At 43.9% G+C, this 144,179-nt stretch overlaps 1 protein-coding gene and 1 pseudogene across 2 annotated transcripts; one reads left to right on the top strand and one right to left on the bottom strand.

Moving 5' to 3' along the window:
• Window positions 1-45,135: 45,135 nt before the first annotated feature.
• On the bottom strand, window positions 45,136-131,222 carry agbl1 (AGBL carboxypeptidase 1). 2 transcript variants are annotated; one of them, XM_086109871.1, is made up of 27 exons: window positions 131,027-131,049; window positions 122,101-122,164; window positions 119,912-119,948; window positions 117,952-118,098; window positions 114,657-114,788; window positions 112,562-112,655; window positions 109,476-109,513; window positions 103,172-103,380; window positions 99,197-99,362; window positions 98,086-98,159; window positions 96,802-96,918; window positions 94,067-94,229; window positions 92,926-93,016; window positions 90,414-90,680; window positions 89,109-89,189; window positions 88,872-88,961; window positions 83,947-84,095; window positions 76,285-76,372; window positions 74,552-74,684; window positions 74,168-74,321; window positions 70,330-70,510; window positions 62,803-62,932; window positions 60,066-60,197; window positions 59,855-59,917; window positions 59,317-59,430; window positions 49,825-49,979; window positions 45,136-45,950 (listed from the first exon to the last, which is right to left on the bottom strand). In XM_086109871.1, the coding sequence occupies exons 4-27, from the start codon at window positions 118,073-118,075 to the stop codon at window positions 45,797-45,799; spliced, it is 3,099 nt and encodes a 1,032-aa protein (XP_085965997.1). In that variant the 5' UTR covers window positions 118,076-118,098; window positions 119,912-119,948; window positions 122,101-122,164; window positions 131,027-131,049; the 3' UTR covers window positions 45,136-45,796. The 2 variants fall into 2 exon arrangements, with proteins under 2 accessions (XP_085965997.1, XP_085965996.1); XM_086109870.1 differs by lacking the exon at window positions 119,912-119,948 and having other exon boundaries at window positions 131,027-131,222.
• Window positions 119,606-120,910, top strand: LOC147205660 (uncharacterized; annotated as a pseudogene).
• Window positions 131,223-144,179: the final 12,957 nt, after the last annotated feature.

The following is a 144,179-nucleotide window of genomic DNA, read 5'->3' as shown; positions in this document are numbered from 1 at the left end:
CACGCACACTCAATTTTGCTCCTCGTACCCTCTCAGGACTTGCGTTGTTGACAGTCCTGCTTCCGTCTCTCTTCTGTTGTTTCACAGTCGCTAATGGATGGCTTAAATCACTTGCCATTACCATTAAGGTGGGGCCCTTGATCATGAGGTTGGGTCATTTAATTGATTTCCTCATGTTTTTACACAATTACACTCTGTGGTTTCTGTTTGGCTGCCACTGGCTGGCAACCAGCTCAGGGTGGACCCTGCCTTCTGCCCAAAGACAGCTGGGATAGGCTCCAACACGCCCATGACCCTTATGAGAAAAAGTGGATTTGAAAATGGATGGGTGGATGGATGGTTTCGATTCGGTGGGCATTGCCAAGCGGTATTTCTTTCAGTTCCTTGAGTCACTTTGAAGTGAATTGAGCACACAAAAGGTCTTTGTGGAATCTTACAGTGGGGAGAACAAGTATTTGATATGCTGCTGATTTTTGAAGTTTTCCCACTTACAAACAAGGTGGAGGTCTGTAATTTGTGTCAAAGGCACTTTTCAACAACGATGTATGTACATCCAGAAAAATCACACTCAATAATTTTCAAATTATTAAAATGCAAACTAATTATTTGATATGTCAGACAAACAGAACTCAATATTTGATCCAGAAACCTTTGTTTGTAATTGAAAATATCAGGGCTGTCGCTGGGCAACACGGACTGTGATTTTCTGGATTTCTTTTTTAGATTCTGTCCCTCATAGTTGAAGTGTGCCTTTGATGCAAATTACAGACCTCCACCTTTATAAGTGTGAAACTTAAAAAAATCTGCAGTGTATCAAATACTTGTTCTCCTCACTCTACCGTGCGTGCTTTGTACGTGAAGGCAAATAAACAGCTTTTACATATTTATTTATTATTACTATTTGTACATCTACCTAGCAGCAAGGCGCTGGGTGGGGTAGGTCAAGAAGGCTGCTGTGGCTTTGCAACAGCTGGGTTAGGCTCCACCACGCCTGTGACCCTTGTGAGAAAAAGTGGATTAGAAAATGGGTAGGTGGATGGATGGCTTATATTCGGTGGAAATTTCCAAGCCGTATTTCTTCTTTATGTCGACAAGCTGTAATTCATCAGTTAATTGAGTCACTTTGAAGTCAATTGAGCTCACAAAAGGTCACCGCCACTGTCATCTTACGTGCTTTGTACGTGGAGTCAGAACATGTTTTCAAACAGCTAGTACATATTTATTTATTATTTCTTTTTAATCTACTTAGCAGCAAGGAGCTGGGTGGTGTAGGTCAAGGCTACTGTGGCTTTGCAAAGAGGACAAACTGGTTTGTCTCCTCTGAGTCAGCTATGTACCAATCACAAATGGCACATTCCCAGCCATCTATCCATTGTCAACACGTTATCCTGAATAGGGTCATGGTGGGGTGCTGGAGCTTATCCCATTTTACTTCAGGCAGACTCTGAACTGTTCACTAGTCAGTTGCAGGGCACATATAGAGACAAAGAACCATTCACACCCACATCCACACCGTCAACCAATCGCATGCTGCCCACTCACAACTTAGGCAAGTGAACTACGACACTGTCAGCAACTATCATAGCACATTCGTTGAAATAATCGTGTGTTGTGGGGAAAAAAATATCTAATTACACAAAATCTATTATATTTATTATTTGGAATTATTTCCAATATGCAGCCGAAATAAAACACATCTCTTTACTTGTCACATATTTCATTGTCTTGCACCCATAATGTCAGTCTGCAAAACAAAATTGTCATAATTTGCCTTATTAACTCATCTCTTTGATCTGCACGATTCTTATGAATCTCAAGATTCAGTGATAACTGGGTTGAATCTGGATGCAGGATAAGATATCCCCAAGTCTAAGCTTTCATTTGAGCCCAGGATCATTATTGTATGTTGAAGCATTCCAGAATAGCAGCCTTTTTTCCATAAGTATTCACACAGGTCACCCAAATGGAACATTTGGTGTTCGCCTGTACCTTTCCTTCAGAAAATATGTGTAAAATGCTCATTTCTTTTTTTAGGATTATTGTCAAGCTTGAACTGGAAGTTGGGGAGAGTTCCAGCTTTCATCCTGAAGTGTTTTCAAGTCCTAATCAACATTCTAAATTCATTTTCAAGGCAGATCTTGTGAAAAGAAATTAGACGAACATAAGATTCGCTTTTTTTTCTGTTTTCAAACATCTATAGTTCAGTGACAGGAGCACTTATACAGATTCTGACTGTTTGGGAGAAAAATTCAAAATGTTATCATCAAAAAGAGACCAAAACTATGCTGATACTCCAAATGGTTCAAGAACAGCTCCACATTTACTTTGGGTGCACCTTTTTTAGGCGTTTTTGTCAAAAGTTACCCTCAGCTTCAGGTAAATTTGATACATTTTTGAGACATTATTTGCTCCCTGGCACTTCAGGAGAAGGGTGACACTGAGTAACTGCACTAGTGGTGGCAATATTAACACTGTCACATTTTTAGAACAATCAAATGCAGACACTGCATGAGAGGTAAGGATCATTGGGGGACCGTTCAAAACAATGTGATCAACTCTTTGTCAATGTTTACCTCGTGCTGCCACTATTCTGACGCATGCTGAAAGTTTTTGTTCGATTAGATCAGGCATATTCAAAGTCCGTACTGGGGGCCAAGTGAGGCCCGCGTTCAAATTTTCACTGGCCCCTAGTCTATTTTATAAAGTCAATTATATGCGGCCCACTTGCACTGTTGACAGCTGTATAATATACTCGTGCCCCCCCCCCCCCCCAAAATGTTACATTTTACCAGAAGATGACAGTAGCGCTGTAGCCACATGCTTGTGACACTTGACTCATCATTTCAGCCCATCCCATTTCATACGTGGTGACTGTAGCTAAAAAAAGAAAAGTTGACAGCGAGCCCAGCTGATTCCGGAACAAGTTGAAATTGGGAGTATTTTATTGACCGAAAACCGAAACAACTGTGTTCGTCTCATTGAACACCAAACTTTAGCTGTTTTCAAGGAATTCAGTGTCAAGCGCCACGACCAGACAAAACGTGGTAACTACGACAAGCTAACTGGGGACAAACGCAGCGAAAAATTAAAGCAGCTGGAAGTTGGTATAGCGGTGCTTTTTTACAAGAACCCATGAGTCAAATGAAAATGCCACATGGGCGAGCTACGAGGTGACAATGCTGCTTGCCAAGCACTGCAAACCTATTATTATTATTAAAGACTGTGCTGTAAATAGTTGAGAAAATTTGTCCTGAGAAGAAGCAGGATTTTGACAGTGTTTGTCTGGCTCGTAGCACTGTGGTACGGAGAATTGAAGATTGGATCTAAAGAGACACAAGGAGCTGAATTTGACTTTTAATTGTGTAACCTGCGATGAAAGCACAGACGTATCTGACATCGCTCATTTCCCGATTTAGGCATGGCAAGAACGTTTTTATTCAGGACTCCTGTAGAGTTTTACACATTGTGGGGAAAGGTTATGAACTACCCCTTTTAAATATTTACAGCACTTGGCCCCACGATTTCAATACACAGCAAGTGTCAGAAAGACATTGCAGAGTATCAGTGGACCTTTATCAGTTTCCTTGTCACTGACAGTATTATGCATGACTCACAGTTCATGACTTCAGCATCACAAATCATAGATTTAATCCCATGGGATTTTGATTCGTAAAATAAATCAAACAATACATTTAAAAAAGAAACTGGTCATTTATTTGAAAAAAAGTGAAGCTACACTTTCCTTTGGCCTGCATACCCACACGCGCCCACTTCTTTTTGGTTCAAGCGGCTTTTCCTTCATGTAGGCACTCAGCAATCGAGCACTCAGAGACCCGGCCATGCTCAAAACACGCTTTTGTGCTCATAATTTTCTCTTATGTGCTCCTAATTCTGTCGCAAATCTATTGCCATGCATTCGCCTGTCTTCAGCATGCAGAATGCCAGAGTCTGCGTTTTCTTCCCGATTTCTTTCCGATCACACATTTCATTGGCGGTATTTTCTGTTTATATTGATCATGCTATCGTGATACATCGTGATATCGAATTATTGCCCAGCTCAAAAACATTTGTTCCTTTACTGTTGCAAGAGTCTGTGCCAGTGACTCACATGATTGACAGTTTGCGCTTTGCTTGCGATGCTTGTCACGAAGACATGACTCTAACCCCTCCACCCTGGGCACATGCTGAAAGAGAAGCTGTTTGGTGAGGAGACCTGTGGGATTGAGTGCTTCAAGTCATATGAACCAAAATAAGAATTGCAGCTCCATTCTGACCAACATAAATTCTTGCTATCTTAACAAAAGGATGGTGCAATTCTAGACATGTTCACATCGCAGTTGACAGGGGTGTCCAAATCCAGTCCTCAAGGGCCGCATTCCTGATTGATTTAGATATTTCCCACCTACAACACACTGAATTCAAATGATCAGGAATAGTTAGCAGGCTTCTGCAAAGCTTGCTGATGAGCTGATCATTTGAATTGGGAAACATCTAAAACATTCAGGATATTGGCCCTGGAGGAGCAGATTTGGACACCCTTGGTACAGGAACAGTCTGGTACTGTTCAATGCAGAAAGACAATAGGTGAAGACTGAATGATACCTGAGGTGCAATAAAAGGCACCTAATCTCTTTCAGAAAGATCAGGGTACCATGGTGAAACTCAAATTCTGAACAACAGCCAAAAAATTGTAAGTCACTTTTGTTGAAATTCAGCTTGTTTTTCTTCTTCTCTTTCATAAATTAGCTTTTCTTTTAAGCAGCAAAAAGAAAAAAAAGCACATGTTAGACATTTTGGGATATCTTCCTTGTATGTAATGTAAACGAGAAAATCACCAACAATACTTTGCTCGGATTACGGACTGTGTAACACACGCACTCACACCATGTGTGGAGAGGGGTCTGATCAAAGCCACTCCTTTGAAAAAAAAAGAAAAATACAAAAACAACTGTATAGTGCTGTCAAGAGATTAAAAAAATGAAATGTCGAGATTAATTAATTATGACTAATTAATTGATCGAATTAATCTATATTTTAATCTCATCTAAAAATTGCTGAGACAACCCCCATTTTCGTTTTAAATCCATTATATTATTGCGCATTGAGGCAGATCAAAAGATTCACATCACAAAAAAAGTATTTTATTGTTTTTAAACAGACTTGAACAGATGCAGTCCAAGCCATTTACTTTCTGCTGTATTTGAAACAAATCCCAAATCCTACCTGCAACTTTTAGTTTCGACCCCCAGGGGTTATGTCACTGTTTTGATTTTGCAAATCTCCAAATAATTACAAAATAAAAATAAAAGAGAACACCAGGTCCATAAAAAGGGCTTAGGTGAACCAAAAACAGTAAGAACACTTTTCTGAGCAATACAAGTACTGAACACGGAACTTGTTTCAGATAATAAATAAAACAGACCCTTAGAGCACAGTGCTGTAAATTAGCACTTCAGAAATAACACTGTTCATCATGCCAAAATAAAGTTCTGAAATAAACCATTTCTAATTGCCTACTGAGGACACAGCAACTAAGCTGACTTCATGCCTCGTATGCGGGTTGTTCTCCTCCAGTTTAATTTGGCAAAGAGCTTTGCGCTGGCTCCCTCTATTGCTTACGCTTTGGGTGCTTACATGAGCCATGGCTGCACTCGCGACTGGGTGCTTTGTATTGATGTAGGAGGCTAAACTTGAGCTGCTTTGGTGGCCTTACAAATTAGGCACAAAACTCTACTTTTGTCAATAGTGCCGTCAGGACATTTTTGAAAAGTAAATTTCCCATTCATTGTGCCGAGAACTCTCACATGCTCCTCTATTTTCACCTCTCCTCGCTGCTGCTTACTTAGCCCGCCCAACTCCAATAGGAGCCAATCAGGTTATGCTAAACAAGCCCAAACATAATGACAGCCAATCAACGTCCGCTTCAGGCTGTGACTGACATTTGTTTCCCCACTCTCAACAACTCGAACACAGGAAGCCAACACATAAAAAGGGGCATTAGAAAAGGGCAACCCGCCTACAGAAACAATGAAGTTTAAAAAAAAAATTTTTTAGATTTATGCGATTAAAAAAACAACGCACTAAAGACGACTGTAATTAATTAATCTCAATTAATGCGATAATTTGACACCTCTAACTGTATACAGTAATCCCTTGTTTATTGCAGGGGTTTCGTTCCAAAAAGAACAGGTGATAAGTGAAATCCGTGAAGTAGGATTTATTAAAAAAAAAAAAAGCAAAAAAATGTGAGAGGGAAGAAATTTCAAATGTGCTGTATGTTTCACTTACAGCACATTTGACATTAAAGTTGTACTTGGTACTTGATAGTCAGCTTTATTTTTTTTTACAGTTATGATACAATACTGAACTATGTATACAATGCAGAGGCGATTGCTCTAAGGCTGCAAGGAAAGCTCAGCTTCCCCTAAAATGCCAAAAAGTAAGTGATCAAATATATGTGTGTACGTACAATTGTGTGGACATGTCATTGACTAAATATGCGCTACAACGCGCTCAACTTTTGTTCTGAATCAGCTTTTTATTACTAGTTACGACGCGACCCTCCTCTCATTCATTCCCGCAGCTTCACTGTGCTTCAAACTGTGTGGACGCTAAGCGTCTACAGCGCGGACGCTGGGCGTCGAGAGAGTTCACGGTAGGTTGTTCCAATGCATTGAAACGAGACGAGTCATTGGAAAAATGGTGGTTTTGTCCCGCCCTTCAGACGCTCAGCGTAACAGCTGGGCCGGACGCTCAGCATTTCTGCATGATGATTGGGTGATCTGTCTGAGGCTGAATCTCTTTTTGATTGACAGCGAAATGAGCCAATCATCGATCTTATGGTGAAGGCAACCTTCTCATTTTTTGAAAAGGAACGGAGAGTAGAATTCACGTATAAATAAACTGACATATTTTATGATGTAGGCCGAAATTGAGCTTTCCCTCCTTGACAGACCAGCATCCGCCACTGATACAATGAAACCAAAGACCAATAATTTGCAAAGGTAAATTTGGCAAACTGTACAGAGACGAGGTGTGGAGACTGTTCACGTGGGTCAGTGCCTTAGCCAATCAGGAAGCAGAACGCAATTCACTGTTAAAAAGCATTTAAAAAAAAACTGCACTAAAAAAATCCGTGAAACAGCAAAGATGCGAAAGTGAAGCGCGTGTGTCACGTTCCGTATTTGACAGCAGGGGGCAGGCGTTCTTGCTTGCCGCCTGCACACCTGCCACCCATTAGTTGACGATTGCACCTGCTATATCTAGGCACTCCGACAGTCAACTCACTGCCGGAGTATTCCATGCCGTGCCATTTGCTATCGTCTATGCCCTCTCGGTTAAAACTCTGACTTACTTGACTATATTGCGTGCCTTAATATTCCTCTCGTGTTTGATTGGTATTTTACTTAAGAACTTTCTCCTTGCCATTTTTGTTTCGCAAGCGTTTTCTGTTATTTTCCTGGTCCTCTCTTTTGACCAGCGTTTTCTGTTGCTTCGTTATTATTTCCTGGCCCTCTTTTGACCAGCGTTTTCTGTTGTCCGTTTAGACGGGGATTTTGTGTTATATTAAATCTCATTTTTTGTGACAAAATACTTTTCTGTGTCTGCTATTTCGGGGATCCACTTATCTCTAGTAGTTGCGCACGAAGCGATTATTCTGTCGCTTCGGGCCCAACGTGACAGAATACTCCGGCCACCATGGATCCCGCAGACATGGAAAAGATTTTGTCTGCTCTGTCCCGTCAAGAGCAACAGATGAGTCAGCAGGGCCAAGCCATTACGGAACTCCGCGGCGCGGTCTCCACGCTGGCTCATAGGTTCGATCATTTCGAACCCCGTATTGTACGATTGGAGGAACGGAGAGCACCTCCCCCGGTGGTTCGTCATACCACCACTGAGGCACCCGTCTCCTTCCCCACAATGAGTAGGGAACCGTCGCTTCCACACCCCCCACGTTACGGGGGTGAGCACGGTCGGTGTGGGCACTTTCTCCACCAGTGCTCGCTCATCTTCGACCAGCAACCTTCCGTCTATGCTACTGATGACGCGAAGGTTGCATATGTAATGAGCTTATTGACAGGTCAGGCGGCGTCATGGGCTATGGCGATGAGCGACGCAAAGCCGAACCTCCGATCTTCTTTCCCCGGCTTCGTGGCAGCGTTTCGCCGGGTGTTCCACCATCCCATCCGGGGCAGAGAGGCTGAGGGTCGGCTACTCAAACTCCACCAGGGGAGGCGATCCGTAGCGGACTACTCTATTGAGTTCCGGATTTTGGCCGCCCAGAGTGGCTACGAGGACAGGGCGCTGTGTGGATTGTTTCGTCGCGGATTGAACACCCAGCTCAAGGATGAACTAGCGACCCGCGACAATAGTTCCGACCTAGAGGAGTTAATAGATCTCTCCCTACTGTTGGACAACCGCATGAGAGAGAGAAGCCGGGAGCGTGGAGGTGGTTGGTTCCCGTTCCGGCATGCGACGTACCGCGGGGGATCCCGCGGGACGCCTCGGGCAGCTGGGTCCGGAGACCACCCCCGATCCTGGAATGCTGTCACCAGGGAGGAGCCGATGCAGCTGGGTGGCGGAAGTTCCAGATCGGAGGAGAGACGGCGCCGGTTCAACGATCGGGCTTGGTCTGACAGCGGCCCACAAGGACCTCACGCCGCTCCCGGTCCTCCGGAACCTCAGCCAACTACCTTCACCGAGTACTGTGAGTCACGACCCCGCGCCGAGCCTCCCGAGCCTCGGCGAGCCGACTCCCGGCCGGGGCACCCCAAGAGACTGGAACTCGAAGGGGAGATCTATGGGGCGTCCCGGGCGCGGCGGATCAGGGCTCTGATAGACTCAGGGGCTGATGATTGTTTTATCGATACCGACCTCGCCTCAGAGTTAGGCTGTTTTATCGAAGAGTTGGCCGAGAAGAAGCGCGTTCATGATCTCGATGGGCGCCTCCTGGCGGTTGTAACGCAAAGAACCGAACCACTAAAGCTCCAAGTATCCGGAAACCATGTCGAACGCAGACGGTTTTATTTAATGCGGTCTCGAGCCGTTCCAGTTATTCTCGGCTTGCCCTGGCTCAAGACTCACAACCCCGTTATTTCCTGGGAGCGCCCGGCAATAGAGATTTGGAGCCCGTACTGTTATGAGCGTTGTTTACGATCAGCCGTAGGGGGATGCGAACGTGCCGGCGACGACTCCCCTGAAATCATCTGCCTTGACGGAGTGCCAAACTGCTATTATGAGTTACGACAGGTATTCAGTAAGGATCGCGCTCGCTCTTTGCCCCCACACCGTCCATACGACTGCGCCATAGACCTGCAAGTGGGCGCTCCGCTGCCGAGTTCACGGCTTTATCAGGTGTCTCAACCGGAACAAGAGGCATTAACTGAGTATATAAACAGCTCGCTCGCTGCAGGTCTAATCAGACCATCGCGATCACCGTTAGGTGCGGGATTCTTCTTTGTAGAAAAGAAGGACAAGTCGTTACAACCGTGTGTGGACTATCGTGGGCTCAATGACATCACCATCAAAAATAAGTATCCGCTGCCTTTGTTAGACTCCGCCTTCGCTCCTTTGCAATCGGCCACCATTTTTACAAAATTAGATTTACGTAGTGCTTACCATTTGGTCCGCATCCGGGAAGGAGATGAGTGGAAGACGGCTTTTAAGACCCCACTGGGTCATTTCGAATATTTAGTCATGCCTTTCGGGCTGACTAATGCTCCTGCGGTTTTCCAAAGCCTGATCAACGACGTGTTAAGGGACGTGCTGAATATTTTCTGTTTCGTCTATCTTGATGATATCTTAATTTTCTCCCGGTCGTTGCAGGAGCATAAACAACACGTCAGACTTGTTCTACAGCGGTTATTGGAAAATAGGCTCTTTGTCAAGGCAGAGAAATGTGAGTTTCATGTACCAGCCATCTCTTTTCTGGGGTTTATTATTGAGCGGGGCAAGCTGAGAGCCGACCCCATCAAGACGAAGGCGGTGGTGGACTGGCCGACACCGGCTAGCCGCAAGGAGCTACAGCGTTTTTTGGGGTTTGCTAACTTTTATCGACGGTTCATTCGCAATTACAGCCAAAAGGCACTCCCGTTGACCCGACTAACGTCCATTAAAGTCCCATTCCAATGGGACTCGGATGCGGACTCGGCTTTCGCAAATTTGAAAACAGCATTCACTAATCCCCCCGTGCTGCAACATCCTAACCCTGACCACCCTTTCATTGTAGAAGTGGACGCATCGGATTCGGGAGTGGGGGCGGTCTTGTCCCAGCGTTCCCCGGTCGACCAGAAGTTGCACCCCTGCGCCTTTTTCTCTCGTCGTCTCAGTGTCGCCGAGTCAAACTACGACGTGGGCAATCGAGAACTGCTGGCTGTGGTTGCGGCCTTACAAGAATGGCGACACTGGCTCGAGGGGGCTAAGGAGCCATTCACTGTATACACGGACCACAAGAATTTGGAATATATCCGCTCCGCCAAGAGACTGAACTCCCGTCAGGCCCGATGGGCCCTACTATTAACCCGGTTTAATTTCACCCTCACATACTGTCCGGGATCCAAGAACACCAAACCTGACGCCCTCTCCCGTCTCCACGACCCCGCGGAAAGGGACCGAACGCCGGAGGCCATTCTCCCGGCTCATTGCATCCTGGGGGCGTTGAGGTGGGAGATTGAGCGGAAGATACAGGAAGCTCAAGATGGGGTCCAGGTCCCGGCTGACTGTCCCGCGGGGAAGCTGTTTGTGCCCCCACCGCTGCGTTCGGAAGTATTGCAGTGGGGGCACAGGTCCAAGGTGGCTTGCCATCCTGGGGTGAACCGGACTGTGCATCTCATCGCCCAGCGGTTCTGGTGGCCGGAGCTTCGGAAGGATGTGGTGGAATACATCAATGCCTGCTCCTCCTGCGCCTGCGGCAAGGCCTCGCATCGGCCTCCGGCGGGGTTGCTCCAGCCATTACCCATTCCTCCTCGACCTTGGTCCCACATCGCCCTGGACTTTGTCATGGGCCTTCCTCCATCCCGTGGGCGTTCCGTCGTTCTCACTATCGTGGACCGATTCTCAAAGGCTGCCCACTTTATTCCCCTGTCCAAGTTGCCGTCGGCGTTGGAGACCGCCGACCTCCTCATCAAGCACGTTTTCCGTCTCCATGGCATCCCTTTGGACATAGTGTCGGACCGGGGGCCCCAGTTCGTGTCCCGAGTGTGGAAGCGGTTCTGCCGGTCCCTCGGGGCCACGGCCAGTCTGACCTCGGGGTATCACCCACAGTCCAATGGACAAGCGTAGCGCGCCAACCAGGATCTGGGGGCAGCCCTCCGCTGTGTGTGTCTCCACCGTCCCTCTTCCTGGGCCGACCACTTACCTTGGGTGGAGTATGCGCACAACACCCTCGTCTCTTCAGCCACTGGAAGGTCCCCCTTCATGACGGCCTACGGGTATCAGCCACCGCTGTTCCCGTCCCAGGAGGGACAAATAGAGGTCCCTTCTGTGCAGTGCCACCTCAAGCGGGCTCATCACGTGTGGAGGGAGGCCAGAGCCGCACTGTCCCGCACGGCGACCCGGAACCGGCAGATTGCGGACCGTCGTCGGCGCCCAGCACCGACCTACGAAGTGGGGCAGGAGGTGTGGCTGGCAACGAGGGACCTGCGCCTGGCCGGCGCGTCCGCGAAATTGGGGCCCCGATTCACCGGGCCGTTCGTGGTAGAGTCCGTCGTCAGCCCCGTCGCGGTCAAGCTCCGGCTGCCGGCCTCCATGAAGGTTCACCCCGTGTTCCACGTCTCCCTGCTCAAACCGGTGGCGACCAGTCCCTTGGCTCCTTCTCCCACTCCGCCCCCTCCTCCGCGGGTCATCGATGGTGGCCCGGTGTACACGGTACGGGCCATCCTGGACTCTCGGCGCAGGGGAAAAGGTTTCCAGTATCTGGTCGACTGGGAGGGCTACGGGCCGGAGGATCGGCAATGGGTCCCCCGCTCCTGGATCCTTGATCCGTCCCTTCTTCGTGACTTCCACGCATCTCACCCGTCCAAGCCGGGTGGGCCGCCGGGAGGCGTCCGTTGAGGGGGGGTACTGTCACGTTCCGTATTTGACAGCAGGGGGCAGGCGTTCTTGCTTGCCGCCTGCACACCTGCCACCCATTAGTTGACGATTGCACCTGCTATATCTAGGCACTCCGACAGTCAACTCACTGCCGGAGTATTCCATGCCGTGCCATTTGCTATCGTCTATGCCCTCTCGGTTAAAACTCTGACTTACTTGACTATATTGCGTGCCTTAATATTCCTCTCGTGTTTGATTGGTATTTTACTTAAGAACTTTCTCCTTGCCGTTTTTGTTTCGCAAGCGTTTTCTGTTATTTTCCTGGTCCTCTCTTTTGACCAGCGTTTTCTGTTGCTTCGTTATTATTTCCTGGCCCTCTTTTGACCAGCGTTTTCTGTTGTCCGTTTAGACGGGGATTTTGTGTTATATTAAATCTCATTTTTTGTGACAAAATACTTTTCTGTGTCTGCTATTTCGGGGATCCACTTATCTCTAGTAGTTGCGCACGAAGCGATTATTCTGTCGCTTCGGGCCCAACGTGACAGCGTGAGAGCGAGGCATCACTTTATACTAAAAACATATTTTAACATTTGGCACAAAATGTTAGGGTTTTTGCAAACGTCTGTTTCCGTTTTGGCATGAACCAAATCTATTTAATCTAGGGTTTATTCATCTCAAGTTGCAGTTTAAGAGCAGGACCCCAAAAATCAGCCAGGAGGGAGGAGCAGGGTGGACTTAACAAGATGCCTTTAACAAAAATACAACGACAAGGCAGTCACAAACAATGACAAACACAATGACCCGACACTGACTGGTCTGGCAGGGAGTCTGTTGGATTTATTATTTTTAGTAATCATACATTCGCATATTATTCGATTGATTCTCGCAAAGAAAATTTATGCTCGCAAAGAAGAATGCTTCTGCCTGTCATGATAAATTGATTTTGCTTGCAAAGAAGAACGCTTATGCTTGCAATCATTAGTTGACTTTGCCTGCAATGAAGAATGCTTATGCTTTTAATAAAGATATATCCTTTATTATTTACTCACATCTATAATCATTATATATTCTTCATTATGTACTCACTTTTATAATCAAGAATGCTTGGTGCACTGTGTGGAAGGTTAGGGACGCAACCACCTTTCCGAGGACGTGGTTGAGAAAAGATAACTGTTAAGACTAAACAGTGAGCAAGGGTGAACAGTGAATGGAGACATCAACACCAGCTGCAACGTGATGTTTTTGTGACATTTGCACACAACATAGTCAAACAAGTTCAGTGTGTGTTCAACAGCCCCCACCCTTTAGGTTGGACACACCCATGTAGTAGCTTTCCCAATAAATGAGGAGGGAAGGGGGAGATCGTGAGGGGTGACGTGCCGAGAACTGAAACCGAATGCTTCTCCTCGTTCCCTCCTGGTACCAGAATCGAGTCTCCTGTCTCCTCCTTGTGTTTTATTCCTGAGTGTCAAATTGGATAAACCTGACAGAGTCCTTTGAACAAAATACTAACAAATGACACGATGACCAAAAAGTGTGCCACTGCAGGAGGAGCCCGACAGTGCCACCATTTGGTCACAAGTAAAACCACCATAACAGTACTCCTCCATCAAGGGACAGATCCCAGACATCCCAATAAGTCAGCCTTGTCTCGGCATGGCTGGGCCGGCTTGACATGAATGGACTTGACGTGAGTCGACTGGATGTGGCTCATCGGAAACGGGGGTGGGCAGGGTGGAGTGGGGGGGGGGCAGGCGCAACACTTGCACCGCCGCGAACAGGAACGGAGGGCGGCCGCAACACTTGGGTCGCTGGGAACAGGAACAGCGGGCGGCTGCAAAACGTGCCGGAAAGGGTGGCAGTGGGACAGGCCTAGGTCCTGCCGGGTCCAGTCTTGGTCGGGTCATTCTTTTAAGAGGGGTGGTGGTGGAGGACGCCAAAAGCAGGCAGGAGGGAGGAGCTGGGTGGACTTAACAAGATGTATTGAACAAAAATACAAACAAAGGCAGACACAAACCATGACCCGACACCGACTGGTCGGGCAGGGAATCCTTTTAACAAAACGCGAACTAATGACACAATGACCTACAGATGTGCCACCGCAGAAGGAGACCGAAAGTGCCACCTGTTGGTCACAAACAAAACCACCCGAACAGCGGTGAGATTGGCAACAGCAAACTTGACTTAGAATAAAGGGAAACCTCCAACAAAAATAAGACACACTGATAAGAAATTTGTTGAAATATATTGCGTATTTGTTTACATAAAAAAATAAAACCTGCAACGAGTAATGCACTCCTTTGACATGGAATTTTCTCAACCTCAAACAAGAAACCAAAAAAATTAAAAAAAAACATGCATGTCCACTGTACTAAGAAGACTTTATAATGCTCGAATACTACCACTTCTGTGAGAATCTCAAACTACGACTTAGTGCTAAGGAGGTTCAAAAAATGTTTTTCTCAATTCTGGGATCAGTTCGTATCAGAGTTGGTATCAAAACTGATATCAGTCTCTATCAAAGTTGGTATCAGGTCCGACCTCCAAAAAATGTTCAAGATCTCGTGAAAAAAAAAAGTATTTGTGCAGTCCAAAAAAAAAGGAAAATTGTTTATCCTGTCCTACCACCCTCCAGAGAAAGAGGTGCTCATGAAAAATCCGAACGCACTTCGCTGACGTCCCACATGGCATCTGTTGGAGGAGATCAAGCAGGGGGAAGCGTCCGTTGTCCACTTCCCCAGGTCCTCCGCGTGTTCGTTTGATTCGGGCTGAGTTGATGTGCGAAAATGAGACGCTGGAAATGGAGAAGTTCTTGCAAGATGTTTTACTGAACGTTCAGGGCACAAGTGTGAAACAACACGAATCGATTCGGGCTCCTGTGAGTCTCAGATTTCATCAGGAAGCCCCGAGCAACTACAGTCACACGTACATATAGGCATAGTATGTTAATTATATTAATTAGGGACAGGCAGTTCTTCCCCTTACGTAAAAATCAGAAACAAAGAAAGGTCAATGCAGTTCGATCTTGGCATTTTGACAAAGTACAGACCGCATCTGCTGTGCACAAATCTCGAGATAAGAGTTCCTCCTCAAGGGAACTTGACAGCCTTCAGGAACTGGGGGACGCAAAAGAAGACACTTGGGGGCTGTTAATCACTCAAGGGGAAATAGGACCCCAGCTTCACAATACTTTCTTTGTTTTAAGTAGCGGATGTTCAGGACACAGACCTAATAGTCAAAGTCGACCTGTCTATGATACAAAGTTTTAAGCTAAACATATAACATATATAGGTGATATCTTCAGTACCTTCTTGCAGATCAAGAGAAGGTGTCCCCTAAGAAGAACTACAGGTTATCCACGAACGAGGTAGTCAGGGATGCTACTGTCCAGTCAGCAAAATTGGTCTGGCCCAGCTCTGGGGCAGACACGGCACGTACACTCGGCCCACATACCTCAATGAATGACGGTCCTGCAGTGACCCACGTCTGGCATCCATGATGTGGGCCGCATTAGGCCCTGATCTGAGCCACATTGTATCACCATATCTGGCCCTACTCCGGCCCTACGCTGGGCCAGAACAGGTTCCTGATATCAGCCTTAATTCAACCTGAACTAAGCCACATCTTTCATGAGCCATATTTGACCCACATTTTTTTTTAAAAAGTCTCAAAAACGACTGTTGTAAAAATATGTTTATTGTCATATTTTGTGAACCTCACATATAACTCCACATACACTGGAAAAATACATTTTTCTTTATTTAACAGTGAACACAAAGTCCAAATTGGGATGCAGCTTACTCTTGAACGGCATTTTTCGATCCATGAAATTGTTGCGCTCTCCTTGCCCTCTTTTCTTCTCATGCTCTCCTTCCTGTCACCATCCCGATCAGGAGCCAGATGTCGCCATCTTTTGATTGTGACATAAATTTCCTGGTCTGAGGCCCAAGATGTTAGGCTGTTAGGGCTCACAGAGGCTGTAAGCACAAGGATGGACTGTGTGTTAGGAAAACAAACATTTGTACATGTCATTACCAATGAATGGTCAGTAAAAATAACCCTAAATTTCTTATAATAATAATAATAGATTTCGTTTATAAGCGCCTTTCAAGACACTCAAGGATACTTTACAACCAATACTAAACTAGGTGTGACGCTGTGGGGCGGAATATTTGCCACCAAAAACTAAACGTGAATAACTTTTAAACAGTTTATACTGAATTTGAATTACATGAATTGAAATTAAGTGGCTCAGATAATGGCTGGATTAGTGTATTTTACTCTGAATCATATTGAATAACTGAATCTAAATTGTACAATCTGAATTTGAAACGAGAGACTTCTTTTCTTTGAAACTGTATTTGATCCTCACTGAAAATTAAATTGTTTATTTTCATATTCAGTCTGACAAATACAAAGGTTTTCATTTCAATGTCAGATTTTGTTTTTGAATTGAGGTACTAAGTTTTAAATTAATCAGACCGCTCCTTAATTTAGTTGCCGTGAGATATTCACATTCACGTATTTAGGGATGGCATGATTACAGCGCCTTTCCAGTTTCCGAGTTTGCGTCCAGCTCAACATTATTCGTTCAGTTCGATCTCAGCCTTGTGTCCTGTAAACTCCTTGTACCCCCACCCTCATTGGTGCGTCTTTAAGCCAGTGGTGTCAAACATACGGCCCGCGGGGCGGACCCGTGAACAAAATGCATAAAAGACACGGAATTAATATTTTTAATATGTGAGGATTTTAGCACACATCTTTGGAACAGAATTACCGCAATGATCACTGTAGCTCCAGCTATATACATACTTGAACAATTGTCATTGATCAAACATCGACAGCACCAGACACTTTAAAGCGCTCAAGGACTTTCTGTATAATTGCATACCTGAAGTTGTACCACAACCACTTCACAATGGTACCCTTTCATTGCGAAAAGTCTTTCGATACGTATATCTCATGTCCTTGTTTATTGCAGTTGCTTATTATTGCAATACTGGTGTAGCATGTACTACCAGAGACAAATTCCTTGTGTGTTCTGCATACTTGGCCAATAAAGATGATTCTGATTAAGTGCTGTAAATGAAGCAAAACCTGTCTGGGTACACTAACACTGAAAGAGGACAATACTTCAATTAAATAGCTTATACAGTGATCCCTTGCTACTTCGTGATTCGTTTATCGCGGGTTCAGTGCATCGCGGATTTTTTCAAACAAATTAAAAATATATATATATATAAATATATATATATATTTTTTTTTTACATATACATGGAGTACAGTACTGTATATGTTGCTCTATGTGACTCGCGGTGGTTTTGCAGCTTCTCGCGGACCGTTTGCGGACTTAAAGTTTTTTTTTTTTACCTGTTTATGTTAATTGAACGCTACCTCGCGGATTTTCGTTTATCGCGGATGGTTTTGGTCCCCATTAACCGCGATAAACGAGGGATTACTGAAAAGTGTTGAAAGGGAACAATTGGGTTCACTTTGAATGAAAGAGGACAATAGTGAAATTAAATAGCCAATAAAATGCTGTAAATTGAACAACTGCAGACACCTTTAATTGAAGAGGAAGAAAAATAATGAAACACTTGTAACTTTGTGTGTATACATGTTCAAGGCTGAATAGACTGAACGAGGCTGAATTGAACATAATGTTTTACATGCATGACCTGTTGAGCAGGGGTCAGGAACTCCAGTTCCTCGAGAGCTATATTCTTCCTTGATTGGCTGCATAGCGTCATTGCATCATATCGTGTGAGTGGTTGGACACCTGTCACTCACTGAATTACACAGCAAATTGATCGAGGAAGAAGAAGCGATATATCTAATTCAATAGCAGTGCGTTCACTGCGCTGGATATAGATTTTCTTGTGCGCTGAGAGTGTGTGACCAGTGTGCAGTTGCGCAGTTTCGAGGGAACATTACGCATCTCCAATGTCAGGGGACAAACCACACAGGCAAACAAAATTGGATAATTTCCAATTGCACACCTGACAACATCTCGCGGCACAAAGGTGTGCTGGTTTGAAAAACACTGTTCTACACTGTGAGGCAAAAGTGATCACCCATCAACCAATCTGGGCTTCAGACAAATTGTTTTGGAAACGAATTTTGAAAGGTTGGCTGGTCAGGACCAAGTGGCTGAAGAGACGGAAGTCTGGATTTCCCCATATAAGTAGATGCCCCAGGACCTGCCCTTGGATCAAAAAGGAACGCTGTCTCCTAAAAGCCACATATGTTTTGTCTGGGGTAAATCAAGGCCTCCATGGTCGAGATTTTTTTTTTCATTTGAATCAAGAGAATATTCGAGTTCTCAACTCAACTGTATTTATAGAGCACTTTCAAACAGCCATCGCTGCATACAAAGTGATGTACATGGAGCAATTTAACATATACATCTAGTTCATCTAATTTTACAAATTATATATATATGTACAGTATATACTGTGTATATATATATATATATATATATATATATATTAGAGCTGTCAAACTATTAAAATACTTAAGTGGGATTAAAAATGCAACAGTCATAATTAATGAACTCATAATTAATCGTGATTATTCACACATTTTTTAGCGTTTCTAAATTTCCTTCTATATTTTTAGTCCGCTTTTTTCCTGTTTTAATGCTCTCATCAACATGGAATCATGGATCAGTTTACTATGTGCAAAATGCTAATATTGACTGAAACAACAATTTCGATTTTCAATTTTAAATGAACATTTTTCACTTGGAGCAGTTATTCACACATATCTCACATCTCTCACACAATATTACTGTCCATCAACAAAAGTGAAAAAAATATTTTGTCACACAACAGCTCCTTTAACAGCTCTTTTTAGGGAATCAAAACAGAGCAATATAAAATTATAAAGTGCACATCTAAGGTAAACTCGTACTCAGCCTGCAGTGGATTTAAGCTGTGGTTGCAAACTTCGCTTTTCTCAAGTTTGCTTTGAACACAGCAATCAGGCTATGTTGATTCTGTTGGTCCTTCTTGCGCGGAAGTCTCTCTATGGTTTTGTGTAGGCACCATTTCGGATGACTACACTTGGTTTGAGGCACAACACTGGAGACGTTTTCTTATTTTGAGTGTGGTCGCTACCACTGCACCGCTGAACTCTCGACATGCCTCAGCGCACTGTCACTGTCAGACAAACACAGGGAAGCTCAACCCCCTTTATTTATAGGGACACGGAACACGGTAACCTTCCACACAAAATAGTTCCAAACAAGTATCAATCGTGTCAGTGGCATACATCGTACTCAACAGGCTACCTGCTCTTTATTCACCAGAGGCTCCATCAACAGAGTCTCTTATTTCTCTCCCGAAACAGTGTCTTCTCCACTTCGTACAATTTCTGTACATAGCTTGGAATGGAGGATCTCGCTGGCAATCCGTAGTGGAGTCGTTCGATGCAATGCGAATGATTTCAGCTTGATTCTAGCTGTGGACAGTGTTGACAGGCTTGCATGCAGTAGCCATACATTTAGCTATGGCTTCAGCAAATGTGTTCTTCGTCCTGTGATCCATTTTCTTCGCTTTGAAATTCTCCATAGCTGTCTGTCCTAGATGAGGGGGCGGAGTACTCACATCAGCTGTGTGCTTGGCCATTAAGTGGTATTTCAGACTCAACGTGCTACGATGATTGCTCAGTTTACGACTGCAAAACAGGCAGGTAACTTTGGTCTTGTCAATGGAACCATCTGGCAACCCTGTAAAAGTAAACTTTCCATTCATGAACTCTTTAAGTATCAGTTTTCGGTGTCTCGCGCTGCCGTGGCTAGCAAAAAAGATATGGGTGTAGACCTGTGCAGCGCGCTTGTTGCTTTGTTTCCGATTTATTTATAGAGCGACGTAACATCCGCTGTGACGTGTTGCCACATTAATCTTGCGAAAAGAAAAAATTAATCACTTTAAAATTGATTTAAATTAACGCTGATAATAACGCGCTAAACTGACAGCACGAATATATATTTACCTGTATCTTTCGATACACATTTTTTTTAACTATTTAGTTGCTCTCACTTCACCTTACCTTCCTGAGCTAATCCATCCATACGTACCAGCTCAGTGCCTCTCAGCTCAGACGCAGGTGGAGGTACCAAGGACAAAAACACAATTTTATTCGATGGCTTTCAGCCCAGTTTGAGACTCTGCATTGTCCTAGTGCAGGGATGTCCAAACACCGTCCTCAAGGGCCATTGCCCTGCCCATTTTCATTCTCTCCCTGCCGCAACACACCTGATTCAAATGATCGCGATCATTTTCAAGTTTTCTTCAGAGCTTGCTGATGAGCTGATCGTTTGAATCAGGTGTGTTGCAGCAGGGAGCAATGGAAAACAGGCAGTGCATTGGTCCTTGAGGACTGGAGCTGGACTCGTGGGTCTTGTCTTACTTTTGTGGTGTCGGCTGTATTTTATATTATATATTTTTTTCCCCACTGCCTTTGTTATTGTTTGACACTTTTTTTGGGGGGGGGCCGTAGGTAGAGCACTTTGGAGTCAAGAATGTTTTGAAATGCTCTTTCAATAAAATTGAGTTCGGAAAGTGAAAGATGTACACATGGATGAATATTGTTCTATTTATAGGGCAGCAGGCAGTTGCAATTTAATGTCATTCCCACCAAGCATGATCGTTTGTCTGAACACGAAGGATAGAATGTCCGAGTTGAGGTCACATTCAAGCAACTAAGTCGTGAAGAAGAAAAATCATCTTTATTATTTGAAAGCAGGTGGCACAGATGGGAATCTTGCAATTACGCATCAACAACCACACAATCATTACGATTAGGGCAAAATGCTTAAGGACAAGATTTCTTTTGGAATCAGAAAAACTCACTTTCTATGGTCAAGGCTTGACATGCCCAGGTCGCCCAGGTGGTGGACTGGATGTTGCTCGTCCAGGTGGGTGTTTCCAGCCACACCCACCTGGTGGTTTAGGTGGGTCGTTTTCATCCCGAATAACTGGGGTTGGCTAGGTAGGTCTTGGCGGAAACCAAGGTCCAGGTTTGAATGGTCATGTTCCAGAATATTTTTTGCATCCGGAGTAACAGATGGCCCAGCAGGTGGTTCGGGTTGCAGCGTGCTGGTCCAGTTGGGAAGGGTCGTGGGGCAGGTTAACAATGTGGTTTTCCGGTCGGTATTTTTTATCCAGGACAACAGGTGGCTGCACTGGTGTCTGCTATTTGTTGGGGTGCCTAATTATGATATGAAATAAAGAATGGTCCTAGTGATGGTATCGCCTGGCAAGATGGTGGGTGGGTCATTTTCATCCATAATAACAGGTGGCCTGGGTGAACCAGATTGATAAAATTATGAGTCAGAAATTGCTGGATTAGGTGGTCGTTGCAGTGACCCAGGCAGTGAACATGGTGATGGCCCAGGTGGCTAAGATGGTAGTGGCTAATATGGTGGTGGCCCAGGTGGCCAAGGTGCTGGTTTCCCAGGTGGCCAAGGTGCTGGTTGCATAGGTGGCCATGGTGCTGGTGGCCAAGGTGCTGGTTGCATAGGTGGCCAAGGTGGTCGTAGCCTGGATGGCCAAAAAGGCCAATATGGATATTGTTGTGGTGGCCCGGGAGGACCTGGTGGTCCAGGTGGTCCTGGTGGACTAGGTGGTCCTGGTGGTCCAGATGGTCCTGATGGTCCAGTTGGTCCTGCTGGTCCTGCTGGTCCAGATTGTCCAGGTGGACCCGGTGGCCCATTTGGCCCTGGGGGACCATCTGGTCCAGGTGGTCCTGGTGGACCGTCAGATCCTGGCTCACCATCTGGTCCAGGTGGACCTGGTGGACCTTCTGACCCTGGTGGACCCTGTGGTCCTGGTGGTCCTTGTGGACCCTCTGGCCCTGGTGGCCCAGGTGGCCCAATAATAGGTGGAAAAAATGTAAACCCAGGTGGTCCTGTAGGTGGTCCTGAAGGTGGACCTTGTGGTGACCTAGATGGGAATGGATGTTACTCAGATTTAACACTGTTGTCTGGAAAAACATCTGTATCGGCTGGCACGTTACCTCTTTATCTTAGCAGAAAGACAGTTGTTTCCTGTGGAAAAGATTTGACATCTTTCTTACATGGTGACATTTCACTTCCACTTTGTTACTTGGTAGTTCAGAGTTTGATGACTTACCGAACATCACAAGGGCAACAGCGAACACCTTGAGAATGCTCATTGTGGCTGATGATGTCCTGAAAGAAAATGAAAAGGGTAAACGTACATCGAGACAAAGTGAACATGATGCGCGAGCTGGCTGCTTGGAGAGCGTCAGTTTGTTGAAGCCCAAGATCCATGCTGAACCACAAGGTACCTGGACTGTCCTTGGGAGGAAGGCTGATAAATCTCTGCCAATCTTAATGTTGGTGCCTTTGGGTGGAATTCTCGTATTTACTGAAACCCACTCCTTTTGAGGAAATACATTTTTTTGATGAGTCGCTAATTGTTGAAACCAATGAGCTGATATACGCTTCAGCATCAGTGATCCTAGAGATGCTTGGCTATAAGAGCAACCATGGAAGCCATGAGATACGTTACCCACCATGGAAAAGACGGTTGGAGGCTAAGATCAAGGCGGCTCGGAAAGATGTGAGTCAATTGACAGAGGCCCACAGAGATGTGATGAAAAGGCCGATACCCGAGAGGTACATCCAGATGACCATACCTGAAGCACTCGAAACTGCCAAACAGCTCCAAGCCTTGTCCAGCCGCCTAAAGCGGTACACGAAAGAGAATGAGGTCAGACGAATAAACAGGCTGTTCGCAACACAACCTGCGAAAGTGTACGCTCAGTGGCAGGGTCCTAACAACAGAGCTGACCCACCAAGACTGGAAACTGAAAGGTACTGGAAAGGCATATGGGAGAAGGAGGTTGCACATAACAGCAGTGCACAATGGCTGGTGACCCTGAGAGAGGAGCACAGCAACCTCCCTGAACAGAACCCAGTTACCATAACAGTGGCAGACATACAGGAAAGAGTCTCAGATATGAAGAACTGGACAGCACCAGGCCCAGACATGGTCCACACCTACTGGCTAAAGAAACTCACAGCACTCCATGAGCGCCTAGCAGCACAAATTAACCAGCTGCTGAGGGATGGGACTCACCCAGGATGGCTAACGGAAGGGCGAACGATCCTGATCATGAAGGATCCCTCAAAGGGTGCAGTCCCATCCAACTATCGGCCAATAAACTGTCTCTCCACAACATGGAAGCTCATGTCAGGCATCATTGCGGCTAAGATAAGTGGACACATGGATCAATACATGAGCGAAGCACAGAAGGGCATTGGTAGAGATACCAGAGGAGCCAAACATCAGCTCCTGGTTGACAGAACAGTCGCACAAGATTGCAGGTCCCGACATACCAACCTGTGCACAGCCTGGATTGATGACAAGAAAGCCTATGACTCGATGCCACATACATGGATCACTGAATGCTTGGAGTTGTATAAGATGGACAGGACCCTAAGAGCCTTCGTTGCGAACTCGATGAGGATGTGGAAAACCACACTTGAAGCCAATGGCGAGCCACTTCCCCAAGTGTCCATCAAATGTGGCATATACCAAGGCGATGCACTCTCCCCACTGCTGTTCTGCATAGGACTGAACCCCCTAAGCCAAGTAATCACCAAGACAGGCTATGGATACCGCCTCAGAAATGGAGCTACGATCAGTCACCTCCTCTACATGGATGACATAAAGCTGTATGCTAAGAGCGAAAGGGACATAGACTCCCTGATCCACACAACCAGGATCTACAGCAGCGACATCGGGATGTCATTCGAGCTTGAGAAATGTAGTCGGATGGTGACTAAGAGAGGAAAGGTAGTCCGCACTGAAGGAGTCTCACTCCCTGAAGGAACAATAGCAGACATTGAGGAAAGCTACAAGTACCTCGGTATACCACAAGCCAATGGCAACCACGAACTGGCAACAAGGAAAGCGGCTACGGCCAAATACCTCCAGCGAGTGGCATGAATAATAAGGTGGCCAAAGGAAGACATTCAGACCACGGACGTTAAGACCCGAAAGCTCCAAACCATGCATGGAGGGTTCCATCCCAAATCCAGCACCCTGAGACTGTACGCAAGCCGAAAGGAAGGAGGCCGGGGACTAGTGAGTGTGAGAGCCACTGTCCAGGATGAAACATCCATGCTCCATGAATACATCAAGGAGAAGGCTCCAACGGATGACGTACTCAGAGAATGTCTCAGACAATGGGGAACAGAGGATGAGGCGCTGGAAGAGGGACCATCATGGGAGGACAAGCCCCTACACGGGATGTAGCACCGGACCATAACTGAAGTGGCTGATCTCAAGAAGTCCTATCAGTGGCTAGAGAGGGCTGGCCTGAAGGATAGCACAGAGGCACTCATCCTGGCGGCTCAGGAGCAGGCCCTGAGCACCAGAGCCATTGAGGCCCAGATATACCACACCAGACAAGACCCAAGGTGTAGGTTGTACAAAGAGGCACCTGAGACAATCCAACACATAACTGCAGGGTGTAAGATGCTGGTAGGGAAAGCCTACATGTAACGCCATAACCAGGTGGCTGGCATAGTCTACCGAAACATCTGTACGGAGTATGGACTGGAAACCCCAAGGTCAAAATGGGAAACACCTCCGAAGGTGGTGGAGAATGACAGAGCGAAGATCCTGTGGGACTTCCAGATCCAGACTAACAAGATGGTAGTGGCGAACCAACCAGATATCGTGATCATAGATAAAGGGCAGAGGAAAGCCGTTGTAGTGGATGTAGCGGTCCCAAGTGATGGAAACATCAGAAAGAAGGAACACGAGAAACTTGAGAAATACCAAGGGCTCAGAGAGGAGCTGGAGAGAGCCTGGAAGGTAAAGGTGACAGTCGTGCCTGTGGTGGTCGGAGCACTCGGGGCAGTGACCCCCAAACTAGATGAGTGGTTGCAACAGATCCCGGGAACAACATCGGACATCTCAGTCCACAAATGTGCAGTGCTGGGAACAGCAAGGATACTGCGCAGAACCCTCAAGCTTCCTGGCCTCTGGTAGAGGACCCGAGCTGAATGAGGGACGGACACCACCCGAGGGGTGAGACGAGGAATTTTTTTCCTGTCTCTCTCTCTCTCTCTCTCTATATATATATATATATATATATATATATATATATATATATATATATATATATATATATAACCTCCTCCTCTGAACTGGCAGCCTGGGGCCCTTCACCATGGAATCGGTGTTGTACCTCATCAATCTCAAGTTGTGACAGCAATTGCCATTTGGGGATTTTGGAAAACTGAGCTTTGAGTTGTTTCGTGGTCAACTGTGACTGTGTGTTCGTAATCATTCAGCCCACACTCTCTGCATGTAACCCCTCTGACAAGGGTTTTGTTGTTGCATCTCGCCCATCTCCACTTTGTTCCAGTCACCCATTTTTCATCAAGGTACTCTGGTTCCCCAGCACCTGACGCAGACCTTGTTTGGCCGGGCAATTGTCTCTCATCATGATATGAGGTAGACATTAGCGTGAAGGGTCATGCCCAAGGACCTACACTGGATGGTGTTATGTGCTCATTTTGCCCCAAGCATTCGAACGTCTCTTGTTTGCCGAGCCGGTGCCTTACCAACTGAGCTATCCAGCCGCTCAGTTGTGTGTGTGTGTGTGTGTGTGTGTGTGTGTGTGTATACATATGTATATATATATATATAGATATCTATATATCTATATATATATATATATATAGATATATATACTGTATATATAGCATCAAAGTGAATGTTCTGCTTGAAATGTATCCTTTCACAAAAAGCTCTTTTTCAGACGATTTTTCTTGGAAACTAGTATTTTCAAGAAACCAATGTTCAACTGCCGTTTACTAAAGAATGCTCAAATGAAGAAATGTACTTTTTTCCTGATGAAAGAAGAGGGTTACAGCTTTCTTTTGGTAGGTTCCATGCTGATGTAGCTATAGAACTGTAGCCCTTCAAAAACTTGTCAAATGGTCAAAAACGGTTGGCTCTCCCATTTTGATAAAAACGGCTGGCATTTAATGAGTTCAAATGCACAAGGAATTTATCACCAGTCAGTGGAGCCATTCTAACACAATAAACATGTACATTTAGGGCATTAACACATACTGTCATGATTCTGTTTGTGACCAACAGGTGGCACTGTAGGTTTCTCCCCGCAGCTGCACACCTGTTGGTCGTTATGTGATTAGTACCGGTCGTATAACAGGACTCCCGGCACAACCACTCAGTGTCGGGTCATTGTTGCTGTTTGTTGGCTGCTGTCATGTTTGTTTCAGTCATGTTTAGGTCATTGTTATGTTTTAGCTTAAGTCATGATTTTTTGTTAGATACTTTGGATTCGTTTTGTTGTAAGGACTTTGTTTGTTTAGGATTTACACGTAGTTTTCTGTTTTCATACAATCTTTCAAGTACACCCTGCTTCTCCCTCCTGCCTGCTTTTTGGGGTCGACCATACCACGCAAACGTGACACATACAGTAAGTATGGAGAGTTAATGAGAAATGGAAGGTGTCCTGCAGTTTTATCAAACAGATAAAACGACAATTGTGCAAATGATGCTGAGTCCTAAAGCAATCAAAAGTGGCAGCAGCGCAATCAAAAAGCCCAACAACAGTTTTGCAAATAATCAGAGATGAAAGTGGACTTTTCTGAAAATTCCAGGGAAAAAAATAAAAAATATAGATATTAAATATAAAAAATATATATATACTTCTTAATATTTATATGTATACACACACACACACACAAACGCGCGCACACACACTTGGCCGATCACGCATGAATTAGTTTACACAAAACGCTCTTCAAATACTCGACATTTAATGATTAATCTTCCTTTTGTGTGCACACGTGTACCCTTTGTGGCTTACGTTCTCGCCGAAATTTCGAAATCTCCGAGATATGGCGAGGCCATGAGAATGCGAGGCGAGGGTATTACTGTTGTGGCGACGCCACTCAAGCTAAGCGAGCCTCAGCAGTAGAGAGTCCGCTGCTCTCTGCTGTGCGTGCTTCAGCGCGAACATGTACGCAAGCGCGTCTTTTGATTTCAACCAATCAGCGCTGACGCAAAAGACGCCACACACCCGATGTAATACACGACAACAGCTAAGCTCAGCTAGCCTGGACGACACTCGAAGTCGGACGGATACGTTTTCTGCCAATCTGTGTGTTTCCCTTTTTGTCCAAATATTTTTTTTTACGACAACTGTCTTGTCCACTGTGTCTTTTATTCGTTCCACTGGGGTTTAGCGAGTGTGTTTTCAAGAGACGAAAATCTCTTTACTGTTACTCGTGTTAGTGTCTCAACATGGCTACGCTCGTGAAAGCAAAACAACGAACTCAAACGCGTCTTCGTTCAACGTTTTCAATTAATATCCGGGTTAATTTTAGGCAAATTTTCCTCAATTCTCCAGAGAGATTTTCATAAAAATTTGAAAAACCCGTAATTCCGGGAAAATCCGGAGGACTTTCATCTCTGAAATAATGCACCGTGAAGAAGTTACAACAATGAATATGGCAACAGCAATGGAAATTCGTTTCCTGCCTCGCCGTTTGACTGGAAACGCATAATGTGCTTCCGTGGATATGGTCTACTTTCCATTCTTTTCTGGAAATCAGTCAGCTCTCGTCCTATTTGTACGGTGCAGTCAGATTTTATCTCCTTTGTTGCTGGACTTGGTGGCTCCTTCACTGTTGCTCTGGGCCTTTTGGTACCTCTCAATCCTTTTCCTCTCATCTTTGCATCAATTTTGGTGGGACATCAAGTTCTAGTTCATTTTAAGTTGTACTGTTTTCTCCTTGATGACTGTCTTGACTGTGTTTCGGAGTATATTGAATGCCTTGGAATTTTTTTGTAACATTCTCCTGATGGATGCCTTTGAACAAATAGGATCTCTCTATTGCCACTCAATGATATATATAATAATAAAATAATATAGGTTATCTTGTGATCCATCACCATGCCGTGTTGGAGGGGTTTGTGTGCCCCAAAGATCCTAGGAGCTGGGGCACGTTGTCTGGGGCTTTATGCCCCTGGCAGGGTCACCCATGGCAAACAGGTCCTCAGTGAGGGACCAGACAAAACGCGACTCAAATAATCCCTTATGATGAGTAAAACATTTGGACTTCAGTTTCACTTGCCTGGACGTGGGTCACTGGGGCCTCCCTCTGAAGCCAGGCCTGGAGGTGGGGCTCGTTGAAGAGTGACTGGTGGCTGGGCCTACACCCATGGGGCCCCGGCCAGGCTCAGCCCGAAGAGACAACATGGGCCCCCTTTATCATGGGCTCACCACCCATTGGAGGGGCCAAAGGGGTCGGGTGCAGTGTGGGCTGGGCGGCAGCCAAAGGCGGGAACCCTGGCGGTCCGATCCTCGGCTACAGAACCTAGCTCAAGGGACGTGGAATGTCTCCTCTAGTTGCAGGGAAGGAGCCCGAGCTGGTGTGCGAGGAAGAGAAGTTCCGACTGGATGTAGTCGGACTTGCCTCCCCACACACCCTGGGTTTTGGGACCAGTTCTCTCGAAAGGGGTTGGACTCTCTTCCACTCTGGAGTTGCCCGCGGTGAGAGGCGCAGAGCAGGCGTGGGCATACTCATTGCCCCTCGGCTCAGTGCCTGTACATTGGGGTTCACAAAGGAAGACGAGAGGGTTGCCTCCCTCCGCCTTCAGGTGGGAGGACGGGTCCTGACTGTTGTTTGTGCGTATGCACAACAGCAGCAGCTCAGCGTACAGTGAAACTCCTCTAGAACGAAACCTACATGGGCGAAAATACCCCCTTTATGTGAAAAAAAATCTTCATGCATTAGCACAATTCCCATTCTCCTGCCCCCCATACGACGAAACCCCCCCTTGTTATACAAAATCATTTTCTCTGCTCCAGCATCGCGAAGACATTCATTACAACGAAGTCTTATCCAACAGCGACCTCTACTGCTTTGTTCGAAAAAAGGCAACAGCAACCACCACACTGGTTTACATCGTGAACGATGTTTATTTCGGTCACAGCTGCGAGTTTCCTGGACTCAACATACTCATAGCTGCTCTGCCATTGGCTTACTGAGCATCATCCTGGCCTCCGATTGGCGAAAAGGGACCTCACTGTCTATGCGTGTAGATACTGAAGCTAGATCCGTAGCATCCGATTAGCTGCTGTTGTTTATTGTTGTTGTTTATTGTTTATTGAGCATATATAGTATACACAATAACAGGTTGACAAAAGTCAAACAAAAATTATATAAGGAAAATTAGAAAGTAGATAAAAGAAGAAAACACACATCATCACAGTTGTATGCTCAAGGGAGTAGGAAGAAGTAAGTAACTTATCTAGTCCTACCCCTTAGTCCTACCCCTGCTCAGAGTAAATTGCTTATGGCTCGATGGACATTCAAATAAACGAACGTTTTCTCGAATGCTTTCCTTGTTATCATGCTAAAAACACCCACGGGATGCTTCGTACTCCTCGATGGCCATAGTTAGCTCTCGAAGGCTAAAAACCTTACGCTAACTGGAGCGCTTCTCTCTCATTAGCGTTCCAGTTAGCGTAAGGTTTTTAGCCTTCGAGAGCTAACTATGGCCATCGAGGACTACGAAGCGTCCCGTGGCTCGACGGACATTCAAATAAACGAATGTTTCCTCGAATGCTTTACTTGTTATCATGCTAAAAACAGCCACGATGCTGATGCTGGAAGAGAGGGTAAAAGTGATCAAAATGAAAGACGGAGCAAGCAAAATAAAATACATTATCCAAGATATTGATGTAAGTGAATGCTGATCGTAAATTTTGAAATTTCTTTCCTTTTTTCTTTCTACATGGACAATATGAAGTGTCAAATAAGTGTGTGCTCATACTTATGCACTATTAGAATAAACATACGTTTGTGTGTGCGGGTTTGTGTGCTTACATCTGAGATCAAATTTGCTACAGTGAAAAACCCCCTGTTGTGAAACATTTCTTGCTGCAAACATGATTTCGTTGTCGAGGAGTTTCACTGTACCCACCTTTTTAGAGTCCTTGGAGGGTGTACTGGAGAGTACTCCTGTTGGGGACTCCCTTGTTCTGCTGGGGGACTTCAATGCTCACGTGGGCAATGACAGTGAGACCTGGATGGGCGTGATTGGGAGAAACGCCCCCCCCCCCCCCCCCCCCTCTGATCAGAACTAGAGTGGTGTTTTGTTTTTGGACTTCTGTGCTCATCACGGATTGTCTATAACAAACACCTTGTTCAAATATAAGGGTGTCTATTTGTGCACTTGGCAGCAGGACAACCTTGGCTGCAGTTCGATGATTGACTTTGTGGTTGTATCATTGGATTTGAGGCTGCATGTTTTGGACACTCGGGTGAAGAGAGGGGTGGAGCTGTCAACTGATCACTTGGTGATGAGTAGGCTCCGATGGTGGGGGAAGATGCCGGTCCGACCTGGCAGACCCAAACGTATCGTGAGGGGTTGTTGGGAGCATCTGGCGGAATCCCCTGTCTGAAGGAGTTTCAACTCCCACCTCAGGCAAAGCTTTTTCCATGCCCCGGGAGAGGCGGGGGACATTGAGTCCGAGTGGCCAATCTGAGTTGTGGCCGTAAGGTGCCTGTCGTGGCGGCAACCCCCGTACTTGCTGGCGTACACCAGCAGTACGGGATGCCATCAAGCTGAAGGAGTCCTATCGGGCCTTTTTGGCCTGTGGGAAGCCAGAGGCAGCTGATGGGTATTGACTGGCGAAGCGGAATGCAGCTTCAGTGGTCGCCAAGGCAAAAACTCAGTGCTGGGAAGAGTTCGGTGAGGCCATGGAAGCGGAATTCTGCACAGCTTCGAGGAAATTCTGATCCACTCTCCAACGTCTCAGGAGGGGGAAGCAGTGCACTACCTGGACCAGCTCTACACCCTTAGCAGGGTCCGCAAGGGTATGTGGGAATTTGCCCAACCAGTCTACATGTGTTTTGTGAATTTGGAGACGGCGTTTGATCGTGTCCCTCGGGGAATTCTGTGGGGCGGTGATCTACGTTCCAACCCTCATCTGTGGTCACGAGCTATTGGTCGTGACCGAAAGAACGAGATCAAGTGGTCGAAATGAGTTTTCTTTGCAGGGTGTCCCTTCGAAATAAGGTGAGAAGCTTAGTCATCCGGGAGGGTTTTAGAGTCGAGCCGCTTCTCCTCCACATCGAGAGGAGCCAGATGAGGTGGCTCGGGCATCTGATTAGGATGCCCCCTGAACGCCTCCCTGGTGAGGTGTTCCGGGCATGTCCCTCCGGCAGGAGACCTTGGGGACGACCCAGGACATGCTGGAGAAACTCTGTCACCCAGCTGGCCTGGGAAGGCCTCGGGATCCCCCGGGAAGAGCTAGAAGAAGTGGCTGAGGAGAGGGAAGTCTGGGCTTCCCTGCTAAAGCTGCTGCCCCTGTGACCTGACACCGGATAAGCGCTAGAAAATGGGTTGATGGATGGATGGATGGATGGATGGATCTCTTTCTTGCATTGGAGGATATCGCCGCCATGGCTTCTCCTGTCATACGTTGACAAAACAAAAGGTCAGGAGAATTATATTAGGACAGCTAAACTTCATTAAACTTCAGAGGCACTTCAAATGATGACAGGTTTGTGCTTACTCACAGTTCATATGCCATCCATTGTCGGAGCCGCTCATCCGCACAAGGGTGTGCTGCAGCCTATCCCAGCCGGCTTAGGGCAGTAGGCGGGGTACACTTTGAACTGATTGCCAGTCAATCACAGGGCACACATAGACAAACAACCATTCACATTGATATTCACACCAAGGGACAATTTAGAGTGTTTAATTAACCTACTATGCATGCTTTTGGAATGTGGGGGGAAACCGGAGTAAACCCGATCAGGCATGGGAACAACAAGCAAACTCCACAAAGGGTCAGAATCAAACCGGGGCCAGAATCAAACCCTTAACCTCTGCACTGTGAAGCAGACGTGCCAACCAGTCAACCACTGTGCCGCCCAAACTTTGTTGCAGCATAGGACTTGATCTCTGAACTCCTGTATCCAAAAAAAGTGGTGCACCAACACACTGAGCCACACAGACAGCACAGTTAACATGCATTTGAATGTTATTGGTTCATTGAAAATAGCCACATCCGCAGTTATATGAGTGTGGACATTGAGCAACCAGATCAGCTCAGTTTTTTATTTTTATTTTAACCTTCTTTCTCCAAAAGATTTCCTTTTTCTTCAGCTGAGTTCTAAAGGCTCTCAATCATCTTAATGCTGGGCTCATTCCTTCTCAAACCTGGCAATTCAACAAGGGCGTGTAGACTTTTTAAATGCACTGTTAGCCCAATATGTGTGTTGTGTTTGCTGAGAGCACATCAAGATGGAAAAAGCAATCACCACGTCCAATGAATGGTGAGGCCAACGCGCTAACCAGTCAACCACCGGGTGCCCTATTTTGGATTTTGATGAACTAAAAAAGTACATATTGAGCTTGTTGCAAAAAACGTGAAAAAATATTGATAGACAGATTTTCTAATGGCAAAAGATGAAATAAAATTATTCTGTGTGTGATATAATTTTTTTTTGCATGAATTGTGCCAAGGCATCATTTTGTTCTTGTGTTTTTGCCGTAGGTTAGTGAGCAAGGACGGACGGCTGAGCTACTGCGCTTGCGCGCTCGTTTCATGCCAGGGACTTTGATTAGATTTGATTTATTTGTTTAATACCTGTACAGTATTAGATTACAAAAAAACCCCACAGTTAGTTTGCTCAAATTTTCGTCTAGGAAAATCATGACAATAGAAATCATTTTACATTTGAAAATGTGTTTCTCTACCTTGGATAAAATGGGTCGTTTGTTCATTTGTCCTAATTCCAATTATTTTGTGTATTATTTTATTCAAACTGTAAAAATAAGAAAAATGTATTTGATGCGAGGGTACCTCACAATATCTATCAATAAATAGAATGTTTTTTACCAAACGGCACCGGTGATTGCGGAGGCATTTTATGGGTATTTTGACAGAATGTAGTTGCTGTAGATTGTGAGACAAGATGGCCGACCTTCTGCGTAAGTGCGTCTCAGATCATGCAGAGGTCACAGATCATGTCTTGAAATCATGTAGACGTATGGCCACATCAGACTACATGAACGTAGTCCGATTTTAAGGCAGCAAACGTGTCCCAGGCAAATCTAGTGTCTCAGTCGATTTTGAGTTGTCTTGATGTGTCAAAGCCCATGGAGTGTGATGAACTCAATGACTGATTGTGAGGCGTCTTAACGACCACAACGAAATTCAGGCATGTCAGGATTTTTGTCGGTCCTGCCAGAGTGCGATTGGTTCTTCGTGATTGACTAACAGAAAGACAGCTCATACTTATGAGGTGAGCCTGGATGCGGCGTCATCACAATGTGGTGTACAATATTTAAAACTTGCGATGACGGACTGAATCTTGATAGAAGGATGCAAAAATTAGGCAGGGTCTGGTTGGTGACGGGCTTGTAGTGTGATATTTTGACCGGTACAAGACACAGAAGAGATATTTGTCTGGTACAAGACACAGAAGAGATATTTGTCTGCTTGACTGACAGTGCGACAGTCGTGAATGACAAAAAAGTCTTGGGAGTTTGAGAAGGCCATAATTTGCCATCTTGAAGTCTCCGGCAATCTCTTCCTTTTACTTGTACTGTGGTCACTGTTTGTGTCCAATAAATTCATAACTCGTTCAATTCTTTCCAGATTTTGAAACGGGTTGATTTGTGACATCAGACATGCAGTTATGATACCAGACGCAAAGATAATTTTGTAATAAAGGCTTTCAAAACATTTTCAAAATTAAAGGATGATCAAATTCTATTTTTACTTTAAAAGAGCTCCAATAAACAACAACCATGAACTTGAGTTTATATATATATATATATATATATATATATATATATATATATATATATATACAGTATATAGCTGTATATATATATAAATCTCGGCGGCGGCGGCCGTTCATCTCGGGAGACGATGGTGTAGCGCGATTATGTACGATTACATTTTCTGGAGTGGCTGTACAACCCAACTCGAGAGTGGCAGTCTCTGAAGCAGCTGCTGCACACAAAAGAGGATGGCAGTAAGGCAGAGGTCGCCCTTGCCTTCCTCTTTGCTCTTTTTCTGCCTGCCGGTTGCTCCTGGTATCCTCTGCCCTCTTGACTCCATTGGTGACTGTGGCCCTCCAGAGTGGATGAATGTTTGCTGAGGCATCCCACGAGTTTGGGTCGATTCCAGCCAGGTTCATGTCACGTTTGCAGACATCTTTGAAGCGGAGCTGTGGCCTTCCAGTGGGGCGAGTCCCCTCACGCAATTCCCCATACAGCAGATCTTTTGGGATGCGGCCAGCAGCCATGCGACGGACGTGGCCGAGCCACCTCAAGCGCCTCCCACTGAGAAGAGCGAACATGCTTGGGGTGCCGGCACGTTGGAAACTTCGACGTGAGTTACCCTGTCCTGCCATCTGATGTTCAGGAGTCGTCTGAGGCCGCGCAGGTGGAAGTTGTTTAATTGTTTCTCCTGCCCGGCATATGTGGTCCAGGACTCGCTGCCGTAAAGGAGAGTGCTGAGGACGCAGGCCTGGTACACTTTGAGCTTGGTGTTCACAGTCAACTGAATGTTTTTCCTCACACGCTTGTTCAGCTTGGCCATGGTGGCTGCTGCCTTTCCGATCCTTGCGCTGATCTCAGTGTCCAGAGAGAGGGAGCTGGAGATGGTCGAACCGAGATAGCTGAAGGAGTCTACCACCTCAAGGTGCGTACCATCGATGGAGATGTCTGGTGGAGTGGGAGTGTCCTGTGCTAGGATGTTTGTCTTCTTCAGACTAATAGTCAAGCCAAATTCCTTGCAGACATGAGACAGGCGGTCCACTAGCTCCTGCAGACCAGCTTCTGCGTGAGACGTCAGAGGTGCATCATCTACGAATAGTAAGTCGCGGATCAGTGTTCCCTGGACTTTGGTCTTTGCTCGCAGACGGGCGATGTATAGTTTTCCATCAGCTCTGGTGTGGATATAGATGCCTTCTGTACAGTCGCTGTATATCGCCCAGCCCTGAAACACACTGGGATTCTGGGTACACCCGGGGGAGGTAAGACTCTGTAGGCGTACCAGGACGACACAAGCATAGACCTTGCCCACAATGCTGAGGAGGGAGATGCCGCGGTAATTGTTGCAGTCACTACGCTCCCCCTTGTTCTCATAGAGAGTGACAATGTTGGAACCACGCATATCTTGGGGGACGTAGCCTTTCTCCCAGCACAGGCATAGGAGCTCATGAAGGTGTTGCAGAAGGGCCGGCTTGCCACTCTTCATGACTTCTGGTGGGATACGGTCTTTCTCAGGAGCCTTCCCACAGGAGAGGCAGTCAATGGCTTTGCCGAGTTCTTCCATGGTAGGGAGAGTGTCTAACTCCTCCATGACTGTGAGGTCGGGTAGGGCATCCAGGGCGGTGTCCGTCACCACGTTCTGAGTTGCGTACAGCTCCAGGTAGTGTTCTACCCAACGTTCGAGCTGTTTGCATTGGTCTGTAATGACTTCCCCTGTCTTGGTCTTCAGCGCTGCGGTCTTGGTAGCAGTGGGGCCAGTTGCTGTCTTGATGCCGTCATGCAGGCCTCTTGCGTTTCCTGTATCGGCAGCTGTCTGAATCCTATTACTCAAGTTCAGCCAATCGTCATTTGCACAGCGGCGGGCTGTCTGCTGGGATTTGCGTTTTGCAGCTTTGAGGGTGTCACAAGTGCTGGGGCAGGGGTTCTGTTTGTAGGCCAGTAGGGCTCTTGGCTTCTATGACCGTATGCATCTCATCCCAGTGGGCTTCGAACCAGTCTGCATTTCGACGTTCCTTCTTCCCAAATGCTGTGACAGCTGACGTGTGGATAACATCACGGAGGTGGCACCACTTACTCTCAATGTCAGTATCATTTGGGGCTGGAGTTGCCATCTTCTCATTGAGGACTTCTGGAACTGCTGGGATCTCTTTGGGTCACTTGCGCTACAGGTTTTGATGCGTGGTGGGCCCTTTGTTTTGGCATGGTGTATCTTCTTCACTGTCATCCTCACTCTGCTGCCAACGAAGGAGTGGTCTGTGTCACAGTCTGCGCTGTGGAAATTATGAGTGTGAAGGATGCTTTTCAGGTCTGCACGTCTGGTGATGACTAAGTCAAGCTGGTGCCAGTGTTTGGACCGAGGATGTCTTCATGAGACTTTGTGACAATCCTTACCCTCAAAGTAGGTGTTGGTCACGCACAGGCCGGGATGGCAACTTCTGTCCGTTCTCATTCATCCTGCCTATGCCATGTTGGCTGAGACAGGAGGGCCAGGTGACTCAGTCGGCTCCCACCCTAGCATTGAAGTCTCGAAGGAGGTATAATCCTTCAAGACTGGGTGTCTTGCGTATTGCATCATCTAGTGCCTCGTAGAACTGGTCCTTGGCCTCTGAAGTGGAGCAGAGTGTCGGCGCGTAGATGCTGGGAAGATTGACGAAGCCTTCTGCCGTTGACAATCTCAAGGCAAGTATTCTCTCTGATCCGCCAGTTGGTGGTTGGATAGCTGCAACCAGTGAGTTCTTAATAGCGAAGCCTACACCGTGTTGTCTACTGCTGTCCTGTGGCTAGCCCTACCAGTAGAAGGTGTAGTTGGATGGAACCGGCGGGTGAGCCAGGCGGGTCTCCTGCAGGCAGGCGATATCGATGTTAAGTCTTGCCAGTTCCTTATCGATAACTGCAGTCTTGCGTACATCGTCAATCAGTTGGAGGTCTTCGGTGAGTCCAGGGCACACGGTCCGGACGTTCCAGCTTGCATGTCGAACAGCTGGAGTCTTCTTGCTTCTTTCTTTTTGGCCTGGTGCAGGGCTTTACAGCTTGCTTGTCAAGATGTTCAATCTCGAAGCTCTACGCACCCAGTAGAGCAGGCGAGCTGTGGCGGGACAGCACCTTACTGGCTGGGGGCTGCCCAGCTTGAGGCAGGCGTAACTGTCCAGTGAGACTCGATGATCTCTCCCACTGTCGGAAGTGACCCCAGGCGCTCATTTCCTTCGCCAATCGGAGAGAGCTTTTAACTGGTAACCTGCGCTTCCCGTGTTGTGTCGATATCTTGCAACATCGCTGGAGTGTCCTCTCCAGTGCGCTACATGCCTGGGTGGGTGATGTGGAGAACCTGAGTTACCCAGACAACAAGCTCCCCCTCTCGGCATTGCTGGTCAGATCCAACGGAAAGGACGAGCTGATACAGTTGGCACCAGCGCAGCTGCAGGAGTTGCCGGAAGGTGACGTAGAACGCCGTCCAACCGTCGTAGGGGCTCCACTCCTGATTTGCGTCGGATTTACTCTGTGGCCTTTTTCTGTACTGAGGATGCCCACAAAGCAGTGGGACCATTTCCCCGTGGTTGGGGGTGCTAGATGGCCGCTGTTGGCTTTCCTGAGCCGGCGCCCTTTGATAGATTTTGTTTTTAGTTCTACAGGGTGTTTAGCCACCCTCCTCACGAGTCCTCTTGCGAGGACAGGTGGGGGAGCCGGTTTAGTCGCCGACGACCCGACCCTGGGGCAGGTGGTAATGGATTACAGGGTACCAGTAGCAGGATATAGTATAAAAAAAAATCCTCGTCTCACCCCCCCTCGGGTGGTGTCCGTCCCTCATTCAGCTCGGGTCCTCTACCAGAGGCCAGGAAGCTTGAGGGTTCTGCGCAGTATCCTTGCTGTTCCCAGCACTGCACATTTCTGGACTGAGATGTCCGATGTTGTTCCCGGGATCTGTTGCAACCACTCATCTAGTTTGGGGGTCACTGCCCCGAGTGCTCCGACTACCACAGGCACGACTGTCACCTTAACCTTCCAGGCTCTGTCCAGCTCCTCTCTGAGCCCTTGGTATTTCTCGAGTTTCTCGTGTTCCTTCTTTCTGATGTTTCCATCACTTGGGACCGCTACATCCACGACAACGGCTTTCCTCTGCCCTTTATCTATGATCACGATATCTGGTTGGTTCGCCATTACCATCTTGTCAGTCTGGATCTGGAAGTCCCACAGGATCTTCGCTCTGTCATTCTCCACCACCTTCGGAGGTGTTTCCCGACCTTGGGGTTTCCAGTCCATACTCCGTACAGATGTTTCGGTAGACTATGCCAGCCACCTGGTTATGGCGTTCCATGTAGGCTTTCCCTGCCAGCATCTTACACCCTGCAGTTATGTGTTGGATCGTCTCAGGTGCCTCTTTGCACAACCTACACCTTGGGTCTTGTCTGGTGTGGTATATCTGGGCCTCAATGGCTCTGGTGCTCAGGGCCTGCTCCTGAGCAGCCAGGATGAGTGCCTCTGTGCTGTCCTTCAGGCCAGCCCTCTCTAGCCACTGATAGGACTTCTTGAGATCGGCCACTTCAGTTATGGTCCGGTGGTACATCCCGTGTAGGGGCTTGTCCTACCATGATGGTCCCTCTTCCAGTGCCACATATTCTGTTCCCCATTGTCTGAGACATTCTCTGAGTACATCATCCATTGGAGCCTTCTCCTTGATGTATTCATGGAGCTTGGATGTTTCATCCTGGACAGTGGCTCTCACACTCACTAGTCCCCGGCCTCCTTCCTTTCGGCTTGCGTACAGTCTCAGGGTGCTGGATTTGGGATGGAACCCTCCGTGCATGGTTAGGAGCTTTCGGGTCTTAACGTCCGTGGTCTGAATCTCTTCCTTTGGCCACCTTATTATTCCTGCAGGGTATCTGATCACTGGCAGGGCATAGCTGTTTGCTGTTTATTGCCCGGGTCTTATTCTTGCCATTGAGCTGGCTTCTTGGGACTTGCCTCACTCGCTGGAGGTATTTGGCCATAGCCGCTTTCCTTGTTGCCAGTTCGAGGTTGCCATTGGCTTGTAGTATACCAAGGTACTTGTAGCTGTCCTCAATGGCTGCTATTGTACCTTCAGGGAGTGAGACCCCTTCAGTGCGGACTACCTTTCCTCTCTTAGTCATCATCCGACTACATTTCTCAAACCCGAATGACATCCCGATGTCGCTGCTGTAGATTCTGGTTGTGTGGAGAAGGGAGTCTATGTCCCTTTCGCTCTGAGCATCCAGCTTTATGTCATCCATGTAGAGGAGGTGACTGATTGTAGCTCCATTTCTGAGGCGGTATCCATAGCCTGTCTTGGTGATTACTTGGCTTAGGGGGTTCAGTCCTATGCAGAACAGCAGTGGGGAGAGTGCATCACCTTGGTATATGCCACATTTGATAGACACTTGGGTAAGTGGCTTGCCATTGGCTTCAAGTGTGGTTTTCCACATCCTCATCGAGTTCGCAACGAAGGCTCTTAGGGTCCTGTTCACCTTATACAACTCCAAGCATTCAGTGATCCATGTATGTGGCATCGAGTCATAGGCTTTCTTGTAATCAATCCAGGCTGTGCACAGGTTGGTACGTCGGGACCTGCAGTCTTGTGCGACTGTTCTGTCAACCAGGAGCTGATGTTTGGCTCCTCTGGTATCTCTACCAATGCCCTTCTGTGCTTCGCTCATGTATTGATCCATGTGTCCACTTATCTTAGCCGCAATGATGCCTGACATGAGCTTCCATGTTGTGGAGAGACAGGTTATTGGGCGATAGTTGGGTGGGACTGCACCCTTTGAGGGATCCTTCATGATCAGGATCGTTCGCCCTTCGGTTAGCCATCCTGGGTGAGTCCCATCCCTCAGCAGCTGGTTCATTTGTGCTGCTAGGCGCTCATGGAGTGCTGTGAGTTTCTTTAGCCAGTAGGTGTGGACCATGTCCGGGCCTGTTGCTGTCCAGTTCTTCATATTTCTGCTTGGCTCTCGACGAAGGCGGACGCTTCTGCTCTGCTCCCTGCCCCCCCACCTTTTTTTTTCCCTGCTCGCCACTTAGTCTTCTTGTGCTGTCTTTTTGTCCAACTTTTTTCCCTAGCCTCCTACCGTGTTTTCATCCGAAGAACTAACCATGGAATTAGTTGGCTGGTCTCTCGATGTAATTGACAAAATTTTTTCGACGGAAAGAGCGGGCAGTGGGGAGCCTGCTTGCCCTCCGGGGACACTTGCTGCCGGATACGCCCTGGATCCATGGAGAAAGTGGAGACCGGTGTGCCTGACAGTACTGTCCGTGGAGGACGTGGAAGACATCTACATTACTGGCCTTTTGATAACAGTTATGCTGCTGTTTGGTGTTGGCAGCTTGCTGTTCTATCGCAAAATTCAACCGACGGGAGCGGCTCTATTGGAAGTGAAGAAGCTGCCGGTCACTCTGGATGGCTTGGCGCGAATGTCCAACACTCAGACTCAAGCGGTGACAGAGCTCAACCGCAATATTGTTGCGGTTTGGAGCGACTCCGCGCGATCGATAATACCATGGAGACGTTGGAATTTTCGCTTCGAAAAGGAATTGAGGATTGGCTGATCGGCGCCAGTGAGAGATACAGACCAAGGACTCAAGGCTGTCTGGAATTGTTGGCGGCCGTCTCTCCAAAACAAACAACGCTATCTGGCCTTTCCCCTGGATGGAAATACGCATGGAGTCTAGGGCCCCCCACCACCAACCCCCCTCCTTCTCGGCCATGGACTGATAAGCCGGGACTGTCTTCATGATGAGCAGACCTCGATGAAGCAGCTATGACCTGTACACGCATACACATACACAACTGGACAACCACACGCGCATACACATCCTTGTTATCACCGTCTTCATCGCTCCGATTCTTTTTCCCCCGTGACGTGGTTCGATGATGCGGAGCGCAACGGTGACCGTGCGGCTGGTCATTGTCGGGCCCGTCGCAGTTACCCTACCCTACCCCCCTTCCCATTCACCCCCTCCCCCTTATACATGTTATGTCTTGTGACTTGTTGTAACTGTCTAATGCTTATTCATGTGCTAGGGTCTTTTTTATCCTGGACTTAAATTATCCTCGGAAGAGGATAGTTCAAGCGTGGTTTTTTTTCCCTCTCCCTACCCAGCGTTTTTCCTTTCTGAATTCTGATTGTAATTTCCCCATTGCGGGACAAATAAAGGATATCTTATGAATGTATTTTATTATATAAAGTGTATGTCTATTTACAGTATATACAACAATATATACCTCTTTCATGAGGTAGAATACTTTTTCTCTTCATTTTAAGCTTTTTAGCAAGCGCTAAAAGCTTATTGGTCCTCTCCGTCTTTTTCCACTCTCTTTTTAGCCAACTCCTCTTGTTTTTACACATGCTCCAGGCTGTCGAAAAGCGCTTGAGATCGAGTAGTTTCTTTTCAGTAGAAATGTCTGTTTTCGGTGTTTCACAGAGGTTGCGTGACTCTGTAAAGCTTTCCATCCTCTCGATCTGTATAGAATAACATCGTCACACACTGTACACAGAGCTTTACCGGCGACATCGAGCTTTTTCACGAAATCCGACACAATGACAATGGTTCCTCTTTACTGTTTCCGACTGGGGACACCGTCAGCTTTCTATCCAACCAGTCCCATCGAAACGTGTTTTTCAGATCCGCATCTATCTGACGCACTTTAGCTTCGTCGCGAGTCTCGATCACATTCGGCATTCGCGAGAAAGGGGTTTAGGAAGGCGAACACGGATTGGTTGTGATTTGCATTTGCCGATATAGCGACCAATCACAACAAGTAAGAAATCATACACGTCCAATCGCAGGGCTGTTTACAATCGGAAGTTGGAAAGACTGATCGGGAGAGCTCGTGAAAACTCGACGATAAGGTACCTGACCCCACCTAAAATTTTCTCAACGGATTTAGACGATTCACAAAAAATGATCAATTTAAGAAATAAAACGGCGGATTTCCGCATATCCGCGGAAAATTGCCATCCATGGGCGATTCGATATTTACTGCTGTTCATAGTCCGAAACCCTCAGACGGAAACCATAACTGCGATGTGGCCCATGACAACAATGACTGTCATTGATCTTTTACCAGTGTCAGTGTAAACTTAAGGGAACGCAACAGGCATCTGTCATTAGCATTTTTTTTAAACAGCCACGTTAACTTTTCCTCGTGAAATTGGCTGTCATGATTGGCCTCCATGAAATCAGCCCGGTGAATGTGAATGTTACCTCCGGGGCGGGCTTCTCCGGGGGTGCTAACACTGACGTTAGCTGTCCAAAGGCCCTGCTTTATTCATCCGAGACGAAGCCGCCTTCGCGGACACACTTTGCCTCTGCGTCCGGTGCTTTTTCTTTTTTTAAATCCGACCGGAGTGTCCGTTGTCACCACGCATTTTACCTCCGGGGCGGGTTTCTCCGGGGGTACTAACGCTGACGTAAGTTGGCCAAAGGCCCTGTTTTTTTCATCCGAGACAAAGCCGCCTTTGCGGACACACTTTGCCTCTGCGTCCGGCGCTTTTTTTTTATCCGACGGAGCATCCGCTGTGTCACGCATTTGGCCTCCATGGCGAGCTACTTCGGCGGTGCTAACACTGACGATAGCTGTCCAAAGGCCCTGCTTTATTCATCCGAGACGAAGCCGCCTTCGCGGACACAGTTTGCCTTCGCGCCCGGCGCTTTTTCAAAAATTTTTATCCGACCGGAGCGTCCATTATCGGCACGCATTTTACCTCCGGAGCGGGTTTCTCCGGGGGATAGGAACGCTGACATAAGTTGCCCAAAGGCTTTGCTTTTTTTGTCCGAGACAAAGCCGCCTTCATGGACACACTTTGCCTCTGCGCCCAGCGCTGTTTTTTTTTTTATCCGACCGGAGCGTCCGTTGTCGCCACGCATTTTACCTCCGGGGCGGGCTTCTCCGGGGGTACTAACGCTGACTTAAGTTGGCCAAAGGCCCTGCTTTTTTCGTCCGAGACGAAGCTGCCTTCACGGACACACTTTGCCTCTGCGTCGGGCGCTTTTTTCTTTTATTTTTTTAGGTTTTTTTTTATCCGACTTGAGCGTCCGCTGTCGCGCATTTTGCCTATGCAGCGGGCTACTTCGGCGGTGGTAACGCTGATGTTAGCTGTCCAAAGGCCCCGCTTTTTTCGTCCGAGACGTAGCCGCCTTCGCAGACACACTTTGCCTCTGCGTTCGGCGCTTTTTTTTTTTTAATCCGTTGTCGCCACGCATTTTACCTCTGGGGCGGGTTTCTCCTCCGGGGATACTAACGCTGACGTACGTTGGCCAAAGGCTTTGCTTTTTTTGTCCGAGATGAAGCGGCCTTCTCGGACTCACTTTGCCTCTGCATCGGGCGCTTTTTTTTATCCGATTGGAGCGTCCGTTGTCACCACGCATTTTACTTCTGGGGCGGGTTTCTCCGGGGATACGAACGCTGACGTAAGTTGCCCAAAGGCTTTGCTTTTTTTTTTTGTCCGAGACGAAGCTTCCTTCGCGGACACACTTTGCCTCTGCGTCGGGCGCTTTTTTTTTTTTTATCTGACCCGAGCATCCGCTGTTGGCAGCATTTGCCCTTCGCAGCGGGCAACTTCGGCGGTGCTAACACTGACGTTAGCTGTCCAAAGGCCCTGCTTTATTCATCCGAGACGAAGCCACCTTCGCGGACACACTTTGCCTTCGTGGACACACTTTGCCTTCGCGTCCGGCGTTGTTTTTTTTTTTTCCGACCGGAGCGTCTGCTGTCGCCACGCATTTTGCCTCGCGGCGAGCTACTTCGGCGGTGCTAACACTGACGTTAGCTGTCCAGCTGTATTTTCACTGCATAAAAACCACATTGAAATTGCACATGCCCTCCCCCCCACACACACACATAAAAACCACAAGAACATTCAGCAACCACACAGAATATATCATAACATTTAAAATTGCTTTGATGAAAATGTATAAAGTGCAACCATCTTTGTGGGCAATAGACACATTTACAAAAGATTCCCCACATATGTAATGTGCTGTTGATGATTATGTATGATGGTCATTCAGAGAGTGAACGGCTTTTTAAAAAAATCTCTTGAGGAATCTGGTGGTGTTCCACGTGTCGGTGTGCGACAGCCCTTGAGAGCATCCCCAACTTTGAAGCAGTATTCAGAAGAATGACTGGGCGTGGTAGTGGAACATAGCCATCATGCGGTCCAAGTATTTTTCTGATTGCACCAGTCATTTTTATAATCAAGTCGAAGCGGCTTGCCAAATGCTCATATTTACTCCTATTCATGAGGTGAAAGATAGATCAGTTGTTCCGCTTCTGGCAAGAGAGGATACGCTGACAATGATTTTATGATCACAATATTCATTGTGATCAAGATAGGGATTTGTAGAATAATTAACCTCTTCCTGTGATTTACTACTTCCTTTATCACGTTCTAATCACACCTATCTGTGTGGGGGGTTTCCAGGGAACGTGTTTAGCATCATATAAGGAGTTGTTATCTTGAATGTTAAATATTTGCTGGCGCCAGCCAGGAAGGACAAGCTGAGGGCAGGGGGAAGCTTGTTGTTTGTCTCCCCACACATACCAACTTTTATGACAACATCGGATCGCACCGGATTTTGTTTATAGCTGTTTTACATGGGACGTGACTGTCGGCCTCTCATTTGCATAATGCTTTGTTTTATTGTTATGTACTTATTTGTTTAAGAGTGCTGTGAACAACGTCCAAATGATACGGAGCCCCAAATCAATTCGTCCTGAGTTGTCATGTTGGAATAAAGAGAAGAAAAGCGATGATGGAATACTAAGAGGACGTTGTAGTTTTGGGTTTTTAATTCCACTTTTACAGAAATAAAAATACTTGTGTGCAAGGGATTGACAAATTACCAAAATCTCTTTGCACTATGTTTTGTTTTAATGAAAGTAGTGAAGCTGTTATGTATAACATTTTTTAAATATATACTGTATATATTTTTACTTGAGTGCTACATGCTTGGTGCTGGTGTGCCAAGCACTCCAATATGAAGCAATGGAGTACCATGGCACTCTGCAAACTCTTGAGAACAAAGTGCTGAGTGAACTCTCTTTATTTATTCATACCACTCTTCAAAAAGGTTTGATTTTTAAGCTTACAGTATATCATTTTGACCTTGTCTTGAACAAAATTTTAGGGCTCTCGTGACAGTCCTGGTGACACAATCTGGGAATCACTTGTGTGTGTATATACATCCAAAAGTAATGCAATCACAAAAAGATCAGGAAAGCATCAAAAAATAAATATAAATAAATAAAACATTCAAACCCAGATTCAAACTCAAACATTTTTATTGAGGAAACAGGATGGTTTCTAATCCGGCTCTGTTGAGTTTAAAGTCGAAATAATATATATTTTTCAAATCTGCATTTGTGCTTTATTGCAATATTGTTTCAGTCAAGACTTTAATGGGTCTGTTTTTTGTTAGAAATAAATGTTGGCAACTTCAAACAAATTAAAAAAACCTTCATATATTATATTCTTACATAATTAATTCAAACTTCGTACTTGCGTGACTGCAACAGAGAATATCTTCAGGAATCTAATGTAGATCAATAAGTATGACAGTGACCAAGACAATATAGCAGACCCAAATTATTTAAATATTTAGTAGGGCAAAGATCATGGCCCACAAGTGAGTTGAGTAGTGGAGACATGATTACAGTATCCGGCTAGTGTTACGCACTTGGGTCACATTATCGTGTCAGATCCAATTTTAAAAACTGAGCGCAAACTCATCTGAGTAATGAAAGATAAGATACAGTTGATAGTGCTCTAAAACTGTATCTTAATTCAGATTTGGGTGCACTTGATGATTGTCATATTTCACACACTTCAAAGAGCGGCAAACATTGGTTTCATCTCGAGTTTCAATAGACATCTATCTGTGTTATCAGGTGAAGGATTGTGAATGACTGACACCATCTTGGCATTTCATTTTTGGGCCATATGTCCTTCAGCTCCACCTTGTGCATCAGTGTTGGCCATACATCCTCTTCGATCCAATTCCAAATCACTTCCTTTCAGACCAGGATATGTGGAATATTCAATTTCTTCAACACATGGGGGCTCATCATCTTCAAAACAGCTGTGTGACAGACAGTTTATTTTTTAACATGGTCTCATCTGCTATAGATGTGGTATTACTGAATTATAAACCCCGAAGTATCCATTTTTACACCTAGTGATATAAATATGAAATAGATGACAATAACTGTATCCTGTTCAAACAATTAATTCGCTCGAGCTGGATATGTTTCAAAAGTAATGATTATATACTTTCTTCCGAAAGTACCGTATTTTCCGCACAAAAAGACGCACTGGATTATGAGGCTTCAATTAATGGCTATTTTGGAGGAAAAAAATCATATTAGACGCCTCGCACTAAAAGGCGCAATCTACAATGCGTCCACTAGATGGTAATACGCTCCTTCCATTCAACTCAAGAGGTGTCCGTTCAACTTGAGAGGCGTTCATGACCGCCTCTGAAAAATGTAAATTAACTATTACTGTACTTAAATTAAACTACGAACATTGAAAATAATGCATCAAAACAGAGAATCAAGCGAGGAAATCACAAAATAAATTCTATATCCTCCCTACAGAATTTATTTTGTGATTTCCTCGCTTGATTTTCTTCATGGTTTCATTGAAGTAAGAATTAATTTACGTTTTCGTAGGCAGCCATGAACGCCTCTCGAGTGGAACGGAAGAAAGCACGGAGACAGAAAAAAACGTGCCATTAATAAACCATTAATAAAGTCTGCGTTTAAAAAAATAATTAAACAACAACCACAGCTCTCATTTTTCAGCAAACTCAGGTGTGTCTTCGTCCGTCTCCTTCCCTTTTTTTCTTCCGGTCAACTCGAGAGGCGTTCACGTCCGCCTCCGAAAAACCATTTTCATTTCCTTTATCGTAGCTCCGAGAGTACAATCAGATAAGATAAAATAAGAAAACCCTTAATAGTCTTACGATGGAGAAATTCCCACTTCACAGCAGCAAAGTTATGAGAGGAAGAAGTAGAAGAACAAAATAAATAGGAGCTGATGGAAAGGCAGCCACTCTCGCGGTGCCATCTTGAAGTCAAAATAATACAAGATGTCAGTCGTAGTTATTTATTCCTTTGTTGTGTATTCACAAATGATGAAATCACAATATAAATTTTTCTGTTGGGGGGGTGTAGTGTCTTTTTTGTATTAATATTGTGTTAAACCAGATTAGTTAATCATAGTAGATAGAGAAAAACGGGCATACGGTTGTCGAACAGAGAAAGTAATACATCAAACAGCCGTGGGTTTTCTCCGGGTGCTCCGGTTTCCTCCCACATTCCAAAAACATGCATGTCAGGCTGATTGGACACTCTAAATTGTCCCTAGGTGTGAGTGTGGGCGTGGATGGTTGTTCGTCTCTGTGTGCCCTGCGATTGGCTGGCAACTGATTCAGGGTGTCCCCCGCCTACTGCCCGGAGATGGCTGGGATAGGCTCCAGCACCCCCCGCGACCCTAGTGAGGATCAAGCGGTTCGGAAAATGGATGGATGGATGGATGTGGGACCAAGAAGCTAATTGTATATTAACGAAGCATGTTAGCTACCAACTTTTGACCTCCTCTAATAGGTTTCATTCGGACAAAACACTCAATGCCTTTCTATATCATTTCATCAACGGCTTGACCTACGCAGCAAAGAGAGTACTGAAGTGCGTGTGCATTGGGGTATCTGTTCTATGTTAAACGGTGTATGTTTGAAGGTAAAGAATACAAGCCTTGTATATCCCAACGTAGCGAGCGGGAAATGAGAATGGTTGCTATAGCTACACAAGGTAACGACCCTACAATGGAATGTGGTTACTATGGCAAAGCAAGGTAGCTGCCCCTAAAAGGTCAGTGTTAAGATAAGCAGAACATATAGTGCAGCAAGGTGGCTGTCCTGAAATGGTCATTGTTGAAATTAGCAGAACATAGCAAAGCAAGGTAGCTGTCCTAAAATGGTCATTGTTAAGATTAGCAAAAAACCTGCAGTCTGCCCAGAAGGAATCATCGCTAGGTGGCCACACATACGGATAAGGTTAAAGCCACAAGCAATCACACAAAAGGCCCGGTAGGGGCCCCTATTATATTTTAATAAACAGAACAACTGTGATACCATTATAAACCATAAACCAAGTTGTGAAGTAATTATAGATACCATTAAAATCTAGCTAACGAAGAAAGCCACAGCCAATCAGAATTACACAACGCAGTATGACACCATTAAGTTAACAAACGATCGTAAAAACTAACCAATGAAATGAGAGGGGTTGCCCCTCATATCGCTATAAAATCTGTGTGTATTCCCGGGAGAATTCAGAGTTTTCCGATGTGCACATCTGTACCTCTCCGGGTTTGACTGAATAAACTCGTTTGTGACCAGCCTGCACCTCGGCCTCTGGACTTAGTCTGTTTTTGGACTTCGAACGATCTCGGCTTCAAGCACTTAGAAACCTCTGGTGTGTCCCCCGATCTGCGGCTCGACTAAGAAACTTCTCCTCGCTTCTTTTTGTGTCGGCCCACCGGATCCTTCAGCTGACGCCCGGGAAGAGGCGGAACGCCTCGGCGCGGCCCTGGTCTCCGGGAGAAGGCGTGGGGTCTGGCTCCGGGCCGACACATCAGGGGCTATCAAATTTATTTTGTGATATCCTCGCTTGCTTTTCAGTTTTGATGGATTATTTTCAATTTTTGTAGTTTCTTTGAAGTAATCGTTAGTTTACGTTTTTCGGTGGCAGTCTTGAACGCCTCTCGAGTCGAACGGAAGAAAGCATGGAGATAGACAAAGATGTACCTGTATTTGTTGAGACTGTTTTAAAAAATTAACACCACAGCTCTCATTTTTTCGGAGCTGCAACACATACTTATTTAATAAAGAAGTGACACAGTTCACTGAACCAACAGCAAGTTATAACATTGTCTCCAGGCAGGAGCAATCTTGGAGTCTACGTATTACCCTAATGACCATACAAAAGACGCACCGGATTTTAAGGCGCTCGGTGAGCTTTTAAGAAAATGGAAGACTTTTTGGTGCGCCCAATAGTGCGGAAAATACGGTAATGTAATGAGGCATATTCCACAAAATAGGATGTATATGTACATACAGTATGCATTTATAGACTGTATGTATGTATGTATGTGTGTATGTATGTATGTGCACAAACGTGTATGTATACGTACAAAAAAAACAAGATAAATACCAGCCAGCTGTCTACGAAGGAAGGGCAAACAATCATAATGAAAGTCATTAACATGAACAACACAACAGATACGACACGCTACACATTTTATGAAAACTTTCCTATTGGTCCCTTTTTGTCCTTTCATCCATTTAAATGGAATTTATGCTTCCATTAATGTTCAAATAAACACGGATCATGATATTGTGAGCACATTCATTAACAAATGTGATTTTTGATCAAAGGCAATATGAATCTCATTGCAGGGAATGGTATTCAATCTACCTTCATTACAATTTGAACTAATAATGGGCCAATTTAACCCTGAAACTCCAAGGCTGAAAATGAGTCTCACTCCAGCCCTGTGTTACAGCTGTGTTACTTGCCAAAAACGTCCACTTTTGCCTGAACTTTTTAAAAGATATTCTCGACTAGCATCGTTTGAAAACCCTTTTATTTTAAAATGTCGTACCCAAACAAAGGTATTGAAAAGAAATTATATATTCAAAGAAAGAAGAGCAAATAACAGAGAATAAGTGAGAGGACTGTAGTTTTTCTGATATGCAGCGTATCTTAAATAAGTAGTTGTGTTCCATGCGATAGTCTGAATGTGCTCTCTTGTCTTGACTCTATTCAGTCCTTCATTCCTGCCTAACCCCCCAGCACAAAATGTATTTAATTTTGTTGAATAGATCAAGACATGTAACTCAAAACACGTCCTTTTTTAATATATTTGAATACGTTTGGGGAATATCTTACTTGTGTGATTTATGATCAAGGACGTTATGTCCCAGAGTCATGTGGTTGATCAGACTCCTGCTGTACAGGGCCCTTGTATCGATAGTCACGGAGAGCAGACTGTGGCAAAATTTCATTCCCATTTCTTCCAGTTCCCTGGTTCTTGTCTGTAGACCCTATACACAAACAAAGAGGAAGTGACAATGCACACAAGAAAATGTACTGAATGTTGCTGTAAGCAGGATGGAAACATCAAAATGTACATGCACGATGGGCATGTCATATAAATAATGGCCTTTGAATTATATCTTTTATACTTTTATTTTTCCATGGTAGATTTCACTTCTTTTCTGTGGGCACTCCGGATTCCTACCTGTTACATGTGTCTTGTGTTTTGAGAATGTGTGGAACTGCCGTCCCTCTCGTGTTGTGTATCAGTGTGTATGAGTGTGCTCTCATTTTTTGGAGGATCTCTGTGGAGACTTTGGTGACTGGCTGTGATTGGGTGAAAAGGGGGAACCAGCCTAGAAGGATGCAGGCCTCCCTGATTGGCCATGAGATGTCCACCAACAATTCAAAGAGCCTCCGTGGTGTGACAGCAAGCAGTCTGAATTTGACTTGGCCTCCAAACCAGTGAATTGCTTGATATCATTATGGGCTCGTGTCTCCTTCATTCTTTGCATAAATTTTAATTTGTTGTAAATGTTTTTGTCATGTTCTGCTCTGTCTTTGTTTTGTTTGCAGGACCAGCTGGAGTGGAGGCCATTCTTCCTCAGTGGTGCACTTGTTTCTCGTAACCAATCAAGCCTTGCCATGTATTTAAGGACTGCCAAGTCGCCTAGTCACTGTCGGATTGTTGACCTTGCTTTCTGTTTGCTCAAGATAAATTTTCTAGACAGCTCATTCATGTTTATAGTCTGTTGTTTCGATACCCAGTCAGCAAAATTCGTCTGGCCCAGCTCTGGGGCAGACACGGCACGTACACTCAGCCCACATACCTCAATGAATGATGGTCCTGCAGTGGCCCACGTCTGGCATCCATGATGTGGGCCGCATTCGGCCCAGATATGAGCCACATTGTATCACCATATCTGGCCCTACTCCGGCCCTATGCTGGGCCAGAACAGGTTCCTGATATCAGCCTTAATTCAACCTCAACTAAGCCACATCTTTCATGACCCATATTTGACCCACACAAAAAAGTCTCAAAAACGACTGTTATAAAAATATGTTTATTGTCATCATTTGTGAACCTCACATATAACTCCACTTACACTGGAAAAATGCACTTTTCTTTATTTAACAGTGAACACAAAGTCCAAGCTTACTCTTGAACGGCATTTTTCTATCCATCAAATTGTTGCGCTCTCCATGCCATCTTTTCTTCTCATGCTCTCCTTCCTGTCACCATCCCGATCAGGAGCCAGATGTAGCCATCTTTTGATTGTGACATCAATTTCCTGGTCTGAGGCCCAAGATGTTCGGCTGTTAGTACTCACAGCGGCTGTAAGAACTGTAAGAAAACAAGGATGGACAGTGTGTTAGGAAAACAAACATTTGTACATGTCATGAACAATGAATGGTGAGTAAAAATAACCCTTGAAATTTCTAACAATAATAATAATAAGAATACATTTCATTTATAAGCGCCTTACAAGACACTCAAGGACACTTTACAACCAATACTAAACTAGGTGTGACGCTGTGGGGCGGAATATTTGCCACCAAAAACTAAACGTGAATAACTTTTAAATAGTTTATACTGAATTTGAATTACCGGTACATGAATTGAAGTTAAGTGGCTCGGATAATGGATGGATTTGTATATTTCACTCTGAATCATATTGAACAACTGAATCTGAATTGTACAATCTGAATTGAAACGATATACTTTTTTTCTTTGAAACTGTATTTGATCTTCACTGAAAATTAAATTCTGTTTATTTTCATATTCAGTCTTACAAATACAAAATTTTTCATTTGAACGTCAGATTTTGTTTTTGAATTGAGGTACTAAGTTTTAAATTAACTTTATGATCAAGTATGAAGTGTCCGGTTTGTATTGCAGCAAATGGAATCAAAATTAATTTCATTGTATTTCAGTGCAGAAAGGGTTCTTTTTTTGGCAGCACCTCTGACTGTTCAATCACCTACATTTTCACTAAACTCACATACACACAGAAACTGTGACGCAGGAGGTTCACGCCCAGCCTATGTGACGTACCTGACGTTATTTTCAAAATTCACGCGCTTCAGTCTCGATTTAGACACAGCAGGTGACAAGTTTAGAAAAAAAAAGCATGACCCTTAAATTGTAGCACAATATATTTTTAATATTTCCCTATGCCACCATGAAGAAGTCATATCTGTGCTAGAGCACATCCCCCCCCCCCACACACACACCATTTCGGGCTAATGCTAATCGTCATTATTAGCGCCCTTCAAAATTCAGGCTAAACTCTAGACAGAATTGTCTTCGAATTGTAACTGTCAGTATACTGTCACAAAGAACAAATGTTAACCTAAGCATGAAATAAATTTACTCACCACATCTTTTCTGGATGTCTCACCGGCGCGTGCATGGGCAACTGTGGGCAAAGAGCGCCGTCGTTAATTGCGGGCGCTGTCCTCCTCCTCCTGGGCAATCGGCTGGTGCCTCGTGAGGTTCACACCCAGTGAGGGCCCCGGCAGGGCCCTCGCCTGATTATTGTTTCAGGAGGGTTGTGGGGCGGCTACTCCCACTCGCGTCCGTTCCGGCGGGGTGAGCACTGGGCGCCTCACCTTCCAGTGAGACCCCACCTCCTTCCCCACCGGCTGGTGGGCATTTAGCCGCGTCAGGGGCCCAAGAGTTCGGCCCTCGCGCCACTCGGAGGCATTCCACGACGCGAGGCCTGCGAGCGCTGTTCTTCTTCTTCTTCTCCCCCTTCTTCTTCTTAATTGGCGGGTGGCAGCTAACGTTTGCGGTGCATCACCACCTACTGTATCGGAGTGTAGCTATACTTGACTGTTGTGTATTAAAGTACGTACAAGGAAAAAAACAATAAACACGAAAATTCAAAACTTGTACTTGTATCTTCTTTCGCTGACGCCAGTCGACTGCAACATAATCTTACTTGACCACGTTTAAGTTGTGCATGCGTACTCGCGAGCGTGCACCAGAATTAGTACGTGCGTGTGTATGTGTGTGTGTGTGTGTGTATATGTGAGATGAATGGAATTCCGCATCAGTCTGCTTTTGTAAAACAAGGCTGTGTGTAGAAAAAAAAAAATCTGAAACTGCATTTTAGGGTGGCTCAACAGTGGCTGGCCATATATGGGCCGGAGTTGTAAATTGATTTCTGGCCCAAATACTGCACTCCACAACTGGCCCTCATCTGGTTTGCCAGAGTCAAGCCAGTGCCTCCTTTGCCACTCCTGGGCCGTGTTCGGCCCACATGCATGATGCCAGTGCCGACACAAGGCCAGCTGTGCCAGCTTCATGCCAAATGCGGGCCAGATGCCTTTGCTGACTGGGTAATTTTCTTATTTCTTGTCAGTATTTTGGATTTCTTGTTATTCTCGGATTATTCAAGTTTCATGTAATTGAACTTTCACCATTTTGTGTTGTGTATTTTCGAGTGTCAACAGTTCCTTGCCATTTGCAAGCCTTTTTTTTCACATTGGTTTTTCCTGGTTTTGTGTCACCAGCGTGTCAGAAGAATCCAACAATGGAGCGCGTCGACCCAGAGAAACTGAGGGATGCTTTGGCCAGCCAAGGACGACTGGTGGGACAGCAGGGAACTGCATTAAAGGAATTCAGCGGCGCGGTTGCCCTGCTGACCCGCCAGTTCGAGGAGTTAGGCTCACGTGCAGTCGCATAAGCGGGGGACGCCCCGCTTGGATACCTGAGCTGCCATGGATGGTACGCCACGTCCCTCAACATTTGTTCAGGAACCAAATTTGCCACACCCATCTCACTATGTTGAAGACATTGGCCAATGTGAGGAAATTTATTCACAAATGCTGTTTGATTTTTGAGCAGCAACTGTTAACATATGTTCATGATAATTCCAAAGCGGTGCTTATCATGAGCCTTTTGACTGGTAAAGGTCCTTCTTGGGGAAACTAGCAGTGATCAATGCTAAACCCAATCTCTGGCCTTCCTACCCCGATTTCATCACTGAGTTACGTCGGGTATTCCACCATCCGGTCTGGGGAAGGGAGGCCAGAGGTCAGTTATTGGATTGTTCAGGGTAACCAATTGGTTGCTGATAACTCCTTATTTTTCCACATTTTTACTGCTGGGAGCGGATTTATCGATAGTGCATTATGCAGTATTTTCCGGCACGGTTTTAGCTCCCATGTTGAAAGATGAATTGGCCATACGGGAAGAACCAAGTTATTGAGAGAAACTCATTGCCATGGCTATACAGTTGGCTAATTGCATATTGGAGAGATGCCAAGAGCATGGTCTAGGATGCACCCGGAGACCTTCCGGTCCAACACCACTACGACCCGCTCCGATGACCAGCCACCACCAAGATCCAGAGACTCCTGAGCCACTTTCTGAGGAACCTATGCAGTTTGGTGGTGGTCGACTTCATCTTAGGAGAGACAGCGAATTAACTCTTTTACACCCTTTGACGTATAAATACGTCAATTAGCGCATAGCCGTTCCCTCCCCATGACATATTAATACGTCAATCACGTTTTTTCATGGGGGAGGGTGCAAGAGAGTCTGATGCAACTTCTCACCACAGGATTAGGCTTGACGGCAATGTTAAAAAGCAAAAAAATGGTCATCGGGTGGCAGTGGTGCAAAAATCAACCAGGATCACGCCGCAGAAGTAGTAGAAAGGGCGTACAGTGAAGGAGGGGCGTATGTGGATAGTGGATTGGAACATTAGCAACTAGCAACGATGGAGAAAAGGAAATAACTTACTAAAAAGGATTTTTTTTCGGTATAAAAGCGTCCTCGAAACAAAACAACAAAGGAGATGGTGTTTGTGTGGAAGAGAAAATGATGCTTCGGTCACGTAATCGAAAGCGGCACCCGTCAAACGAACGTCGGCCTGCACAAACATGGCGTGCTACACGCGGCCCGCATAGCTCACGCCGAGTTTCGAGTTCATCTGATGAAGATGAACATGCTCCACGTCAGCGACCATCGTTTGGCAGAGCATTTTGTGCCTCCCGATGCCCCACATCGCCCACAAATCGTCTCCCCGGCGACTTCCAGCGATGACGGCAAAGAGGCTGCATTGCGTCGCATGGCCGACGCCGGGCACACGTCAGCGATTCGTTGGAATCGTCTCGTAATGACGACGGCGAAAACGATGAATTGGAGAGCGATTTGGATCCCGATATGTCGGACGAATACGTGCCTTCGGACATAACGGAAAGCAGCTGAGAGTCCTCGCCAGAGCCGCTGGAACGAGGAGGTAACTGCTGACTAGCTTGCAAGTTCCCATTCAAAACTTCATCACTTCTTATGCCTCATCAGTCACTTTTATGTACCGCTACATTCCCCGCTGTACTATAAATTTGTCAGTAACACTAATCATGTATGTACGGTTGATGCGTCTCGTAGATGTGGATGAAAATATGCGCCGTAAATGTGCCGACTTGCATGTCGCCATAGGTTTTAAAAAAACAAAACAAAAAAAACAGGACACATTTGGTCTGCTCAGCTCTGCTAAAACCACTCGTGTTAAATTCATATTCCATTTCATGTCAAATTGGATGCTGAGCAATGTGGAATGAATGGTGTAAATAGCAGTGTGCGAGCATGTATGTGTGTGTGTGAGAGATGTTGAAATGTAAGTGGAAAGCAACAATGAAAAAATAGAAAAATAAAAGTGTGGTAATTGTACATACTTCTATAAATTACAGATTGTCCAACCAGAAGCCAAAAGATGACGACTCCTCGCTTTGGTGGTGGAAAGAAAGGTAAATAAAATTATTGTACCTCACTCTGCAGCAAGATACTGTATATTGGCAACTTTTTATGTTTCTATAATTTATAGGTCGTGCATCTGGACGTGGTGGGATGAATCAATGTGGTGACAAACTGGATGGAAGCCAAAAACCATCTTCTCCACAGCTGCACTTTTGTTCATAGTTCAGTAGTTTTGTTGTGTGCAAATAAATTATTTTGCTACAAAAACATTATTTGTAATGTTATTTCGTAGGAGGAACACATTATTGAGGTATTTGAGCTGTCACAAAAGCAAAAAATAGTGTAAAACTTGAAATGATGCTTGAAATGCATGCTTTTACAAAAAGCTCATTTTCTCTGGATTTCTGCAGAAAATCGGCCTTTTCCATAAAACTTAGCAGTTTTCTAATGCTGATTGCCAACGAAAGGAGAAAGATAGAAACAATCTTTTTTTCTGCTGAAAGAAGAGAGTCTCGCCTTTCTTTTGACAGGTTGCATGTATATATAGCCATAGAACAGAAAATTCTGTGGGCCTTGCAAATCAGTCAAAATTCAGTAAAATGTGAGGGATTGAGGGGGCTGCTCCAGTGAAAAGGGGTGGTATTCAGTGAGTTAATGTTTTGTTGTTCCCGGTGTTGAAGGTTTAGGTTGTTCCACGGAGGAACTATCCGAAATTAATATAGTCACTGAGTTTGATGGGCGTCTCTTGGCAGATGTTAACTCTGTTATGGCTCCGCTTCAATTCCGTCTTTGCGGGAATCACGTTGAATTGCAGAGGTTTTTTGTTATGCCGTCTCACGCTGTGTCCTGTTATTTTAGGATTACCATGGTTTAAGATGCATAACCCCGATATTAATTGGAATCTTCCCTCAATCGAGAACTGTTTAAGATTAGAGCAAGAACACAAGACTAATCAGTTTGCTGTCATTCCCTCAGAAAAAAAAATCAGTTTGGCTCAAATACCTGCTTCATACCACGATTTAGGCAAGATTTTTAGTAAAGATCTTGCACTGTCTTTACCGCCTTATTGTCCCAATGATTGTACAATTGAACTCCTTCCTAATTCAGTATTACCTGGTTCTTGCCTTGACCAGGGTTTGCAACCTGAATAAGAGAGGTTAAAGAAATACACTTCTAATGCCTTAGCGGCGGTACTCATTCAGGCGTCTTCTTCCCCTGTGGGGGCTGGATGTTTTTATTTTTTATTTTTGGATTGAAAAGAAAGAAAAGATATTCAGGCCAAGTGTTGATTGCCGGGGACTAAATGAAATCACTGTAATAAATAAATACCCTCTTCCTCTGTTGGATTCGGCATTCGCAGACTTACAGACAGCAACTATCTTTTCTAAACTTTCTGAACTAGACCTTTGCAATGCATACCAGCTAGTCTGCATGCGGGAGGCAGATGAGTGGAAGATGGCCTTCAACACTCCTTGAGGACATTTCGAATATCTAGTTATGGCATGGTGGCCCGGTGGTCGACTGGTTAGTGCGTCGGCCTCACAGTGCGGCGGTGCGGAGTTCGATTCTGGTTCTGGCCTTCCTGTATGAAGTTTGCATGTTCTCCCCGTGCCTGTGTGGATTTTCTCCAGGTACTCAGGCTTCCTCCCACATTCCCAAAATATGCACGGCAGGGTAATGGAACATTCTCAATTGTCCCTAGGTGGGAGTGTGAGTGGGACGGTTTTGAGGAGGACCCACCTCTCCGAAGGCCTCTTCCTGCAGCGTTTCATCTTCTTAAATTGATTCTTACATTATTGCAAATAACACTGTACAGCACCATATTGTGTTAAATGTTCGGCATCCATTGCAGCTTGATCATCCTGGGAGGGAGATTCCCCTATATGCTGCCCCTTCTCAAGGTTTCTTGGTTATCACCTGATAATTTATTTTATTGTGAGCAATTTTTCCTTGCCCTCCTGTGGGTCATGATCAGGGGATGTTGTTAATATTTGACTCTGGGCCGATCTCATTGAACCCCTTAGGATTTGACACTGAGGATCTTTTTAACCACCTCATTGACCTCAACTTGGGGGATAGGAGAGCCTGCGTCAGAGATCCCAGTCTCTGCTTCCTCATGGCAAGGTGCGGCAGTGGAATTGAGGAGGTCTTCAAAGTATTCTCTCCACTGACTCACAATGTTTTGAGTCAACGTCAGCAGCACCTCATCCCCACAATACACAGTGGTGATGGTGCATTGCTTACCTATCCTGAGATGCAGGATGATGGACCAGAATATTCTTGAAGCCATCCAGTAGTTGTTCTATATGGCTTCACCGAACTCCTTCCATGCCCGAGTTTTTTGCCTCAGCGACCACCAAAGGCGCATTCTGCTTGGCAAGCCTGTACCCATGGCCTTTCCTTCCAATCACACCCTTCCAAGTCTCACTTTCATTACCCAAGTGAGCATTGAAGTCCTCGAGCAGAACAATGGAGTCTCTCCAGCAACCCCTCCAAGGACTCCAAAAAGGGTGGGTACTCTGAACTGTTTGGTGCATATGCAGAGGGATATTACCATTACCATCTCGTCCACCTGGGTGAACCCCAATGGACAAGCATCAAGTAGGAGGGCAATAAGTATGCCCACACCTGCTTGACGCCTCTTATCGTGGGCAACTCTACAGTCGAAGAGAGTCCAAACCCTCACAGAGAATAAGCTGAGTGTGGAAACAAGCCCGACTAGATATAGTCAGAGCTTCTCGACCTCACACACTCCTTCCCTGCCCCGAGAGGTGACATTCCATGTCCCAAGAGCCAGATTCTACAGCCGGGGAGTACGGCTTCTGGCCTCTTGTCCACCTGGGTGAACCCCAATGGACGAGCATCAGGTAGGTGGGCAATAAGTATGTCCACATTTGCCTGGCGCCTCTTATCGTAGGCAACTCAAGAGTGGAAGAGAGTTCAGCCCCTCACAGAGAATAAGCTGAGTGTGGAGACAAGCCTGACTATAGTCAGAATTTCTCAACCTCACAGGCTCCTTCCCTGCCCCGAGAGGCGACATTCCATCTCCCGAGAGCCAGCTTCTCCAGCCGGGGAGTAAGGCCTCTGGCCGCTGCCCAGCTCACACTGCAGCCGACCCTCTTGCCTCACCTCCAGGCCTAGCTCCAGAGTGGGTCCCTGCGTCCGGGCAATGGAAAATTACGTTTATATCTGTAAATCAACATTGGGAATCTGTGACGCAAACTTCCTCTGGTCCCACACCTAGGCCCTGTTTACAATAGTTGACTTTGCTCGGGGCATAAAGCCCGAGGCAAATAAACTACTAGAATCATTGGTACATACAAACCCCTCCACCACAATAAGGGAATGGCTCATGAAGAGGTTGATTTCTCACCCTTCTTACATTCTTCCATTTACTTTCGGTATCTATCACTGTCCTCTGTCCCTTCAGTCCAGGTTCTGTTTGAGATGTTTTCCTTGAATTATTTTTTTTCAAATAAAAAGACACCAATGAATGATATTCATACCCTTACAGGATGTGTCAACTCAACTCCGGTCAAGAGTTGAATACAGTTTAGAGGAGTGTACACGACACAGTCACGATTATGAATGTTGTGTGAACAGTCTGGAAACTTGTAACTTCTAATTTCACAAACCTTGTATATTCCCTGGTCAAACCCATTGTAAGTGCTTTCCATGGTATAACTTCTCAGCACGCCCAACTCTTTCCAGACAACAATTCTGGCAGTGGCAGAACGGGACTTCTCTACCTGAGAAAACCAGATTAGTAATGATTAGGAATTGGAAAGAAAGGCACAATATTAGGATTGATATGATTCTAATAAATTGCTTATTTTGTCACTTCATACAATTCGGATGATGATGCTCTTACATGCATTTATTTGTAAAAACTAAAACAAACATCTACCAAACTACCTGCAGTGAATATAAAATCAATTTTTGTGGTTTAAAAAAATATAAGCATCAGAGAAATCATTTAAAATCTGTATTCCCTTTATTGTGGTGGAACAAGTCATGGGAAACCTCAGAGACTGTATTGAGAAGTACATGGAGATGTATGTGTAAATTCTAACTGACGGTTTTGTAAAAGGCAGATGAGGTCATATTTAATGTTTGCTCTTTATTGATCAGACTGACAAATGACAAAACATGAAATCAAGTTGTTCGTATTACCGTATAGCTGCAGCTGTTAAAAGAGAAGGCTGGTGCAATACGATCCAAGGCCTTTGCAAGAGTCTCGAAAAAGAAAAAGTGAAAAGAACGAAATAGTTTTAAGCAATGCCACCGCAAAAAAACAAAACAAAAACAGTTTACATAAAAATCACAACACTATAATTTTGACATGAAACCATATCACGATAGTGTTGCTTTGCATTTGTCTTACCCTATATCCAGGGTCCTCTTTCAGTCCTGCAGTGTCAAATGTAGAACCTGATTGCCATAGAGTTTCCTTTACACTGCAGCCATACAGAAAAACATTTTTTTTCCTAGAATGCCCGTGATAGTCACAGAAGACCTGGAAGAAATATTAGACATTATGAAATTTAGAAATGTACACCAACAAAAATAAACAGCATTAAACATCAAGACACGCTCCCCTCCAAACCCCAGGACATTTCCTTTCTTTTAGCTGTCAACTGAAAATATTTGGGTTTGACATCAAAAGATGAAAGGAAATAACCCTAACACTGAAACTTTTAATTCAAGATATTTACTTCTGCATTTGATGCACAAGTTAGCCCATTATTTGTTTGAAACCACCCATTTTGTGACTAAAAATATTGGAACACGTGACTGAGATCTGTTCTGTTGCCCTGGCGTTTCTTACTACACTAATTATTTAAACAATAAATAGCAATAAACGTAAACGTTTTAGATTTGGATTTGTCTCTGAAGATTCCATTTGTAAACGTGAAGAGTTGCAACCTACACAATCACCAAAGTGATGTCTATGAGAGAAAAACAAACAACTGTGAAGCTAAGAGAAGATGGGAAAATCCCATCAGACCAAATACTTCAACATTCATCAAAGTCAATACATTTACAACATGAACCTATTGGTCGCTTTAAAGAAAATGTGAAAATAACTGTCCTAATACAAGCATCACAAAGATGTACTGATAAATTCCATGTCCTGCTCCACACTCTTCAAATAAGGGTCACAGAGCCATGTATCACCTCAGGCATCACTCTAAGTTCCAAACAAAAATACACAGGATTGAAACATCTAAAACACGACACCATCGTTCAACTATGCAAGTTTCCTATATATAAGCAGACTATATGCGAAATATAATGTCTGTGCCATATTTATATATATATCTGAGGTCAAAGCATGATTGTGTTGTTCCCAACACACATACGGGGTAGACCGGGGGTGTCCAAACTCAGTCCTCAAGGGCCACTGTCCTGCCTGTTTTCGAGCTCTCCCAGATGCAACATACCTGATTCAAATAATCAGGAAGGTTCTAATGCTGCTTCAGAGCTGGCTGATGAGGTCATCATCTGAATCAGGGGTGTTGCAGCTGGGAGAGCTGGGAAACAGGCAGGACAGTGGCCCTCCAGGCCTGGAGCTGGACATGCCTGGGGTAAACACATTGACAATGTGACATCATTGTTCAACAAAACACGCTTCCTATGTCACAGTGGTGATTCTTTGCGATAGCTACACCTGCGTTGAACATGCACTGCCATCTTGGCACCAGTTGGAAGTCGAGTAGATTGACCAAAAAGCTCAAATCTTGGGCCGTTAACCAGCACCCTCTTTAAGCATTCCCAGGAGTGAGGTTTGACAAATGTACACTTGCACAGCTGAGCTGGCATCCGATACACCAAGACATGAGCACACAATGTGCTAAATGTATTGTTAGAGGTTGATTTGTTCTACATACAAAACGTTTGAAGCCAACTAATGATTCATTAGCGGAATGTTTAAGGGAATGGGTTATGGAAAGTTCTTTGCACCACTGGGAACATTTGTAAACACTGATGACTTCATGTGTACAAATGTCTGACAATGGCAAATCTTGTCTTTGTCTTTCTTCAAGAACCTTCTGACAAAGATTTTAGATTATCATTTTATAGAAAGCACTTACGTGGAAATTGATTAATAACTCCAAATAGTAGAAAGAGTAGAAGCCAAAAAAAGCAGACTTCCGTTGCGGCACCCAGGGATTCCCATTTTCGCAGATGGGTTTTCAGTTTATATACAGTATATATATATGTATGTATGTATGTATGTGTGTGTGTGTGTGTGTGTGTGTGCGCGCACAGACACACATGATGGCACGGTGGTCGACTGGTTTACACGTCTGCCTAACTCATGACCTTCCTGTGTGGAGTTTGCATGTTCTCGCCATGCCTGCGTGGGTTTTCTCTGGTACCGGTTTCCTCCCACATTACAAAAACATGGTAGGTTTATTGGACACTCTAAGTCATGGATTCTCAATTAGAAATGCAAATGGTCCAGAAATTAATTTTTTGAGGTTGTCATAAGTCTACAGAGCATGAGTGGTGGTGAAAAATTTAGGCCTTTCTTTTTTTTCTTTCTTTCTTTGTTTTGTTTCATTGTGACTGTTTTTTTGAAGTTTGTGTGATTTCTTTTTCGTTTTGGAAACATTGCTCAGTTACCAAAAGCAGTGAGTGTTCACTGTATCAATATTTTGTCACTGAGAATAAAAGCAATACAAGAGAAATATAACAGACTAAGTTTCCTCAATCTCAGAATTTGTGAAGACACCAAACTACTAAATAATAAACTAAATATGAACAAAAAAGATCCGTACCATGGTCTTTCCAACTGCAACACTACCTAAAGTACTTTACCGGAGTTGAATGATCGGCATTCATCACGTTCATCGATAGTGTATAATATTTTGGAAGGAGCACGACTCTTCGTTTTTTAATTCACTCCTAGGGTAGACTATATTGTGTTAATATCATGTCACACTATTTACATCAGACCTTTATCGCAATAGGTGGAAACCAAAGTTGTATTAATGTTTCCCATTCCAAACAGTACTACAGTGAAACGAAATAAACAAACATCATTGCTTGTTGGGAACATAGCATAAGGTGTCACATGTCTGGAAAGGACACCAGCAAGAAAATATCCAGTTTACCAGAGGAGTCCGTCCAACACTGTTGAGGTAGTAGAGGAAGCCTTTGGTATGGTAGATGGTTGGACAAAGAACAGGGTCTGGTTTACACCACTGACGATTCAAATCCTCTCTGTTCAGGTCACAGCGATTCCTGCGGTGGAACAAAATACATGATGGATGTTGATTGAATTTGGGCTCTCTGATGGAATTTATAATTCTTTGTGCATGTCGCTCAGCTTTCTTTTAGAAAACAGCTGGAGTTACTGTCTTTTGAACCCAAAGACCACGTCCAAAATCTTGCAGTGCTGATAGACACAGACCTGACTTTCAGCAATCATATATCAAATCAATCACTAGAACAGCCTTTTACCAGCTGAAATACAGATGTAGACTGAAGGGTTGCATGCTCCAAGGAAACCAGAGAAACACATCCACACGTTTTTTTCCAACAGACTTCATTATTGTAATGGTCTTTTTTGCTGTACTCCCTGAAAAGAGCATCAAACAGCTGCAGCTCAACAAAGACATCAGAACATATTACTCCAGTCCTGAAGGAGACTTTACACTGGCTTCCACGAGCTGTATAATAGATTTTAAAATTCTGCTCGTGGTCTGCAAATCACTGATTGGTTTTGCTCCTGAATGCATTCATGAAATGCTGATTGACTATAAACCCTGTAAACCTCTGAGATCTGTAGACTTGGGTCAATTAGTGGTGCCCAGAGTTCAAAGTAAACATAGTGAAGCTGATTTTAGTCATTATGTTGCGCACAAATGGAATAAGCAAGCAACAGTAGTGAAGTCAGCCTAGAGTGTAAATGCTGTTAAATTCAGGTTACAAACTTTAAAAAATATCTTTGATTAAGGTCCCCTCAATCATTTTTTTTTTTAGATATTTGAGAAAAATCCATGTTATTTCTTTACTTCTAAATGTTTTGAAGTTTTCCCTTCATGTGCTTAAATGTTGTCAACGTACATTCTGGTAATTTGTGTATGGTACTTTTGTTTTGTTTGCTCTACTTTTGAAGATTGTGAACTGTTGTACAGTATTTGTAAATTCTTGTAGTTTTTGTGTCTTTGTTTGTGTGAAGCATACCGGGTTGCCGGGTGCATGAAATGCGCTATATAAATAAAACTGCCTTGCCTTGCCTTTCAACCTCGTGCTGTGGTCATAGAACAGCCATGATGAAAGGTGAAGAATGCAGTAGTCAATTCAAGTCAAGTCAGCTTTTATTGTCAAATATGCAGAGAGCACAGATGAAATTACTTTCTGCTCTCAATCACAGTGCAATCATGTAGTGCATTGAACACACACAGCTTGTGTTCAATGTGGTGCATTGAACACAAACGTTAAAAGTCCATAAGATATAGATATATAAATATGTTAAATAAGAATAAATAAACAAATAGCAACAACAGACAAGCAAGGGCACTTGTGATTATTGTATATTCATAGTTACTTGTTTTAAGTGCAGTAATCGGAAGGAACTAGAGTACCCAGAGAAAACCTATGCAGGCACGGGAAGAACATGCAAACGCCACACAGAAAAGCCTGAGCCCGGATTTGAACTTTCAACCTCTGCACTCTGAGGCAGATGTGCTATGGTGTTAAAACTTCTGATGGTGTTTAATTGGCCAAAGGAAGTCACTACTATTGTGAATGATTCCTCCCACGGCACACAGAAAACTGCTGTAGGAAGTGGTTCAGTGTCCATGCTCACCCTGGACCTGTCACTCCCATGACACCACAAATAGAAAGAAACACACATATAAACAAGCATCACTTTCTAACGGGGATATGGTTTAAAAATATATATGAAGATGATAATAATAATGTGATCAATTATTTTATTTCTACAATGATTCAGAGGGATTATCTCACACTTTTGCCATTATTTATGATTACATGCTTTCACTGGTCGTCCAGTGCTTAGCACGTCGACTTCACAATGCAGAAGTCGTGGGTCTGGCCTCCCTGTGTTTAATTTGCATGTTCTCCCCGGGCTTGTGTGGGTTTTCTCTGGGTACTCCGGTTTCCTCCCACATTCCAAAACCATGCCCTGCGATTGGCTGGCAACCGGTTCAGGGTGTCCCCCGGCCTCCTGCCCGAAGACGGCTGGGATAGGCTCCAGCACTCCTCGCGACCCTTGTGAGGATAAAGCGGATCAGAAAATGGATGGATGTTTTCACTGGTCCGAAAGTAGTCCTCATTTTGCTTGCTAAATTGTGACGTCAAGTTCCCCGTCTTTGTGGATTTTGTAGTGCACAATGAAGTTAAATGTTGTTACTGTTGTTGTTGTATTTTCATTCTGTGAGTTGTAAAGCTCCAAACATTAGTTTGGAGCTGCTCCCATCTGCTGGTCTTTGATGTTACGATATGCGCTCTCAAATAGTTAGTGTGTTGCTCCTGTATTGCATATATGTTTGTTACATAACATAACACATTGTTACAGTGTCCTGTGATTCTTTGTTGCTTTGTATTCAAGTTGTTACTTCTTCCACATTGTCAGAGAGGCAGGTTAAATGTAGTTATTCGTCTGTCATCATCGCAATATATTATTATTAAATATGATATATGATGAAAATAATGGATCACAATACAACTGCTGCGTAATTCCCCTCTGCCAACAAGTTGTGGGCCTTTAGCACCAGATAGAAGCTGCAACGTTCTGTTCGTCTGGTGAGCAAAATGGAAAGTAAGACAATGGCTAGCGCAATGAGTCAGCCACTGACTGAGACAAGTAGCCACTGGAGCAGACTTTTTTTTTTTTGATGGGAGAAGGAAAAACTACGTCGGGAGACAAAGTTTTTGGGTCACCTAAGACGACAAGGGCTCAAAGACATTAATTTGTATGATCCTGGTGACAATGAAGCAGATGATGACGATGATAGAACATCCGGCATGAAGAAAGTTTGTTGCTGGCGATGTAGCGGCGGCAGATGATGGACGAAAGGCACCTCAAATATTGAGGAATTATTATGCGGGTGGCAACATAAATTCATGGTAGTATGGCAGTAGTTTGTCATTGACTTGGTTGCGTATATGGTGTTCGCTGTACACTCTCAAGCAACATGTGGTAAAGCTATTGGTTTTTACGACCCGTTAAATACTGTAAGTACTTATGGAAATGTACTAGTCTTTGCATCTTTGGCTATCGAACAGCTCATGTCCATGGATAGCTGCGTCCCAGGCTTGCACCACCACTTTACAACTAGTGCCCCAGAATTTTTTTTTCACTGGACCTTGGTAACATTTTGATATCATCAGGGTCTTATTTATCTGAGTGTTTTTCAGATACATCCTCACCTGTGTGGACACACGAACGTCTTTTCCCAGTCATCACTGTGCTGGGTTTCAAGTGGGACCACACTTATTCCAGGACACTACAGTGAGTGAGTGCAAAGCAGTTTTGCTTGGATGTATAAAGCTAACTCAGTGACGCAAATATCAAGAGCGGACCACTGCGGCTGCACCAGTCCTCTTTAGACTTAATTTCCTAAAATGCCTTTTGCCATATCAAGCTTAAAATTGAACTTGTGTCTATTTGTTTCCCTGAGTCAAGGGCACCAATTTTTTCCTTGTTTTGGGGAAACTAGACAAACCCTTGACTGTGTGAGCCATGATTTATTAACCCTCTTGGGGCAGGCGATGCAATTTTGCAACAACTAAATTCTAATCCCCTAATTAATCCACGTTCATATTTTATGAGCCCCTTTTTCCTCAAAAGTACCACTGCAGACCTTCGTTGTGCATGAGAAACAAACAGTTTCCCCAATAGCTCACTAGATGGCGAGTTTTCTCACTTTCAACACGCCTTCCTTCTTGGGTACTCATGAAAGGATTTTCGAGGCATCCATTTCATAATTGTATTACTACCAATCTCCTTTATTTTGAAACCAAAACTGTATAAGCTGAATCATGACAGTATAGAGATACAGTATATGCCAATTTGTAGATTTTATCTCCTCTGGTTTTTCCCCCAGGGCCAGCTCAATTTCATTGTTGCAGCTTTGCAACGTTTGGCCGGACTAGTACCAATGGATGCCACATGCTTTGTCTTCGAGTTTACCTACTGTATATTTTGAGCAACAGTCTATACAAGGGGTATTTTCCTATCACCAGTGTTTACTTATTGATTTGAGTTGTCATTGATTGTGCATCCTATGGAAAATGAAATAATTTGGAGTGAAGTTAAACACTATAAGAGGCAGATTTGATCAAACACAATGGCATAATGCGATGTTCATTTGACTGTTCAGTGAGCAAAACTGATGTAGCCTAAATTCCATTGCACATTTTATCTTAGTATATATCTTTGTTGGACTGGAAGCTTTTTTAGTAAACTCGCTAGCAGAATACTCTGGTTGCAGGTGTGGTGCGTTATGGCAGGCCGACAAAGATCTTATTCACTCAAGGAAGCCATTGAAATGTTTTGCCTTCCTGATGGTGCTTTATCTGAGATCGAATCCATTTCAGACGATGAAATTGGTGATCCAAATTTTGTTGAACCTGCTGAAGCATACGAGTCTGACTTCAGCCTTGATGATGATGAGACACTGGGAGCAATAGCAATACCTAATCCAAATACACTTGATGTTGAAATTCATAACGTACATGCAGACAATGACACTGAGGTCCCAGATGATGATGAGCCTCAGCCCGGGCCAGCTCCTCTAAACAAAGTTTTTTCTTGGAGGCAGAGGAAACCCCCAGCAGCTGACAGACACCCTTCATTCCAAGGACCTGCATTCTCACATTCACCAGATGAAATACCAAGTCCAAAGTGGTATTTTGATCAGTTCATGGATGAATCTGTGTTTGAACTTATTTCTGACCAATCAAACCTGTATGCTGTTATGAAGAATGGCCCAGAACTAAGAACAACCCCTTCAGTTGAGGTCAGACAAGACCGATTCAATCATTTTCCCATCCATGCTGATAAACGTGGACGATGCAGTGTGCACAAGAATGGCTACACACAAATGGCCTGTATGAAGTGCAAAGTATTTTTGTGCTTTACAAATTGTTGTCAGACCTGTCCTTCTCAACTAGGATTTGAGACGTCAATATTATTATTGGTATTATATCTCAATATTGTTTGATGTTGGGGATGAAAAGTTATTAATATTGTTCCTAATCTATACCAAGTTGTTTTTGTTGTTATTCTTCCACTTTAAAGTACTTTGAAACATTGTTTTCAATTGTTTTATGCAAATTCAGTTAGTTTTCATACCATATTAAGTTTTTGGCGTTAATTTACCACACTGGGCCAATGTTGTCAACCTGCAACATTCCAGAATACATTACATGTGAAGCTTTTCCTAAAAAAAAGTCTGTATTGTGTACTACTACCCCATATGACAATCTTCCCCAAATATCAGATTTTTCCTGTGACAAAAACTTAATTTGCGCCCGAGAGGGTTTTTAAACGACTATGATTGGTCATGCTTGCCATTTGCGCTGGAGAAAACACAGTTTACTGTCTATTTTTGCATTAGTTGTACCTGACATGCCTGGCATTACCAATCCAAACACATTGTAGTTTTGAGTGACATTTTTAATTGGCGCTCTTTTCCAAATTTTGGCCTGATCAGTATTTGTATGTGCCTCTTTTACTTTGAGTGAGAATAGCTAAGTCTGACTGACTCTTTTATTACGATAGAAGGATGGTGCTGTGTTCGAACGTGACTTTTTGAATAGCGGGCTGGTATGTTACCCAGCTGACTTAGACTCTGGCATGGAGCTTATCTCTTTTCCAATGTACAGTGTTGTCAAAAATAAGAATCCTGACCTAAACCAACAAGTCGTGGATTTGAGATCTTAAGTTGACACCTGGGGGACTGTTTCCATGACTCGCTGAACATGCGGCAAACATTGCACAAACAATGAAACCGTGTCCTCTTGTCCCGATTGCAATGTCCATTTGCTTCATGTACAGCACTTTATATATAGCGATAGTTGTTTTGAAGTGCTCTATAAATACAGTTGAGTTGAGTAAGGTGGTCGGTGCCTGTTATGGCGGCAACCCCAGAACTCACTGGTGGACACTGACAGGAAGGGATGCCGTCAAACTGAAGGAGTCCTATAAGGCCTTTATGGCCTGTGGGACTCCAAAGCAGCTGATGGGTACCAGCTGGCCAAGCAGAACACAGCTTCAGCGGTCACCAAGGCAAAAACCCGGGCATGGCAAGAGTTCAGTGAGGCCATGGAAGCCAACTTCCGGACAGCTTTGAGGATATTCTGGTCCACCGATGTCTCAAAATGGGTAAGCAGTGCACCATTAACACTGTTTACAGTGGAAATGGGGCACTGATGACCTCGACTCGGGACATTGTGAGTCGGGGGGCAGAATACTTCGAAGACCTCCACAACTCCACCAACACGCCTTCCTTAGAGGAAGCACAGTCAGGAGACTCTGAGGTGGGCTCTCCTGTCTCTGAGGTTGAAGTCACCGACGTGGTTAAAAAGCTCCTTGGTGGCAAAGCCCCAGGGGTGGATGAGATCTACCAGGAGTTCCTCAAGGCTTTGGACGTTGTGGGAATGTCCTGGTCGACACGCCTCTGCAACATTGCGTGGTCATCGGGGAGGGTGACTCTGGATTGGCAGACCGGGGTGGTGGTCCCTCTTTTTAAGAAGGGAGGACTGGAGGGTGTGTTCCGACTACAGAGGGATCACACTCCTCAGCCTCCTTGGTAAGGTCTATTCAGGGGTGCTGGAGAGGAGGGTCCATCGGGAAGTCGAGTCTCAGATTCAGGAGGAGCAGTGTGGTTTTTGACCCGGCCGTGGAACAGTGGACCAGCTCTACACCCTTAGGAGAGTCGACAAGGGTACATTGAAGCTCGCCAAATCAGTCTACATGTGTTTTGTGGACTTGGAGAAGGCTTTTGACCAGGTTATGCGCAGAGTTCTGTGGAGGGTGCTTTGGGGTTATGGGGTACCGAACCCCCTGACATGGGCTGTTCGGTCTCTATACCACCGATGTCAGAGTTTGGTATGCATTGTCGGCAGTAAGTCGGAATCGTTTCCAGTGAGGGTTGGTCTGCACCAAGGCTGTCCTTTGTCACCAATTCTGTTCATAACCTTTGTGGACAAAATTTCTGGGCCCGGCCGAGGCATTGAAGGGGTTGGTTCTTGAGAACTTGTAGCCTATGTTCTCTGACAGATTCTATTTAAGTGATTCCTTGATTCAACAAGTGTGGTGCTCATCAGGTTTGGGTGTAGCTTGTGAAATTGAACTCACATTTCCCAAATTTGTGGTTTGTCACAGTGACTTTATGAGTTAACAAATAGATGGGGTGCGCTTACTTTTTTCATCGAGAGTTAGAAAGATTTTTTTGTGCCTTGATAAGTTGAATTGTCATTTGAAAACTGCATTTTGTGTTTCCTTGGATTGTCTCTGAGTGATGTTAAAATTGATTTGATGATTTGAAACCGTTGTGTTATACATATGGAAAAAATAATTCTGGACGGGGGGGCAAATACTTTTTCACACCACTGTACACGTGATTTCTAAATGTGACTTACTTCTACCTCTGCGCCATACTCACATTCCATTAATGACCCCATCTGGGTTTAGCATCGGGATGATCTTGAAGACAAATGTCTCTCTCAATGCCTGGGCGATTGGATCACGACTGCAGAGAAACTCAAGGGTGCCTTTCATTCCCCAGCTGGCATTGGATTCACCGGGATGAACACGACTTGTCAGCACAATGCAGGGACGGTTACCTAAAGAAGAGACATTGATAGTGTCTAGATTTTTTTTCCCATTTACTCGACAATCGCAAAAATGGTTGCCAGTAACATTGTTTGTAAAAGAATACTAAGAAAGATTGTATCACCACTGATTCTGAAAAGTGCTTCCCATCAGGGTTGCATGTAGTCCACTAACCTCTGGCAACTGTGAACTGGCATTTCAGCCGGCACACTCAACCACAGGGGGATTAGGCAAAGTCAGCTTTATTGTCAAAATCTTAACATGTGCTAGGCATAAAATGTAATAAAAATGACATAGGTTCAGGGGATTGGGGTTGTCACTCAATAACTTTCATTACGTTGGTCTGACTGAGCTGCTGATCTCGAATGGGTGTGTTTTGAGTCGTTGTCCCTTTCCTTTTCAGGATTAGAAAAAAAATTACCTCTTATTATTCTGATGTAGTCAAATTGATCCTGGTTTGTCAGTATGTGATCATAGGGGTTGACCCAACCTACAGTAATTGCAAAGCAAAACCACGTGGTTCTGATTCAGTATACTCTGGCTTGAATTTACTTTTTGAGGTACACGTTGTCAGGTTGTGAGGCCAAAGTGCCCATGAGTGAGGTGTGGATGATAAAAGATGTATAAATGATGTAGCAGGAGCGCCATCTCAAATGAGGCGATTGTGATGTGATAGATTGATTGCGAAATGAATTAAATTGATGAATGGGTTAACTCCCAGAAATAGGTAGTTCATCCAATTTGAATTTGGAATTGATTTCAATTGTAATTTCCAATTTCAAGGCTAGGGCGCGCCACACCCATCTTATTATTACAAGTCCACACAAACCTATGCATATGGTATAGAATCTATACAATTTTTCAGGATTACCCAGAGGTGGGCAAACTACGGCCTGCGGGCTGGATCTGGGCCGTTGGTCTTTTTAATCCGGCCCGCCGAAGGTTGGTACACAATTAAGGTTCGATTTGAATGATTGCGTTCATTTCATTGGACTTGTAATGACTGGCATTTCAACACCAGGTGGTGCAGTTACTTGAAGTTGCAGAGCACAGGGAGGGAGGGGGACACGAAGAGAGAGGGAGAGAGAGAGATCGAGGGAGAAATCTTATCTACCACCTGCAGAAATGGAAATTCCCGAACCCGGTAAAAAAAAACGTATGTATTATACTTTCTACTACTATATTACATTCATTCATTCATTCTCCGATCCGCTTATCCTCACAAGGGTCACGGAGGGGGGTGCTGTATAGCCTATCCCAGCCGTCTTCGGGCAGGAGGCGGGGGACACCCTGAACGCAGGGCACACAGACACGAACAACCAACCGCACTCACACTCACACCTTGTGACAATTTCGAGTGTTCAATCAGCCTGCCATGCATGTTTGGATTGTGGGAGGAAACCGGAGTATCCGGAGAAAACCCACGTAGGCCTGTGAGAACATGCAAACTCTACACAGGGAGGCTTGAGCGGGAATTGAACCCGGTACCTCTGCACTTTGAGGTCAAAGTGCAAACCACTGGACCACCGGGCCGCCTACTATATTACATCTATACTATAGATTGATATGCTATCTTTATAGCAAGGTGATATTATATATATATATATATATATATATATATATATATATATATAGATATATATATATATAGATATAGATATCCATCCATCCATCCATTTTCCGAACCGCTTGATCCTCACTAGGGTCGCGGGGGGTGCTGGAGCCTATCCCAGCTGTCTACGGGCAGTAGGCGGGGGACACCCTGAATTGGTTGCCAGCCAATCGCAAGGCACACAGAGACGAACAACCATCCACGCCCACACTCATACCTAGGGACAATTTAGAGTGCCCAATCAGCCTGCCATGCATGTTTTTGGAATGTGGGAGGAAACCGGAGTACCCGGAGAAAACCCACGCAGGCCCGGGGAGAACATGCAAACTCCACACAGGGAGGCCAGAGCTGGAATTGAACCCGGTACCTCTGTAATGTGAAGCCGACGTGCTAACCACTGGACTACCGGGCCGCCCGATATATATATAGATAGATAGATATAGATATAGATATAGATATGTGTGAATATAAAATAATTTGTTATGCATAGGGTGTTAATGCTGATTGGCTTGCAGTAGAAGTATTGTGATGTTGCTTAACTGCTATGTATTATGATGGCTTGATGAATGGAATTGATGCTTTACTATTAGTTTTATACATGTACTCAGCAACTGCCTCATATTTATTATAATTTGATGTGTTCAATGCCCATGTTCATGTTGGTCTCACGAATATGAAACGTGATGGGATTTTTCCAGTGTTAGGCCTATGTGAAGCTGATGTAGTGATATGTATGTATTTGGAAATGATGGTTGACTCTGAGGAAGCTTTAAAATACAAATAATCTCACTAGTATCCAAGTGACAGTTGTAACGAAGGGACACACGCGGTGTCTTTTGTCGTGCAAAAGTTGCCTGTGAATTCCCATTACGTCATTGTCAACTATTACATGACTCATGGTCGAGGAATTTTTCTCCATTACATTGTTGGAATGTTCGAGATGCCCCAAGGCTATATAAGGCAGCTGCCTTTAGGCTCAGGGATCTCTTCTCACGAAACGGGAGAAACGGATGAATGATGGAGACGCTCAACACACGAAGAAGAATCGTTTTAATGTGAAATAAAATGTTGTTTTTTTAGTTTGTGGCAAATTAATCTTTTAAACAAATAATTGAGCCAATTGTTAAAATTATTTTATTTGGGGGGGGCCAATACTCTGTCTTTTGAGAGGAAACATGTCTTTATCTTCCATAATCAGTGAGGGCTCGCTTCAGAGGTGAGGAGAGTTGTCAAAAATTACTTCAGTAAGAAATAAGACTTTATTGAAAGCAAACCTACTTAAATCCTAGCTCGTAAGGCAGTTCAAATTTATAATAGATTTTCAGGGCATCAACATCAATCAAACAAAAATATAATATAGGAATACACACATTTAAGATATTGGCCCCAAAATATCACTTCACCGAAAACAACAAAATTACATTGTGATGTTTTTTTCCCCCTGTTCTTCAGTTACCTGGTGATGTCCGGGGGGCCGAGCCTCCTGTTGCATACCTTTTGGCTGTTATGATTAGCAGGGACAGTGTCAGATTGTTTGTGCATTGCTCGCACCCATGGCCAGTATTATTCACTCGTGTTTACGGTCTGCGGTACTTTTTGAGTTGTGTGTTTCCTGTACGTACATTCTGTTGTTGTGACTGTTGTTTCTATCTTGTGCTACAGTGATTCAGTCTCCTTCGTTATGTTGAGTTCCCGGCGGCATCCTTCTGCAGTGGCCACGTCCATTGCATTGCATTTAGATTGGTCCTAGTGTTTTTGTCAACATCGGTTTTGCTTCGACCTTCTGTCGACGTCAAGTTTACACTTTTTGTGTTTGAATCATTTTCTTGTGTGTTCCATGCTTGTTTTTTCTTTTTTTTCTTTCACTTTTTACTGTGAATGTCTGCCTTTATGCTATTATTCAAATTGTTCTCAACTGCTACTGAGATATTGTCTGCTTTTAGGGTCCATAATTCATTTTTGACAACATGTGACATTGGGCGAATATAGGCAAAAATGACAACAAAATAATAACAATTAAAAATATATACAGTATATATTTGAGATTAGTACTCACGCAGCTGATGAATGTCTTTATAGCTCTTGCTGGGAGGACAAGCAGTGATGGTGACAAATGGGCAGGCGTTTCCAGCAAGAGTAGGACAAAGAATCTGCTCCCGGAAAAAGACCTTCCTGGGATCAACTGATCTATGCAGTAAACGTAGATGAGCCTGATGAACATAATAGGAATGTAGAAGTGATGATTATCAATAGTGGTTATTGGTTATTGGACAAATGTGATACTGTTGTGAATCTTACAATAAGCATATACCATTCATATTTTGAAATAATGGCAAAATACAGCAGTGCATAGAAAAAACTATTTTCAATGAAAGGAAATCAAAACAAATGCCAAGCTGACATATTTGATGATAATGATCCGACACAAAGATTCACTTACCCTTAGAGTGGAGTATGTGTAAGGGTAATGGTACGCGAGGTAACAGACATCTTCACTGTATTTGAAGGTAATGGTGAATGTCAGTGTATAAAATGTTGTTCCCTGACTGCCACGCACGGGACAGAAGTAGTTTCTGTGGGATAAAATGAAGAAAAATGAATGAGGCCATGTGCTGAAATGAATTGTCTCATTTATTTTGTTTCTGCTTGGCTCTCGACGAAGGCGGACGCTTTTTTGCTCTGCTCCTGCTCCTGCCCCCCCCCCCACCCCCTGCTCGCCACTCAGTCTATGTGCTGTCCTTGTGCTGTCTTTTCCTAGCCTCCGCCGTATTTTTCATCCTAAAAAAACAAACCATAAAATTGGTTGGCTGGTCTCTTGATGCAATCAACAAGATTTTTCTCAAGAGCAAAGAGCAGGCAGCGGGGAGCCTGCTTGCCCCTCGGGACATTTGCTGCCGGGTACACCCTAGATCCATGGAGGAAGCGGAGAATGGTGTGCCTGTCAATACTGTCCGTTGAGGAGGAGGAAGACATCTACATTATCGGCCTTCTGATAGCAGGTATGCTGCAGTTTGGTGTTAGCAGTTTCCTGTTCTATCGCAAAATCCAACCGACGGGAGCAGCTTTATTGGAAGTGAAGAAGCTGCCGGTCATTCTCGATGGTCTAGTGCGAATGTCCAACACTCAGACTCAAGCGGTGACTGAGCTCAACCGCAATTGCGGTTCTGGAGCGTCTCCGTACGATTGACAACAACGGAGAAGTTGGAATTCTCGCTTCGAAAAGGAATTGAGGTTTGGCTGATCGGCGCCAGTGAAGGGATACAGCCACGGACTCAAGGCCACCTGAAATTGTTGGCGGCCGTCCCTCCAAAACAAACAACGCTATTTGGACCCCTTTCCCCTGGATGGAAGGTATGCACGGAAGCTAGTGCCCCCCACCATCACCCCCTCCTTCTCGGCCATGGACTGATAAGCCAGGACTGTCTTCATGAGCAGACCTTGACGAAGCAGCTGCGGCCTGTTCACGCATACACACCCAGACAATCACACGCGCATACACATCCTTATCATCACCGTCTTCATCGTTCCTATTCTTTTCCCCCGCAACGTGGAATGATCTGCAGAGCGCTCGGTGGACCGTGCAGCTGGTCGGACGGGCCGCGTCGCGGTCGCCGCTCCCCCTTCCCATCCATCCGCCCTCTCATTACATGTTATGTCTTGTGACTTATTGTAACTGTCATATGATTATTTATGTGCTAGGGTCCTCTTTTTATCCTGGACTTAAATTATCCTCAGAAGAGGATAGTTCGAGCGTGGTTTTTTTTCCCTCTCCCTACCCAGTGTTTTCCTTTCTGAACTCTGACTGTAAATTTCCCCATTGCGGGACAAATAAAGGATATCTTATCTTATTTGCATGAAGAATTCATCTAAAATGATTGAAAGCAAATCATGCCGGTTGGGGCCTGATCGCTATTTCACCATCTACTGTTTGTTCTTCTCTATGTTCGTATTGTAATAAAATTAGAAGAATTGATCATGAATTTGGAGGTTCGACTCTATCTGGAGCAATTAAAATGGCCTACTTATAAGAGGGGAAAAAAGCATGCGTTGAAGAATCATGCATGCATATTTTCAAAGTAAAACACATATTGTTAATAATCACTGAGTCATCTCGGGGGGTTTTCCAGCACAATGCATATAATATTTGTTGTAAACTGTGTGGTCCAGTCTTACCTGAAATAACAAATTTCTGTACCAGACCTGCACCAATGGGGCCTACCATTTATTGCATCCCGTACTGAGTAAAGCACTGGCTGCATTCCTGTAGTACACAAATGCACAGAAACAATTCAGGGGGGAAAGAAAACAACATTTCTGCTGAATGCAACAACAAATAGAGGTTTAAAAGCCAGCATTCCAAGGAAACAAAGTTTGTCGAAATTTGACTCACTGAAAATGAAGTGTTATGCTAGAACAGGGGTGGCCAACCCGCGGCTCACGAGCCGCATGTTGGCTTGATGCGGCTCCCGGACTTTCAAATGACAAGCGCTGCCAATCAAACAACGGCGCTAAATACACAGAACTTACTTCGTCAGCCTATCATGAATTCCGTTACTTGATTGACATACAGGGCAACCAATCAGATGACAACTGAATCACCGCTCATGCGCAAACAACAGTGCTCAGCGCTAAACGCTAAGATAGTCAGCGAATTACTTCAGATTTTAACACAGGGGTGCCCAATGCGTCAATCGCGATCAACCAGGAGCCAGGGGACTGGTCCCAAGTCGAGCGCGAGCGTTGGGAGGAGGAAATGGGGGGAGAGGGGGACTTTGTGTGTCTGTGTGTTTCGATTTCGTTCATGTTCGCTGACGTTCCGGCTGTCACTCATCTCGGCGTCACTGTTCCCTCTAAGCCTGGTTTGTAAGAAAATGCGCACTGCCCCCTGTGTCTCTGCGCAGAAAATATCTGAGCTGCGCACAAAGTAAAAATTCAACCAGTATTGCAAAATAAAATAAATGCATTATTTATTCTGTATTACGCAACATGAGATTGGCTGTTCCAGGTTGTTATTTGACGCGATTCGCTCACGCATATACGTCATGACATTGTCACTGTGGAAAGTTTACTCTGTAAAATGTGTTGCGAAGCTAAAGTAGCAAGCGAGTTTTCTGAGGGAAAAGTGTGGAGCGAATGGAAACTGGACTACCTCAAGCATCACATTCAGCACAAAAGTCATTTGAATGCAGTAAAAATTGTACAACGATGCAAGATGGGAATGTGGATCGGTACGTTATTGGCAGAGAGCGCCAAAGACCGAGAGAAGAGAAACAAGCTGTCCATTGTAAACAAATCCAACTCGGAGCAAGTCAAAATCCTCATCGACAATGTTGTACGAGCCATCAAAATGAATGCATCAATGCTGTCGGTACAACAAATTCACAACCACAGGGCAAAGTATGTGAATACTTTATACCAGACAGTTGGCGAAGTAAAAATTATGCTTTTGAATTTGCGGATTCAATCAATGCAATAGTACAGAATGAGACAATGTGCAGTGTTAAAGATACACCTTGGCACACCCTTATAGTAGATGAGAGCACAGACACAACGGTGCACAAAATGCTCGTCTTGTACATTAAATACAGAGAGAAAAATAGTTTCAATCATAAAACTGTTTGGTGGAATAGTCCAGCTGACAACATGCACTGCTCAGGATATCGTGCAGGCAATAATTCAGTTTTACTCCAAGCATGAAGTGGACATGCAGAGAATGGGTATGCTAACCTCCAATGGTGCCTCAGTAAGGACACTGTCACATTGCAGTTCATGGCAGTTCATGCTTTGCTATAATTTATACAAACCATTGTTAAAACAGCTATGTTAATATGCTACACTTTTGGTTCATGACTTTTGAGTTTTTCACTGAAAGCGGACAAACACACTTAATAAAGAAGTGATTTGATCGAAACTATTGCCATAATTTTATTGTTTTAATTAAAACATGCAACTTGAATGTATATGATGCATATGATACTGCGTGACCACAATTTGCATGGCACATGTTGCTCACAGTGGTCCATGGGACCGCTCGGGGTGTTTGTGTGTTTGCTCAGACACAAAAAAAATTAGAGGGAACATTGCTCGGCGTGCATGCGTATGCGCACGTGTGCGTGGTTGGGCACCCATGTGTGTGCGTGCATGCGTGTGGATCTGCTTGCACGTGCGTGATCGGGTCGATCTTCGGTCAAATATGTAGCAAGTAACCACTGCAGCTCGTGTGTGTGTGTGTGTGTGTGTGTGTGTGTGTGTGTGTGTGTGTGTGTGTGCGCGTGTGCATGTGTGTGAGATGAGGCTCTTTGCAGTAACACAGTAAAAAAAATTGGCTCTTAGTCTCAACTTCAACTGAGCTGTGTTAAAAAACTTACAAATGTTCATCTCCCACCTTTTACTGCACAAAAAGAACAGTGAGTGGACAAGTGAACATTGACTTACTTCAGTCAGAACCTCCAGGAATCGGAACATACAGTATCAACATTAAAGAAAGTCACCACAGATTAAGTCACTAAGAACAATAGTGACATTTTTATTTCAAACCAAATATAATAGACAATAGTTATTTGGTCGTAAAATCAAAGTCATTCGTGAACTTTTAAAATGTCCCACTCACTACCAATTTACAAATCGGAAAAGAAAACAATGAAAAAATCTTCTGGGCCCCAAAACTAACTATGTTAAAGGGAAAGTCCAGTCAAAAGTGTTTCTTAACAATACCTGTAATGTGTTCTATGCGCCCACACTCATCTCAAAATGTCATTCTAATCAATTTTGTGTTTGTGGAATATTAATGAAGGAGGGAAAGCCACCTGTTTTCCCACTTGCTGTCGACTGAAAATGACATCATAGTGCCTAGGGGCTCAGTTTACGAACGTCACAGCACAGCCTGTTTTCTGGATATGGGCGTGTAAACATCCCCAAACTGAGATTCTGCGGCTGAATAGTCCATTTAACATGTCTGATAGTGACCATCCTGAATTTCCTCACAAGAGTAATGTCTAATAAGAATCTGTGCAGAAACCAACACACCTGACTCAAAGGATCAGCTCATCAGCAAGCTCTGCCTTTGTGGACCGGAATTGCCCACCCTGCCGTATCTATGGCCATTGTCAAACATTGCATAATCTCTGATATGTATTTTTGTTGCTGTCCAAGGGACATACTTTGGTTACGGGCCGCTTTGCAGTTTTTGTTTCCTCGTGTCATGACCGTGAACCTAAATAAATGTATGACTGCCTAATAATATACATACACACACACACAGATGGATGAATCACAATTTTTTTATAAATAACTGGCCAGTAAAAACTGTTTGCGCAAATAGTATTACATTTATTTGAAATGGGAGATTGGAAATGAGAGATGCTTGGAATATCTCAACATTTTTGAAAGTAAAGACAATTTGCAATGTTGGTATTTTTTGCAAGAAACAGGAAGTCAATCCCCATATGCTTTCGGGGGCCACATAAATTGAATGCAGCGGGCTGTATCTGGCCCCTGGACCTTGAGTTTGACACCTGCTATATGGTGCAGAAGGCCTCAAATGTGTTGACAGTACATGGAGCTTAATACGACTTGGAAGGTAATACCTTGTTTTCATGACCATAGGGCGCACTTTAAAGCAGTGGTTCTTAACCTGGGTTCGATCGAACCCTAGGGGTTCGGTGAGTCAATCTCAGGGGTTTGGCAAGGCCTCCGCCGCGGATGTCTGGACACACTTGAATTACAGTATCATGTAAATTCGTGATGACAAACACGCCCCGCTTGGCCATCACTGGCTGCAGATGATAATGCTACACTGCTTGGCCAATCAGCGCTGCGGGGAATTTAGTGTGCGCTCAGTTGTCAACGTGTGACTGTCATTGTAGTACGTCGTGTGATTTCTTTAAGATTTTATCCATACTATGTCGGGCAAAAAGAAGAAGTACAGACAAATATGTACATGTATCATGGAACGTGATCGGAGTGAGTGTCCTCTCTGCATGATTTGCAACAGCAAGTTGAGCAACTCTCGTCTCGCACCGGCAAAACTAAAGAGACACTTCTTGAAGCTGCATGGAGACGGGGAATACAAGAACACAACACTTGCTGAATTCAAGATGAAGAGAGCCAGATTCGATGAAAGGAGCACTCTGCCTGCTCTTGGATTTGTACCTGTTCGCAAACCGATTCCAACAGCATCGTACAAAGTTTCTTATCTGATCACAAAGCAGGGCAAGGCACACACCATTGGTGAAACACTCGTGAAACCAGCTGCGTTAAAGATGGCGAATCTGAAGGTAAATTATCCCAAATTCCCCTTTCAAATGACACCGTCAGTGACAGAATAAAAGACATCTTGGCTCAAGTAGTCGTGGATCTGATTTCAAGCCCGGCAAAATTCAGCCTTCAACTCGACGAAACCACAGACATTTCCGATCTAAGCCAGCTTGCTGTTTTTGTGCGCTATGTGAAAAATGGCATGATAAAAGAAGAGTTTTTATTTTGTAAGCTCCAGTCATGCTGGGAAGAAAGTCTGGTTTTGGTGTGCTAGTCAAGGCCGCTGCACTACACATCATACAGTTGTATTCTGCACAGGTACAGTATACTTTGGCAAGAAAAAACATTGCCTCCAAAAATGGCAGAAGTATTAAAAACTGGTGGTGGAATGTGTGAACTATGTGCGAAAAAGTGCTCTAAGGCACAACATCTTCAGTGAGCTGTGTCAAGAAATGGGCTTTGAATTCGAGGTACTTCTGCTCCATTCTAATATTCTGTGGTTATCCCGGGGGCAGGTGCTGAATCATGTTTTTGCCATGTGTGGAATTAGCCCTGTTTTTGCAAGAGCACCAACACTGTCATGCAGATTGCTTCAATATTCCTGAGTTCATTCTCATTTTAGCGTACATGGCCGATATATTCGCAGCTCGCAAACATCTCAATCAGGGTGATGGAGTCAATATCATGGAAGCGGAAGAACACCTGAAGGCTTTTCAAAAAAAGCTACCATTATGGAAACGATGAACAGAGAACAATAACTTTGTAAACTTCCCGCTTCTGGATGACTGTGTAAGTAAGATCGAAGATGTGTCTGGAATTGGAGATATTTCTGTATCCACGGAACTGAAGCAAACAATTGCCACACACCTAGATGAGCTTGCAAAGTCTCTCGACGGATATTTGCCTACAAGAGAATCACATCCAGCATAGGTGAGACACCCATTCACGTTTGCTGTTGAGATAGCCGATGTCAATGATGAATTCCTTGACGAAATCATTAAAATTCAGCAGAGCCAGGTTCAACAGCAAATCTTCAGAACAACAATGCTCTCAACGTTTTGGTGTCGACAAATGAACAAGTATCCAGTTATTGCTAAGAAAACCCTGGATTTTTTTTTTATACCATTTGTTACAACATATCTTTGTGAACAATCCTTTTGGAGGATTCCGGACGTAAAAATGAAGAAAAGAAACAGACTTTGCTGTGAAAATGACATGAGAGTGGCACTTGCCAAGGTGAACCATGCATATCTGAATTGGTCTCTCAAAGGCAACAGCAGAAGTCACACTGATTTTCAGGTATGTAATTTTGTTGTGAGTTTATGCATCGTGTTGGTTTTTTTCTTTGAACAAGGTGATGTTCATGCACGGCTCATTTTGTGTCCCAGTAAAAACATATCTATATCTTGAATTTGAAAAAAATCATTTTGTTTTTCACTAAATCTGGGTTCTGTGAATGCACATATGAAACTGTTGGGGCTCAGTACCTCCAACAATGTTAAGAACCACTGCTTTAAAGTCTTATATTTTCTCCAATGTGGATGGGACACGTAATCTGTGCACCGAGTTCCAAAATCTGTGAATATTGCTGTGGGACTTGGACGTGCGCTTTGCTTGACTGTCCAATGTTAAGCGGACAGGCTGCTTATAAAGAAGCAAGGCGGACGTAACTGAGGACAGCATGCGGACGTTAAATGCAGTGTGGTCGTGAAAGAGGACTCTAAAGCCACACCCACCAGTCGGTGGATATAATGCTGGAACGTGGATTGGGGAAAACAGCTTCGGACCCCCAAAAATGGCACCCATAAATAGACACGCCTTCGAAGCACAATTCAAAATTCATATGATCAGTTGCGGCGGAACATGGCAAACGTGCACGAGTGGAGGAAACAGGAGAACACGCTTCACCAAGTCAAGAAGACAAAACTTCCACGGAAATAAGGCAAGGTGGCTCGAGTTAGAAGACCAACTCGAGCAATGGATTCAAGGTAAGAGAAGAGAAGGGAAAAGCGTCAAAGTGAAGTTGTGAGCAGCGTGAATACGATGAATGACAAATTGAGAACACAGACTGAAAGCAATGCCGGGCAATTTAGGCCAAGATTTGTGAATGGATTGTGGATGCTTGGGCTCACATGTCTGGCTGCACTGATTTTCAAGCTTTTGAAAAAGCCGGCATCATTTCTGAGGAGCCGCACAGAAACGAGACTGACTCTGACAATGACAAGAGGGAACCTGGCGTGTTCGATGGAGAACTTGCCCAGCTGTTCATTTCAGATGCAGAAGATGAGGACTTTGATGGATTTGTGGATGAGGATTGATCAAAAAATGACACCAATAAAGTACGACCCAACTTAGTTTTGCTTCTGCTGCCTTTTTAAAAACCGATGCTAGCTTGCATGCATGCATCCCACCATATTGTTTAAGATAGCAAACGTTTTACCATGCCAGCGTCCAATAATGCAGTGCGTGTTATGTATGTGTTAAATGCAGAAATACAGTAATCCCTCGTTTTTCGCGGTTAATGGGGACCAAAACCACCCGCGATAAACGAAATTCCGCGAAGTAGCGACCAATTAACATATACTGTACATTAAAAAAATCCCCCACGTGGGCCTTTGCGGTTGAGCAGAGCGCACTAACACACACACACACACACACACGCACACCACACACACACACACACATACACACAGGCCAGCGATCCCACGGCATGCAGCAGACGTGTTTATGATTCGTCAATTCAGGATGATTAGACAATTAAGGATGGCAGAGACATGCTTTTGTTCTTATAAGCCTCCTCTCTCTCTCTCTCTCTCTCAGCCACACACACACACAGACTCGCACGCACACACACGCACACACTAGCAGCATCGTAAACAACACTTAGACACTGATTAAAGATCAAAGAATAACCCACGTGATAAGACAGAACGAAGATGCACAGCCAATCAACATGGCTTTACATCTTCTCAGCCCCCCCCTCCCCCCCACATGTACTGTACTGTATATGTTGCTCTATGTGACTCGCTGTTGTTTTGCTGACTTTCACTGCTTCTCGCGGACTTTTTGCAGACTTCAAAAAATATATAATTTTTTTTTTTATGAAGATGTTTCAAAAAATCGGCGATGCACCAAAGCCGCGATAAATTAACCGCGAAATAGCGAGGGATCACTGTACCACCCGTAACAATGGGCTCTTAATGCGCTGCGCCATGTGTTAAAAGTGAAAATTGTCACACCTTACAAACTGCAGAATCAGGTCAAAGGTTACTATGCAATGCATCACAATTCTTATCCATGAATGGATTGTGTCCAACAAAACAAGAATTGATTCATCTCCTAATGACACTCCACACATGAAGTAAAATTCAAACAGATAAATATTTTCCATCTCTATTTTCATTCACCTGTTTTTTGTTTGAAGATGGAGAAAAAAAAAGTTATCAAGAACTGAAGTAATTTTTTGGGGAGCCAAACTGAAATTCTAGTATTTTTTTTTCTGTCGTTTTCAATCTGCTGGGTCCAGCTTAACAGATTCTCATCAATATTAGTCAGTGTTTGCATCACAACTGTACTCACCATAGTTGAACTGGCTGTTGCTCTTCTCACAGTTGATGATGTTGAAACGGTAAGGAACATCAGGCACCATGTTACTGACTTCAAAATAAAACCATTGAGTGTGCTGGGAACAGTTGGCGTCTGCATTCAATATTAGGTCATATTCATATCTAGAGAGCGAAAGAGATGAAGTCACCACAAATAATTGATATGTCAGCAATAAAACCATTAATATTTCCAATAATCGTGGATTAAATAAAAATGAAAGAGTATCCACACAAACCACTACATTTTGCAGACAAACAGATGACACAAGCATGCCTTTTTAAATCTATTTACACGTATTATACTAGTCGATTCCTGGCTAGTCCGACCATTCTGCCACTGTAGGCCACTAGAAGTCTACTTGTCACACATCTGGTTAAAATGGGTTGTGTCATGAAGTGCATTGAGCATTAAAATTGTTCCAGACAGACCATGAGACAGACTCGCTGTAGTGACCCTTTATGAGACAAGCTCACAGTCAACAACTACCACAGATTTTTATCCCAAAAGTGCAAAATCAATCTGTTTTAACATCACATGTGGAGTAATTGTGTCAATTGTGTATATGACCATATTTCATTTCAATAAGCTACAATGACGTACAAGCAGAGGCTGCAGTGTATCTGACTTTTAATTTTACCGTAGACAAATCAAAAATGTCAAACATTGGAAAAAGGAAGAGAGTGGAATTTGCCTACATTATCTTGAAAAGGACATGCATATAGACATCGATGTTGGCAATTATTGTCCTTGTTTTAAGATTGACACGCATGTAAAGTACTATATTTGGTAATACAAGTACAGCGGAACCTCAAGTTGGGAATGCCCCTATTTATAAACTCCTCAAGTTACAATTTTTTTTGTAGTAAATATGTCTCTTTACGTATGTGTTTTGTTACGTGCACTGCCGGCAGTCGATAGGAGGGGGTAGAGGCATTTCTCGTGATGTTCATACTGAATCCATCTGTTTAACAAAATTCCAAGTATCAATGATGACCTTTGCCAAGTATTCAGTAAAGATCACGTGCAATCATTGCCTCTGCACTGATGATTGTGCCAGAGATTTACTTTTGAATGCCCCACTGCCAAGTTCTTGACTCTACAAAGTATCTCAACCTGAACAGGAGGCTTAATTCATCCATCCAAGTCACCCATAGGAACCAAATTTTTCCTGACAGAGAAGAAGGCTAAATCCAGTGGCGTTCCGTCAGAGCCACCAAGGCCTTCTCTGCTGGCCTAAACATTCTCAGAAAAGTAAATTTAATAAATTTACTTTTCTGAGAATAACATACATTTAATTAATTTTATTTTCATAAATATAGGAAATCCTTTATTAGTCTCGCAATGGAGAAATTTCCAAATATGTAAATAAAATTATTCTCTGTATTCTTTACGTCATATTATTTCCACTTAGTCGAGTGGCTTTCAATGTTATTTTAAATAACATTGAAAGCCACTCGATAAATAACTTATTTATTATTGGTAGAGTTTTTAACCAATCATGTTTCAGCTAGCTTGTGTTGCCAGGTAAATTAAACTTGCTCGGGGCCTTCAGATTAAATAGAGCAGGCCCCTGTGCGCTGTAAGTGAACGGGCACAGTCAGGTTAAGAAAGATAAGATAAGAAAACCTTTATTAGTCTCGCAATGGAGAAATTCCCAATTCACAGCAGCAAAGTTATGAAAGGAAGAAGTAGAACAACAAAATATAGGATCTGCTGGAAAGGCAGCCACTCTCGCGGCGCCATTTTGAAGTCAAAATAACAAAAATAACACAACACATTGCAATATCCAAACAGATCAGATTAAATAGACAGATCAGATTAAAAACGAGTCAGATCACGAGTCTCAGACTCGTGATCTGACTCGTCTGCGTACTCAGGCCAGCTAGAAGGGTTTACGTCGAGACTGGACGTGCACGTTCGGTGAGTGGATTAGCGCCTGCTAGAGCTATCACTGCATTTTAACCCAAAATGGCCGAAGGAGAAGACGTTGATCTGGTTGCAGAACTACTTTCCACACAATTTTCAAGACGGGCCTTCCACGAAAAGCTGGATATTGTGCGAAGAGGTCGCCCAACTCCTGCGCTAGCTAGCCTGTCCCAGCAAGGAAAAAGGTTTGTCCGTCATTTTCAGATGAGCAATTATGAACGGTACCCGTGGCTCACAGCCTCCGAGAAACGCTGCAAATTGTACTGCTGGGAATGCCTATTGATTGCAACTGACCGATTTGGTGTTTGGAGCCACACTGGATTTACCAATTTAAGTTGTTTTACCAAGGCTGCAAGGAAACATCAGAGCACGGCTGGGCACTTACAAGTTACGGTGCGTTTAAAAACGTTTGGGGACACTCGCGTAGATCTGCAGCTCAGTGAACAGGCACTACATTGGTGAGTAAATGAATTTTATTTTCCATTTCTTCTTGTCATTTTATTTCGTTAGTATTAAATTAATGGTAACGAAATAAAATGACAAAGATACAAAAATGTATCAAATAAATCTGCTCACCTGCAATTTATAATGGCACATTGCAGTCACCTTCGTGCACGAAAGTTCGTTCAATCTCAGCTGCTCAACATTTTCAGTTATTTGCTGTTGCTTAGCCGATTCTCAAAATGCAAATGATCTGTTTACTTTATTTTCAAAGAATAGTTTGTTTTGTTATTGTTTGGTTGGTGTCTTATATGAAACTGCGACATTGTGCAATTTATTGGACAGCCTTGTTTAAGATCACACAGTGTAATTTGGGTGGCATTTTATTTTGTATTTTTCAATCATCTTTTTATTTTTGACAATATCTGTAAATTTAGTTTCCTGCTCTTAATTGTGAATGCATACTTGATGGTTTTAAATGCTCCTGAAATTAAGTGATGCTTGACGAGCCTTTATTGTGTTCACCCTTATATTATGTTATGGGTCAATTTGACCCATTTCAGTTTTTGCGTTGACCAAAGCACTGGATATCCTTTCTTTTTCTTCATGAAATTTATTGACTTTTCCTCATCTAGGGTCATGAACTGGTGTGTAAAATCTGGACACTCTGATGTGTAGTGGGATGTCTGTGCACAGTTTGAATACAAATATGATGTTGGGGGTCGTTTTGACCCAGGCACTTTAAAGAAACTACAGTAGTCTGACTGAAATGAACTGACTGGTATGAAAAATACTAATTAATACTTGATGGTTAAATATCTTCATTTATCAATCAATCAGTTTGAATGCCCATTGCAAGCAGACATACCGTATTTTCCACATTAAAAGGCGCACTGGATGATGATTCAATGAATGGGCTATTTTGTAATTTTTTTCCTTACATTGGACGCACTGGATTATAAAACGCAATCTACAGTGCATCCACTAGATTCCACGAGATAGAGCCAATTTATTTACTGTGTTACTGCAAAGAGCCACACACACACACACACACACACGCACACACGAGCGCACACACACACACACACAGACACACGACCATGCACTCACGCACATTTGCATGCACGCCACGACGAGCAACAGCGGGATAACCCGAACATAAATAAAACCTTAAGACACGAACACACAAATCTTTTTTTTTCCTCCTCCCACCGCTCACGGTCGACTTGGGACCAGTCTGCTGGCTCTTGGTTGATTGCGATCGACATATGGGCACCCCTGCCCTAAAAACAGAGGTAATTCGCTGACTAGCTTAGCACTTAGCGCCGTTGTCTGCACATGAGCGGTGATTCAGTCATCTGATTGGTTGCCCTCTATGTCAATCAAGTAACGGGATTGATGATAGGCTGACGTAGTATGTCCTGTGTATTAAACACCGTTGTTTGAATGGCAGCGCCATCGCCGAGGCATTTTCGACAATTGTTGTGTGAAAGCCCAGGAGCCGCATTGAACCAGCCAAAGAGCCACATGCGGCTCGTGATCCGCGGGCTGGCCACCCCTACACTAGATGAAGCTACGCTCCTTCCGTTCGACTTGAGAGGTGTTCATGACCGCCTCTGAAAAATGTAAATTAACGATTACTTCAATGAAACTATGAAGATTGAAAATAATGCATCGAAAGAGAAAATCAAGCGAGGAAATCCCAAAATAAATTCTGTGCGGGGGGGAGCTGTAGAATTTATTTTGTGATTTCCTCGCTTGATTTTCTCTTTTGATGCCCCCCTACAGAATTTATTTTGGGATTTCCTCGTTTGTGAATACACAACAAAAGAACAAATAACAAACACTTCTGAGACAGTCTAGTCTCCTACATTTTACTGACATCTGATCATTCTGTGGGAGCTACGCTCAAGGAAATGCAAACAGAACGATCAGAATTTATTTTGTGATGTCCTCGCTTGATTTTCTCTTTTGATGCATTATTTTCACTTTTCTTAGTTTCTTTGAAGTAATCGTTAATTTACGGGTTTTTTTGGAGGCGGTCATGAACGCATCTCGAGTGGAACGGAAGAAGAGAAGGCACGGAGACAGACAAAGACATACAGTACCTGTATTTGTTGAGACTGTGAAAACTATTAATAAAGTGTGCGTTTAAAAAAAAACAACACCACAGCTCTCCTTTTTTCGGAGCTGCAACAAAAACATTTAATAAAGCAGTGACACAGTTCACTGAACCAAAAGCAAGTTATAACATTGTAAACATGTCTCCAGCAAGGAGCCAGTCGACATATTACCGTAATGACCATACACAAGACGCACCGGATTTTAAGGTGCTCTGTGAGCTTTTAAGAAAATGGAAGACTTTTCGGTACCCCTTCTAGTGCGGAAAATACGCTACGCTATTTTGTTTTGAAGTCACATCTTGTGAGGGCAGTCTGATGAGATTGTGAGACTGTCATGATTAGTGATACTAATGTTTGAACTTAATTTTTTTGTTGTTTTTGTCCCCCCCATCACAAACGTGGGCATACCTGCGAACCTGAATAGCCTTTCTGAGGTTACCGCATTCAAAACTGGAGAAGAATCTCAAGGAGTCTGGGTTGTCTGCTGGAAACTGTAAACTAAGGGAAAGAAAATAATGCAGGGGTTTTTTTCAACTAATAAGGTAACAACAAATTGTCATTTTAAGTGTCATATACATAGTCATATGTTTTGTAGAAATAAATAAAACTGCAAATTTTTTTGTATCCATGTATTGTTAACACTACCTGTCATCTTCCAAATCAAAGACCACTTGGTTGATGATATCAGTTTTGAAGAAACGTTGGATATCTTCAAGCACTTTCTGTCTGTCAAAACAAGAATGGAAAGCCATGCAATGAATTGAAGATTAAGAAATAACCTCAACTCACACTTTAAATATTTGCTTTACAATACAACCAGCCAATGAGTAATAAGATAAGCACATTTGGTATCAGACAGTATACAGCAGGCCTGGGCAAAGTATGACTGTGGGCCACTTCCAGCCTCTCCACAGTCTGTGACCAGCCCTAGCCACATTCATCTTTACTTTACTTAATACTCACATCAACCTCTGAAAATATTATAATGATCGTCCAATTATTAGGGATTTTAGGGTGTTTTCTTCTTCATTGAGGTGCTCACTACTCAGCTTACGTCACTTCGCGAGAGAAACGTGTCGCCCATAAAATACAAAACACATGACATGTCTTGCAACATTACAAACTTTGAAAAATGTGCAGTGCTCTTGCATGCAGATATTGACGTATTTATCGCCTGCCTACCGAAACTTATTTTCAGGAGCACCGTGATTGGCTGTTGCAGAGAAGAATGGCCATCAATCAAACAAAAATGGCATCACTGTTTCTTTACATTTTTCATGTCTTGGTGATGTGCAAGTCAACATTTGCATTTCACAACACAAAAATAGTTACAATGATACAATAAAATAATAATGACTGAAAACTTTACTTTTAGTAATCTTGGTGGGCGGGCACAGAGAGACAGACAACACAGCCAGCTCTCTTAACCATCTGGATTAATCCTTGGTGAAACGGGTGTCCGTACATACTTTTTTATGCTCATTGACTGTACACTATGCATGCTTAACCCTGTTAGGGATGATTACAGGGACGGACAAAAATCCACAAAAAACATCCTTGCTTAATCTGTCCTTTAAAAAAAAAATTATATATATATATATATATATCGTCCTTCGACCGTTTTTTATTTATCGTCATTTGTTTGCAAAGCAGGCATTCGTCGGTGGCGGACTGACGGACCTCCAGTCAGTACTGAATGCCGACCTCTGCTGATTAGTTGACCAGTTGCAATAAATGAACGACACTTAGGACTGTATGTATTTGTTATTCTTTTGTATTCAAAATACTTGCCCATTATAATAAACTTGATTAAAAATAACTAAATGTTTTTGTGTAGGCCAAAATAAAAAGTAATCATTTGCATTTATTATTTTTCTTGACGATTTTTTTTATGTCTCTCTGGATGAACTACGACTACAAAAACAATGTTCATATTGTGAGTGAGCGTACCTCTGGATGTTGGGCTTGCGTGGAGCCATTGGTTCATTTTCTGGTGGTGGGACCTGACCCCAAAAATCAGGGAATGCAAGGGTGCTGAACCCTGGGACAGATTTGGTTTTGATGGCTGCAGCACGATACATACTGGGTTCATGGTAAGGGATGGCAAGACCATGTATGTCGATTAAATTGTCAATCAGGGTAGAGTTGTACAAGTTTCCATTTCCCTCATTTTTATCCTTCTGCTCATCATTTGTCAGACTTGAGTTGGCTTCTCCCCTAGGATGGCGAAAACAATTGTCAAGTAACAGTGGTTACAATAAAACAGAAAAAACAGGTCAGCGTGTGTGTGTGTAATGTTATATATATATATCTGATAGATAGATAGCTAGAGATATTTAAATATATATATTTAAAAAAATGTGTGTGTGTGTGTGTGTGTTAGAATGCTACTTTGTGAGAAAATAACATTGGAAGTCATGGAAGGGATCTTATTATTTATAGTTTTCCTCATATTTCTGAACGGTTCCCAGATGCACTGATAAATGCATGGAACAGCAGAAAGCATAGCCCAAGCAGAAAGAATCAGTGTGCAGTTTCAGCCCCATCTTTCTAGTTTTGCTGAAATCCCTGACTCCAGCAAAATTTGTGATTTCTCAATCAACCAAGGCAAAAGGTCCAGATCAACTGTGCATTCATTGATTATTCAAAACCTTCAAGAGTAAAAACATATTTATAAGATAAGATAAGATAAGATATCCTTTATTTGTCCCGCAATGGGGAAATTACAATCAGAATTCAGAAAGGAAAAAACACTGGGTCGGCAGAGGGAAAAAAAAAAACACGCTCGAACTATCCTCTTCCGAGGATAATTTAAGTCCGGGATAAAAAAAGACCCTAGCACAGAAATAAGCATATGACAGTTACAACAAGTCACAAGACATAACATGTAATAAGGGGGAGGATGAATGGGATTGGGGTTGAGAGGGGTAACCGTGACGCGGCCGAGAATGACCAGCTGCACGGATTCACACGAGCGCTCTGCATGTCGAACCACGTCACGGGGGAAAAAGAATCGGAGCGATGAAGACGGTGATAACAAGGATGTGTATGCGCGTGTGGTTGTCCAGTTATGTATGTGTATGCGTGTGCAGGTCATAGCTGCATCGTCGAGGTCTGCTCATCGTGAAGACAGTCCCGGCTTATCAGTCCATGGCCGAGAAGGAGGGGGCGATGGGGGTTCAGTTCGGTAAATAATAGTCCTTACTTTCCTAATTTTGGCACTTTCAGCAGCAAAAATGTCATATTTTGTCGATAATGAATTTGATAAGAGTCACTGATGGTGGGCGGCCCGGTAGTCCAGTGGTTAGCACGTCGACTTCACAGTGCAGATGTACCGGGTTCAAATCCAGCTCCGGCCTCCCTGTGTGGAGTTTGCATGTTCTCCCCGGGCCTGCGTGGATTTTCTCCGGGTACTCCGGTTTCCTCCTACATTCCAAAAACATGCATTGCAGGCTGATTGAATGCTCTAAATTGTCCCTAGGTGTGAGTGTGAGCGTGGATGGTTGTTCGTCTCTGTGTGCCCTGCGATTGGCTGGCAACCGATTCAGGGTGTCCCCCGCCTACTGCCCGAAGACAGCTGGGATAGGCTCCAGCACCCCCCGCGACCCTGGTGAGGATCAAGCGGTTCGGAAAATGGATGGATGGATGGATGTACTTATAATAGTAGCTGCCATTGACCCTCCTCTGTTGTGACACCCATATTCTTTTGGAATACATTGCTTTAAGAATTAGGAAAATACTATGTTGTTTTACAAATAATGATCAAGCTAATTTTATTAAGGGTCGATTTATCAACCTCATTCCTGAGGGTTCTTATGTGTGCGACATCCGGTAAGAGATTTTTGGTAAGAATTTTGCTACACAAACAGGTTGTGTTTCACAAAGCGGTTTAGTTGAACTTTTTTGTAGTTGTTGTTTTTTTGTTTTTTTACACCCCCTTTTCTAAGCACCCCTAAAAATATCTTTCATGACTTGGGGAACTTGTTGTGGTGTTAGTGGTTGTGTGAACAAGCAGAAGTTGAATCTGTGAATACAAGAGCAGTGTTTTGAACAAGAGCAATATTTTGAACTATGGTTATCCGGAGAAGATGGAAGTATATTGTTTTGATAAACCCACGTTTCCAGCACCTTCGCGGGGGTTGAGGATCACAGAAAATCTAGTCTGAGAGTCTTTGTTTGAAACGAGCATCAGCTCAAATTTGTTCCAGTGCTCCTTTTTATTTTATAGACAAAGAGCGTGGTGCTGCAACACGCACATTGAACTTTCTGCTATTGTGCTTGCATTGCAGAGAACATTCGCTGGGTGCCATAATGACTGACTGTACATATTGTACTCAGTGTACTGTATGGCCCTTGCCAAGGGAGAAGTTAAATCGTACACATGTATAGAAAAGATATCCATTTATTCTTTGAGATGATAATTAGTCAGAAACCACAAAAATATGAATGCCTTCCAGCTTACCTTGTCTCTCCAGTCTTGCGTCCAACTTCAGATCTGGTGTTGAGGATACCAGTATGACTGTAGAAATCTTTTACCTTTAATGGGCAAGCAGCTACATATTGGACACACAAAATGTCGGTTGGACATGTAAGTACATTAAAGGTAATTAATATTTGGTCATTAAAATGCATTTTCTTCAACATTTTGTCAAAATATGACATGATAGAAGTAACTAGTTATTTCTGATTTCCAGTATCTATGCAATGGAAAAGTCAACAAATTGAAATCAAATTATTGAAACAATGTTTAACATATGTCACAATTTGTACACAAGTTGCAATACTCAATGATAACTATAACATGATTTACATTTGAATTTAGAGCCTGAAAATGAAACCGTTGCACAATTTCTGTGCAACTTCTGTATGAGTTGCTCAAAACCAAAATGATATCAGTGGACTATTGCCTGCTTCACCAATTTTTTCATAGGTCCTTTTGACACCTTCAGGCAGACCAAAACATGACTTCGCCACCTGCTTGCTGATGGCACCTTGTTGGAAAATGGAAGATGTCACTATGCTTGGCTCATATATCTGTAAAAGCACCGCTAGAAATGCCTAACCTCATCAGCCATGAAATCCACGAAGCTTCGAGAGCCCCTCCATCTTGTAGCCTGACATTTGTCAGTGATTAAAAATTTCAAGTATTTCTCAGCCCTATTAAAATGTGTTTTATCCCCGATGGCTAAAACACATTTTCATTATTTTACACGATTTGCAGGTCGTGAGGATAAGTGGTTCAGATGACGGATGGATGGATGGGTAAATGGAATGTACTCTCAAAACAGGGTTTTCATGATATTCTAGAAAGCCATGAAATGACGCCCAAGTTAGGCCTCACTGGCTTGGGGCACCCCAAGCAGCTGGATGGCTTGCCTTGTGACAAGAATCGGCTCTGAGTATGGCCAAAAACAATCGAGCCTAACTCTTGTATATTCGAGCAGTTGGCAGCTCAAGAATTTTTAAGGTACAACCACCTCACCTCCCACCTACCTTTTTTAGCAGCTTTCTTTGCCTCTGTGTATCACATTAATTCTGTCACTACCTGAATCTGCCATTTTTTGGTTGCTATTGTGTGCCATATACTCTAATCACAGCCTCACCTGATTTGGTTTGATCGGGTGTTCCTTTCTCTGTCCGAGAGAGAATCTCCGCCGTTTGTTTTTCCCCCCTGAAGGAGTGGAGATGCAAATGGTTGCAATGTCCATTTTCGTCATCAGATGAAGATGATGATGAACTCTCTTGTGAACTGAAATCCAGCTCCTCCTGTGAGACACAGATGTTTGTTGTTTTGTGACAGGTGTTACATGAAGAGAGATAAAAACCTTTGGCTTTGTTGGTCACAATGACTGGAATTGCTAAAACATATTCAAAGAATGCCTAAATGACTGCTTCTATGTTTTATGATTGCTTGCAAACATACTGAGTGTATGTATGTATGATTGTATGCATGCCCTGCGATTGGCTGGCAACCGGTTCAGGGTGTCCCCCACCTACTGCCCGAAGACGGCTGGGATAGGCTCCAACTCGCCCCGCGACCCTTGTGAGGATAAAGTGAATCAGAAAATGGATGGATGGATTTGTGTGTGTGTATGTGTGTGTGCGTGTGTGTGTGTGTGTCTCTCCACTCTGCTCTACGGGTCAAAGTCATGGACTCCATATCGCCGGCACATTACTACCTTGGAAGCCTTCCACATCCGCTGCCTGCAAAAGATCCTTGGCCTGTCCTGGGAAGATCGAATTCCCCATACAGACATCCTCAAAAGCACCAATTCCATCTGCATGGAAGCGGCCGTGGCGAAAAAACATCTTCGGTGGATTGGACACACCATTCGCATGCCAGACAACCGCCTGCCCCGCCAGGTCCTCTATGGCCAACTGAGAGGTGCAAAGCGTTCTGCTGGGGGGCAAAAGCGGCGCCTCAAGGACTACAGCAGGGACCTCCTAAAGCGAGCCAACGTCAACCCCACGCAGCTTGAAACACTTGCACTCAACAGACCAACCTGGCAGATCACTTGTGCCACTGCAGTCTCTCAAATACACCAAACTAACCAAGCCAGACAAACCGAGAGACGCATTCAACGACACCAGCGGGGAGCTGGTACCCCCCTGGTATCCGGTTTCCCTTGCTCCATCTGTGGTCGAGTCTGCGGCTCAAGAATCGGTCTCTATGCCCACGAGAAGTGGCACCAGCGACAGAGTCGCTGACCCCCCCCCCCCCCACCCTACCCATCCTCCCCTCCCTTGGAGCAAGTGTCATCATCAGACATGATGGACAGCTAGAAAGTGTGTGTGTGTGTGTGAGTGTGGTTGATGCAATGTCCACTAACAAACGTTTGTGAGCACAGCAGAGGTAGGGTTTTAGTGAACCAGACGTATTACATTGGGGGTTCGAATAATAGCCACCAAAATAACTCCTCACTTTGTGACGTCACAAAATGAGGACCCGTTTTTTTTCTTGGATTATCCAGAGATGCTGAGATGGAAGGAATGAGCAGGAATGCTCCATGATGACTGAATAGAGGAAACACCACTCAGGGGGTGTTTTTAGTGGGCAGAACTACTGTATGTGCCACCACAAACTGAATCAGAATAATTTGTACTTGAATTTGAATCGCAAAACTGAGAAGTGCATTTAAAAAGGGAATCTGAATTACATAAATTGAATTTGCATAGTTTAATTTGAATCTTTACTTTTTAAAATGGAATCTGAATTGTACAATTTGAATTTGAATTCCTCACTGAAAATTAAATTTTGGAATAAGCCGCCACTGTCTGTTGGTATGATTTAGTGCTCTTTCGACCTCTAGGTGTCAGTAATGCCTAAAACGTAGGTGTCTTGCATGTTTTCCATCTCTCCCTATTGCAACACAGCTGATTCCAATGATCAAGCTCAGCAGAAGCCAGATGTCGATCCTGTTCATTTGAATTACATTTTTATATGTGTTATATTATGAAGCAAATACATATTTTGTCATTACAAAAAGAAATACGTTTATGGGGTGTCCACTTTTTGGTCATCTATTAACTTAAAAATTGTAAAAAAAAAAAAAAAAAAAGAGAAAAATTGTCACGTTCCGTATTTGACAGCAGGGGGCAGGCGTTCTTGCTTACCGCCTGCACACCTGCCACCCATTAGTTGACGATTGCACCTGCTATATCTAGGCACTCCGACAGTCAACTCACTGCCAGAGTATTCCACGCCGTGCCATTTGCTATCGTCTATTCCTTCTCGGTTAAAACTCTGACTTACATGACTATATTGCGTGCCTTGATATTTCTCTCGTGATTGATTAGTATTTTACTTAAGAACTTTCTCCTTGCCGTTTTTGTTTCGCAAGCGTTTTCTGTTATTTCCTGGTCCTCTTTTTTGACCAGCGTTTTCTGTTGCTTCTTGCTACTGTCATGTGTGTTGCTGTTTGCTCTTAGTTTCTGTCATGTTTAGTTCATTGTTATGTTTTAGCTTTAGTCGTTTTATACTTTGGACTTTGTTTGTTTTGGATGTAATTTTCTTTGTTTTAAATACAATTCTTCAAATACACCCTGCTCCTCCCTCCTGCCTGCTTTTTGGGGTCCACCACCACCTCGCAACGTGACAAAAATGGACATGCATGTTTTTCACAGGGCAGCGACAAATGGATAACTTCTACAACAGTCCTAAAAACATCCCCATGTCCCATCACTGGAGACCTCTTTCAAGACAGGTCTTCGGGCTACTCATGTGGTCCTTTGGGGGACTACCTGGCGGTACCCACAGATACCACGTTGGTGACCTCTGGTCTCGATCTTGCTGGACCTAATTGTACAATGCCAGATGCCACACTCTTACAAACAGTACCAGAAAGTCATGAGAGAGTTCAGGACAGAGACGGCTGTATTGTGGCAGGAGCTCTTTGGGTCTGTCTGAGGCAGGGCGAAGACAAAGTTTGTTCAAGTCAGTCTCCAAGTCATCATCCTACAAAAAGAAAGATTCTTTATCAAACATTTGTCTTCATCTGTGCTTCTTCATATTTACTGAAACATTTGTAAATCGTGTATATGTTATAAATTCCATTTATGGATGTGTTATTGAGGCATGAGAACAAATTCATTTTTCTGGAGGTTATTATTATTGTTATTATTTTATTAACTAACCACAGGATGGACAATGAATTAGTGGCTAACACCTTTTATTACCGATTTTTTTTTAAATCAAATGATGACTTCTGACGTCCACTTTAATTCTACGCCGGTTTCAAATAAAGATTCAAAATCTGCATTCTTGAAAAAACTAGAAGTGGTCAGGTTGTATTTACATTTTCAGTAACGTTTGTACAATAATTAATGAACTAAAATAAGTAATTTAGTTCAGTAGCCTTGGTTGTCTATTTAAATGTATTATTGAAGTGTTGTGGTGTCATATATTTTATTTAAAAAAATGAACAAAAACAATTTGCATTGATGGAAATCCAGAAATTGGTGAACAGAGAATTAAAATTTATGTGAATGAACAAATTTGGTATGAATTTCATTTGTGGCATTGTTTTTGTTGTTGTTGTTGTTTTGTTGTTTGTTGTTTTTTTGTTTGTTTGTTTTTGCACTGTATGCCTGTAATTATCAAATAACCTAAACCCCTGACAATTGAGGGAGATTGATGAAGGAAATTCAGTCAAATTGGTTTGAGGAAATATGTTTTTCAAACGAATTAAATCATCTATCTTTTAAATACAAATTTGGGGCTGAAGAGATTCATAGTCGTCCAATGAAAATAACTCAGGATGTGTAAACTGTCCCTGAGTCCAGGAATGTACTGACAAACCATGCTAGTTCATCACTTGAGATGCTTAACCTGATATCTTAATTTAGTTTAGGTCCATAGAACCCTTTTTGTGCATGTGTGGACTTTGCGGACTATGGCTGCATGCTCAATTACACCATAGGAAAAAAACATCTCTTTTAGACAGTAGTAAATATGTTTTTGTCTTTTCTGTCAAACCATCAAACTTTTAATTTGTTTCCCTGCCAAAAAAGAAAGTTATTTTCACAAACCTAGGAAGTAGTTGCTTTTTTTGGTTTGTTTGTTTGTTTTTTATAATAGAAGTGGAAACATCCCAATCAATTATTATAAAGTCCCTAAACGTACATAGTCTTTACTCTGAGCCTCTTGGTAATCTTCCTCCACCTTTTCATCATCACCAATCTCACCATTGCTTTCATCTTAAAAAAAAAAAAGAATAAATAAAAAATAAAAAGTGTGAGTGAAGTTGTACTACATAACAAGCTTCATGACATTAATAGAACAACAATAAAATCCTACCCATTTTACAACAACAAACAAGTAAACAATATAAACATGTGGACAAAATTGTTGGTACCTCCCTGTTAATGAAATGACAATACATTTCCATACATCCTGATTTATATAGCGATTTCACAACAGCTGCAGCTGTAACAAATCGTTAAACAAAACAGTTAACATAAAGTAAAATAATAAACACAACACAACATAAAACACGGACAGTCGTGTAATCCTAACCACTTTCCCCTCACACCCAACAATAATAAAAATAAGAACATAATAATTGTAATAAATACAAATTCATGAAAAACAACCAATAAAATCTGACATTTAATTGGAGTTCAACATAATTATTTTAAAAAACAAACTCATCAAACAGGCTCAGACAAAATTCATGGTAGTGGTACACCCCCACTTAAAGGGTCTGGAGCATGCAAAATATTTGAGCTTCAAGCCAACATTTTTTCTTTTTGTGGCGCTTTTTTTCATGAAAAGTAATCTACCAACTAGCACCACTGTCAAGACACGATCTGAGACCCCCGCTGCCTCTTCGTTCGCCATTTTGTTCACTCTGAATTCATGTTTAATCTCGAGAGGTTTTTCAAGAGTTCCTGTCTGAATGAATCGGTCGTGTGTTGATCTTGCCGTGTTCAAAACTGTGTGTCAGTGATTTTTTTTTAATCATCATGTGTGGGGTCTCTCTGAATTTGTAATTCGATCGACAATTTTAAAATCATGCCGTGTGAACCAAGCTTTAGCAGTGTACCGGCGCTCGTAATGAAAAAGCAGAGTTGTCCACCACTATGGTCGACCTCATGGGATTGTGGGATATGTTACTATTTTTAGCACAAAGGTCGAATCCCTCCATATCAACTACTTTTTATACATAAGTTACTTGGGCTGTTAGACCATCTCAACAACAGTAACCATTTTAGCTATACGACCATGTCTTTACCTGAAGTTGCAACCATATCAAGAACCTCATGTTGTCCTCCAGGCAAGGGGAAGTAGTATGCGGATTGATCTGATGTCAGTGGTAGAGGGGTTTTAGGCAGGCACTGTCTCATCAGCTGAACAGAGGACTGTACCAGCGACTCCAGACATTGATTCAACAAGCTTGTCTGCAAAAATACAAACACTCAAAATACTAATAATATGACATCCCAACATCAAATTTCATTCGAAAATCAGCTTGTTCACTAGTTTGCTCTTCAAATTGACTTGTCATCTTCAATACTCTCTTTTGCTCAAATTAATTCAGAGAACACTTGAAAAAAACGGCATGCAGAGTGTTGTACTTAGACTAAAAATCTGACAAACTAAATCAAAGATAATTACAACAATAAATGAATCACACAAAAAGAGTAAACACCATGAAAATCAATCAACAATGCACAGTTCGGTGCTGAGTCAAAAGCCCTAGAATAAAAATGTGGTTTAAGACGTGTTTTCAAAATGGACAGTTAGGGGGCTTGCCTAATGTTTAGCGGGAGGTCATTTCAAAGTGAAGGACCGGCAACGTAAAAAGCTCCATCACCTACGAGCCTCTACATAATCTTCAGTACCTCCAGTACCATCTGGTCCGCAGACCTGAGGCACCAGAATGTCCGTAGGGGTGGAGGAGCTTAGAGAGGTAAAGTGGGGCGAGACCATTTAACGATTTGAAAACAAAGAAAATGTACAGGGAGCCAGTGAAGGGAGGCCAGATGGGTGGACTTAACAGAGATGGATCTCATAACAGGACCGATTTGCCGGTCCACTTTAAAACTCAAGTTCAAAATTGTTGGCTTTAGTTAAGCTTGTTTTAGCTTGTTTGAATGCTTTGCGAAAGTGATCATTGTCTGGATTATTAAGTGCATTTGATGTACGATTAACACGCGCACACACACACACACACACACACACACACACACACACAGTGCCATAAAGCATCCCATTTAAAATTGGGGAATTTCAAAGTACCGTACTTGAAAAGTCATTTTCATCATATGTTATTCTGCACACACATTATATATATTTTTATGATTCCGCCACATTTTTGTCCTTCTAAAACTCGCACTTCAACTGGTTCGAAATCATTTGTGTGTCACACTGTGCAGCTTAATCAAGACATCTTGGAACAACTTTTGACATTGCAAAAATTCACATTTTTTTCTCGAATTTAGATTTTCCACCATAACATTCATACATGAATGGAGCTATTTTATTACAGACCTTATCCTTCCACATTTCTGAACCTATCCAAACTTTTACAATGTCAAAATGTCCAACACATTTGCAACACCTTTGGAGACATTTCTCATATTCAAAAAATCTCCATGTTTTTTTTTTTTTAATTCATCACTGTCCATGTCAAAATTCCCAAATGAATGGAACCCTTTTTACAATATTACCTCATCCTCCCATATTTATCAACTGATTAAAACAATTCCAACTTAAAAAAAAAGTTCATCTCCGAACATTCAAGCAACTTTTGTTCATATTCCAAGATTGGCCACTTTTTCAGAATTTCATATTTAGATTAAATTTAAAAGAATCAAATTAATGAAGACTTACTTCAAGACAAATTACTGAATCCTCCTCCGTTTGCCTTTTTGGAAGTTGTTTTCATGTTAGTATTTGATCCATTCTCATTAGACTCTCATTTGACCTAGGTGTCAGTTCTATTGGATCTCAGTGCAGCATTTGATACAGTAGATCCTAATATACGGTTGGACAGAGTGAAAACTTGGGTAGGACTAAATGTCATAGAATGGTTCAGGTATTATTTGTGGAGGAAAGAGTGACCATTTTACGTTGTAAATCTGATGAAATGACCATGATGTATAGTCCCTCAAGGGTCAGTTCCTAGACCCCTTTTGTTCAGCCTAAATATGCTACCCTTTGGTGAAATGTTTGAGTTCATGAATGTTAGTTATCAAGGCTATGCAGATGATACACAGCTATCTACGTATGTCCCCAACTGTCATACAGTTCAATTCAAAAACTTTTTGTTACATTCTGTACGCCCCCAAAAGTCTAAACATGGCATTGTGATGACTATTGCATTTGTGGAATATGAATTAAGCAGCAAAATCCACCTGTTTTTACCCAACTCAGGGGGAAGCCATTTTGCCACTTGCTGTCAGCTAAAAATGACCTCACAGTTCCTCAGGCTTTTGTTTCTTTGCAAAATATTGATCAGTAAAAACATATTAGGCCTAAAAACATTTTTTGAAAACATGACAGCCCCTTAAAATCAAAACCCTGGTGTGATAATTGATTTGGATCTGAGTTTCAGCAGTCACCTCAAATCGATCAATTAAACAGCCTTGTACCAGCTGAAAAACACATCCAGATTGAAGGGTTGCATGCTCCAAAGCAGACCAGGAGAAAATTAACCATACTTTTATCTCCAGTAGACTTCATTATTATAATGGTCTTCGGACTGGACTCCATCAGAAAAGCATCAAACAGCGTTTGCTCATTCTGAACACTGCAGCTTGGGTTCTTACCAGAACAAAGACATCAGAACATGTTACTCCAGTGCTAAAGACTAAACACTAGCCCCAGGTCAGCTGTAGAATAGATTTTAAAATTCTGCTACTGGTCAATAAATCACCGAGGTCCTGAATACGTTAAACACAGTAAATTGGCGGAACCCAGAGTTCAAAGCAAACATGGTGCATCAGCATTGAGATGGGAAAAGTTGTCAACAGAACTTAAGTGAGACCCTGTGTGATGTTTTTTTAAATCCAGAAAAAAAACAATGCTTTCTTCCCATACCCATGATTAAGGCGTTGTAGAGCATTTTATGATAATTTTTTCCAAATCATGAACACATGAAATACATTATATACAGGAACAAAAGCTGTCGTGTATTGCTGTGTCTTCCCCAGAAATTGTCCCCAACTAATAGTTTTCATTTCCCTGTCATATCTATTAATTCTACATCTTTTCAGTTCAGTTTTATCGCTTCAACATTTTTCTTCGAATAAATGATATCAACCAAAAAGTCTAGGGACATAGCTACAGGGTGGCCAGGAGTGTCACTGTGTGGCCACCCCAATCCCTCGAGGAAAATTTGGATATTTGTGATTTTTCTGCTATTCTCACATGGCCGAGAAATAATTGTTCATCATACCATCCGCAATCAGTTTCATGAAATAAAATGCACACCTATACCAGTCTTGCTCAAACACTCATAATACAAGCAGCAACAAACCTCAGTAAAAACCAACATTTAGAATTGTGAAGAATTAAGAGTCTTTTGTGTCATTGTGCTTTTTAAATTTAAACGAATGAGCCATTGACCCTAGTATGCAAAATGGCGCCGGCCGTCTGTGACAATTGATCACTCTCATTGACTGTTAACTAGCGAAACAGTGAATGAGAGTGGAGTAGACTATGAGATAGTACACAAAAATGAAAATGAAAACAAAAGGAAAATGGTGTTATCTAGTAAACTGAGCTTAGCAAAATGATGCTTTTTATTTAGATGTGTTCATGCTTGATGAGGAGTGTGATGGGCATTGTTCTGGATATTTGTGAATTTTATTTCAGGAAACCCAACCTGTGGATATTATGATAAGCAATGACGGACATACACATCGCCACCCCTGGCCAACCCTCACTGAGGTGTTGTGTCACCCTGGCGACACCACTGAAACATTTCTGGCAATCCCCCTAAATAAATCAATTCAAAGTCAAACAACATGCGAGTGCAGTACCAAACAATAGAGTAGGTCTGATGCATTGGGGTCTAGGTTTATCAATTTTCAGTTCACACAGAAGTCAGTGTATGATTGTATAATCTTATCGATTGGTAGTCTGTTGCATGGCCTTTTGTGTGAAAAGAGTAACTTGAGGTAATGCGCTAAACAGGACTTGATGGTGGTAATAATTCTAGTAGTAGTAGTAGCAGTAGTTGTTGTAGCAGCAGCAGTAGTACCTGAGTTGTATGATAAAGAAGCCGTACGCCTCCATGGGACACGAAAGCTTCTCTTCCTAGAGCACTGCGTGCAATTTTATAAAAGCAACGCAGCAGTGCCTGGAGGACGTCAATGGCAGAGTGTGTCGTGTCCTTCCTGTACCATTCGTCATACAGCCGAAGGAGACCAGACACATAACCTTTGGACACTGCTGAGCAGATGTTATCCTCTGTTGAAAACAGAAAGAGAAAATATCAGCATAATTTTCAGCAATACACCAATTTGCAACTACACAACTTTATCCTCAAATGAAGAAGACAATGTCTTCATTTCCACCACCTCCAACTCTGCCTCCTGTTGTCCTGGCAGTGCCACTCTCTCAAAACTATCCATCATGGCTGGTGTTGCCACTGTTTTATAAACCTTCCTTTTCATCTTAGGAGAAACTCTTCTATTGCATAGTTTACATGGCACGTTTCCTGCACCGATTACAACCTGCTTGCATTGATTTGGTCACCTCCTAACCACTTCACCATTGCTCTGGGTTGAAAACGCGAAGAACTCATGAGTTATCCATCCTCGTTAATTCTTCTCCCCGTAGCCTCATTCTTCTCTTTCCGCCCTTCTCATTCATAGAAACATTCTGTTTTACGTACTTATGTTAATCTTCATTCCTCTCCTGTCCTGGACATGCCTTCACCATTCGAAATGTTCCTCCATCTGCTCTCTGCATTCGCTGCAGAACATAATGTCATCTACAAGTGGCATGGTCCATGGAGATTCCAGTCGAGCCTCATCTGTTAGTTTGTCCTTCACTGCTGCAAAGAGGAAGTGAACCGATGGAGTCCCTCCTCCAACTTAAACTCCTCTGGGACAACAACAGTGCATCTCACGACTGTTCGACTGCTTCTATATACGTCCTGTAATATTCTACCATACTTCCAAGTCATTCCAGTCCTCCTCATTTAGTAAGACAGTTTCTCTCTGGGTACCCAATCATAAGACTTTTTCAAGATCTCCATAGACACAATGTAGCTCCTTCTGACCTTCTCTGTCTGACTTCTCCATCAACACCGTCAAGACAAATAATGGATCTGCAGTACTGTTTCTTGGCATGAAACCATAGTTTTGCTCAGAAATAAATCAAGATGGCAGCGCCTTTCGGTGCAGCGGCTTCTCAAGTTCCCACGATTAAGCTGCTTAACAATGACTTTGAAGCCAATTTTTTTTTTTTGTGATCACCATGCTAAAACTGTGTGTGAAGTATAGCCTGAATTAGCTGTGCCAATTTTGATGGATTTCAATGACAACAATTCCATCTCCTTTGGAAAGAACTCTATCTTGAAAACTGTGGATTGAACCTATCCTATTCTAACCATTGTCTTTGATGCTTTTTCACACTACTCCAGTGGTTCTTAACCTTGTTAGAGGTACCGAACCCAGTCAGTTCACATGCACGTTCACCGAACCCTTCATTCATTCATTTTTCGTAATGCTTTATCCTCACTAGGGTCGCGAAGGGTGCTGGAGCCTATCCCAGCTGTCTTTGGGCAGGAGGCGGGGGACACCCTGAGCCGGTTGCTAGCCAATCGCAGGGCACACAGAAACGAACAACCATTGGCGCTAACACCCACACTTAGGGACAATTTGGAGTGTTCAATAAGCCTGCCATGCATGTTTTTGGAATATGGGAGGAAACTGGAGGACCCAGAGAAAACCGCGCAGGCCCGGGGAGAACATGCAAACTCCACACAGGAAGGCCAGAGCTTGAATTGAACCCGGTACCTCTGCACTGTGAAGTTGACGTGTGAACCACTCGACTACCGGGCCGCCCACCTTTCATTCGTGAAAAATAAAAATATGATTTTTTTTTTCAACAAATTCAAGACTTTAAAAAAAACAACACATTAATTAAAAACAGAAAAAAGTAAATAAAATTACATGGCATAAGTATAGTTTATAACTTTTTTAATTGTATGACAAACTGAGGGAACTAAATTTCCTGCAACACTGATTTGACAAGCAATGTAATGTGATCATCTGCAGCCAGCGATGGCCAAGCGGGCCTGTCATAACTAATTGACAACTTGAATCGGGTGTGTCTTAAGCTCCATGGCTGAGGCTCCATCGAACCCATGAGACCGATTCACCGAACCCCTAGTGTTTGATCAAACCCAGGTTAAGAACCATTGCACGACTCCATGAACAGACAGAACATTTAACCAGTTTTTGTTATCTAAAATCTAATTTAATTTAGAAGTGATTTCATGTAATTAAGACGAATATGGAATGTGATGATAACGAAGACTGTACTTGTGTCACTCAAACTAGGCACCAATAATATATATTTACATATATATACAGTATATATATATATATATATATATATATATATATATAAAATTCCTCGTCTCACCCCCCCCCCCCCCCCCCCTCGGGTGGTGTCCGTCCCTTATTCAGCTCGGGTCCTCTACCAGAGGCCAGGAAGCTTGAGGGTTCTGCACAGTATCCTTGCTGTTCCCAGCACTGCACATTTCTGGACTGAGATGTCCGATGTTGTTCCCGGGATCTGTTGCAACCACTCATCTAGTTTGGGGGTCACTGCCCCAAGTGCTCCGACCACCACAGGCACGACTGTCACCTTTACCTTCCAGGCTCTCTCCAGCTCCTCTCTGAGCCCTTGGTATTTCTCGAGTTTCTCGTGTTCCTTCTTTCTGATATTTCCATCACTTGGGACCGCTACATCCACTACAACGGCTTTCCTCTGCCCTTTATCTATGATCACGATATCTGGTTGGTTCGCCATTACCATCTTGTCAGTCTGGATCTGGAAGTCCCACAGGATCTTTGCTCTTTCATTCTCCACCACCTTCGGAGGTGTTTCCCATTTTGACCTTGGGGTTTCCAGTCCATACTCCGCACAGATGTTTCGGTAGACTATGCCAGCCACCTGGTTATGGCGTTCCATGTAGGCTTTCCCTGCCAGCATCTTACACCCTGCAGTTATGTGTTGGATCGTCTCAGGTGCCTCTTTGCTCAACCTACACCTTGGGTCTTGTCTGGTGTGGTATATCTGGGCCTCAATGGCTGTGGTGCTCAGGGCCTGCTCTTGAGCAGCCAGGATGAGTGCCTCTGTGCTGTCCTTCAGGCCAGCCCTCTCTTGCCACTGATAGGACTTCTTGAGATCGGCCACTTCAGTTATGGTCCGGTGGTACATCCCGTGTAGGGGCTTGTCCTCCCATGATGGTCCCTCTTCCAGCGCCTCATCTTCTGTTCCCCATTGTCTGAGGCATTCTCTGAGTACGTCATCCGTTGGAGCCTTCTCCTTGATGTATTCATGGAGCTTGGATGTTTCATCCTGGACAGTGGCTCTCACACTCACTAGTCCCCGGCCTCCTTCCTTTCGGCTTGCGTACAGTCTCAGGGTGCTGGATTTGGGATGGAACCCTCCCTGCATGGTTAGGAGCTTTCGGGTCTTAACGTCCGTGGTCTGAATCTCTTCCTTTGGCCACCTTATTATTCCTGAAGGGTATCTGATCACTGGCAGGGCATAGCTGTTTAAGATAAGATATCCTTTATTTGTCCCGCAATGGGGAAATTACAATCAGAATTCAGGAAAAAACGCTGGGTCGGGAGAGGGAAAAAAAAACACGCTCGAACTATCCTCTTCCGAGGATAATTTAAGTCCAGGATAAAAAAAGACCCTAGCACATGACAGTTACAACAAGTCACAAGACATAACATGTAATAAGGGGATGAATGGGAGGGGTGGGGGGGGGGGGGACCGCGACGCAGCCGTCATGACCAGCCGCACGGTCCACCGTTGCGCTCCGCACTATCGAACCACGTCACGGGGGAAAAAAGAATCGGAGCGATGAAGACGGCGATAACAAGGATGTGTATGCGCGTGTGGTTGTCCAGTTGTGTATGTGTATGCGTGTGCAGGTCATAGCTGCATCGTCGAGGTCTGCTCATCACGAAGACAGTCCCGGCTTATCAGTCCATGGCAGAGAAGGAGGGGGTGGTGGGGGCCCTAGACTCCGTGCGTATTTCCATTCAGGGGAAAGGCCAGATAGCGTTGTTTGTTTTGGAGAGACGGCCGCCAACAATTCCAGACAGCCTTGAGTCCTTGGTCTGTATCTCCTCAGTGGCGCCGATCAGTCTGATCCAGAAATTCTTTCCGCAGCGTGGATTATTTTTTTATCGATCGCGCGGAGTCGCTCCAAAACCGCAACAATATTGCGGTTGAGCTCAGTCACCGCTTGAGTCTGAGTGTTGGACATTCGCGCCAAGCCATCCAGAGTGACCGGCAGCTTCTTCACTTCCAATAGAGCCGCTCCCGTCGGTTGAACTTTGCGATAGAACAGCAAGCTGCCAACACCAAACAGCAGCATACCTGTTATCAAAAGGCCAATAATGTAGATGTCTTCCACATCCTCCACGGACAGTACTGTCAGGCACACCGGTCTCCACTTTCTCCATGGATCCAGGGCGTATCCGGCAGCAAGTGTCCCCGGAGGGCAAGCAGGCTCCCCACTGCCCGCTCTTTTCGTCGAAAAAATTTTGTCGATTACATCGAGAGACCAGCCAACTAATTCCATGGTTAGTTCTTCGGATGAAAACACGGTAGGAGGCTAGGGAAAAAAGTTGGACATAAGACAGCACAAGAAGACTAAGTGGCGAGCAGGGAAAAAAAAGGTGGGGGGGCAGGGAGCAGTGCAGAAGCGTCCGCCTTCGTCGAGAGCCAAGCAGAAAATTATTGCCCGGGTCTTATTCTTGCCATTGAGCTGGCTTCTTAGGACTTGCCTCACTTGCTGGAGGTATTTGGCCGTAGCCGCTTTCCTTGTTGCCAGTACGAGGTTGCCATTGGCTTGTGGTATACCGAGGTACTTGAAGCTGCCCTCAATGTCTGCTATTGTTCCTTCAGGGAGTGAGATCCCTTCAGTGCGTCGAGTCTGAAATACCACTTAATGGCCAAGCACACAGCTGACGTGAGTACTCCGCCCCCTCGTCTAAGACAGACAGCTATGGATCATTTCAAAGCGAAGAAAATGGATGGCACGACGAAGAACAAATTTGCTGAAGCCATAGCTAAATGTTGGCTACTGCATGCAAGCCTGTCAACATTGTCCACAGCTCGACTCAAGCTGAAATCATTTGCATTGCATCGAACGACTCCACTACAGATTGCCAGCGAGAGCCTCCATTACAAGCTGTGTACAGAGATTGTATGTTACGGAGAAGGCTAAGGTACACCAAGCGGGAGAAGACACTGTTTCGGGAGAGAAATAAGAGACTAGGTTGATGAGCCTCTGGTGAATAAAGAGCAGGTAGCCTGTCGAATACGATGTATGCCACTGACCCGATTGTTACTTGTTTGGAACTATTTTGTGTGGAAGGTTACAGTGTTCCGTGGCCCTATAAATAAAGCGGGTGGAGCTTCTCTGTGTTCGTCTGACAGCGACGGTGCACTGAGGCGCGTCGAGAGTTCAGCGGTGCAGTGTTAGCGACCTAGCAAACACACTGAAAATAGAACATCTCCAGTGTTGTCACCTAACCAAGTGTAGTCATCCGAAATGATGTCTACACAAAACCGTAGAGAGACTTCCGAGCAAGAAGGACCAACAGAATCAACATAGCCTGACTGCTGTGTTCAAAGCAAACTTTAGAAAAATGAATTATACAACCATGGCTTAAATCCACTATAGGCTGAGTACTAGTTTACCTTAGATGTGCACTTTATAATGATATATTGCTCTGTTTTGATTCCATAAAGAGAGCTGTTAAAGCAGCTGTTGTGTGACAAAATATATTTTTCACTGTTGTTGATGGACAGTCATGTTGTGTGAGAGATTATGTGTGAATAACTGCTCCAAGTGAAAAATGTTCATGTAAAATTGAAAATCGAAATAGTTATTTCAGTAAATATTTGCATTTTGCACATAGAAAACTGATTCATGATTCCATGTTGATGAGAGCATTAAAATGGGGAAAAATAGGACAAAAAATATAAAAGGAAATTCAGAAATGATAAAAAATGCGTGAGTAATCACGATTAATTTTTAGTAAATTTTAGTTAATTATGACAGTTGCGTTTTGAATTGGATTAAATATTTTAATCGTTTGACAGCTCTAATATATATATATACTGTATATACACACACACACACATCTACAGAGCAACAATTCACAAATCCTGTGTTCTATGCATTGCAACCATGTTTGATTTAACATCAAAACACAACAAACTGACTAAAGCTGATTGCTATGGAGACAATGCTATGGAGTCTTATTGTCAGCTGGTGTATGACTGGACAAACTTACTTGAGGACAGCAGAGCAGCAAATGCATTAATGGATGCCCTGTAAAACAGAAAAAATTAAGTCCCACTCTCATACCCTTAAAAAAACAATATTCAGCATTTTTGAAATGATATTACATACGATACAAATTAAAAGATGCTGGAAATCGAGTGTCACTACAGTAACCAAAATCGGACCCATTGTTGGAGCATATGGGGGGGGGGGGGGGGGCGTGGTTGACAGATGTCGGGCCATCGTGACAAATGATCACTTTGATTGGCAGTTCGCGAATCAGCGCATGAGATGAGAGTGGAAGTGATGTCCCCCACGGGATTCCCACGGTGAAAGGCGTCAAGCAGGTGTGGGCAAAGTCATTGCCCCCCAGCTCAGTGCTTGTACATTGGGGTTTACACCGGTAGACGAGAGGGTTGCCTCGCTCCGCCTTCGACTGGGGGGGACGGGTCCTGACTGTTGTTTGTGCATATGCACCCAACAGCAGCTCACCCACCTTTTTTGGAGTCCTTGGAGGGTGTGCTGGAGATTGCTCCTGCTGGGGACTCCCTTTTTATGCTGGGGGACTTCAATGCTCACTTGGGCAATGGCAGTGAGAACTGGAAGGGCGTGGGTGGGAGGAACGGCCCCCCGATCAGAACTCAAGTGGTGTTTTGTTATTGGACTTCTGTGCTCGTCTCGGATTGTCCATAACGAACACCTTGTTCAAACATAAGGGTGTCGATATGTGCACTTGGCACCTGGACACCCTTGGCCGCAGTTCGATGATTGACTTTATGGTTGTATCATCAGATTTGCGGCTGCATGTTTGGGACACTCTGGTGAAGAGAGGCGGGGGAAGATGCTGGTCCGACCTGGCAGACCCAAACGTATTGTGAGGGTTTGTTGGGAGCGTCTAGCGGAATCCTCTGTCAGTGCTTTTCCGAGTGGGCCATGTTCCGCACCTCTCCTGTCGAGGCGGCCAATCTGAGTTGTGGCCGTAAAGGAGGTCAGTGCCTGTCATGGCGGCAACTCCCGCAATCATTGGTGGACACCGACAGTAAGGCATGCCATCAAGCTGAAGAAGGGCTCTCCTTCGGAATTCCTCAAGTCTCTGAATGTTGTGGGGCTGTCTTGGTTGACACGCCTCTGCAACATTGCGTGGTCATCGGGGAGAGTGCCTCTGGATTGGCAGATCGGGGTGTTGGTCCCTCTTTTTAAAAAGGGGGAACGGAGGATGTGTTCCGACAACAGAGAGATCACACTCCTCAGCCTCCCTGGTAAGATGTATTCAGGAGTGCAGGGGGGTCCGTCGGGAAGTTGAGCCTCGGGAAACCTCAGTGTGGTTTTCGTCCCGTTCGTGGAACAGAGGGCCAGCTCTACACCCGTAGCAGTGTCTTCGAGGGTACATGGGAACTCACCCAACCAGTCGATATGTGCTTTGTGGACTTGGAAAAGGCGTTTGACTGTGTCCCTCGGGGCGTTCTATGAGGGGTGCTTCGGAATATGGCGTACAGAATCCCCTAATTCGGGTTGTCCGGTCCCGATACCACCAATGTCAGTGTTTGGTTCGCATTGTCGGCAGTAAGTCTGAATCGTTTCCAGTGAGGGTTGGACCCTTCGTCGCCGATTCTGTTCATAACTTTTATGGACAGAAATTCTCGGCAGCCGAGGCTTTGCGCATCTCTGCTTTTTGCAGACGAGGTGGTACTGTTGGCTCCTTCAAACAGGGCTCTCCAACTCTCACTGGAGCGTTTCATAGCTGAGTGTGAACCGGTTGGGATGAAAATCAGCACCTCCAAATGTGAAACAATGGTCCTCAGTCAGAAAAGGGTGGCGTGCCCTCTCCGAGTCGGGGTGAAGATCTTGACCCCAAGTGGAGGAGTGAAAGTATCTTGGGGTCTTGTTCATGAGTGAGGGCATGAGGGAGCAAACGATCGACAGGCAGATCGGTGCAGCGTATGCTTTGCTACGGACTTTGTAACAGTTTGTCATGGTGAAGAAGGAGCTGAGCCAAAATGTGAAGCTCTCAATGTACCAGTTGATCTACGTTCCAACCCTCACCTATGGTCACGAGCTATGGGTCATGCCCGAAAAAAACGAGATCCTGTATACAAGCGGCCAAAATTTGTTTTCTCCGCAGGGTGTCGGGGCTCTCACTTTGAGATAAGGTGAGAAGCTCGGTCGTCCGGGAGGGGTTCAGAGTTGAGCCGCTTCTCCTTCACGTCGAGATGAGCCAGATGAGGTGGCTCGGGCATCTGATTAAGATGCCTCCTGGACGCCTCCCAGGTGAGGTGTTTCGGGCATGTCCCACCGGCAGGACATGCTGGAGAGTCTATGTCTCCCAGCTGGCTTGGGAATGCCTTGGGATTCCCCGGGTAGAGCTGGAAGCAGTGGCTGGGGAGAGGGAAGTCTGGGCTTCCCTGCTAAAGCTGCTGCCCCAGCTACCGCCCCCGGATAAGCGGTAGAAAATGGATGGATGAATGTATGTTTGCATAATTTAGAAGGTCTGTTGTTGACAACTGTGAAAGACCCCACATCCAGAACGATTTGTATATTTCTCTCAGGTCAATTCAGTTTTTGAAGATAATTGTCAGGCTGTCTGAGGTGATCAAAGGAGATCATTACCACCACTTCAAAATGTTCTGGTCCCCTTCACTCCTGTGTGCTACAGATGCAATGTATTCCAGACAAAACTAATGGACCACATAAATTTTTCAGCACTCCAGTGTTGGGATGATGGGGCTGTTATTTGGACTGCTTTACAAATAACAATGTTGTCATCATGCAAAGACGATGTTGTATTCATGTGGCATTTCTATGAGTTTGATTTCAGCAGGCTGGACATAAGCTTGGTATACTGTACAAGGATGCTTTGGTCAGCTTGACACATTTCCCTCAATGAATTTGTTCTGCAATGTAGCATTAGAATGACTGCATTGACTTTCTATTATTAAATGAACATGAATCGAGATTCACCCTGCATGTTTCAAGAAGCAGAGCCCCAGAAAGTTCGGAGGGCATCATCATCTTTTCATCTCCAGTTTGTCGTAATTAAAGTGTATGTATTTAATCCGTTTTGTACAAAATGCATGCACGTGTTCAAGCAGTACATACTTAATTGTTTGCATATTCTTGTTGGTATAATGAGGGATAAGGTTGTAGATGATATCCAGCCCTTGGTTTGACCCGATGAGTTTTGATGTGGAAACTGTAACACAATAAAACATAAAAATGAAAAAAGGTACTGACAAAAATGTGTCTCATGATCCCTGTAGTGCTGCTTAGAAGTAATTTCCTTACTCTGTCTGATTTGCGGTCGCTGATCGCTCTCTTTCCAAGGTCTCATCGTAATCAATCCCAACTTTAGCTTCTTTATAAATAATTGTGCGTGGCTGTAATTTGTCCGTTGTTTCTCTGGGCCCAAATGAATTGCTGAAAATCTCCATCTCTGTTGTTCCGTATTGTTTTATTTTCACAGCTAAGATATCGGGGCACTGAACAACGAACTGCCAGGCTTCCCGTTATGTCTCCCTCTGTTGATCATTATTTGGTTTATGTTCCAATGAATGGGTTGTAACTGGGAATGCAAATTGCTTTTGTGTTTTACATACTTGGCCAATAAATCTAAATCTGATTCTGAAGTATGTGATTTTCTTATTTCAGTTGTGGATCTGTTTTCATCATGTAGACTAGTGTTCCCGAAACATTTTTCCAGTCTAGTTCATGATATTAAAGATTTTTCGGGACCGGAAATCATTCATAAATAACGTAGGTGGAGGGGTGCTAAGCGTCTATTTTCTTTATCGGAAATTAATTGCCAAGGTGGGTGTGAGGTGGCGTTGGAACCTGGTGATAATTAAGTTGTTAGACACCCGTCTAGGGTTAAGTGCTTCACATTAAAGTGAAGGAAATCAATCTCGGTCCCCAAGGGTGTGGTACAAACAGACATGGTCCGTTTTGTTCTTATTACATTTGGGATTCAACTTTCTTTTTTTTTCATCACTCAGAATATTCACAACAGTTGAAAGAAAATTAATCTTTGCTGTATGTTACACATACAGTACATTTGACAATAAAGCTTATCCAATCCAAAATCCAATCCAATCCAAAATGTCGGAAAAATTCCGAGAACATTTCCCCCATTTAAAATGCATCAATCCATGGAGGCTAAACCAGATACCCCAGACTTTTCAAGCCATGGACCCCCTTCAAATAAATGGTATACGCAACAGTATGTGGAGCAGCTGGAACTGCAGCTGTTAATGGCTATTTAGCAATGCTGCCAGTTGCGTTCAAAAATAGTTAGGATGAGACAGGGGAGGCAGAACCTCATTTGCACCAAATAGAGTAAAAATAAAAAAAAATCAACAACTTGTTTTCGATTTTATTTCTCTGTTCTGTGCCTGAAATCGATTTTCTTCCCCCCCCCCCCTAATATTTTCCAGGATTTAAACAAAGTTGTTACTGGTGTAACCTGTTTTTTGACTATTTTGTGTGGATTTTTACAGTATGGGTCAAAATGACCCACAACATAATCAATGTGATTTTTTTTCAACATAATATGAGGCTTAATTGTAAAAAATAAAAAATGATTGGACTTGTGTTTCTTGTTCAAACACATGCGCTAGAAGCGAAGTCCGGCAGAGCCAGCCTCAACTTTAGATTGTCAATATCTTAATGACTTGTTGAGGAGGCTTACATTGGCAAGTGCCTGTTTCTTGCTCTTTGTCTCCTGTATAATGTCATTCATTTTTATAATGCATATGACCCCATCCCAGATTGTGGGGGTGGGGCAGTCTTGTCTTTGGTCATTTGCTTGTGGTCCTAATGCTTCTGTTGGCCAGGGGCAAGGCAACCCATATTTTGCCCTATTGGATAATCCCGCACCCGTCTACTCCTGTGATTTTTTTTTCATGTACTGTCTCAGTCACATGATAAATTTGACTCCCATCCCGAAAAAATATCAACCTCAACCTATCCCCAACATATAAGGCACCATGCCAAGGATTCCATTCAGAATTGAAACAGTAATTCCAACCTTTTGAAATGTTATCTCAGTAGTTTCCTGGTGTACAGTGTACCAATTCAACATACTAAAAATATATTCTGTATGCGAACATCTTTAGTGAACAACTGTTGCGAACAACAGTTTATTTCAAATAAATTCTCTATAAAATGTCTGAGAACCCAATAAAATAAGTCATTTTACCTGATACAGCAAAAACTTGGATGACGAGGAGGGATGCTTCAGTCCTCTGCGCATGTTCAATGTTGTTTTTGAGTAGGTTTAGAGTCAGCAGAACAGCTCCAGCCTCCTCAGCTTTTTTACCTATAGCACGGTCTGAAAAAAACACATTGTTTTGTTATTGTTGTGTAATCAAGATCAAAATGGGGACTTTTTGTGGTGTAAAAATGGTGCTGAACCTTTACAGCAAGGGTGGCCAACCAGTCAGAGACTAAGAGCCAATTTTTTTACTGTGTTACTGCAAAGAGCCACTTCGCGCACATGCACGCGCGCACACACAAACACACACAGGCACGCACGCACACGTGCGCATACGCAGGCACGCACAGACACCGAGATGAGCGAGAGCCGGAATTTCACTGAACACGAACGAAATCGAAACACACAGACAAACTCTCTGCCCACCTCGCATTTCATCCTCCCAACGCTCACGCTCGACTTGGGACCAATCCGCTGGCTCCGGGTCGATCACGATGGTGACGTATTGGGCACCCTTACCTATAAAGCTGACTAGCTTAGTGCTTTGCTCTGAGCACCGTTGTTTGCGCATGAACGGTGATTCCGTTGTCATCTGATTGCTTGCCCTGTTTGTCAATCATTAGCGCTAAGCACCGTTGTTTACGCATGAGCGGGAATTCAGTTGTCATCTGATTGCTTGCCCTGTATGTCAATCAAGTCACGGGATTCATGATAGGCTGACGTACTTAATTCTGTGTATTTTGCGCCGTTGTTTGAATGGCAGCGCCACCGCCGAGGCGTTTTCGACGCTTGTCATGTGAAAGCCCGGGAGCCGCATTGAACCAGCAAGAGCCACATGCGGCTCACGAGCCGTGGGTTGGCCACCCCTGCTTTACGTGATCAATTCAAAGACATTTGGGGGACAGCTCTTTATATACAATCTTCATTGCAGGTGCTCACCAAACGTACAAAAATTTCTTGTTTGTTTAAGGTTCTCCTTCATAATGGAAGTGCCCACAATAAAAGGTGACAAGCAGATGTGTTTCCTGAGCCTCCCTACGCCTTTGGGTGGTGGGAAGGGTCTGATTTTGTTTGTGTCCATGCACCACACAGCAGCTTAGAGGAGCCATCCTTTTAGAAGTCCTTGAGTGGGTGCGGGATAGTACTCCAGCTGGGGTCTCCCTTCTTCTGCCTGGGGATTTCAATACTCATGTCATCTGACTTGTGGCCACAAGTCTTGGACACCCAGGTGAAGAGAGGGATGCATAGGTCAACCTATCACCTCTTGGTGGAGGATGCTGATCCGACTTGACAGACCAAGCTGCAATGTGAGGGTCTGTTGGGAACATCCAGCAGGATCAGCTGTGAGAAGGCCTTTCAATTTGCACCTCCGGCAGATCTTCAACCACATCCCAGGGGAGTCAGGTTGGCATTGATTCTGTGTGAACTATCTTCTTACTATTACAAGGGTGCGCATTCCATCGATCGCGATCGACTGGTAGATCACGGACTGGTCCCAAGTCGATCCCAAGGGTTGTAGAGGAGAAAAAACAAACAAACAACCATTTGTGTGTCTTTGTGCATGTTAGTAATATATTTGTTGGTGTTAATTTACACTGCACTCTAATCATCCCATCAGTCTCATTTTCACAAAAAGTATTAAAAAATAAAATAAAATGAAATAAAGCAGGTAAATCTTTAACTTACAGTGGCGCGTGACCTGCGTCACCGGAAGTTGTTAGCGCTCAGCAGTCTGCAATTGCAGCTTGTGATCAGAGCTGTTGCGCTATATCTTTTATCCTTGTCATTATTCTCATTCAGTTTGTTTCGTGTACAATTCACCGAGGGTACGGACAAAGAATAGGAATCTAGAGGGCCGAGGGAAGCACTTTAAACGCTACGTGTGAGCTACGATAGTTAACAGGCTGCAAAAGTGCGCCGCTTGCCTCCATGTCAGGCTGTTGCTCATCATGATGTGTGTGTGTATGTGCGTGTGCGGTAATGGGTCGATCGCGGGAGGTTGGTTGATCGAAAAGTCGATCTTCGGTCCAAAATGTTTGGGCACCCCTGTACTAATAGAATTTATTCAGGGACTACAACCCTGTTGCTGTCAAGTGAACCTTTGTCTAGAGTCTGTTATTTTTCTGAAACCAGGTTTTTGAGTCTCACTGTGAGATCTGTTTATGAGGAAATCCTTCTCCACTGTCAATTCTTCTTCTCCATGCTGACCTGCTTTGTCTTGACAAACACCACATCTGTCCAATGAAGTACAGCTTATCCCCTTTGGTGTGAGAATGCTTGGTTCTGAATTTACTCACTTTGATAGAAAATCATGTCAAAGACAACCAAAAAGGCAAGTCCCAAGTTTGAGTCGCTTGGAGAAAGCCACCACCATTCTTCCATCCCTCCATCCATCCATCCATTTTCCACCATTTATCTGGGGTCGGGTAGTGTGGGCAGCAGCTTTAGCAGGGAAGCCCAGATTCTCCCCAGCCACTTCTTCGAGCTCTTCCCAGGGGATCCCGATGCATTCCCAGGCCAGCTGGGTAACAGAGTCTCTCCAGTGTGTCCTGGGCCTCCTGCTGGTGGGACATGCCGGAACACCCCACCAGGGAGGCGTTGAGGAGGCATCCTAATCAGATGCCCGAGCCACCTCATCTGGCTCCTCTCGGCTACACAAGCTAGCACTTATATTCACAGTGGTAGAACTAGCACGAATGTGTACATTTTTTAATACATTATCTTTCATCAATGTACAACACTTCTTCATTGTTGTTTTTGTTACTTTTACAGCCTGTTAAAATTCTTCATGTGTTTGGACTGTACTTCAACTCTATTGATGCGCAGAACAAATAGGCAAGAAAAAAAAAACATTTTACAAAATGGCCTCATGCTGTTCTTGTTAACATCATATAACACCACTTGATAATCAATTGCAGTGTGATAATCATGGAAGGGGGATTTGTCTCACACACACATGGAAATACGCACACACTCACACACATTTTATAATTATTGACGTGCATGTACAGGTATACTGTGCATTGTATATCTGTGTCCTAAGCTGTCAGCTAATTATTGATCTGTATTTAATGGGTACAGCAATGTTTTAAGATGTTTCACAACTAGCTGATGTGTTAGGTTATTGTTTCAACAGTGTTGGGTTACAGTTTTAAACTATTATAGGCAACTGATCACTGTTCGCGGAGCATCAATAAATCAGTGATCCTGTCAGGCTCTGTCTCTATCCTCTGCTAAGAGTGGGGGTGGATCCCCACTGTTTTTTTCTAATTAAAGTTACCTTTGTGTCCAACTTTGGCCACCAGGTATAGTAAGGGCAACAGAATGGTGTAGTCGGGACTGGACCTACTGCCATTTTTTACCAGTGCACTCAGCAAGGCTTCGCTTCCATCTTTACTGATCATGTAGTGAATTCGACGATCAGTACCTGAAATGAAGGGTGATGGTTAGTTGGGCACTACTGTTTTACTTTCAGGAAATGACAATATGAAATAAAACAACAGTGAGTGTTACTTGAAATACTATCCATTGTGTTTGTGCATATTTGTACCTTGCACACTACAAGTCACTTTTTTTTAACCTGGCTTATGCTGCTGCATAATCTTCTGATCAATTTATTATCTAAAATGATATCTAGTCTTAAATAACATATCCATAAGATTCATCCATTTATTTACAATGCCACTTTTCCCCATGGCTGAGCTTGAGCGTAGACCAGCTGTCTTGGGGCAAGAGGCAGGGTACACCCTGGATTTGTGCAAGTCAACAGTCATGTGACAAGCTAGAATACCCAGAGGAAACCCAGGCAAGCACAAGGAAAACTTGATAAACCAAGGCCGGAGCCAAACTTTGAACACAAAACTCAGAAATGTGAGGCAAAAGCACAAACCATTTGTTCACCATGCCACCAATTCTAGATCTCAATGAATTCAATTGTCTTCATTGATCTACTGCACATGCCGAAGAAAATGTAGAAACCAGTGCTCCCCATAAGCGACTGTTGCTAGATAAATTAGGCAGTGGTTAACAGGCGATCATTAAGTTCATTAATTAACAAATAAATATATAACATAATGGATAATAAATATGTAAGAAATAAGTAGCAAACAAGTTAATTAATACCTTAATTGATCGTTTGACCACCAGTCTGACTCTTCTTGTTCTGTGCAATTATTGTTGACATCGCTTGCAACAAGTGAGTCAGAAGCACCAACATTACTGTGAGCTGGCTGCTCTTCACTTGCAAAAATCTAGCTGTTTAGATTTTAGGAACATCATTTTTTGTGTAATAAAAGGTAGGATACATGGACCGCAAATGAAAAAGACCGCAAAGTGCAATTTTAGGCAAATACTCTTTTTGTTTGTTTGTTTGTTTTAAACACAGAGCGTGAATTACAAACTAGCCTATCTCCACATCATTGAAAAAGAAGAAAAGAAATAAACCAAAGCAACAGCCGTCGAACTACTAGCTATTGCCTTTTGGGCACACGTTGCGTGTGAACGGCGGAGAATTGGGCCATATCATATAATGATGGAGTTGCTGTTTCTTAACATCATAAATTAGTGATTGAATATGATTTTGTGTTCAGGCAAGCCAAAATTTTCAAAGGACAGGTCAAACTAGCCATTACGGCCCCACACGGCCCAACTTCAAAATAAAAGCCTACAATGGTTATTGTATTGGTATTATTGTGGGGAAGAGCAGGTTTCACTCGAAGTGCACGTGATGTAACGCAAATTTGTTGCTCTTGATCAAGCCTCACGCAGACAAATTCGGCACTCGAATGCTCATCAGATTTCATTCTTAAATATTGAGACACGAGATCAGGTGTGCAAGGCATTCTGCAACATCCCCCAATCTCCCCACGTGACATGCACGGGTGACAACATCATTTGCAAGGGGAGAGCTTGCAGTTTACCTGCCAATGTCATGCATGGACCCCAGCGAGCCTATTTCTGTGTACACATTGTCAAGCATACTGCACCTGGACCGCCATGATTTTGATCAATGTGAGGGATGCCACTAAGATTGGGCAGGAAAAGGTTACTTGCATGCTGCAGCACTGCACAAAGGCGCAAATGCCCTTTGTGCCTAATTCTTCATGTGCACAGCCTATTAAAATACAAAATAAAGAAAACTCCACCCATGCGCACAATTAGATTATGCTTTGTGCTAGACTGTAAAATGTGTCAGCCCTTATCATGAAGTTGACCACTTGAAGAGAAAGGTTGCTTCCTACTTGCAAGGGAATTCTGGTTTCAGGACAAATGTGAAAGCTGCACAGACCAAGAAAAGGTCAGCATTAAAACACAAAAAGTACAAGCATTTATTTTGGCACCAGGTGATATACTTTCGCCAGATTAATAAATAAGTGACTGTGGATACATAAAACACCCGAACTTTGCACACACAATATTCATTTTCTAGTATTTGGCATCTGTTGGTCACTACAAATTACATTTTTTAATATTGGTTTGTTTAGGTGAAAAAAAAAATTCTGGTCCAGATCAGAGTAAGTTATAGCTGGCATAGGGCAGAATTCTAGCTTGTTGAGCCATTAAAATGGCATCAGAGTCCAAACCATTTAATACTTTCGAGGTTGGTCAATAATTCAGACGCGCTGCCTGGTAATGTTTTTCTCATTTTTGTTCATTTTTGGCGATCTTCCAGTGGTTACTTATTCAAGAGAAGCTTTGCTAAGCATTTGGGAGTATACTCTGTTTATTTTTTTTGCCAACATACACAAACCCACAAGGTTTTACAGAGAAAATAGCTGGCGGGGCGGCTGCACTTTATTTACTAAGCACGGAGATGCTGCCGGAGGATAAGGGGGAAATGGGCCGGCGTCTAGCCAAACTACGTCAGTGTGGATTTCAAACTTCGCTCCCATCAATCCATTTTGCTAATCGACATTTGCAATCAAACAATATGGATGAACTTCTCCTCACTCGGACCACCAAAACCTTGCACGGTCTGCCGTGCTCTGCATCACCGAAACCTGGCTCAGTGACCGCAACCTGCATATTGTGCTACACCTACCCAGCTTCCATCTTCACCGAGCAGACCGTGACATGGAACTATCAGGGAAATTAAAAGGTGGTGGAATATGCTTCAAAATCAATGAGGAATGGTTCACTGATGTCACGGAGCTTGGAGCCCAGACTTGGAGTCGCTGTTTCTAAACTGTAAGCCATTCTACTCACCATGTGAGTTCTCCTCTTTTACTGTTCACAAGTAAGCTAACGAACACATCATTACAAATGCAGGCTGACCAAGTAAACAAACCCGAGCTAAAGCGTCCAGAATCACCCCTAATCGTTTTGGGTGATTATAATAGCACACAATGTATCCATAAACTTCCCAGATATAAGCAGCACATTGATTGTTTCACCGGAGAAGGCAACACTCTGGACCATTGCTACATGACACATAGAGACTCATATCGATCTGTTGCCCATGAAGAGCTGGTCTTCTCTGATCAGTGTTTAATACAATTAATCCCTACATACAGGCACAGACTCAAATGTGTAAAACCAGCTGTCAAGACCAATGAAGCAAAGCTGGCACTACAAGAATGATGGGACGGCACTGATTGGGGCATCTTTGAAACTTCAACGGGCAGCTTGGATGAATACACCCACACTGTAACATCATACTTTAGTTTTCGTGAGGACGTGAAAATACGGTACTTCCTGAGGCTGCTGAGGAAGCATGGCCTGGCAAAGGAGATGCTGAGTAAGTGCTACACAGCAACTCAATCAACTCAACTCAACTGCATTTATAGAGCACTTTCAAACAGCCATCGCTGCATACAAAATGCTGTACGTGAGACAACTAAAATATACAACAGTAAAGCAACAAATCGGTAACAAAGACGGTAGAAAGCACTGAACAGCAAAACCAAGAACAAATCTGAGTCATGCTGAGTCAACTGCCAAAGAATACAAGTGAGTTTTGAGTCATTGAAATCAGTCCGGTGTTCCTCCATCACAGTTTGGTTTGGTGCCACCACATAAGAAGAACAAAATCCGACTGAAACAGACAGTTAAGGGTGCAGAAAAAATAAATGGTACCTCCCTACCTACCTATCTCGAGGACTTGCACGCCGCAAGAACCAAGCCAAGAGCACGGAAAATACTGCTGGGACCTCCATACCCTGCTCACCACCTCTTCCAGCTACACCCCTTAGGTAGGTGCTAGCGTGCGCCCCCAAACCAGCTTTTGATTGTGATTCTGATTTATAAAACAGAACAGATCCTCGTGGGAACTGAGACCATATATTTGTCAACAAAGATGAAATCAACCAAATTTTGACAAAGGTTTCTGCCCGACGCCAGGTGATAATTTACACAACCAGGAAAAGTCCCGCGATTGGTTGAAGGACACTGTGAAAATCTATACATTAATTCCATTTATTTCCATGCTCACCTGCGGACAGAAGTTCATCCAGGATATTCAGAATATTCAAGGTGCTCTCAGCATCCTCAGCATTCTGGAGAAATAAAGAAAAGCACCATTGTAATCATAAAATATGGTGTATAACAGCCTTCCTCAACTGGCGGACCGCGATCCACGATCGGACCGCCGACCTCCTCTCTCCGGACCCTCGGCAAATTGTATAAAATAACAAATTATAAAGTGATTTTTACGTTATATATTTTATATTTTTGGACTATAATCTGCGCATTACCGCGATCGCTTGTTAAAATTATCCGTTGTATTCTTTGCATGCACTAACAGATGTATTGCAGAGGACCGCAGCAGCGCGACTGTGTATGTATAATGTTTGACTAACTGGAGACCCTGGCTGAGCAGGGCATGTCGGCGATAACGATGCGCTGATTGGCTCCTCTGAACTGAAGGTGTGCCCATTGTTGTGTCCGAAAAAAGGTGAGGACACGACTTACTTTTTCAATGGTCTTTATTCAACTGACGTAACAGGTCTCAGTCGTCACCCAACCAACCAATGCTTTGCGACACTGCCGTAACATCGTGTAGCAGTATGGTAAACGGCCATATGTTACATTTACCCCCTCCCTTGATGGAATCTGGAAAACTTCTCAAATCACAAACAACTAGACAAGGGATAGAACAAAGCCCTTCCTGAGCTGAGCAAACCGGGTAGACTGCTAGTTTACCCGCTTAGCCTTGTGGGTATTCTGCCACGCAACAGGCTAAGCACTGGCTAAAACTCAGTCACGTAATCGTCTAAATAACGAGGTCGGAGGCGGACCCGAGCTGGACGAGGCCCCGGTCCCTCGGGCACAGCTGGTTCACCATGTTCTTGAAGGCGCCTCACCGGTGTCCCCGGACAAGCAGCAGGAAAATCATAGTCCTTGTCCGAGAGGTCCAGATCTGCTACAGCTCTTTCATTCAAAGGAGTAGGTGATGCCACTCTCCTGAGGCGGCTGGCATGCCAACGTGACCCGTCGGCCAGACGGAAGGTGGCTGGTCCAAGTTGAGCAGTAATCTGGACCGGCGCTGTCCAGAATGAGTCCAGTTTGTGTGAACGGCCGGGCCGGCGAATGCGGACCCAATCTGACACAGTAAGTGCGGGTTTCTTCGCCCGGCGCTTCTCATCAAATCGCCGCTTCATACGCTGCTGCTCATTGGTCACCCTGCTGGCTGGAGAGGATGCTGATGCTGGAGTGGCTCTTGTTGGAGGACGGTGGCGATCAAGGGGCAGCTGCAATTCGCGTCCCAGCATAAGGAAAGCTGGGGAGGTGCCAGTCGTGGCATGAGGTGTTGCTCTGTAATGCAACAGAGTGCCCTGTAGTGCGGAAGAGAAGGGAAGGCCGTCCGCCAGGTGTGCTCTTAGTCCATTCTTGAGGGTTTGGTTGAACCTCTCTACGCCCCCGTTGGCCTGGGGGTGATACAAGGCGGTCCTGATATGCTTTATCCCCCTTGCTCCCGTGAAAGGTGCGAAGTCAGCTGAGATGAACTGAGGCCCATTATCTGTCGTGATAATGTCAGGCACGCCCCATCGTGCAAAAAGAGATGATAGGAAGTCCATGACGACCTTGGTTGTGATTGACCCAGCAGCCAGAACCACGGGCCATTTTGAGTGGAGGTCGTATGCCACCAGGAGGAAACGCTGGTGTTGAGGCATGGCATGGAGTTCACCGCAAATGTCGACCTGGATATGAGTCCATGGGCTGGCCGGCCACACCACGGGCTGCAGGGGGGGGCAGTCTTGCCGCTTGTGAGGCACGCTGAACAGTCCTTGACCATGGTCTCCACATCGGTGTCAATACCTGGCCACCAGACCAGGCCCCTGCAGCGTTGCTTGACCCTCACGATACCCAGATGTCCCTCGTGAACCATGGTCAGGATGCGGGGCTTCAAGGTGAAAGGAACCACAGTACAGAGCCCCCTAGCCACACAGACATCATTCCAACAAGAAAGCTCACCCTTCACCCGGTGAAAAGGTGCAAGTTCCTCCGAGACCTTCGCGGGCCAGCCCTCACGGATGAAGGTCCGGAGCTTGGTTAGTGTTGGCTCTACGGCGGACGCTGCCTGAAGGTCTTGCAGTGAGACGGCAGCTTCGAGGGGTGTGTGGAGATGGAGGATCAAACCTTGTTCCAAGGTGTCATGGTCTGTGTCCGGTGCGGGGCTGGGCGTGGCCCGGGAAAGCAAATCCGCCACCACGTTGTCCCTACCTGGTGTGAACTGGGTGGTGAAATTGTAAGCTTGTAACCTCTCAGTCCACCTATACAACCGCAGCGGCTTGTGCCCTGACCCGGTTGTAGCCAATAAGGCTGTGAGAGCCTTGTGGTCGGTGCGGAGTGTAAAGTGTCGGCCATACAGGTACATGTGCCACCTCTCACATGCCCAAACACAAGCCAGAGCCTCCCTCTCCCCAACAGTGTACTGCAGAAGTGAGTGACCTTGATGCGAAGGCTACTGGGCGCTCCGTCCCGTGATGGAGCTGGGACAGCACAGCCCCAACCGCAGTGTTGAATGCGTCACAGGTGACGAACGTTGGGCTTTCCAAGTCAAAATGGGCGAGTACTGCAGGAGGTGAGCTGTGTCCTGAGCCGGCGAACGGCTGCTGAGCATGCCGGCGTCCATGACCACAAGGCGTCCTGCTTTAGGAGGGCACGCAGTGGTGCGGTCGTATCAGAGTAGTTGGAGAGGAAGCGCAAGTAAAAAGCCGTCATGCCCAGAAAGGTGGACAGTTCTGCGGGGCACGAGGGCTCTGGCAGGCGCAATATTGCATCAACGTTGGAGTGTAGTGGACTCAGGCCATCAGCGGTCAGGCGAAATCCCACAAACTCAATAGCCGATGTCGAAAAGATGCACTTCTCCCCATTCAGGGTGAGGTTGTGGCTCGCCAGCACATCGAGCACCTTGGAGAGGCGGTCATCATGCAGGTCACACGTCGCACCATGTACTACAATGTCATCCAGGTAAACAACCACCCCCGGGATGCTTGCGAAGATGGTGGCCATGATCTTTTGAAAACAGCTGGGGGCAGAGCTGAGGCCGAAGGGCATACGGGTGTAGCGGAAAACCCCCATGTGAGTCACAAAGGCTGTAAGGTTACGACTGTCAGGGTGCAGGGGAACCTGTAGATAGCCTTGGCGCAGGTCCAGTTTTGTGAACACGGTGGACCCATAGAACTTGGCAGCCAACTCCTCCGCTGTGGGCAGCGGGTATTTGTCAGGAATCACTGCCTTGTTAGCCATTCTGAGTTCAACGCAGGGTCGCAGACCGCCCGTCTTTTTCTTTGCTGCCACCAAGTTGGAGATCCAAGGGGACACGTCAATCCGCTCAATGATGCCAGCATCAAGGAGTTTCTGTAGCTCGGCCGAGATGTCATCACACAGGGCAAGGGGCAGTCGGCGAAGAGGCTGGATCACGGGGGCACAGTAGGATCAATGAGTGGCTGATGGTTGAAGGCAGTGAGACAGCCCAAACCTGTAAAGAGCGATGGCCAACGGTACTGCCAGGATGTAGTCACCGTCAGAATTGCGGCGCCCACGTTGTCCGTGATCGAAAATCCGAGTGCGCAAAACAAGTCGAAGCCCAAGAGGTTGGCGCCATGACGGGAGACTTGGAAGGTGAAAGCAGGTAGAGTTTTACAGCCATAGCGCACGGCGAAGGTGGCGGTGCCCACCATGCCAATTTTTGCGTGGCCATAGCCAAACAAGTCTTCGGCGTTGGCCTTAATCGAGAGCCGGGGAAATAGGCGTCTAACTGTGGACACGTTCGGTAGAGACCTGGAGGCTGCAGTGTCAGGCAGGAGTGGCAAGCTCACGCCGTCCAGTTCCACTGTGCACCACTTGAATGGCTTGGCGCCAGAGCCCACGGAGTGAATGGTGGTCAGGCCCAACCGGTCAGGTGAGCGGGATGAGGGGTTTGTCGGTGTGGGGGCAGAGCGGCACATCCTGGAGAAGTGGTTCATCTTCCCGCAGCGCTGGCATCTTTGTCCGGTGGCTTTGCAAGATGGCGTACGCGTGGGGTGTGAGGCCGAGCCACAGTTGGCACAAGGTCTGCGTGTGACGGCCCCTTGACGTCCGGCCACATTTATCTCGGCACCGTCGTAGGTGGAGGTGGAGTCTGAGGGTTGAAGCGACAATCTGAGCCAGCGCAGGAGAGCGTGAAGCGGTGGGTGTGTCTGGATTCGCGAGCCGCGCTGCTAAGTGTGCTGCATTCTCGAGTTGGAACGCCATTTCCACAGCCTTCGACAGCGGGAGGTCGTCCGGCGACAGTAACAGTTTCTCCCGGAGCTTGGGATCAATCGTGTGCTCCGCTAATTGGTCCCGAATCATCTCCTCCTCCAAGCGGCCGAATTTGCAGAGGCTCGCTAAGCATCGCAAATCGGCAATGTAGTGGTGTACCCGCTCGCCCGTGTGTTGCCGTCGTTGGCGAAAGGTAATCTGCCGGACTATCACACTCTGCGGTGCAGCGAAATGTCCAGCCAATAAAGCGACACAATCTGCATAAATCCGTGCGGGTCCGAGAGTACGAAAAATGCGCTGCTCCTCGACGCCCAAGCTGTGCACTAGCATAGCTGTTAGCCGTGCGTTGCTTGCCTCGTTTAGTCCGATCGCCGTCAGATATGTTGTAAAAGAGTCATACCAGCGGGACCACGGGACTGGTGGCTCACCGGGGAGCGCAAGGAACGAGGGGAGGGGAGCTGCGTTAAAGTCCATCTTCGTCGCCAGAATGTTGTGTCCGAAAAAACGTGAGGACACGACTTACTTTTTCAACGGTCTTTATTCAACTGACGTAACAGGTCTCAGTCGTCACCCAACCAACCAATGCTTTGCGACACTGCCGTAACATCGTGTAGCAGTATGGTAAGCGGCCATATGCTACACCCATACATAAGCGTCAGCACGCGTCTATCCCAATACACACGCATTCAAAATGGATGATTGTGTCAGGAAACAGACGCATGCGCGACGCCACAGTGTGCTCACAGCTTCAGCCCAGGAGAGCCGCACACAGACAATTAGACAAAACGAATCGCGGGAGGTTTCGATTGTGGGCAGTTCTGCTCCCGTCTACCCGGGGATCTTTGCAGCTGTTTAACAGCAGAACACCACAACATGGTAAATGAACATCACAATGGTGTCCTCAAATAATATTTGCAAGCCTCAGACATTGCATTCACCTTTAGCATACCTGTCAACTCATACGGTTTAGCCATAGTTCATACGGATTTTGTGGTGAATCTTACATATATGGACATATCGCACAAATCATACGGATTCTGAAAATTTCCGTTTTTTGTTTTTTTTTCCCCCCACAGGTTTGCTTTTGCCCAGAACGGTGCTCGTCTACTCGAATGCTTTCATTTCCGGAATACAACTCTGAACACAGTAATGCCACTAAGTAGAATGATGATTAGACATTAACCAGACATTATATTATGGAGATCTACAATAAATATCATTGAAAAATTTGTGGGGGTTTTTTCTGTGCCGTTATTTTGACATAAAATGCTTTGGTATGTTATAAGGATTTTTTGCTCTTTATAAGGATTTTTTGGGTAGTTTATAAAGGTTGGTGCTCCGAAAAGTTGACAGGTATGCCTTTAGTGGAAGAACAGCACTGCACATTCCTGTGCTCCCTTGTGTCAGCATTTAAAATGGTTCTTAACTCCTCTTCTGATATATTTTTCAGTGATTTCAGAGGGGATGTGAAAAGGGGAATTGTACAAAGGAAAAGGATATTTTTGTTTTCATGTTTAATATTTATTTTGGTCAAATTAGTATTTTGTTTTGTATTTGTTAAATTAACGGGGAAAAATACAACTACTGTTTAACAAAGTTAAAGTAAAAATGTCTTATTTCCCTAAAAGGGCTATTTCTATTATTAAGCAGGCACAACTTAAAATAAAAGAGTTCCTGTGCCTCAACACAATACCTCTCATTATTTGCTGTGTACTGGCAAAGTGAATAATTGTTATTTTCATGCACCCCATTATTGGTTGGTTGTGAGGAGTGTTGATTTGTATCAGCTTGGCTTGACCATACTAAATGGGCATATAGCCCTGCTCCCCATGACCGCCGTGCATGGGATCGGACCTTGGTCTTCTTAAAAAAAAAAAGTGGACCTACAGCATTTCTAGTTGAGGACCACTGGTGTATAAAGTGACTAAACACCTGATCTGAATCTTTGTGTTTGATGTATCCATCCATCCTTTTTCTAAATCAGCTTATGCTTCCAAGGGTCACTGGCATGCTGAAGCTCATCCCAGCTGTCTTTGGGCAGCAGGAGGGGTACACCTTCAACTGGTTGTCAGCCAATCGCAGGGCACACATAGACAAACAACCATTTGTGCTCAAAATCTCAGCAAGGGACAATTTAGAGTGGTCCATTAACCTGCCATGCATGTTTTTGGAATCCATCCATCCATCCATTTTGAGATCCGCTATATCCTCACAAGGGTCATGGGGCATACTGGAGCCTATCACAGCTGATTCGGGCAGTAGGCGGGAGTACACCCTGAACTGGTTGCCAGCCAATCACAGGGCACACAGAGACAAACAACCATCCGCGCTCACCACTCACAATTTAGTGTTCAATCAGCCTGCCATGCATGTTTTTGGAATGTGGGAGAAAACCAGAGTAGCCGGAGAAAACCCACACAGGCACGGGGAGAACATACAAACTCCACACAGGAAGGCTGCAGCCAGAATCGAATCCTGCACCTCTGCAGTGTGAGGCTGACTTGCTCACCAGTCAACCACCGGGCCACCATGTTTGAGATCATCAAACAAATGTAAATATCAAACTAAAATAACTCAAGTAAACATAAAATGCAGTTTGTGTTAAAATCGTGCCAAAAAAATATGAAGGCAAATAATTGTTTCAGGAAAAGTACCGAATAACTGATTGAGCCATCCTCAGTACCATCAATTAAAATCAGACATTTTCTATGACTGGCAATGAGTCTTTTACAGTGTATCTCTGTGAAGATATTTTTTCCCACTCTTCCTTGGAGAGTTACTTTAATTTCGGAACAAATTAGGATTTTCATGCATGAATAGACTTTTCAAGGCCATGCCACAAAATTTCAATCAGATTCAGGTCAGGCCTTTGACTAGGCCGTTTTAAAACCTTTATTTGGAAGGGTGGTGGGGAGAGACTTGTTAGTGTGTGTTTTCTGCTGTAGAACGGTGCACTTCAGCTTGAGGTCACAAAACGATGGTTGAACATTTTCTCTCTGACATAGTTCCCACAAACATAGACAGGGATAAGGGATCAACAAAAATGTTTATGAACAGAAAAGCGCAAAACCGACATAGTACAAACAAAGGTGGCTGGCAACAAAGAGCCAGGAAAACACGGAATAAACATTAAGCGATTGAAAACGACAAGGTAAATAATTAACAAGACAACAATAGGAAAACAAAATGATAAGGAAGTTCAATCACAGTGAAACAAACTGAGAAGAACAATACTATTTGATACTCTCAACTCAACTATATTTATAGAGCACTTTCAAACAGCCATCGCTGCATACAAAGTGCTATGGAGTAACTAACATATATACAACAATAAAGCAAGAAATCAGTAACAAAGATGGTGGAAGGCACCAAACAGTAAAACTAAGATCAAATCTGAGTCATGCTGAGTCAAATGCCAAAGAATACAAGTGAGTTTTGAGGCGGATTTTAAGCCACAAATCGTCCAGGGCATGAAGCAGTAAATGAGCCCCAGACCACCACACTACCATCACCACATTTGATTCAGAGATTTACTTACTTTATTTATTTACTTCATTTCTTTTAAGTCTCTGCGGGTATTTTAATTTTCAAATGATACACTTGTGAAACATTCCTAGAAAATCATTCAATCCATGTCCATTCACTTTGTGAGCAAATTTTAGAACAGGCTATTCATGTAGTCCTCAGAGGCTACCTGGTGCCCACTGGCACTCGTCCATGCCAAGATGACTCGTATATCAAAAACAGTACCCCCCCAAAAAATAATAGATGGTGTGGAACTTGAATTTTTCGTAAACACAGATAGTGGCAAGTCAAGGTTCCACGATCCATTTGCTTGCATTGGGCAGAAAAAAAGTTCTTTTTGACAAATGCTTTCCTGCACACTTGGTAAAGTAATACATCTATCCCTTTCTCATGTCGATGATTTTCATTTTTATTTTCATTGAAGATGACATGGTGGAAACTGTGTGATCATGTCAGTTGTCATTCTCACAAATGTTGGCTTAAAATAGGCTGGGCTAATGAGAAGACATTGTAAAAATCAATAACACCCCACGTCCATCGATTTATCAATCCCTTCTCTGGACTGCTTATCCTCATAAGGGACGTAGGTGCGCTTGGAGCCTTTCCCAGACCTTAAACTGGTTGCCAGCCAATAAACAGGGCATAAATAGACAAGTCACACTCACATTCACACCTATGGACAATATAGTGTCTTCAATTAACCTACCACGCATGTTTTTGAAAAGTGGGAGAAACCAAAGTACGTGCGGAATCCCCCCCCCCCCCGACAACACACACACACACACACACACACACACACACACACACACACACACACACACATACACATACACACACACACACACACACACAGGGGGCTTAGGGGGAACCGCCACCAAGGAAGGCTACAGCACAGATTTGAACTGTGAGGTGGATGTGCTAACTAGTCAGCCACTGTGCCAACTTCAGTGTAAACGACAATGGCAAACTTAAAAAAAAAGTCAATGTTGTATCATAGGGATATAAAAAAATGTAATATTAGCTTTATAAATCTCTTTCACTATCATGTGAAGTTTACATGATAGTAAGGTTTTATTTACGTTGTAACGAAGACTTGTTTGAAGCTCAGCAGTATCACAATGCACAGTGTTGCAGTGAATTCCTACCTGAAGAGTAGAAAAAATGGCTTCAAAGCCATTGGTTGAGTTTCGCGAGACGGACATTCTTGGACGACTGCTCTGTGGCGGATGTCAAACAACCAGACAAAAATGGGAACAGGTAGGTGTTGAAAATGGAAAAGCAAAAAATGCATCTATACCCAAACCATCAAGTGGGGTTTCCAAAGCACGGAAAGAGAGCTGTTGTGGAAACGTGTGTCCCGCTGTCACACACAACTGTTAAACATAAAGCATTTGACTCCCTGGTTTTTGAAAGACAGAGAGAGAGAGAGAGAGATGCAGACAAACAGACAGAGAGAGCACCTCCTCTCAACTTCACTGGGAATAATCACACATGCTTGCACACATGTAACTCTATCCCTCCAGGATAAAGAGCTCTCGAAAACATTTGTGCTGTGGTGTTGAGAGGTCTGCCACTAAAAAAAGGCTTTGACAAGACCAACTGGGCAGCTGCAGAGGAAACTATATTCGGTGGTAGGATTCATTCACAGAGGATAAATGGCTAAGTACTTATGTCTGGCATCGGTAACACACGCAAACATACTGTACACGCGAACGCACAAACACAGGTTGAGGGCTGTGTTCACTGCAAAGAGACCGGCGTTCTTTCTTCAGGATACTTTAACTCGGGTGACTTGGGGTGCTTCTTTGGTCATTACAAAGTTCTGGAACAACCGTCTTATCAGAATCAGGTTCAGAATCACGAGTAGAGCTTTGTGGGGCTTTTTCTTGCTTGTTTGCCTCTGTTTTGGGATTCACGGTGAAGCCCTCCCACATGTTCCTTTTCCGAGACGCTTTGCCTACACACATACAGTAAGTGTACTACTCACTGAACTTGCCTTCCATCCATCCATTTCCCAAACCGCTTTATCCTAACTAGGGTCGCGGGGGGGGGGGGGGGGGGGGGGGGGGGGTGCTGGAGCCTAACCCAGCTGTCTTCGGGCAGTAGGCGGGGAACACCCCGAACCGGTTGCCAGCCAATCGCAGGGCACACAGAAACGAACAACCATTTGCGCTCACACTCACACCTAGGGACAATTTGGAGTGTTCAATCAGCCTGCCATGCATGTTTTTGGAATGTGGGAGGAAACCGGAGGACCCGGAGGGGGGAACATGCAAACTCCACACAGGAAGGCTGGAGCTGGAATTGAACCCGTTACCTCTGCACTGTGAAGTCGACGTGCTAACCACTCGACTACCGGACCACCCTTGAACTTGCCTTGATTGAACTTTTATTTAGATGATTCAGATGGTTCTGTTTCATTTTCCTGACCAAAATCAGGCATGAAAACAGAGGTGAAAAAGGTGAGAAGTGTACATTCCTGTACATGCTCTCTCACAAGAAAATGTTGAATATTTCACATTTAAAAGCTTCAAACTGGGGCATGGGGGTGGGGGGGATGCAGCAAAATTGAAAGACAGTATCAATGTAGAATAAAATGTCTCTATACATTCACTGTCAAGAGGTTTGCTCTTCAATAAGAGTAAATTACTGGCAGCGGGGATACTAGTAATTTGCTAGTATTTTCCAATGTATCTACAGTAATTTACTGTATCTTGAATTTGAGTATATTACCGTAGGAAAGCAGTGGGTGGTGTGGTAATTTTACACAGCATCTACTGTTATTTATTTTAACAGTATACGACTGAGTTCTGGATTACAGTTCCTTTACAGGGCGGCCCGGTGGTCCAGTGGTTCGCGCGTCGAGCTCACAGTGCAGAGGTACCGGTTCAATTCCAGATCCGGCCTCCCTGTGTGGCATTTGCATGTTCTCCCCGGGCCTGCATGGGTTTTCTCTGGGTCCTCCGGTTTCCTCCCACATTCCAAAAACATGCATGGCAGGCTGATTGAACACTCAAAAAATTGTCCGTAGGTGTGAGTGTGAGTGCGGATGGTTGTTGGTCTCTGTGTGCCCTACGATTGGCTGGCAACCAGTTCAGGGTGTACTCATCGCCTACTGCCCGATAGGCTCCAGCATCCCCCCCCCCCCCCCCCCGTGACCCTAGTTAGGATAAAGCAGTTCGGAAAATGAATGAATGAGTACCTGTACATGGTAATGGTAGTAGGACAACTGTTATTATATTTTTATAGTTTATGCCAGTTTTTATAAAAATAAAAATGCATCCGATTAATATGCCGTTTTTTTCTTTGTCACATACTGAAAGTGCTTACAATGAATATTTACCTATGTGCACATTCACACTCTTGTGTGGAGAAACCACATATGTGGCCAAGGTGACTAGTGATGGGAATCAAAAAACGTTTTTTGTCGAGAGCCAGTTTCCAAAATTTCAATTTCTTGCTTTTGTTTTCCTTATCAATTACACTCGGAGCAAATGACATCATCGGAATGATGACTGAGCACACCGAATGTGTGCAGCACTTTTCGCAGATTGTGATGCTCCCCCCCCCCACCCCCACATTCCTCCCCTCCATCCACCACCCAGTTCATTACATTTTAAGTCGTGAGAATTATTGTACTGTGTTTTTGAATGTACGCTGCATGTGCTTTTTTTCTTTGTTTGTTTGTTTTCCTCTGGCTCAAACCATCCTCCCATTAATGAGAATGGTTGGAGTATATCGGGTTTTTTTCCTCCTCCTCCTGACTGTTTTCCTTTCACATCTAAGATATCGGGGTTCTTAAAACCCTCATAGTCCACCGTTTACAAAGAATGCAATATTTCTTTGAAGTGTCATAGCACAGAACTGCTTTATTGTCCATAAAGGGCAAAAAATCCCAAGGAATTAATATAAGCTATATATGTATGGATAGCACAGATCCCGCTGAACATTTTGAGTGTTTGAAAAAAAAAAAATAAGAATGTTTGTATAACACAACATACATCATTTACAAAATTGTAAAACGCGTAGGTTCGGTATCAGCTTTTTTCGAAGGGCATAAGGGTTTTAACAGCGACCTGCCTGGCATCTCATTCTGTCTCCCCCATGTCGGTTAATGCTGTCTTGTTTATATTCCTCTGAACAGGTTGTAACTGGAAGTCAAGCCCATTCAAGGATTCGCAGTGTTGAAAATGGATTCACTTTGATTCGGTGGGATTATGATTTGATTCGATCTGGTACGGTGCAGAGCAATGACTTCTTTGTTGTCATTTTCTTTATATTTTTTCAACACTGTAAACGTGCATTTCCTTCCTCGATAGAAATCTCCAATAAAACATTCAATTCATACCTCGATATATTTCAAAGTGGAAGGATTCGATTCAATATACTCACATCTTTTATGTTGAAAAATGATTTTCTGGTTTAACCTATTTTTCGTTACATCCCTAGAAAAATTACTCGATTAAGATAAGATAAGAAAACCTCTATTTGGCCACACTGAGGAAATTTGCAATCTACAGCAGCAGAATTGAAGGAGGGGGTTAGTGTGAAATTAAGCAACCAATTTTGGAAGTGCGGTTAATAGAACGATGGAGTGACGGACGGACAAGTGACAGACTGGGCAGGCCTGAAATGATGAAGGACTGACGGACACATCACTGGCGAATGACTTTACCCACCGTCCTGCCTGCACCTCAAACTCCTCCGTCACACCAGGGGGAGTGACTGCTCCTTCAGACAGGAGATGGTACAAGTCGCTGAAAGAGTGCTGGAGCAGCCTTGAGCAAGATTTATAGTTCATCTGCAGAAAAGATACCGATGTCATTGACAAAGGAGGAGGCCGACAAGATGATGAAGTGAATCTGACTGGAGAGTGTCATCCTATTTATGTCATGAGATTTTCTCGGTCCGTATTTTCAATGTCGAGTAATATTGCACAACATGCAGTTAGGATCCAATCAATTAGAGTATCTGTACAATTGATGATGATTGAGACTGATTTTTTTCAGATTTGAATTCATACTAACATGGATTTTTACACATTCAGTTTCAATGTTCTCCTTGTTTCCCTTCATTTATAGAGGTCGTTGCCAGCAAGATACAGTTGCTCTTGCTGTAAATAGACTTTGGTGTAACTCAGATCTGTCTGAAAATACTTCGACTTCATCACTCCGATTGGATACTGTTCAGCTGGATTAGATAAAATAGCATGTGCTTCAGCTTTGGACACAGCCAGAAAGCATAGTACAAAGCCAAGTAAAGATGTTCATTTATTGTTAAAACATGCAAACAATAATATAGGTAGTGAAAAACATTGGTTACAGCTACTATGTGCATGTGGACGTGGGGGTAGATGCAGTCGTGTGGTGGATTGAGTTCATTTAGCGGAGGAAAAGCTGGAGTGGTTCCCCTCTTATTTCCCCTATGGCCCATTTGTAACTGAAAAAATTCATTCAGTCATGAAAAAGGTACTGCGATTGTCTGGCAACCAGTTCAGGGTGTCCCCCGCCTACTGCCCGAGGACAGCTGGGATAGGCTCCAGCACCCCCCGCGACCCTAGTGAGGATAAAAGCGGTTCGGAAAATGAATGAATGAAAAAGGAATTTAAATTGAAAATGTATTTGTGAAAAATATCTTCTCGAAAGTTTTCGAAAAGTCATGGAAATATTGCGGATGGCGAACTAGTAACAAGTGTGTAGGACCATGAAAGTGTGCCTGAAGGTACACCTGTGGTGCTTAGAAGGAAAAATATACATGGTTTGTTGTGTATTTTCTGGAGGGAAACCGGGTCTATCCCTCCAGAGTGGCCTCTGATAGAGGCTGGATTGGTGATGGAAATGAACATCTGTGACTCAGCTGTTCAAGGTGGAATAAAGATTTTTATTTTGGTCACATGCTGAGATCAAAGAAATCTGCATTGCTAGTGGCTGCCGCAGGCAGTGCCTGCTCGCATTCTGGTCTATGACAAAGCTATCATGGCGGGATGTAAAGCATATGAATGTCTCAATAACGAGGAAAAATAATAATAATGCCAAGAAATAATGAACGAGTATTTCCAGAGTGGAGTCACATCACATACACATCTCACGTTTATGGGTGAAATATGTATGTGCGAGAGGCGCATGCGCCCTATGACATCCCCAAAACATGGAAGCGTTTGCGTGTGAATGGGAATATTAATATTGAGCATTAAATTCAACTGTTAAGAACGCAATGAAGCCGAGCTCGACAGTTTATTAACTGTCTTTGTTACTTAATTGCTTGTCTCGCACCGTCACAGCGGCAGACGAGGGGAGTTTTTCTTAGGATGGAACCCAAGGGCAGCAAATACACTGAAAACCCTGCAGAACACCATACGACAGAAGGGCGGAGAGCGGGATTTAAAGCAAACCTTGGCTAACGCGAAAAGTCCTGTCCAAATAGCATCTAAACCACTTGAGAGATGTTACCACTAATGCCCACTTGGTGCAGCAAACAAGACACCACATCAAACGCTGTAGCTAGATCCAACAAAACAAGGCGCACGTATTATCCAGTGTTATTTGCCTGCAGGACATCATAAAAAAATTGTAACAGGGCTGACTCGGTGCAGAATCGATAGTTTTGAATAGAGTACGTGTATTATGGCGATTTGCCTAAATAAGACTTGACAAGTGTTCCCTTTTGGACTTTTTCACTTTGGTTTGCAAGCAACGCCTTTTAGCCTTTTAGGATTTGTTAAGAGAACTGCGGCTTGTCTTTTTTTTCACCTGCATTCAGCTTTGTGGCATTCTTGTTTAGCTGCACGAGTTCTTTCAGTCATTTTGGAATCCCTGGTGCAGAAGAGTGAAGAAGAGGGAGAGAGATTTTAATAAAACCTCAGAGAATGTGAGTGCATGGAGGTGCCACCGGCGGAGAAGGGGGAGGTGAACAGGCATGCTGGTCAGGCTCCGACTGTGGATTTCAACCTCCGTTCCCAGTGTTTTATCATGCGAATCTATGCTCCCTGCCCATCAAAATTGATCATCTTCTCCTCCTCACAAGGGTTAAGAAAGACTTCGCACGTTCTGCTGCTCTCTACTTCACCAAATCTTGGCTCAGCAAACGCGTACCAGACGCCGTGCCACACCTAAACCTTCCATCTTCCCTGAGTGGGCTGTATCATGACATATTGGGAAAGTCAAAATACGCTGTGGGGATATGGTTCAAAATCAATGAGGAATGGTGCAGTGGATTTGGAGAGAAAACCGTGCTAAAACATGCAAAACACAGGAGACATTGACCTAACATGAGGACACCAGATTTGGTCATTTTTAGTGGTGTGTTTGTGGCAGCTGCTTCCTGATGTCGACTGAGAAAGAGAAGTGGTGAACAATATACGTCTTAATTTTTAGAGCATGATTTGGTCCGAAAATGGCGACCGACCTGGGCATAAACATGTCTGCTGTAGTTCCACCTTTCTTCAGCTCCTCACCAAAATGCATGACATCTCTAAAGCTTTTTTGTGGGGGAGGGACAGGGGTGAAGTCCAGCAATTTTTGTTGTTTAAGCATTTCAAAATGACTGCTATGAAAAAGGCATGGAAAACAACACAAAGCTTGTGGTGCCTCACTTTTGCAGAGAAATCCCGAACCCCCCCCCCCCCTCCCCACACACACACACACACACACACACCCTGCCACCCACCTTTTGTAGCTACTCCCTTCAGGCAATGTGCCCCAAAATATTAAAATATGCTCAAGACCAGAAAGCAGAGCATAACAATAATCAATGCAGCTTGTGATAAAACAGCATTAGCTTCTCTGTGTTTGCCAGAGAGAGACCTTGGCCACTCTTTGTTTTATCTTTAATGTGTGGACTAAAAATAAGATCAGAGTTTAAAATAAGGTTGGGATGATTCACCTTTGCAGAGAAATGGATAGACAGCAATTGCAATTAAGTTCAGTTTGTCTGTCAGCGCCGATGGCTAAAGCTGAAAGTTCTCAAATACAAGGACTACAGTTCAAAATAGCATCGGATGGGTGTCATCAAGAGAGATGGAGATAGATATTCAGCTGCCTTAATATGAAATGACAAGGTCAATATACTAAAATAAACTCCAATATAATCAGACACTGCTTTGGTCTTCTGACTGAAAGGGGCCTTAGTCATTACATTTCCAAAAGGCCGAAACATGTGTCTCATAGTTCACCAATTTCCAGAGACTTAACAGTTTCAAACAGCAAATATCATACATGGCAAGACCACACTGACTTATTTTTGGTAAGCACTGTTGTGAGTTGTGTGTGTTGCTTAAAATAAACAGCCTTTCTTTTAATCCACTGTGCCTGCACTGATACGTTCAATTAATTGCATCTCAAGGTTTAAGAATAGACATACTTACACTTAATCTTTCATCAATGTGATAGTTTCTTATCATGAATGGATCCTCCTTGCTAAATAGATCCCTTTGAAATGGGATCAACTTAAATAGCCAATGATTGCAAGGAATGAGCTCTGATATTCTTCACAAGGAGTTGATCATGACTCTGTCCCTAATCACCTAGGATGGTTTGCCTTGGGCAAAACAACAAAATAGATTCATTCATTCATGCCCCAAATCCTAAAGAAGTACCTATAATATTACAAAACATAAAATGTTCCTTTAAATTGTAATAACGCAAAAAGCTAAAGCAGGCCGGATCCGGCCCTTTGGTCTTTTTAATCCGGCCCGCCGAAGGTTGGTACATACACCATTAAGGTTCGATGTGAATGATTGCATTCATTTTTTATTATTTCCTCGCTTGATTTTCTCTTTTGATGCATTCTTTTCAATTTTTGTAGTTTCGTTGAAGGAATTGTTAATTTACGTTTTTCGGAGGCGGTCCTGAACGCCTCTCGAGTCGAACGGAAGAAGAGAAGGCACGGAGATGGAAAAAGACGTACCTGTATTTGTTGAGGCTGTGAAAACCATTAATAAAGTGTGCGTTTATTTAAAAAACAACACCACAGCTCTCCTTTTTTTCGGAGCTGCAACAAAAGCTTATTTAATAAAGCAGCAACACAGTTCACTGAACCAACAGCAAGTTATAACATTGTAACCATGTCTCCAGCAAGGAGCCGTCTTGGGGTCAACATATTACCGTAATGACCATACACAAAGCGCACTGGATTTTAAGGAGCTGTGAGCTTTTAAGAAAATGGAAGACTTTTCGGTGCGCCTTATAGTGCGGAAAATACGGTCAATTGTTCATTTGTACATCTCTGTAGTGGCTGTAACAACGTGAAAATACAATAATAATATAATAATGACAAAGCAAATATTTCATGCAGGACCATGCTGTAATCAAAATATGACTAATGTGATTCATTAATGAAATTCCATATCAAGTTAGAAACGGACTGCCCCCAGACGAGCTAATATTAATGCAAAATGGCATACTAACGATTAATGAATGAATCTATTTATTATTTCTATGTGATCAAATTGTACACTGTTACTAGAGACAACAGTGGTCAGAAACACTATAGCCAGATTTGCACGGAGCCTTGCATTTCAATTGAAGTGAACCCAAAATGTCAAAAAGAATCCAAGTGCTACATGTAAACACCTCAATCGGAATAAAAAGGCAGAATTCGAAAGGAATTTACGGGTGACATATTCCTTTTGCCAATCCGAACAAACATTTTGTTTCCAGTTCAATCAGAAGAGCCAGGTGTCTGCACATGCTCTGTCTTGACATAAATGCTTAGTGATGTTGTCGTTTATGCACTTGAAAATGGCGTCATCTGACCAAAGCTTGAGAAATCATGTTAAACTACCGGTACTTGTAACTTGTTTTCAATCAAGTGTTTGCTTTAATACAAAACAATGGCTACTACTTTACTGAATAACACCCCAGCTTTCCTTTTTTTCGGAGCTGCAACAAAAACGTATTTAATAAAGCAGCGAAACAGTTCACTGAACTAACAGCAAGTTATAACATTGTAAGCATGTCTCCAGCAAGGAGCCATTTTGGGGTCAACATATTACCGTAATGACCATGTACAAGGCGCACCGGACTTTAAGGCGCGCTGTGGGCTTTTAAGAAGATAGAAGACTTTTCGGTGCACCTTATAGTGTGGTAAATACGGTAATGACCGTGGAAGAGAAAGTGATATGTATCTGATTAAACGAAGCGGGTTACAAAGTATGAAACGTTCAGGAGATGGTGGGGTCGGAAAGACTCAAATCTACGAGACTTTGAAAAACAAGGAAGCGATTCTTGCTCAGTCGGAAGGCGTGTTGGTGGAGTTTTTGTGTTATAAACAACAGTTTTTGGGCAATACAGTATATTGTTTCACTTTGTTGCTTGTGTTGTCACACATGTATGTTGTTAACATACTTTTCGTTCATACAAGACATATACCACAGTTGTTTCACTGTTATCATTTTTTAAATTATGTTAATGCTTTAATGCTTTTGTTCTGTTGATGTTTGGTATGGACTGTCAGCATATGCAGTTTTTGATATGTACCGTATCTTGTGCTGACCCGGTCCACCTGTCAAATTTAGAAATCAATGTGGCCCCTGAGCCAAAAGGTTTGCCCACCCCTGGGCTAGATTGATCTCTCCTGAACAAGAAAAAAAATCAAAACACTGAAACATGCTTGCTTGTATTTTTTCTACATTGTTTGGCAGTTGGGACAAAAAAATGTGAGTTCTGTTACATTATTACTGGCATACAAAGACATTGTGCTATCTTAATGGGAAATTTAAAATCAGAAAGCATTGTAGTGTTCATCTTACTGAAAAAGAGTTACAAGTGTTGCACAATTAGAATTGTTTTGCATAATTTCACTGAAGAAATCATTTTTCTGTAAAATAACTGCACTTTCATTATCTAGAAATAATACATACAGCTTGTCATTAACTTATTTCAACGTAGAAGTAAAATCGAAATCAGGAGTAGATTTCTAACTTTTGGCCCGGCCCTCCACAATATTTTCTGCTTCTCATTTGGCCCCCCCGGGAAAATAATTGCCCACCCCTGCCCTAGCTGGAGCAAGCTCCAGACGGTAACGCTCTACGGATCATTGGAACACACAGCACACTCCTTGCCACGGCAAGGTCAGGACCCACAAGGAGGGTTGTTGTTGTTGTTAAAAATAAATAAATGAATAACACTTTCAATACACACAACTGCTTTGTATTGTATCCACATGTCTGACGTTTGGAACAAAACAAACTGCGTGAAAATCGCTTGCAAACTCCTGGGGTTCGATCGAACCCAGGTTAAGAACCACTGCTTTCGGGCGTATCTACCTCTCCTAAATTGGTGTGATTTTTACTCAGGATTTCATCGTTGTTATTACAGACATCCAGATCACTTTTCTGAAATGTTTGATAAATGACAGACTTTGGTTATTTGAAATGAATATATTTTATTTTTATTTAATTTTAGAGGTTTCAAAGATAATACAGAGGAAATATCTATAATTCTATAAATCTATAATCTATAATATATAAATCTATATATTTTGTCGACAGAAGAGTTCACACTTCATATTTTTGCAGGAGACTCATTCATTTTGGACATGTTTTGGAACTCTCAATGAGACGAATGTGACTTCGGCCAGGGTTAATCTTTTTTTGTTTTTGTTTGTTTTTGTTTGTTTGTTTGTTTATTGAACATAAAACATATATACAGTAATAATTTGACAGAAAATAAGGTAGATAAAAAAAGTAATCTGAACCAGCAGGGGCCAGTATTTTATTTAATAACGTCAGAGGAGACGCAATTGACTTTTTTTTTTCCAGAAGGGGACTCGTGGATTATTTTGCTCATTAAACTAAACAACTTTTTTATTCATAACGTAACATTTATTGTCAGAACAAATATAACTAGAGCTGCCTTGCAGCTATAAAGGGTCCTTGCGGCTCTGGTCAGTTGGAATACAGGCACATTGGAATTGGAATGTTTGAAAAATGAAGTACAGGGATATCAATTTAAAAACTAGTTGAAGAAAATATGACATCAATAAAACGAGGATACTTTCGAAAGGTAATTAAAATGGCCAATCCCTGTTTAGTTTGGAGTCTTTTTGTACATCTTGGCTTGTTACATATGCTTTCAGGTTTCTGGTAGAGGGGCTATTTTATAAATTAAAAAAAAATGTGCAGAGGCGCAATTAATCCTTTTTTTTAAACCTCACATTCAACTCATAGTGAGTTATTATTGTTATTATTGTAAGTGTGATGTGAGTTTTATTTTCCTTAGCAAACAGGGCATCACCAAGGCAACGGCATCGACAAATTTAAAAGCTTTGCTTTTATTTTATGTCTTAAACATCTTCAGCTGAAGCACCCATTTTCAAGACAAACTCATCAGATCTCTAGGAGGCATTCTTTAAAATGTGACCTTTATTGAAAACCAAAAATGGGGCCAAATTTGAAAGAAAACTCAGCACGATGGATTTCCTGTTAGCTTAACATAAGGCTCCAAGAGACTTTTTCATAGGTCTTGGCCTGTTACAAATACAACCAAATTTTTGTAGATCCAGGTGAACCATACAATCAGGGCTGCTTTGTTCAAAATGTCTCAGGGGCACTACTGAGCATAGTAAAATGAGGGGTTTTTTTCTGCTTTCACGAACGTTAAGCCCGTCAAAGTCAGTGTTATTTTTCTTGAACAACAGCACGTTACCACAACAACAGCATTTGTTTTTTTGGGTAATTTTCCTTGTCTTGAACATCTTCAGATGTGACCCCCGTAGTTTCAAGACAATTGGATTAAATCACTCGGAGTTCTTTAAAATGCGACCACTACAAGTGGCGAAAAATGGGCCGACTATGAAAGAAAATTCAAAATGGCAAACTTCCTGTTGGGCTCACCACAGGGTTCAAAGATACTTTATTGTAGGTCTTGGGCTGAAAAACACACCACCAAATTTTCAGATTAATCTGTTGAAGTTAAGTTTTACTGTTCTTCTCTTAGTGGCTGATTGGGTAACCCAAAGCATCGGGTAAACAAGTGCAATAACCTGATGAGACAGACACAAACAAAAGAACATGAGGAAAACTTGAAACAAAATCAAAGACGGATCAAGGAAGGCCAGAAGCGAGATTCTTGGGTGTGCGCCACGAGAGCAGGGTTGGGGCCTCATGCTGCCGAGAAGCCTAGACGGGGGCCTGCTGTTGCCAAGGCGCCCATCAATCAATCGACGGGTGCCCAGTGCTGTTGAGGGAGCGAGACGGGGACCTGCAGCTCCAGAGCAGCCGGGAAGTGAGCCTGCAGCTGCTGAGGAGCTGGCGCGGGACCTTGCAACTGCTGAGGTGCTGGCATGCAGCCTTGCCTCATCAGCCTGCCACCATAGAGGTTGGAAAGCACAAGAGACACGAGATGATGAGGTGAGGAAGTAGACAGTGAATGAGGTGACAAAAAAGGCGGGGAGTAAAGTGGCTTGGGGGCATGTTCAGAATGACGCAAATTGTAAAAGGTGGGATAATCAGAACCTTTACCTGGGTGCCTATATTGGCCACCTCGCGGAAGTCACAAATAAATTGCTAATCGGGCGCCCAAGTGTCTGAAGGGAAGGGTTCCGAGGTGGCCAGTAAGTGATCTTCAAAAGACAAGCGTGACATAAACCAATGAGGGCTTGAGTAACAACTGGGAAAGAGACCAGGAAAACCAAAAATAAGTCCCAAAATCTGACTCAGAAAGAAGGTTAACCAAATCGGGGTAATCGTCACAATAAGAAAAATCTAAGTCTAAAAATAAAATAGAAGGAAAATAGAAGGGGGAAATAGATGGCAACTGCATCTCAACTGAAACATCGAAGAAGAACAAACAGTCACAACAATTAACAGAGAATACCCCTTTACATTGTTATTTAGTCTGTCAGAGAAAAGAGTGGAAGTGCATCAATTTGCCTAAAATTGAAAAATAATATAAAATAAATGAGAGCATCACTGTCATCAATTGTATGTGCAATTACACTTTATTCAAGTACGACAAAAAATACATTTAAAAAACGATAAATAAAAGCATTTTCTGTGCCCCACTATTTAAGGATTTGCTTAATTTGACAGTGCCGCCAAGGATAAATAGTTGATTCCACGGAGGAAAATCCAGTTTCTGTGGAGAGCAAATTTTGATAGGAAAACCAAACACTGAAACATTGTAGTTCTCAAATAATCAACATCAATGTTGTCTTTGTCCCACTTGGGCAAATTTATCCATCCATTACCTTTATGGCTTAACCTCAAGAGGGTCGCGGGGATAGTAGAGCCTATCCCAGCAGGCAAAGTACACCCTGAACTGGTTGTTTAATAATATTAATAATAATAATCTTTCTTCT

The sequence above is a fragment of the Hippocampus guttulatus genome, chromosome 4 (genome assembly GCF_054856545.1).
Source record: "Hippocampus guttulatus isolate MCC_2025c chromosome 4, RoL_Hgut_1.0, whole genome shotgun sequence".
Classification (NCBI taxonomy): Eukaryota; Metazoa; Chordata; class Actinopteri; order Syngnathiformes; family Syngnathidae; genus Hippocampus; species Hippocampus guttulatus.
The sequence above is the reverse complement of the archived record's forward strand: the minus strand, read 5'-3'. Positions and strand labels throughout refer to the sequence as shown.

What these genes read in the sequence shown, in the direction of transcription:
- agbl1 (XM_086109870.1), bottom strand. Translation starts at nt 131,083, where the DNA reads ATGTCCGTCTCGCGAAACTCAACCAATGGCTTTGAAGCCATTTTTTCT. An exon ending in AAGAATATGCAAACAATTAA is followed by an intron (nt 109,514 to 112,561) that starts GTATGTACTGCT and finishes TCTGTTTTACAG; the next exon opens with GGCATCCATTAATGCATTTG. An exon ending in GTGTTGGACGGACTCCTCTG is followed by an intron (nt 60,198 to 62,802) that starts GTAAACTGGATA and finishes TATTTCTTCCAG; the next exon opens with GTCTTCTGTGACTATCACGG.